The 113,914-nt window shown below is 24.3% G+C and overlaps 2 protein-coding genes and 1 long non-coding RNA gene across 7 annotated transcripts; 1 reads left to right on the forward strand and 2 right to left on the reverse strand.

Annotated features, from left to right (window-relative positions):
- The first annotated feature begins 10,725 nt into the window (after positions 1 to 10,725).
- LOC112602529 (nitric oxide synthase, salivary gland) lies at positions 10,726 to 86,538 on the forward strand. Of its 4 annotated transcripts, XM_025350642.1 has the most exons (26): positions 10,726 to 11,175; positions 21,574 to 21,725; positions 23,581 to 23,811; positions 45,476 to 45,615; positions 62,432 to 62,594; positions 63,819 to 63,910; positions 70,413 to 70,554; positions 72,390 to 72,529; positions 74,320 to 74,494; positions 74,566 to 74,667; positions 74,757 to 74,951; positions 75,396 to 75,493; positions 75,589 to 75,733; positions 75,891 to 75,995; positions 77,006 to 77,094; positions 77,183 to 77,302; positions 79,615 to 79,822; positions 80,182 to 80,314; positions 80,406 to 80,699; positions 81,624 to 81,793; positions 81,856 to 82,066; positions 82,389 to 82,476; positions 82,648 to 82,772; positions 82,886 to 83,031; positions 83,849 to 84,040; positions 85,759 to 85,872. In XM_025350642.1, the coding sequence occupies exons 3-26, from the start codon at positions 23,596 to 23,598 to the stop codon at positions 85,870 to 85,872; spliced, it is 3,603 nt and encodes a 1,200-aa protein (XP_025206427.1). In that variant the 5' UTR covers positions 10,726 to 11,175; positions 21,574 to 21,725; positions 23,581 to 23,595. The 4 variants fall into 4 exon arrangements, with proteins under 4 accessions (XP_025206427.1, XP_025206426.1, XP_025206430.1 ...); XM_025350641.1 differs by lacking the exon at positions 21,574 to 21,725; XM_025350645.1 differs by lacking the exon at positions 21,574 to 21,725 and having other exon boundaries at positions 79,615 to 79,789.
- Positions 86,539 to 94,648: 8,110 nt separating this feature from the next.
- On the reverse strand, positions 94,649 to 98,630 carry LOC112602716 (pre-mRNA-processing factor 19). The gene is made up of 10 exons (XM_025350950.1): positions 98,468 to 98,630; positions 98,282 to 98,370; positions 97,628 to 97,777; positions 96,405 to 96,706; positions 96,131 to 96,325; positions 95,852 to 96,037; positions 95,529 to 95,732; positions 95,312 to 95,450; positions 94,998 to 95,202; positions 94,649 to 94,925 (listed from the first exon to the last, which is right to left on the reverse strand). Exons 2-10 carry the CDS (start codon positions 98,298 to 98,300, stop codon positions 94,784 to 94,786), a joined length of 1,542 nt encoding a protein of 513 aa, XP_025206735.1. The 5' UTR covers positions 98,301 to 98,370; positions 98,468 to 98,630; the 3' UTR covers positions 94,649 to 94,783.
- Positions 98,631 to 104,685: 6,055 nt separating this feature from the next.
- Positions 104,686 to 107,087, reverse strand: LOC112602723. 2 transcript variants are annotated; one of them, XR_003115122.1, is made up of 7 exons: positions 106,829 to 107,087; positions 105,708 to 106,091; positions 105,587 to 105,650; positions 105,180 to 105,242; positions 105,052 to 105,114; positions 104,867 to 104,959; positions 104,686 to 104,773 (listed from the first exon to the last, which is right to left on the reverse strand). It is a non-coding gene; the product is annotated as an uncharacterized LOC112602723 (long non-coding RNA). The 2 variants fall into 2 exon arrangements; XR_003115121.1 differs by having other exon boundaries at positions 104,867 to 105,114.
- Positions 107,088 to 113,914: the final 6,827 nt, after the last annotated feature.

Consider the following 113,914-nt stretch of genomic DNA (forward strand, 5'->3'; position numbering starts at 1 on the left):
TTTATACATTCACTAGACTTGTTTAGATGTCTTCTACAGAAATTTCATTTTTTTGAATTTAAATTTAAATTTACTTTGTATTGTACATTCAAACTTTCAACAAAAAAACTCATTGTCACAACTTATGTAATTTGGATAATTCTTACATGATTCAATCTTAATTGTTCAATTTACTAGGCATTTAATAATTGTATTTCTACGTATTCAGTTAATTATAGTGAAAATTCAACTCATAATAATTAATGGTTTTCTTTATATTCTGGAGAATTTTGTGCACAATAAAAACCAAAAGTTGAAGTATTTAATTTATTAGTTAATTTTTTAAAAAACAATTATTTTTTTTTAAAACAAACTATATCATTAAATTTTTATTTTTAATTTAGAATCAAATTGATTGTATAAGATCACTGTATTAAAATATAATTGAGCTTTGTCAGTGAAAGAATGATGATGTTATTTACACATATTAACAATCACTGTATAATTTCAAGATGTATTATTGTATGTAGGAACTAATTTGAAGTTATTATTTAAACAAGTAGTTAAGTTATGTGATAGGTTATTATTGAAATATTTAAGTATTTATCATAGGTACTATCAATGAGTTATGTTTTTAAATCTATTTAAAGTATTGTTTAATACGTATAAAAAATGTATAGTGGTACAGTATTAATCATTATTTACATTACACATACCATGAATATGTACTTTAAAATATATTTTAAGTATACATTTAATAAATATAAGTGTATTAAAATATAGTTATGTGAAATACAGTTATGTACTAAATCAATATATAACATAATAAAGTTTGTACAATAAAATTTCTATATTTATGTGGAATTTATATACCTAAACCTACTTGCCTAATACATAATATGTACAACAATAATAGGTTTACACCCTAAATATGTATTCATTTTTTCTACTCTACCTACTCAAATATTTGTAAAGTTCTATACATTAAATGAGTTTGTATTGTACTATAATGCCATATTATCATTTGAGGGATAAAATAAGCCTTAAAAACGATAAATTATCACCATATTATAGATAAAAATAAAAGTTATATTAATACATGCAAATGGAACGAAATTATTTATATAATTAAAACTGTTTTTGAGTAAAGATCAAAGTATTATAGGTTTACCCTAAACAAAATTTTGATAAGTTATATATTTCTAAAAATATTACAGCATAGAGTTTTTAACTTTTAATACATTTTAAATACTTGTTATATTTTAAATTTAGTATAAAATAAAAAATGATTGATTTACAAAAGTGTATTTTATTTTAAAAAAACATGTTTTTTGATACAAAAGAGTAGATCAAAAGTTTCATAGTGCTCTTAAATCGATTTAAAATTCGACTGCACATATAACACTTTACATATGTTATTTTTTAAATTTTCTACTATACTTATTAATAAGTAATTGAATAACTAAAAACGACAGTAAAATTTAGAAGAAACCCGTTTCGGATCAATTTTTTTTACATGTGTATCTAAATATGTATTAGTAGATACGTAAATACGCAACACATACAAATATTATAATTTTTAAATTTTTTTAAAATTAAAAATTTTAGAATTTCTGTTGCTAAACTTAATAACAAATGTTTAAATCTAATAATCATTAATATTTCAAATGTATAATGATAATACATTATCTTGTGCAAAGTGAAAATGATATTAGATATCATAAAAATATATTCCAGTTCAAGCTATCTAATATTTTTTTTATTTTTTTTTTTAGTAATATTTTATACTTTAAACAAAATTGTAAAAATTGTGCCCTGACAAGTTATATATAATCTAACAGTACCAACTTAGTTGGTTTAATAAATTGTTATTAATTTAAAATTCATTAGTATTTCGTATTAAAATAATTATAAAAAAATAACAAAATCGTTTTACTTCCATAGGTAAAAAAAAAAAATACAAACAAATAATAACAATAAATAAATAATAATTATTTTTATACAATAAAAATTACTTTACAAACAGAAATATTACCTTATGCCTTATTCTTGTATTGCATATTTTTGAAAAAGTACAACACTTAATGCACAAAAAAACTCCCCGTACAAAAAAGCATGTTATAAAAATAAAAACATCTTCGTATAAGTAAAAAAATATTCACTGCATAAACTAACAACAGCTGATATAATAGACTTTAAATTGTTTAGAATAATTTTAATATTTAACACTTTTTAAAATAATTTTGAATAACGTTTTATTATTTATTTCTTAAAACTAAGTTAAAAAATTTTATTGACTATGAGTATTTATTAAATAAAATGGCAATGAATATAAAATTAGTATTGTATAAAATAAATAAATAAATTTAAAATGAATACAAATGATTATTAAAATATGTACGTATATTCAAACATTCTTTAAAAAAATTATGTTTGACTAATTTATAAAATTAAATTCTAATAAAAATATAGTTAAAAATACAATATTAAAAAAAAATATGATATAATATATAATACATTTTTTATACTATTGATAAAATGTATGGTGTACCTAAATACATAATATAATATAATATATTATATTATATAGTATAATAATTTTTTTAAATTAAAATATAAAATTAGCAAATAATGTATAGTAAATTATGACTATCTACTCATTGTTGAAAGTTAAAAAAATATATAACATACATCAAAGTTTAAGGCAATATGCAAGGAATAAGTAACTAAAAGAAACATTTAATTTATAGCTTCAAATATTTCTCACGCGTTATTTCTTAACTAATCGTTACTGAGAGTTATTTTCTATTTGTTTCACGTTTACCAGTTGGTGGTTCTTCAAACAAAACTTTAATATTTTGTTTGTGACGTGCTATAAGAGTAATTAATAATGACGAAAAACAGTGTATCAGCAAAACACTTAATAGGTAGGTTAAAAAATAACTGTCTCTCTTTTTCAGCTAAATATACTTCTTACCACTTGTTTAACGATTTCAACTCATATAAAACCATTAATTATACAGAGCTTATCGTTATGCGCTACGAAAGTAGTATAATAGGTAGTAAGTCATTGTTATATACATATAAATATATGTATATAATATAATGTATAATTTTATTAAAATTAATAATATGACTATCTTTGAATAATAAAAAACAAATAATTGCATTAGGCACAGTATATTAAATTGTTGTTTAGTTATAAAATATAAAGAAGTGATCATTGGTTCAAAAATATTAAAAGCTATCTATAAAATAAAGTAATTATAATCTATTCACTGAATAAATACAATGTCATGATCTATTTAGCTTATAATATTAAGGGATATAAACTATTTTTCTATTTCAAAATATAAATAAAATAATCTTGAATTACTTTAAAGTACCGTCAACCATTAATTGGATAAAGAAAAAAAACATTTTCAATAATAATTTTCGTCATCAATCTTACAATTATCAATGTATTATATTTTATTTTACTCGCTTTTTAATTAATATTTTTATGAAACCATTTAATTTAATATTTTAAATATGTACTTTCATACTTGTTATATATTCAAAGAATCTATTTTTGTGGTACTACACTACTAATAAACAGGATAATCATCAAATTCAATGATGGAGGTTCTTGGTAGTGAATTAAATTTATTGGGTACTTTTTAAAATAATTTGAGAAAATAATATGAACAATTTCAAAAATATTAATATTATTATTGAAAAAATTTACAAAAATTTTAAACCATCTTCGCTCACAATAGTTTTTTTTTTTTATCAAATTCATGATTTGTGATTGAATTCAAATCTAACACAACCATTATAGTACCTATTCATTGAAAAAATATACTTAACACCTATTATACAACAGAGTAGATTACCCCTTCATTATATTTTAATATAAACAAAAATGTATTAATTAATTCACTAAAAAGTATATTTTGTATTTAATTAATTATTAAAACAAAATTTCAAAAGTTATAAGTAACTAAAAATGTATTTAATTATATTCTCAGTGTTTTTAATTAGATAGGTGTACAAATATGTTATGAAAACTTTTTTGAAACTTCATTTCTAATAAAATAATATTATGCATTCGTATTTATTTGTATTAATTATAAATAACTCTGAAAAACAAATAATTATCATATTGAAAACAATTAATAAACAACTAATATCAAAAACTGCAAAATATATTATTGTAGTATATTAATACTATTCTATTTATCAAAAATATCTAATATTCTGTGCTTGAGCCAATTACATCATTTATATTAATAAATAAACAAAATGGAAAACCAAAATGTTATTAAATTATGTTTAAAACACATAATAATTATATTTTGTGGCTTGACGTGGCGCGTTGGCTGCTACCAGTCGCGGAATGCGACTGAGAGTAAGTAACGGCCACAGCTACTAGCTCCCGGATGGGTGACCACTCGAGATCATAGTGGTTAAAAACCTTGCCACACATACACGTGTTTGCTATCAACCGTAACAATCGTAAAATACAACCTATCGTACCAACCTTACCCCTTACCATAGTTTATAACCCCTACAAACAGCTAATTGCCCTAGTTGCCGGGTTTAAGTTTAATTAAGAAAAAAAATTTTATTTTATACATTTGTTTATAAGTAATAATTATAAGTTATGTATACTAAATATACATGTAGTTTAAATGCATTAAAAATACGTTATAATTTTCCATATAATAATGGATTACTAAATATGAGTATCTCCAAAAACTTACTAAACTGTATTTGACTCATAAAATACATAGTGTTCAATACATTAAAGTAATAAATATAGGGGTGGTAACTTACCAAATTCACTTAACTATCTTAATTTACTGGATATCTTCGTTCAATATAAAATATTTATTCATTGTTGTTTTATTTATAAAAATAAAATATTTAAAAAGAAGTTTATAAAATGGAGATAAATAATATTAATTTAAAATATAATATATAGAATAATTTATACGTTATAAATACATAATATTATATTTTTATCAATATATTAGATTAAAAAATGTTTGAATCAATTATTTCATTACACTGAACTTGATTATGAATAATACTTTTGATTCTATAGTTACTATAAAAATAAACCAATTGATAATAATTAATAATCAACAGTCTATCAATAGGTAGTCGACATACAACGGTATGGTAATCGTTATTTAATTGATGCAATAAATTACACCAACTATATATATATATATATATATATATACACACTAAGTTATTTTTTATAATGCACCAGGATCTGAGATTTTTATTTCAGCTAAAATTGGTTATAGCTATTGTGGAAGTTGTCTGGATGCTAAATGCTAATAGTGCAAAATAATTTACTAGAAATTGAATTTTAGATGATCATTAAAATTAAGTATTTATCAAAATATTTTTAAAAAGTATTATTAAAATTAAAGAAATATATAATATATTGAATTTCGATTTTTACTATACGTAAAACGACATGTTTTGTTAGAGATAATTGAGTTTTTTACAAGCAATTATTTAATTCTGTATTGATAATTATTGAATTATAACCCACCTATTATTTTTATAATTTTATTTTATAATAAATTATTTAAAAATTGTTTTATATTTTGATTTATAAAATACATATTGTAATAAATACAAATATTTATTGTAACCGAAAATTGTTAGACAGCCTAATAATCACTAAGAAAAATTACATAAAATGCAATATGCATATTTCTAAATTAATTGTTAATAGATACATACATTTTTTTGGTAGAAATTCTAAACAGGTACCTAAATAAATTCAAATAGTTTCGTGATTTAAAAGCTAAGAAGAATATTATGATGGATATTATAAAATGTTGATTGGATTTGTTTAAATGTTAGTTTTATTTCCATTAATAATTATTTTAAAATAAATATTTATTTAATAAAGTTTTTTTATTATAACCGAATTCCTAGAAAACTGAAAATAATAAAATAAAAAGATTTCTTTTTGGGTTTCTTCAAATCTTCAGATAGCCAATTTATGTAAATATTTTAAAAGTTGTGCTGGTATAAATAATTTTTATTCATTTCTGTTATAGATTAATAATTTAGTTATGTATTGGAAAGTAAAATATGATTAGAGTATTTTATTATATGGTTTCAGATTGGTAGATGGAAACGTAAGAATAAATTTCATGAGATGATTGTGTGATCTACAATAAAATGTCGATAATGGATTTAAAGAAGGGTTTTAAACCGTTTAGTTGAGGATACAATTTTAATGATTGAATTTTGGATATAAATATTCATGTTTATATTATTTTAGTTCATGATTTATTAATATTAAAAGTGAATTTAAAAATAGAAAAATTCTTTATAACGTAAGATTGTTACAAAATATAACAAAGCAAAAAAAAAAATTATGTGAACATTTTAGAAGGAATTCTGTATTTTCATAAAAATCAATAGACTCAAATAATTTAGCTAGAGTCGTATTGGTTTTTATGTATATACGAGTACATACTAACAATTTGTAATTTCAATTACAAAAAATATTATGAGCATTAAAATAGACAAATATAATATTAAAATACCTAATTTTATTAATCAAAAAAATCTAATATTTCACAATTTAAAAACACATTGTTCTTTTAGTTTCTACTATAATGACATTGAAAACAATAAATATTGATGTGATTACAATTTTATTATCATAAGTTTTCAAAGAATAATTAAAGTTTTAAATGTTTTTACATATAACAAAAATTTATTGTAGTAAACACAAATTACTAATTATAGGATAGCCCAAAAATATTATTCATTGGTATCTTTAGATAATATGTATACGCATAATCAGTTTTACACGAAATATTGTCATAATGTTATTATGTTTAGTCTGACGAATAGAAAAACAACTGGGAATATAATAGAATGGTAGATATAATATTATTATATGGCACAGATACTGCTTTAACCACTACAAACGCTATACAGTATACACCAATGCTGACTCGCGTCAACCACCGTGTTTCTTTCACTAACAGACATTAAAGCCGATAAAATTCGCTATACAAAACGTTGTTAATATATCGATGTCACGATTTCTGATTTTTATGATGAACCGAACTCAAGCTGATTTTTTTTTTTTAATTTAATTCAATAAACTCTAACAGAACCGATTTTGTGAATTGTAATTATATATTTAAATAAAATAAAATATTACCTAAACCAAACTATTCAAATTGTATATTGAACAATAAATATAATAAAACATGATAAAATATACGAAAAAAATATTCATTTAAGTTTTTAAACTCAGCCATTCAGACCAAGTTTGGATTTAAATAAAATAGTTCATAAACGTCATTAATTGTTAACTTACTTTAAAGATAATATAATAAATAATAAAAATAGAAATATAAATAAATATGATGGTTTATGTAATTTTCTGTGTATACAAAATGACTAAAACTCGATTAGCTATTAATTATTATTGAGGTCAATGAAAATAGATACATGTAAAAACTAATCTTTGGTATGACGTATTAATTTTAAAGTTTGTTTTAATCACCTATTACCGTAATAGTAAAAAAATTTTATAGGTTACATTAAACATAATTTTTAGAATTATATGTGTTACATTTTCGTTAAAAATAGAAATACATAAACAATTTTAAAGAATTATTATTCTCTACTATTCTAATATATTCTTATTCAATATTATATAGTTATCTCGTACTGAAATAAATTTTTTTATACAAAATTCAACTAACAGTATACTAAAAAAAGAGCAAGTGAAAAAATAAAACAAAGCATAGGTTTATGGGTATATAACTAAATTAATAAAGCAGTTGAAGCATTATCTTTAATATTATTTTACGTGAAAAACTTTATAGTAATTCCCAACAAATATGTATAAACAATAATAATTGTTATATTTCAAAACACAGTTTTGAATCAAATCTTTTTAGTTGGTAATGTTGTTAAATGAAAGAAATTATTAAACTATACTAATTTTCTAATAGATTGCCTGTTGGTAACACAATATGAAAGAGTCTTGTTCAATAATATATTTTATTTTATGATGTGAATAACTGCGGACGATCACACCCCAAACGCCACACCTAAATTGAATTCACAACCGACAAAATATATCCATGTTACGTAGATTTTAAGAATGAATGACATATTTTTAAAAATCTTAGGATTGCAAGGTATTTTTTTTTTTTATATATATATATATAAGAAAACCCGACAATCCGACAATGTGAATTGGTGATCATCAAGCAATATTACACAATGTATGGACAGTCCTGTAATGCTGTATCTATTATAACATACAATACGTGTACAACGAATTGGTCACAAATGTCAAGTGTTTGGTACGTTTACCAGGTACCTGTACACTCTCTCAATATTATTATTATACGTAAATAAAAAAATGCATTTTGACTACGGTTTTCAAACAAAATACGTAAAAATATATCATAAAATTCTATCAAATGTATTCGTGTAATTTTCACTGAGGTTTATAACAAGTGAATTCCTTTAGTATAAAATATTCACCAAAAATTAAATTTTATCAAAAATTCCATTGTTGACATATTTTTGCATAATATTTATGTACTTGTGTTTAGTATGAAATCAGTGGACGATCAAATACATTTTGTCCATCCCCAATTTTAAATTAGCGAATTATTGTTTAATAAATTATCTGCATTGTAATAATAATAAACTCTAATTAAATTTTAAAATTATTTATGGTAATGTTATGATATTTAATAACAATATACCTAATTGTAAACTAAATAATCATGACGTATCTAATCCAACTAAGACTAAACTTTACTTTCGATTAAAATACTAATCGTCATATTTTAACAGGAATGGTCAAATTATTAAAAACATTAATGTTTTATAGGTTACTAATGATGTTTAATCATAAAAACCCTTCTCTATATAAATGCTTTCACATCGTACATAGTAGTATACAAATTTATAAATGAAGTACCGTGTATAGATCTCTGCACTTTCCGTTATCGTTTTATCTCTAATTAGAGTAGTAATTAAACCCGAAAGTGATTCGAATGGGTTAAAAGCCGTTATAATTATATTATATCTACCAAATAAAATGAAAATGTAATATTATAGTTTGATAGTATATTACTATGTTCAATATACATATATATATGTGCTTATTATGCACAAAAAACCAAATGACAAACTTTTGTTTTGCTAGCGAATAAAAGTAAAAATCACCAATTTGGAAAGAAATATTATCGACAATAATTGACATATAATAATATGAAATCAAATAGGTATTTAAGTTACATACGCTCGAAGGTAAGGGAATTTTATGAAAAAAAAACACTTGCGCAGATACTCACGGATCAGTAAAGATAAGAACTACCGACTTGGACCACAATAACACATAGATAATAGTTTATAGTTGGTACAAAACAACAAACTATAATATAAATTGTGGCTGCGGGTTTTCAGGTTTGACGGTTACTGCGGTATTAAATGTTTGACGGTACTATACGGTGACCGCGTCCACGGTATGCGCGTATTACCTGGGAAAAAACGCAATTAGGGGGAAGACGCGTATTTTTTACACTTAAAAGGAGGATAATTTTCGTCCACGACTGATGGTAGTGCCGACCGCGAAGTCGGTGAGCGGTGACTGTAAATTGCGCAGTCCGCGCAACAAACGATAAACAATCCGTTTACAATACATTCGTAATTTTGTATATTCAGATGATGGGTACGGTGAAGATTGTCGCGACGTCATCGGTAATCGAAGAGAGAGAAAACTTCGCGAGACGACAGTGGCCGATGGATGGAACTAATTCACAGGTAAGTGCTTACCGGACCACTTGTCCGGATCCGACAAGAATGCCGCCTGTAAGTTAGGAAAACAATAAACATTTTTCTCTCGCCTTCAATTTCTAATTAATCCAGACATACAAGTCTATCAACACGTCAATTCAGCGGTATAATGCAATGAATAATTTACGCATAAAACTGTAAAATTCGGACCATCATAATTTTGTTATTATTTCATACACTAATTAAGTCTATAAAAGTATATATTAATTGAGGGAATGGTCACATTTGCATTAATCGTTTATGGAGAAGAACCAATTCGTACGAAAAAGAATAAACGTTAATTAAAGTAAAGGATAAAAAAACAAAAAACAAAATTTAAAACATTTGTTTTAAAATCCATTATTTTACCACCAAGTATGTTATGGATAATCCGGACCAAAACGTCGCAAGTCCAGCGGATGCATTAATTTATTCACATCGCGCATTTACAAACACGAAATATCGCGCGCCATATCCAAAAAACAAAACCTTTGCAAATCATATCCGCATGTATAACAAATATTACGATCTACAGCATACGGTCTCCCTGCAACGTTTTTCCGATTTTCACGTGTCGGCCAAACGGGAAAAACGGTAAAAATCACGACGGATCGTCGTTCAATACACTAAACACAATACTGCTATCATTACCTACAAAAAATATCGATCGTACGTGCTTAGGTACGTACACGAATCGCGCATTACCCTCTTAACCCACATAGTTTATAATATTATTTTCATTATTATTATGTTATAGGAATCATCATATTATGAGGTAATATCGATGGCGTTACGGCGAGACGGTGGCGCGCGCGCCATTGGCCGACCGCCGGGCGGCGCGCGTGGCCGTTAAAAAGTGGCGGGCGAACGCGGCGTGCACGTCTCGCGAGTCTTCCGACACGGAACGCGTCGGCAGTAGACTTGTACGCGGAGCCAGCGACGACGACGACAAAATCATAAAATTGCAGCGTGCTCCTTCAAATTCGATTGTAGTGGTTTATTTTTTCTGACCGAAGATTTTTCGTTTTTTTACACGATTTCCGCCACCTACACATCAACGTAAAAATATTACAATATTATTATAAACGCGTACTGTCCAAAGTCATCGTCGTCGCGACGATTGTACAGCGCGACACCGTCCTAACGTTCTCTCCGCAGACGACGACGAAATCATTATCGACGAGATATTATACGACAACAATATTGACATTAAATCATATCAATTGCCACGGAAATTGAGCGAAATCACGGTTTTCTCGTAGTATAACAGTCGTACGCGTCGCCATCGGCCACGGCCGGAAGACGCGCACGGAGCAGGCCGTCGTCGCCATCCCACGTATTAATCGTCACGTTACCTACGTAAGTATATTGAACGAATACGTTAAAATATTATTTACAATAATCTTAGTATTATTTGCAATCTTAATAATATTATTATTATTATTATTATTATTATTATTACACGTAATAAATCTCTGTTGAAGCTCCGCCGCGCTATTATTATTGTAGACGTAGGTACTCATAAATTATATATTTCTAAACCGTATTTAAAAAATAATATACAAGAGCGAAATATTTATAATATAGCACTAAACTTTGGCGTAGAGGGTAGTTAATAGGCGTATCTGCTCAGCCACTTCACAATTTTTGTCTAAACTTTAAATGCTTTTTAGTGATATATAATATTATACGCAATCTACACTTAGGATACGAAAGTATATATTACTTAATTTAGCTTATAATATCAGTATAAAACATAAGATTAAATTACCATAAAAAAATAACCATTAATTTATGATTTTCTATTATCTGTATTCCGTAATTTAATATTTTATTTTATTTTATGTTTTTGAAACGTGAATAATCATCACGATAAAAATTAGTTAAAAACTAGTTTTAATTTTACAAAAGTTATTGTTATTAGGTACCTAATTAAGATATTTAAGAAAGATTGTTTTCGAAACTAAAAAAATATTTGGAGTGATGGATAATTTAATTTAAAAATAATCACCGTACATTAATGCCAAATATGAATAATAAATAAGGGAAATGTCAATGCGTACGTAATATTATTATATGAACAATTTTAATAACATTAATTGTGTCCATCAATATATATTTTTAAATAAAAAACAAATTCTAAGATTAAATAAATAATGAAATAACATTAAATATTTATATTATACGTAATTAAGTAATTATTTCTCGTGGATACATTATAATGTGCTCAATAATAAGAAATAATATTTTTTGATTCAATTTCTTTGTGTCTCGAAATTTGAACTTTTATTTAATTGTAATAAAAATATTGGAATATTTTTAATCAAAATAATCTGCTTGACTTTTTGTTATTATAATTTTAAATTACTCCCTGTAAAAAACAACACCATTTGTTTTATAAATAAAACATTAATTTATCTATACTATTTTATTTATCCACACTACCGATATGAAATTTATCTCTAATTAAATATCCTTTTAAATTATTTTCATAAAACATTGCATGGTGTAATAATAACAAATAAAACGTTAAAAAAAAAATCACGTTTGTATAGGATAAAATAGTAAAACATAATTCAATTACTCTTGGTTGAGATTTCTAGAAAGGAATTCGGATATCTCATCCTTATATCGTGCTTTTCGCCACGGTATTTTTCGTTTTACAGAGTATTATATTCAGTAACGGTAAATGTTTGGTTTTTTTTTTTTTTTATTTTATTTTATACAACGAGTTTTTTCATAAAATATTGACAGATTTTTCAATTTAAATCTTAAACTATATGATCGAACGCAACAAACAAGAGACATTTAATCTGGTGTATTAGTAGAAATAAATGATTAATGTGTAGGTATGCAACTAAAAAAAAAAAAAAAAACCATTACTTACGTACAAATTATATTATTAAAATAGGTGAAGCAAATTTTAATAAACATAATTCCTCAGATTGACATAGTTTATAAAACTATCAATAATTTCAAAACAATTTTATACTAAATAAAAAATCTCACTATTGATCACAAAATTATAAAAATTAAAATATTAAATACATTTTTTTTAATTTCCAAGCAAATAAAAACTAATAGTTTTTAAAAACAATTTCAACGATAAAATAAAATAATTGAGTTCAAAAATAAAAATATATTAAGACTTCTATACCTGAAGCTTTAATTGTGATTTATATATATATATATATATACAAATATGCGTGTATGTGTGTGGGTGGTGTGTGTGTGGTGAAATTTAGAAGATTTTTTTTTATGTAAATTAGAAGTGTAATATTATATATTATAATAATAGAGATATAATTTTATTTTTATCTATTATAACAGTACTTAGTGGAATACTTATTAATTATACAACAAAAGTTTATTAAACTTATATTGCAAAATATTACGATATTGTTATCAAGTATTAACAACTACTAATAGTGTGCTAGTGGAAACTTAAAGATTTTGTCAGACCTATTTCAGAGTATTTTATTTTAACACGGACATCATTAAAGAAAAATTAGGTTATAATATGTATAATGTTATTCTTAATATTTAATTTTTTTTTATGGTTGTATTGTAAACTTTATCCATTTAAATGTTTTGTTTTAAAATTATTCAAACAAATTAAACTTTAGATACATACATTTAATAAGAAATCAAGTCAACTTTTTGACTATATTATATTATAATGTTCTTTGGAAGCTTATCTATAGATTTTGTAAAATTAAATTTGTAGCAAAAAAATTATATTTTACATATCCATATGTTATTATAATATACTTGTAAATTATTTTTTCAGCATTGAAAATATAACAAATTTCTGCGAATTCATTATTCTAACTCTTACTAAATAAAACGATTTTTTTTTCATAATTGTTTTTAACTATTATTATATAAATAACTGATTATGTTAAATATTATATAGATGTTTTTGTGGATTTTAAAATTTATCTAAAGTTACTTATTTCAATATTTAGGTACCAACCTTCATTAAACAGGCAACGTCATTTAATAAATATTGTTTGTTTTAAATAGTATTTCTTCTTCTTCCAATACAAAGACAAGATTCTGACTAAAACACGATAAATTCTTGAATTAAATTTGAAAAATAAGAATCGTAATAATTTTTATTAAATTTGTTTCAATTTACTTGAATTATTTATTAATAATATATTGTTTTAACCAGATTTTCTTCTTTTTTCAATCAATTTAATTATGTGTAACTAAATAAAAGAAATACATAAAATATGTGATTGCTTGAAATAATCTATAGTATTACTTAAAATTATTAACATACAACTATATTGATTTGAGAACAAAATATATGATTAAAATAATATGTTATAAATAAATATTCGAATAAATTAGAAGATATTTATCAATTTACTAATTAATTAAAATATTTAAAACTATAAATGTCAGTGGTTATTTAGTATAAAAATGAATAATATGCATTAATTATATTTCTAATGGCGACAGACTTAAAAAATTAAATTCATGTAATTTTATTTATACTATCGTTAATGAACTCAATTGTCTATACTTAATACTTACAGTAATAAGCTATTGTTATTCAACATTATGAAAGATAATAATGTAGCTAGTAGGTATGCCAATATTATCAGTATGACAATGCTTGATAACCTTAAACTCAATTTTTTCCATACGATTTATTCATACATTTTTGATTTTTTTTTAACTTCAGTTATGTTATAAATATTGTGTACAATACAATTTATACACTTTAAACCAAAGTATGTGGAGTTAAAATATCAAAACAATCTTGCTCACTTTGGTTGTTTAACGTTAAACACAACATTTTATAATATTATAACATAACACTGAACTAATTTTAAACATATTTTAACACGTGTCATATAATATCTGGGGTTGTAAACCAAATAAATACGTTAGTTTTAAAAATGTATAAATCGCCATGAAATATAAATGGTTTTTAATAGTTTCTTCACTAGCAACACTGTATATCTATCTTATGTAGTAAGTTCCAATGTAAAAATCATGTATATAATTTATCTACAGTGTTTAGTTATAATCTGGCCTACTGTTATAAATTAGCTATAAATATTTATTGAACAATTTTTTTTTTAAATTACGCTTTTTTCCTTACTATTTATTAGCTCGTTTATGAGTAAATAAATATTATAGTACTTACTTGTCTTAAGAAAAATGGCCCATGTGGATATTATGAAATTTCATTGATAAAATCCTTATTACAATAATCATATAATTTTAGTTGATATTTTTAGTTCAAACAGAATACCTACATAACTTTAATCTTTGAATAATTGTATAGTTTACTTAAAAATAATCTAAGTAAAAATTAACAAAAATTTACTTCATATAAAACTTTTCCACGAGGAAACTAATTTTCTGAAATTTCAAATTTACAATTGTTGCTTGACTGTGTACAGTTCTTAAATAAAATTAAAAATGAAAAAAACAAAAAACTGGTTTTATATATTATAATTAAAAACGTTGTAAGTATCTATAATAAAATACGTTAAACCTATCTACTTTAAAATATTTAAAATATTTTTTAATTGGTATAACATTATAAAAATGAATATTTCAGAACATGAATTTTTAGAATTAGGCAACAAATATTCATAATGTAATTTTAAAAAAGTGTTCCTTTTATTCAGTACAATAATATTACGTATATTACGAGTATATAGTATACATATATTTAATTATAATAAAAATAAAAATTTATCATAAATCGAAATTCTTTATTTTTTTAAATATTTTCTTGAATTAAATATCGTTTGTTATTAACTGGACCAGATTATAATCACATAAGTACTCGTATATCATAATAATCAATACTCAGTTCGATAATAATGGAATGGAATAATTTACGTAGATAAAACAAAAATTAAAAGCATACAATTGTTTTTAGTTTAAACAAATAGTTGTATAGAATTGATATATAAATACCAACCTCAAACTCACTTATTTTAGGTACTGACCAAATGTATATTTACAACTACCCATATTGGTTAGAACTACACGTTACCACAAGCTCTGAAATATTTTTGAAGTTTCAAAAGCATTATTGGAGCATATTATTTTTTTAAATAGTTACACAAATATGACTTTATTTGATAACGGCAACTTATAGTCAGTTAAATAATATATTTAAATTTAAAAAGTGATTACTTCTCAAAGTGGAACTGTTAACGTACTGTAAATGATAATAACAATATGATTTAATTAACGGCATTATGATAACAAAATAAAAACAAATATCTATACAGAAATGTGTTTTATTCCAAGTCTTATTAAATATAAAACAATGAATTCAAAACTTAAAACCATTTATGTAACAACTAAACACACTAAAACATTTATATTTAGTGTAAGTATACTATAAAATATCATTAAATACTTATGATTATTAAAATATTATCATATTGAAAATTTAAACTTTTATCAATATTTAGATTATCTATTTATTTTAACCTATATATATTATATTGTCTCTGTTTTTTTTATACAAGTAATTTTATTAATTATTATGAATATTGATAGAACTTGATGAAAATTATAAAATATGTTGTTATATTAAATTGTATAAACAATAAATAATTTAATCACAACTTAAATCAAATTAAAAATAAATAATACGTATTACAAAAATTAAGAATAAAATTTTCTTTAAGTTGTATTCTTGCTATTTTTATTTTAAATGAATTTATACAATATCATTTTTAATTTAATTCTATACTATTTTGCTAGTACAGTGAATTTAATCTAAGAACAATCATGTATGTTTCAGGAAAATAAATATTCAATATTTTATTAATTAACAGCAGTTTTAAGCTACATAGTTTGCACTTTATTAGTCATGACAAATAATCAATGTTTATCTATTCATATTTTCATATAGCTTATATAATTTAAGTTTATACCTCACGCATTTTATCTATTGTATATAATTAAGCTTTATCAATGGTATTTGCTATTTATAATTTTAAATGTAAACATTAAAAATGATATTTTTTCAAATGAAAAAATTAATTTATATAATTGTTTTGTGTTTAAAATAAATTATAATATATGGAACGATTATTATACATTTAAGACATTTAAAACAGTTCAAGTCGGCAGAAATCACTTCAATAAAATGTAGTAAATAAATACATAGAGAATATTTTTTAAATACTTCATTTATAAAATACACATATTTTAAATTGTTTATACACAAAAAATTTTTCAAGAAATATAAAAATGTATTCATACATTTATTGTATTAAAATATCTAATCAAAGAAGTGTTTTCATTTAAACTTAATTGGTTCTATGAAAATTAAATTTTCTACATAAATTTTAAATTATGATATAAAAAAAATATGTATAAATACATATTCAGATATCTAATGTTACAAAAAATATCATTATTTTTTTAATTGAGTTATTAAAATTATAAATCTATCAAGTTCTCAGATTAAGTTATTCTATATAATACATGTATGTCAAAACTGATGTGAGAAAGAGTCATTTATGGTGTCTAAATTTACTAGTTATACTTCTTGTAAAACAATATTACTACCTATATATAATAATATGTTGCGTGTATCAGACAGATAAATCACTGAGTGTGTATATTGTTTTTACCATTATTAAGTGAATAGATTACGATTGAAATTAATTTTTTTCAAGATAAATGTAGGCATTAAAAATACAGTTTAAAATTGTGTCTAAATGGAAATCATTTTTCAATATAACTATCATCCTTGTACAAAAATCAGAATTTTTTTAATTTTTTCTATATACGTATATATATATATATGATAAAATATAACGAATAATAAAGTGTTAAAAGAAAAAAAACTAAATATTGAGAGTTTTAAATTAGCTCAATAATAAACAAAAATAAATAATAATATTAAAGTAAAATACATAACTTTTATTTTTTTAAATTGTTGATAGTGTTAATTTTTTTTTTCAAAACAATTAAATTGTACTCGATGAACACAATACATCAATCCTCACTTCCTAGTAAATCAAAAATATTTAATTTTATTCATTTAACAATGAACTTTAATTGTATAAAACCTATTTCTACGATGTTTTTTTTTTTTTTATTATTGCCTTAATGTATAAATCTATATGATAGTAGGCAGTTACATGATTTTTATTTTATATTTCTTATAATTATTTTTAGGCAACTTTTTGTGAATATAATTTGAAGTATATTTAAATACTCTGTATCGACTTAAAAGTTCTGAAAAAAATTCATGTTTAAATATTGTTTTTTTATTTTAATATAATATTTAATTATTATGGTACATTATCATTCATAATCATTAGGTTTATTTTTAATTTGATTTATTTCTATCACGTTTGTTTTTGTTTAAATTTATGTAAATATTATATACTATATAATACGTATAATTGGCAGTTGCATACCTGAATTCTGAAAGTTTAATTTACATTAAACTTTTTCAGTAATAGTTTATAAGTTAACGAAAAAAAATAGTGTAATAATTAATAATAGAAAATATAAACACATTATAATATTGTACGTAGTAATACTAAATGTTTGATTATAAATTGTAACGATATATACTTATACTAATGATATATAATGATATATATATATTACAAATCTAATAAACAAGTATACTACTCTGATATTTCTTTGTCTTATCACTTAAACCATTTATGAAATTGTCTTATGATTCTTCATCCACTCACTCATCATTATCTACTAATCCTTTTGGTAGACTTACGTTGTTATACATATTTTTCTAATCTTTCTTAATATATTTGATTTATACATTGAAATTTTAATCTTATTATTTAGTAATTTTTTGTTTTACTAAATTTAACACATTATACCCTATTTTATAATTTCTAACTGTTTTCTATACGTTACCTATTCTAAAAAATATCAACTATAAAAATGCATAAATATGCCGTCAAACATTATTTCATTTTAGCATTTCTTGATAAAAATAACAGGTAAATGTTAAGTTTAATTGAAAATTAAAATAATAATAAGTAAAATATGATTAAAAGAATAGTTTAAAGAAATCTGAGATATAACATACATACATAATAAGACATTCCGTCTTTTTTTACTTACTATATTAGTGCCTGATATAGTGCATTTAGCATTGTGGTATTACATATAAGAATTATGATAGAATATTGTATTATTCAAACAGATCTTCTGAATTCATTGTAAAACTAATAGACCATTAACCATACAAAATTTATTATGAAAATATTATTAACTTATTGTTTATGTATATGAAAAAAATATATTCTATAAAGGTTTAAAAGAAAAATACTTATTTTATCAATATTTTTACAGACAATAACACTCACTAATACTTTACAATATTAAATAATATATTATTGTAAGAAATTATTAAAAACATTATGTTAGAAAAAATTATTTTGATGTCTATCCATCATACTTTATAATAAAATATAGTATACTACACAATTGGTTTCGTAATACTAAACAATTTCCTATTTGAAGTCAAAATTGAACTACACGAAACACGAAACTATTCTAAAATGTATTAAGAAGAACATTATTTAAATTGTTCTTGAGTTTATTTTTTAATTATTTTTATCAAGTTACGATCTGAATTACAAGACGTGTTCAAACTTTTCTATTTTGTAATCCTAGAAACAATAATTAAAAAAAAAAATATATATATATATATATATATAAATAATACACAAGACTAGGTAGTATAAAATAAAATGTTTATTCGTTAAATGTTTTATAATAGATAAATACGCATCATATTCAACTACATATTCCAGTTTTTGAAAGTATGGAATCCAAATTTATTATTTTACGTATAATATTTATTAAAGATAAAATATCATAATAATTATTATTTTAGAAGTAATATATATATATATCAGTTATTATATTTTAAATATATATTACAATAAAATCATGCGTGAAATTAACTTTTTTTATGAATAATCATTTTTTTATTACAAAAACTATAAGTTTTAACATTTTATTAAAAAAATATAAAATAAATAAATACGATGAATTTAATTGTATTTCATACTCTTTCAAATATTATAATTAATTACGTAAGAAAAAAATTTCCAAATTTAATAAACGTAGAAAAATATTGGACCATTAACAGTTTTTTATTAATATAGTTTGCTTTTAAAACGATTTATTTTTAGATAATTCCCATAGTAAATACCAACTTAAAAAAGGGTTGCCGATTGGAGATTTTTACGTTAAACAAATACATGATAATATTTATAGCTAAAAATGAACTGAATATATTAAAAAATAAAACCTATGTCAAAATTATAATCCATTTTTGACAGCATTAAAAAAAAACTCTTCTTTTAAAATCAGGATACAGAAGTCTGTTTATTACTTGATAATATAAACTGTCAATAAAGTATTATTATTATTATTATATTACTGTTATTTTTTTTTTTTTTTTTTTTTAGATTCTAAAAGAAGAAATTTAATTTTACAATGATATGAATTTTTTTTTAGCCTAATAACAAGAAAATTTGTCATTAAAATGGTTCGATTTTCAAAGTCGGGATTGGTTTTGGATATAAAATTGGATTTAGTTTGTACATTAGAAAGATCAAACTTAAATTTCCTAGTATTTATTTTTATAAACAGAAATAACAAACAAGAAATTTAAGAAAAACGGAATTTTTATGTAATTCTTAATTTCTATAAAATTAATTTTATTTTTTTTTTCTACGCAACTCTAAAACAAATAATCGCAGATACTTAAATTTTACCAAATATTTATTTTCATTAAATAAAAAAATTATCATCGGGCCAACATTTAAAAAAAATTTTAAAAAGTTATTCTTATATTTGAATAAAAACAATTAAAAATATAATATTTTTTTTATAAGTATTCAAAGTTAGAATTCTTAAAAAAATTTGTTTTTAAGTAAAAAAATTGCAAATTGTTTTATAGTTAGAAACTTTTTTTTTGCATCATAGTTTTGAAAATTTAACTCAAAATTTTTCACGAGAAGTTCGAACTAAAACCTTGATCTAAAATATGTATAAAGGCAATTATTTTTTATAGATTTTTTAAATTTCAAATTGGATATTTAATTTATAAATAACGATATGTTAATTATTTTATCATAATTTAAAATAATTATTCAATAAACTTTTATGTATTTTATATTATTATGAATTTTACCATGCACAATCACATTTTAATTTATTTTAAAATATTATTTATATATAAGTACTATGAATCTATTTTTACTGTTTTATGATATATACAAAAATATGTTATCACATTTTGAGTTAAATAAGCTGATATAATATGGTATAAATATATATATATATAACTGTAGTAATAAAATCTTAACAATATAAGAAATGTAATATTTTTAAAAACATTTTATCAACCTAATATAATATTAAAAGTAAAATAAATGACTTTAATATATTTATCAAAAAAAAATATATATATATATGTTACTTGGTAATATAGGCTGATAGACCGTTTCCCCTCAAAATCGTTTTTTCGTACACAATGATATATCATTGAATTTAAACTTAACACATCTATAATAGTGATCCATTGACACCCAATGTTTAGCAAAACGGTACCCACTTACTTACCTTTTTTATTTTATTATTTTTTTTTTCCAAAGGCATAATTTACAAAAATAAAACAAAGTTCTGCAACGCATATCATTTGTACTTTTCTATTCTCAAAATTATTAAAAATGCATCACTATTATGTATTATCTTTTACAGAAAAGAGAGTGAGGCGAAACAAAAACAATAATTATTATTGAGTTCTACATGTGAATAGGAAGGCGACTGCGGTCACTTGAAACGTTATTCCAACACAAGTGGCATATAATCGACCCTTCCGGTTCATTGGACGAACATAATACATATATCCGGTACATATCCCCATGGGATAGTGTAAGAAAAACGTTTTTCTCGATAACTCACAAATATTACCTAACTACAAACACAAATCTTTGACCCCTTTCCTTGCTCATATAATATAACCATTAACCATCCCAAGGCGTTTATTGAACCGCTTATATTTTTATTTGTTATTGAGTGTATACACACAACTATCATACAGTTTAATCAATGATACTTTGGAAAGAAATTAAACTAATAGCGATCAGATTAATATCTAACTGTGCTAATAACATACTTTATTACACTGTTTATATTGTACCCACAGACATTGAATATGCTGATAATAAATTGAAAATTATAATTTTAATTACTAGTTAAACGTATTTTGTAAAAGCACATTAATTATTTTCAATAAATTATATAAAATATAAAATAAATTAATTTATAATCTTAACTTGTAATATAATTATCAAATACACTTTTTCAGTAAAAGACCTATCTCATTTTTTGAGAAATTCAGTTGTATGAACTATAAACCTTTAACCTTTATTTATTTTTCATTTTAAATTTTTTTAATTAATCTTAATTTTTCTATATTTCAATTTCAATTTCATGTGTAATTTATTTTTTACAATACACATAGCTGTATTTTTGATTTTAATTTTTAATTTTTGTTTGTATCCGTTTTAAATTTTTGCTGCATTTACGCTGCTTCTATCTTTCATTTATAGCGTGTTTTTATCTACATTTATTTAAGTGATACACCAGGAGGTTAAAATTAATCGAAAAAAAACAAAAAAAATCTACGAAAAAACGGAAATATTTACGCAACACTATTATTCGATACGACGAAGTTAATTTTTTTTTTTTTTTTTTTAATTTAATTATAATTTACTCTAAGTACTTGAAATTATAAGTTTATTGTTATAATAAATAATTACTACTTATAATATTATACTTTACAAAAGGTTTTTGCAAAAATTAGTTTACATTATTACTAATATTAGACAAATAAATAGTTTATAATTATAAATAAAGTTTGTAAATAAATTATACTAAATATCCTTAAAAATAAAAATTCTACCTCTGATCAGAATCGTTATTTTATGTATAATAATTTATCATCGAATTCGATAATTTAATACATTCTTTACAGTTATCTATTCAATGACGAGACATAGGTACTTAAAACAGTTTAAACATTTAGCAGACTTTTTTTTTAATGTAAAGAAAATGTCTTTAACAAAATGTCTACCCTATTTTTAAAAATAATTTAACAAAACAATAAAAGATATCAACTATTCATTACACTTAACTATTTTAAAACGGTAAATCGAAATAAACAACCAATAAGTCATGCTTATTAGTTATTATTCTAAACTGAAGAAAAACTAATTTAACCCAAAAAAAAACTCATTACGAATATGCATTAATCTTATCTAATTATTTAAAGGCTCTTAAGAGAATTACTAAAATATGATTACTGTCAATAATATTTTTAACTATGGTTAAGATATATGAACTACTAAAATAAAACGTATAATGGCGAATAATATGTATTTTTTTAATGTATAATTATTAATAAAATATTCAAATATATATATTTTTTTTTTTTATATTATATCTTTTTATAGAAATAATTATTGCAAAATTACCGAATATATCATTTTTTATTTTTAAATATTTTATCGGACTATAAAACATTTTGTATACTATTAATTTTTAACATTTATGTAATTGATATAAAATACAATTAATATATTGCCTAAAAACCATAGTACTGTAGATGATTTAAGATTTTGATAAATCAAAATTAATTAATAATATAGTATAATTAAGTTTTAAATAGTTTTTAAAATTTTAAAATATTTTTTATTAATTTAGAAATAATTTACAAGAATGGCACGTGACACGCCAGATGAATCAGTTCCACTTGAATTAATCATACCGGGTAATACAAAAAGAGGATCACTAGTCAGTAGTCGTTTCGTTGATTTAGCCACCGACGGATTGTCGAACGGCCATTCGAACATTTCTATCCAAAAGCCATTGAAACTCAAAAACCTAATATCCAAAGGAGAAGCATTTGATTCATTACATCATAACTCTACCAAGGTAAGTGCGTGTTATCAATTTTGTATATATACTTATATAATATATTTAACCAAAAAAATTGCAATGTACTCAAACGGTCGCATTTTAATTTAAACAAAAAACCATCTCAATTTGAACTTTGAACTTGTACAATGTTCATGTAAATGGCTTTTGGGGCTGCTAATATATGTAAAAAAAGAAAAAGGACAGATGCTTATCTGACTTATCTGCCGACAAAATTTAACGTTCAAAAGCCAACTCATCTCAAGAGTAGAACGAACCCTATTGTTAGGCTCACGTATTTTTTAACGGTCAAAAATCAATATTTGTTATAGTTACACTGTATCTAATTTATAATTTTTTTTTTTTTAATCATCTAATAATTTTGATTGTATCTTAAGAAATTTTTCGAACAATTATTAAAATCAACTTTAATACGATATTTGATTGACAGGAGTCTTTAAAATATCTATGGATACCTTAACCTTCAAAAACATGGTTTTAAATACTTATCAATTTATTAAAACCACATTAATGAATCACTAAGAACTATTTAAACGGACCTACTATAGTATGCTATGTATCTATGTATCTTTGTAATAGAAATTTTTAATATTTTTAGACTACTTGTGTAATAATTTACATAACTATGTCTAATCGATAAAAATGTTATTTATAAATTATTAGGACATTCTTAGAATGAGATAATAACCTAATAAAAAGAAAAATTAAAAATTAATAAATAAACATGATGTCACTTTAAAATAAACTAAATCTAAATCTTTAATGTCGTTCAAAATCTATAATATATACATGTACATTTCCTATAGGTACCAATACTTACCATGGTATTATAAGGCATATCACTAATAGACATATTACATATTTCATAAGTTTTACATATAAGTAGGGTTCTATGAACAATATTCTTACTGTATATTTTTGAATAATTTTTAGTTATCCGTTGTCAAACACATTATCGGCATAAATTTTATTTTTAAAATATACATAATAATCCTTGTTTGCACCATAATATAAATATTTATTTTTTTTACATATTTTTTCTTTAAATTACATACTGAAGGGAATTTTTTTAAACAAGTTTCAATGATAATATAAATACAAGAGAGTAAATCACATGACAATATTTCAAAACTAGACACATTACTTAATTCATAGCTATATTTCAAAGTCAAACAACATTTTACAATCGTTCATCACTTCCCAAATTTAAAGAATCACCCAAAAGTAAATTTAATATTAATAATAAACACTTTATATTCTTATATTTCTATGATAATTATTACATTCTTCTAAACCTATTTTATAGATACTTAACATTTTCTTAAATTTTATTAACAAAACTTACCTCTTTTTTTTTTTTTTTGCTTTATAATAATAAATAATATACATGAAAAATTTATCATTATTTTTTAATGCAAATATTTTATCAGATTTATTTAAGTTCTATATATAATGAATTGTCTAATAAGTACTTTTAAATAGGATATTTTATCACGTTTGTCAAAACTATTATAAAAATATAAATCAAACTAAGTTAAATGATCCATAAACGTATAGTTTAAAGAAAGAAAAATTCGGCATACTAAAAAATAACTACTGTTCGATTTTTGCTGTCATTCTGAAGCTGATTAACGAGTTTATTTCGATTTGACGCAAATAAAGGAAAGTCAATTTCTAATCAGTTATGCTGTCGTTTTATATTAAACAATACTATCTCTATCATTAAATTATAATAAAAACTTAAAACTTAAATCAAAACTTTAATCTGTATTGTATTCTAATAATAAGAAACTTCTTATTCGATTGCAAATCTTTAACATCGTTGTTATTCTCAGTAATATCTGATTTCTGAATCATTTAACAAAAAGGTAAAAAAGACGAACAAGTTTTTGATACCAAATTGTCATGAATTTAAACATTTTAATATTTATTTTAAAGTATTAAATATCGACAATTATCTTTACAGAATGAACAAGTAAATGGCTCAAAATTATCATAACTATAATAAATCTATTATAAACCAATATTTTTTACTACATTTCTTTGAATAAGTTATAAAAAAAAAAAAAAACTATAAAACATCTTGAATTTAGCTGAATTATTTTTGCTTAAATCTTACAGTAAGTACACTCAATTTCCAGTAATCCTCAAAGCCTCCAATAAATGTAAACATAAATGGTGTTATTTGAGTTTGATGCGTAATATTAATTTTTGGGCTACCTACCAATTACAATTTAATTAATTAATTTTTACATGTATAAAATTTGAATTATTTTTTAAAAACTTATCTGTGAGTATTATTTATTAGATGGCTTCTTCCTTCAAATTGTGTTCACTCATTTTTATTTTATTTTTTTTGTTAGTTTTTGATAAATCTGAAACATATTCTTACACTTATTGTGTCATAGCTGTATAGACTGTATATTTCTTGTAAAAATAATAGTTATAAATATTGTTTCTTTAAAATAATATTAAATATTTTACCACCGTAAATCCGTAAATACATATATTATAAGCATAATTTTATAATAAAAATAGCCATCAAAATTATAAAACTCCTTAAGATTAAAGTCATAAAGATTAATATAATACGAGTATGAGCGTTAAAAAATCAATACTCATAATTAATGATTAGTTCTTAATATTTCTTTCGCCTTTTTACTGAACCAGATTATAACGTAATCACTTTGGTATAGAAATTAAATTAATGTCAAATTCTATTTTGAGATGATTTGTAGTAAAAAAAAAGGGTGAACATATTATGTTTTCTTATAAAAAATGTATTATCAATTTGCATTTTATAAATTATATTATAAATTATAAAAACAAAAATTATAAATTTATTACTTTTTTTTAGGTATTGTAGCTTATACCAATAGATTTTCAGGATTTATTAAAAAAAATAAGTTCACCTATTAAGTTCCTATTTTGGTATCATGAAATAAAAATTAATTTTCAGGCTATTATTAAAACAATTTGTGCTTTTATTAATTCCATAATCACTAATAATTATTATTAATTCACTTTGAATAATAAGAAACTAGTAGCTGATTATATTTACGAACGATTATGGTAGTTGTATTCTTTTCACATTTACTTTTGAAACAATAAGTGTCAAATTAGTATCTTATCAGTATTTTTTTAGTTATAAATAAATTAAATAATGACATCTAATAAATATATAAATACTATTAATAAAAATCTAGCGGAATTTGATTTTAACTTCTTAAAGTATTTATCGTTCATTAACACGATATGATTTTTTAGAAATCTAAAAAAGAATTAATCTGTTATAATTTGTATCAAGTATTAATACAAAGCCAGGATCAAAGAATATATCAAGTTTAGATATAATAAAGCTTTTTTAACTCGAAGATACTTCTTCATAACTTTTTAGGAAGTTCTGCTGGAGAGTTCAATAGAGTATATTATATTTTTATACTGTTTAACCAATATTGTAATTATTACTATATGGTTTAGTCGTTTTAACTGAAATTTATTGTTATTTAAGTATTTTTAAATAATTTTTAAATTCAACAAAAAGTTACATATTAAAGTTTAAAATGAAAAACATTCTAATATTTTTGTTCAGATAAAAAATTAAACTGTATTAATTATTAAATAAAAATACAAAAACATTAAAATTTGTGACATTTAATCTATTAGGCATATTTAATTTAACTACATTAAACGTATTGATAATGTCTGATTCCAATATTTATACAAATACTTCTTATATATTTTACATAAAAACTATATTATTATAACATTATTAACAGTTTATAACACATATATGATAACTGAAGTGTGAATTCAATTTTAAGTATTTATGTAAGTTGGGAACTATGATATAAATACAAAATACAATTCAAAATTATTCAATAGAATAAAAATTAATTCATTTTTTAAGATCAATCGTGAGATTTTTTAAATACGCCACCTAAAAATCAATTAACTTACTTATCTATTAAATAGTTCTAATCCTTATAATATTCAATTTGCATACCATTTTTTGTTTGATATTGGTTACATCTGAATTTTACATTTTCATCAAAATATTTAATCAATATTAAAAACATTCTGATATTATGACACCAATGTAGGATTCAAAAAAAAAAAAATTATTAACTTAAAGCATCAAATCATATTAATTTATAAAACTGATTTATTTTAAAAACAACTTTAATAGGAATTAAAAGTTGAAAACAATTAATTTAAAACGAAAAATAATATTGAAATAAAACTAAAAAAAAAAAAAATTGTAACTTTAAAAGTATGACATATTGTCAAAAAAATAGAAAAATCTATCTATTCAAAAATACGAAGTGCTCGTTATACATTGTCATCAATTTATACTATATTTGTATTGAGTACATTAACTAGGTATTTATGTAATTCACATGAAAAAATAATTTCTTTATGTACCATCTGCAATATTCTTATAAATAAACATAAGGAAATGAAAATAAGAAGTAACAACGGGTTGTTTTCTTAAAAATATTTTTCCATTAAGAATTTCGAACTCAAGTCGTGTACACACTATATAATATAAAAAGAGAAATATGTTTGACATATTCTTCTGTAAAGAACTGTGATGTGATAATGATATGAATATATGATATTCTACAATTAAATCTGATTTTTTTTTTTTTTTTTTTGTAACAGCTTATAAAAATGTCAAACAAGAAATTTCCTATGATAATTTTATGTAAAAATACCAAAATACTAACTTAAGTTTAATAATTACTATTTTACATTTTGGAATTTTCCTATGGCTAGTAATTTATTATATATATATATATTATATTTGATTACGAGACATTTCAATACCTATATTATTCACTTTAAGATAGAATTTTAAAATTATAAATCGATTAAATTAAATAAAAAGAGAAACTTTAAACTAAAAAAAAAAAAAAAGAATAATGTCATTTCAAGTTAATAAAAGTTCTTGTTTGTCCAGGAATCTGATTTTTAATTATGAAACTCAATAATTAAAATTAATTTAGATTGTTTCGAACTAGTGTATTTTTAATTATAAAATACATACAATAATAGATATGATATTGCATTATATTCATATATTATATAAATTATACAAAAACTAATTCGAACTTTTACTCAACAAATAATAAATTAAAGAAAAAAATACTCTGTTATGTAAAGATAAATAAACGGATGTGTTTTTATTAGTTTTATAGATAATAAATTCAGTAGCAAAATTATTTTCTTACTACATATTTTAGTTAGACTTATTTATGATTCATAATAACATAATACTTAATTATAAACTATAGAAAATATATTTTAAAAAACTTATTAAAAATTGATATACACGATCTATACTCCATGTAGGCTCTAATATGAATTTAATTAATATATCCACATTTTAATAGACAAAATGGTAGATCGATAAATAATGTATACTCTCAATTTTCATAAAATATATATTCTACATAAAATACATGAATACTTAATATTTCATTTATTTTGTCTTAATGTTAAAGTTTTTAATTATTTATGGAATCTATAGTGATAATCATCATCATTTCCGTATATATAATTATTTTATAATCATTAATATACACAGAATTCAAATTAATTTCAAAAGTTCTAATCTTTATCGAATGTTTAATATTTCCGAAATCAACAGCAATACTATAATAAATATAATATATTTAAAATAAAGTGAATTAATTTAAAAGCGTTCGATTAATTACATACAGAAAAATATATGTAACATTAGAGGACGTTTAATTATTTAATGTTAGCTAACACTTAATAAATCTCAAAATTTGAATTTAAATATCTTTAAAATACTCAATTTAAAAATTATTGCCTGTATACAAAGGAGATTGTTTGTTTTAATCATATAGTTAACTGGAGAAACTGAATTAAAATAGGTGTTATGTTACTGTTACTGAATAATATTTTTTATTATTATTTTTATTGCTATATCTATAAATTAACATGTTTATATTCATTTAAAGTAATGTCCTCTGCAGTATAAAATATATTATACAAACATTTAAGAATATAATCAGATAATAACATAAAACTTTCCATATTTCTTGAAAAAAAAAAAAAACTTGGTTAGGTAAGAAAATTGAAACGGAGATTTAACCATTACAATCTTTGTAAAAACGGACATTATTTTTGTTGTGAATAACTTGCCAATGGTATACTATGAAACACTAAAGTATAAAAATTCGCATAAGAAACACATTTTCATAAAAAAATGTATACACATTTTTTTTGAGCATTATTATTATTTTAATCAAAAATAAAATAAGTAAACCCTTACTAGCTCTAACACAAACATAGCCAATTCTTTTATTAGTCTACTTTTACTGATTATCACATCATGAACCGAATAAATTTAAAATTATGATATTCATATTCGTTTAACTTTCACAATAATCGATAGTTTTAATATTATTGTAGACTTGAAGTATAGATAATTACTAAAAATTTAGTGTTATTTTTGTACCTCCTATTACTTAAAACGTAATACTTAATGCATTAATTATACTTACCTATATTAAACTTGATAAATTTTAAGTTCAAAAATAATATTATAGTTCTAAACGCAACAAATATAATTTATACATTTATAAGTTAATTAATAATTAAAACTGATTATATTAAGAATAATATCTAAAAATATTAACATTATGACTAATCATCTAAATTAATAGTTTCTCAAAAACGAACTTTTTCATCACTCTCATATTATATGATATAATATAGAAACATTTATTTTTATTCTTGATAATCAAAGGTGTACTATAATAATTTTAAATTATAGTAAATTCATAAGGGACGAGAACAACTTACATTACTCTAAAATATCCAAATTTGTATTAACTAAAACGTTTAAAATTTGCATTATCGTTTTTACATAGTACACAAATTTGGTTACATTAAATATACGAGACTAAAAGACTAAAAATAGAAAATTTATGACTGAAAAAATGTATTTTAATAATTTAGGACAAATTTATTCTAACGTCATTGGAACAATGAGAGGGATTATCGAGAGAAAGCATAGCCAAATAAACTACTCGAAAAGGAGTATAGAATAAATAATAATTCTGAAAATATTCTTTAGAAAAAATAATTTTTCTCGTGCGTAGGAACACTTGACCTAAAAGATAATGTATTCCTTGTTTACCCGCAGTTTGTTACATAAAATACATGTTTACTTTATACTTGAAACATAAATTTAAAAAAGTTCACACAAATTTCCAATTATTCCTTATATTTTGGACGATTTTGAAATATATCATACTATTAAAGAAATAAGTCGATTCTATTAATGTTTTATAATGTTTAAATAACTGGTATTGTATACATAATAAATTGATTATGGTAAAAAAAAAACAAAATGTGATGAGGTATTTTTAAATAAGTCATTTTAAATATTGGAAATAATATCTATAAACAAAAATTTGGTACCACTCAACTATACATAAAGTATTGAGTGGGTCACTTTAATGGATTTGTAAAATTTGAATTCGATTATGAGTCATTGAATAGTCATATGAAAAAGAATTCTTGGTGGAGACCATTGATAGTTAGCCTATATAGTATATAACTAATTATAAATTTTTTAAAAAAATTTAACATTCTATTTAAATGTTTTAATTTTTGAGTACAGGTTTAAAAGTTTATAAAGAACCTTATACTATATTTTAGAATCTTAGGTATGAAAATTAAAATTTTTATCAATTTTTAATTACTGCAAAACAATTTGTTAATTTTCACAATTTTCATGAATTTTTTTTTTTAATTTTAACTTCAAATGTTTATAAAAAACTTTTGTAAATCTACTAGGAATCTTGTTTTAAATTTTAAAAGTTTTTAAACAAGTGAACCTTTTTACTGATTTTATACAAATATAATTTAGAAAATCGAAATATATTTAAAAATTTACATCATATATAAATACTTGGTGAAAATTTTAACTTTCTGCGATTGTTTTTTTATTTATTTTTTTTTTTTTATGTAACAAAATAAAGAAATTAATTTTGTCAAAAACTTGTTTCATTTCTAAATTCCAGTTTTTTTTCAATTTATTTATTTTTTTTGTTTTATCCAATTATATTGAAACATAGTGAAAATTGTTTTTTTCTACCCCAAAGTACAAACTAAACCCAATTTTCTACAGCAAAGCTAAAAATCTAAGCATTTTTATTGATTTGTAAGACGATGACAGACAAAAACATTCCTCCATTACTGTAAAATTAATAGATTTATCACTCCGCTCTGAATCAAAAAAATAATATCATATATTAGACTTTTTAGAGTATAAACATAACAGCACTTCTTTTCATATAAGTCTCGTGATATTTTTACTATGATTATATCATGCACATATTATTATGTCTTTATTATTTATCTACATAATATAATGTTAAATTGACTACCTAAAATTGTTATAAATAAAAAAAAACAATTCTTTTAAAAGCTATAGAATATCGATAAATATTACGTATTTACTATTAACAAAAAAAAAAAAAAAATAACAAAACTTTCATATAATGATATTTTAATATAAAATAATATGATATCTCATAACATTTCATCTGAACATAAATATAATGTAACTTTTTTTAATTCCAGAAAAGTTTAACTGATTAAAAATAATAAAAATATACGTGTAATCAAATTATGGGTATAGTAAATTGTTCAAAGTATTCGATTTACTTAAATTAAATATATATTATCACTTAATACTGATAGATTTTTTTTTCAAAGTAAAATATCAGTAGATAAGTAGTAGATACAACGGTATTACAATTCATAATACATAAAATAATTTGAACTTCATAATCTCATGTTAACAAAATAATAAAAAATGTGACTTTTTAATAACTTATTAGAATTTACTATGCTATTAAAAATTTTTTGATATCATGATTTATAAAAAAAATATCAAACAGAGCAACACTATATTATATAACCGTTGAAACCATACGTACAAATCTGTATCAGATTAAAACAAATCAATAATTGGATATGTGAGTTTATTATCTTAATTTCCGTTTGGTATAAGTGCCAAAACGGTTAATTTAGTTTTTATAAGCACAATAATTAATATGAATTTATTTTATTTAATTCTTACAAAAACTATATATAATTCCAAAAAAAGATTATGAATAAATATAAGAAGTAACTTATGACTTTATAATTTTAAATTCTCAAATTCTTATATACAAATTAAAATAAGTTACATGTATAACAATGGGAAATGAGAATAATAATTAAAAATTGTTTTAAATCTTCGTTTAAAATAAGAGAAAGAGTGAAAGTAAACGAATAAGCGGAAAAGAAACAATGATAAATAGAAAATCAGAATTAGATACTTCATTGGGTGCTTTGTTGTCAATATTTATTTTGCAATCCTCCAGGTATAATTTACCAAAGATATTAATAAATGCTTAACTAAAATGAACGATTATATTGAAATACTATTCTTTTATATCTAATATACAATTCAAGATTCAAGAAAAATATCACATCAACAATTAAATACTCAATAAAGACAATTTAATAAACCTATCTTTATGAAATGAATCGTCTCAATAAATCACAACTAAAATCATAAACAGACCCGCTGTCAGTTTTTGACAGCTTTTTTTAATTAATATATTATTTACCTTAAGAAATACCACCACATTTTAAGTAAATTAAATATTCTTCTCATTAATATAGGAAATTAAGTTGTCAATTTAAACTTTTTAGCATTCGACAGTTTTAAAAATATAAGACACCTATAACGATAAATAAATTATGTTATTAATTTTTTTAATACACAAGTAATGTATTATTGTTCAATATAACGTAGGTATATATAAGACAAAGCGTTAAATAATGTCTAAATCAAAGGTGTTAAGATGTTATCCGAGTAATTTAAATTTATATAGATTCGGAAAGTCATGATAATTGAACTAATCTCAATATCCTGTAAAAATACGTATGTAATTAAGACAGTAACACGAAACCAATAATTATTTTTATCAGGTACCTTGCGTTAAAGTCAAACGAACATACGAGTTGGATTATGTTTTCTAGTATACATATTTTTACAAAAGTCAAATAATGTGTGAATAATATTGTACAAATTTAAGCATTATTGTTAATTATCAGTAGCTCCATTTTTATTGGTTAAATAACCAATAGTGTACAATACTAAAAAATAAAATAAAAAGTTACTTGAAAATATATTTAATTATACGTATGAATTAGTTTTTATGATAAAACAAAATATATTTTTCGAAATAAAATATATTTATATTTTGAGTACTTTGATAAATGAAATCTTAATTTCAATTTATTTTTTGATAGTAAAATTAATCTAATTATTGATCCAAAAGTTAGGAAAAACTAGAAAATTACTCAAAAATCGATTTTAATATTTTGATTTAAAATTATATAATAATATATAATATTTATATTATATTATATTATTGTATATTATGTTTTTATTTAAAAAATAAAATAAGTATTATATTCAAGAAAATATGTAAACTTCAGTTCAATCCCTATATTACAAACACAATATAATTATAAAAATTATGTATTTAACATTTTTCTTGCATGTATTATAAATAAATTATAGCTAGAAAACTTTTCACTACACCATTCATATTAATATACAATTATAAATATATTGTAATAAAATAAATTTTAAAGTCTATCAAAAATAATATCTATCCTAAGATTATACAATGAATTGAATACTAAGTTAAATTTACTGTTTCATTTATTGTTTATATTTTATGTGTATATATTATATACATATATGCACATTTCAAACGTGAAATCACGATAAGATTACATCTTATTAATAGACAACTTCAAACGAAATTAGGTATATAAAGCATTTATCAGTTTAATACCCATATAGGAATCTTACTGGTTATTAATCCATAAAATAATCGTTATGTTAAGAAAAGTTTAAAATAAAAATATGTTATTAACACATTACTTATAACATAAAATTATTACATTAATATACGAGTTGCCAGAAATATATCCTTTTAAGACATATAAATATATAGGAAATAATGTAAAACACATTTTGATTAAACCTTATTCCTTCTAAAAAAATTCAAAAAAATCATATAAATACGTTACATTTACAACCCTATGAATTATATTCGTATTACCATAAATTAATAGCATAGTCGCCTTACACATTATCATAAAATAACAAATAACGATACTCAATAATTAAATTTCAATATTAATTTAAACAATAAACTTTTTTTTCTTGACTTTTTAATATTTTATAATTATATATAAGTTAAATTATTTTTATTTTAATAATGGTTTTCAATACTCAATAAATAAATAATAAATTATAATAAAATAACAAATTATATTAGTTTCATAATGTTGAAAAAGAAAAAACTCTTCATTTATTATTACAACCATTATATTTAGTTCGATTTTATCATCGTATGAACATAATATAAAAAAATAAAATAGTTTTATTTTAAAATATGGCATACTCTGACATAATATTTGCATGTAATAAATTACGTTCATATACACCTTACGTATTAACAGACACAAATTCAGCCAACTTGTTTATTATCTCTTCATACCTGCTAGTAAATGTATTGTAGCTATTCATTGAAGCGAACGAACACATTAAAAAGAAAGCAAAAGCATTTTGATAGACTGCCAAAATATGACGTATGGATAAAATATACGATTGTTCCGATCAACCATAATATTTGCTGCCATTAATAAATTGTTCTAAACATATGAAACACTCGTAATATTAATTAAAATTTAAAAATAAGTATATATTAATGTATTATAAAATTTTAAAATATATAATAATTTACTATTTTTAATATATTACTCCCATAGATAAATAAATGTATTAATTGTACGAAAAACTTCTTGTTTCATATTTCAAGCTTAAATGAATATAAACTGTTTTCTAAATAAATTATTGTACAATAAAATAGAGGTACCTGTTAGTTTCAGAGAACGACACAGTTTGATAAAACAAAACAAAAATGGAAGAAAGGGGTAAGTTTTGACTCCTTGCAAATCTAATTAGATTCAATTCTCTGTCAAAAAAACATATTGAAGTTAAAAATCGAAGCATTTATAAAAAGTATATCTAGACATAAAAACAAATATCATTGTAAAGTCAATACATTTATCACTCAATTTGAAATCTAAAAATATATTTTTTATATCAATATTAATTTTATTTTTATCAACATTATTATTATTTAAAAATCAATAATCAAAAATCGAAAAATCTAGTACGATAAAAAATATATAATCCTTGTAAGTTATGTTTAAATGCCCTATGTGACGTAATAAATTTAGTTTACCAAACGACGAAAAATTAAAAATTAGATATAAGAATTTAAGTAATTTCGAAAGATTAAGTATTATTTCTTATCCATTTTATGTACAACTAATTATACCTATTAAGATTTATGATATCAAATTTTATTTTAAAATTAAAATGAATGATCGTTGTTATGTAATACGCAATGTACAAAACGGATTGAATTGAGACTCAGCTTTCATTTTAAACACTTTTTAATATCCAATGTTCGTTGGTAATTTAGTGTTTAAAAAAAATATAATATAACATTGAGAATAATTTTATTTTAATATATGTCATTATTCCATTATTTTTATTACGATATTTTTCGGAAAAATCTATTTTATCTCATTGACTTATTGTAATGAGTTTTTAAAAACATAAATATTTATCCTTCCAAACCTAACTTTTTCTGTACGCATTTATAAAATATATAATAGCAAAAAATGATTGGGAAAAACTGTTTTCATTAAAATGAAAAAAAAATCTGGTTTGTATTAGCTTAAAATATAAAAATGTTTGATAATTATCATAAATATCGATTATTTAACGAAAAATAAACACTATATGAAATATTATAATATGTATTTGAATGCTAATATGATGGTTTAATTGTTTAATAAACCGAAATTTAAATTTTGGTTTATGTTCTTTTTCGTAATAAGTTATATAAAATAAATTATCAGTAATTTAACTCTCACCAATGTTTAATAATGCAGCTTGAAAAATTTTATAGAACAATTTCATGAAATTATAATTATTAATATTTTGATTATTTTCAAATATTTATATACTTCTATTATACAGAATATCAATGTATATATTTTGAGTACTAGTTGTTGTAATATTTTGTATAACATTTTTGTATCGTTTTATGCAACTAACAAATCGTATTAAGTAAGAAAATGTTTTTAATTTGTTTTATGAAAACTATTTGAAAATTATTTAAACCTTTTTTTTTTTTTTTTATTAATAATGAATTTATCTATTATTTAATATGCTATGTATAGATCACTTGTCAGATTTCTAGTTTAAACTTAAGGGTGAATGATATTCAACACGAAAATGGTTGGGGGAAAGCACCAGTCCATGAGAACATATTATGTGATTTCGTGGATAAAGAATAGATGAAGGAAATTGACCGGAATAAGGGTTTAACGTTGAAATTCGATAGTCTATAAGACAATAATTCAATGTTACCAAATGCGTTACGATTAATACACTTCGAACTTTTTGGGGGAAAAAAATGCTGATTTCGATTTTTCGCGTAAGGCTGCTTTGTGACAACTAGACTACTTTCAGAATCACATTGGTTATTTGTCAACACTATAACACTATAATTATATGATTAATCTTTGTACCTACTCAGTTGAATTAATGTAATTTTCAAGTAATCAAGTACTATATATGGCATAGTTTTGGTTGATTAACTAATACTAAAAATATTCAATTTAAAATAAAAGTATTGAATACTTATCTATAATAAGTTATCTTACTAATATATCATGATATCTGTTAAAAGTATATGTACTGTATAAGTCAATAGGTACTATTGATTTTATGATCATTCTGACTACATTATAATACATTATATTTTAAAATTAAACTAAGTTTTTATTTAACAAAAAGTATTATTTAGTATACATCTCCATTGTATTTAATAAACGTCTACTGCAATGAAATATATTATATTATATAATATTAGTGTATATTTACATATAATTAAAAACTATTAATAAATATTTTATTATTATTATTAAGCAATTAACTTTCCTATTTTTTTTTTATATATATATATTTATATAAAACAATTAAATACAGTCTACATTTTAGAAACAATAATTTCCATTTAACTCACAAAAATCTTCTAGAATAAAATATGCCAATCTATGTTTATCAAATAATTGTTAAACAGAAAATAGAGTCATTAAGTACTAAAAATGATTTTTAATTAGAAATCAAAAGTCCAAAAAACAGAGGTATGAAAAACTTACTTCATTTTGTAATGAGCCAAAAAATTTCAAAATAATTTTAACAACTATTTTTATTACTTTTATTTATTAATTTGATTCAATTATATTTTGAATTATTTTATTTATTCTACTTTTAATACAGTATACTTTCTTTTTATTAAATAAAACTCACTTTTTCAAAATTTACTAAAGATTTCGAAAATATTTTTATATAGTTTCTTGTCTAAATTAAACAAATTTTTTCTAACAGATTATATTTTTTGTTTTTTTTTACTATTATAATTTTTTTCTTATTAAATGTTATTTTATTATGGCTATTCATGTAAAAAAAATATTTTCAAAAACGTCAACAGATTTTGAAATAATAATTTTTGTTTGGTTAATGAATAAAATTAATCTATATAATAATATGATTTGATATTTTATTGTGTATTAAATTATTAATTTATTTGATTTTAATTTAAAAAAAAAAAAAAAAAAATTTTTTTTTTATAAAATTCTGAATTATCTAAGTCCAAACAAACAAATACCTATATAAAACTATTAAAAAGCTATAAAAAGTATATAAAAAATACTTAAATAGATATTATAATATAAATGGTTGTTATTTATAGACACTACTAGTGCAATGTATTATCAACGAAAATATTTCTAAGAATAATAAATTAACACAGCTACATTGGGGTGTGGCATTTCAGTGTAATATGGCTTATTTGAATACTTAATAAGGATATTTAAAAAATGAAATAGATATAATTTATAATCTTATATTTATAAATTAAAACTAATTAGATATTTTAAATAGCATAATCGACTTAATCATATTGACAGAGTATGTGCAATATTGAATTTTCACATTTATGAATAATATTACCATCAATATTAAATGAAGGCAAATATTGAGTAGAAGTATACATTATGACTTCATAAATACAAATCATTCGTATTATGAAACGACGTTATTAAATCTTAATAGACAAGAATAATTCGATAATTTATTATTTAGGTTAATTTTCGGTTAATAATAAACTTTATGCGCGAAAATTGAGGTTAGATTAAACACATTATGCTATTATTTTCAATAGAGAAACGGCACATCAGATAAATAACAATTTTGTAGTGTTTTTTTTTTTTTTAATTCAACGGAATTTTTAATAACATAATGGCAAAGAAAACAGATAGTGGCATCTGACACATAACTAAAATATATACCAAGACAATATAGATTACGTTGCATAACGGAAAACAAACATGACTTGATCCTGACAAATTTTGTTTTCATAACTTTTTGAACCTAATTTAGTCCCTACCCCACACGATATATTTTTTTTAAAGGAACAGTTAATTTTTGTATTTTTGTATTTTTTTTTATTTTTTATTCTATATGAATGTTTTAAAAAGTTTTAATCATTTTATTTCAGCGAAAACGCATTAAGTATATTTATGACAATAAAGGAAGTTGATTCAATGACTATAAAATGCAATTAACAGGTTGCGAGTCACTATAATATGACATCCACATAAACATCTTGCAAGGAATCGCACTACTTCTTAATCTCTATTACCTTGTGTTTTTAACCAAACCCGCTAAATAACGTCGGATTAATTATAGTAAGGAGAAACCTTTCGCTAGCTAATGTGTCACTTGTAACCTAGCTGCCATTATACAATATGCCTCGCAAAACGCGACAAACTAATAAATTTACTTTTTATATACAAATCTTGGTTTCAATTAAAATTATTTCCTCTCAAGACACGAAATAATCCTTGTGTTTATAGAGCTTTTCGACATCCAAGTTTCGATGCAAGGATATACACCAGACAAACTTTTTGTGTTATGTGTGTGTGTGTGTGTGTGTGTGTGTGTGTTTTGTATAATATAATAATCTGGATTCAATGAAAAGCCGACAGTACAAACGCACGGCTAATAAACACGTCGATGCTTTTACCAAACACTCTATTAATAACACGCGTATATCGATAACTGAGTATGAGGAAACATTGCAGTAAAAAAAAGGGTGCAACTATAGAAGATTAGGTTTAGATATAATAGACTATCCGTGACCTTCATTTAGTTTTGGAATCAATAATCATTATGATATATAAATACACTCAGTGCACTGATAATCGTGTGATTTAAATGAAATTCCACATTTAAATAAGAAAGTATACTTTTTTTAATATTCTCAAAAAAAAAAAAATTTGTTCATTTTCCATTTATAATATGTTTTGTTTCAATATTTTCAATAATTTGAAAATTACAGAAAATGATCAAATTAATACAATTCGAAATGCTTTAATAAATAATATTCTAATTTTTATTAATATTTACTATTTTTATTTTTACCTATTTAACTTATTTGTTTACTTATTTTAAATTATGAGTAGAGCAAATAATGTATTTTTAATTATTATCCATAAATATTACAATAAAATATATCATGGTATTATTAAAATAATTAAAATTTCACTAAAAAATCATAATATTTGAATATAAAAATCCTACGAAAAAAAATTCAAAAAATAATGATCAAACTTCTTAAAGTTCTTGCTGTAAAATAAAACATAACACAAAGATATCAAAATTATTACAAATTAATATTTTTATAACTCAAATTTCAGTGTTATTTCATATGAATATATACATAACGTTAAAAATTGATTTTAATCAAATATACATTTAATCCACATTTCCACATTCGGAATTCGTAGTGAAAAAAAAACTTTCAATGACGGTGCAAAATATTGTGTTACCGAGTTATTTTTTTTTATTTTTTATTTTATTATTTTCGTTTCATTGCCACCTATAATATCTAAATTAATAATTTAATGTTATTTATTAAAAAAAATTTTTAGTTAAATAAAATATTAATCGCTTGAGAAATATTATAAAAAAAAAAAAAAAATTAAATTAAATAATAAGATTCTAGATTATATTACCGTAACTAACAATACAACAATATCTAATGTAAAAGGTGTATCAATTAAAAAACATGACTCCTATGCATAAAATATTTGTGTTAAATAATCTAAAGTATATTTAGAGTATTTACATATTAATTTGCTTCTTTTAAAATAAAAATTATTAATAGCTTTTGAATTTATAAACGAATTGAATTAATCGAATGTTTAAATACAGTCAGTATTTATTGAGTAATCAAGCGCCTGTAGTCTTATTTTAAAGTAATAATATTTTATAAGTTTATACATCTCATAACGTTTAACTTATTGTTCATGCGATTAAAATTAATTTTTTTTAATTTCATAGCACTAAAACATTTTAGTTCTAATCGTGAAAAATGTCAGTTGATTACCAACTTATTGACACATTGGAAAGTTGGAATGACTTTTTAATAATATGTAATCATTTGGAAAGAAAATTAATAGTATTGGCATTTTACTTAATTATTGAAAGCTTTTAATTTACGAATCATAATGATTGACGTAATATTTAATAATTTTACAGTGTATAATATTATACTTCCTAATAATGTTATACTTTTTTAAGTATTTAATTTGAGTTTGGTAATTTGTTAAATAATCTGAATAAATGAATAATAAACATTTGATATCTAACAGTAGTTATATTTAATCCCCTGTTAGGCAGTCAATAAGCAAACAATGACACATTTTTATGGGTCCAATGACCTAAAAATTATATAATATACATTTTGTGATTTTTGTTGACATTCAAATTCTTTAGTTTGAAGTATTATTATAGTCATTGAGACAATATGATTGTGAAAAACTGACATTTGTTTTTCGTAACCGAGAAGCTCTGATATTCAGTAGAAACACTCCAGTATTATCCTCTCGAGAGAACGCTTACCCTAAAGATTACAAAATATTTTGTCATAAGTATTGTCCTTATGTGTTTTCTTGTTTTAAGACTTTTTTTTTTTTGAGTTTTTAAACTTTTACCAGTCAATGTAGTTTTGTTGCAAAATAAAACATGAATTTACTATCCTATAAAATGAGAACTTTGATTACAGTGTAATATATCTAATTAATAACTACAAATAATCATGGTATAGACTAAAATAATTATTTTGTTCTTTAACGAAAATAAATTAAAATTAGAAAATTAGAAATTTATTATAAATACAATTTTGAAAAATATATAAATTTTAAATTAGAACATTCCTAGTTAACAAATAGTTATTTAATGAAAATAATTCTTTAATTTCAAAATGCATATCATATTCATTACTAATAAAATATATTAATAATTATATATATATATAATATATATATATATATATTATATATATATATATATATATATTCTTAACGATGGTATCTATATATTTACAATAAATAAAAAACTACTATTTTATTTCATTGTAAAAATTATAAAATAAAGTAAAAGCTTATGCGATTGATGTTAATTTTCACGCCTGCCCGTATAGGTACCTAAATTTTTTTTTTATTATTATTATTATTATTATTAGTATATGCCATCAAAAATTAAAATTTTGTTATTAAAAGAAAATTTAACCAATAAAAACTATAAATACCAAGTAATCAATATTTTATTAAAAGAAAAAAAGAAAGATCAACCATATTTAATACAAATTATTGTAATTCGTTAAAAATTAAAATTATTTTAGGATAAAAACATTCAAATTGTTTTATTGATCAAACAATTAAACTAAAATACATACAAACTTGTTTGTTTTATTATCCATTATTAATGTACATTTATGTTTAAAACAATAAGTTCCATTCCTCTATAAAAGCATACCTATTCACTTTATATTTATTTTTGTTGCTTTTTATAATGTTAAATTAATAAGGAATACATAATATATGTATAGTAATAACATAAAGGAATTTTTAAAAACATATCTTAATACAAAAGTATAATGTGTTCAAATTTTTAATATTAAAAATGTTTTTAATAATAGTAACCAAACAGTATATATTTATCAAGATTATCTAGTTAATAGTTTAAAGATAGTTTCATATATTTATAAAGTTAATAAATTAATAGTTTAAGTAATTTATTCATAATTTGTTAATTAATTTTTCAAAATAATTAAATTTAAAAAACTAAAAGTTTAATTCAATTGATACTTTTTAAATACATATACGATTATGCTTATTTGATATCACTTTAAATTAAAGTATGAAAATCAGAATTTAATTAAACTATTTTTTGTACAATGTGTCTCGAAGGAGTGACTGGCCGGCGTCATCTGCTAATATACCTTAAGCCCTTCAAACATGAAAAAATTAACCTTTTTAAAGAGGAGATCTAATTCTTTTATTTTTTAGTTATGGGTAATTTAACTTTTTTAAAACAAAACTGAACCTACTACACATTTTCTATTTAATACGGACAACTAAAATTTATCGATCATCCAACACACAACAAAATAACCATGATATAAATAAATCATAACTAACCATGGTATGAAAAATATTGCTTCATTTAACCCCATACAAAAACCGATAAGCGATTCTGAGTATACTAAGCTAATCACGTTTAGAAGTATAATTAGGAAATTTTGAAGAATACAAAAACAAAACTTTTAATAAATTAAAATAATAAAATAAAAATAAAAACTATAGGAAATATGGCGTTCTTTGTAGTTTACCTCAAATTACTTTCAAAAATTATAATTTGTTGTAATTTTTTTTTCTTTTTATTTATTTTAATAGAATAAAAATAATTTGTTCATAATTGGTTTAAGTATGTTAGTCGATAGCACAGTAAAATAGCTTTAAAATTAAAAAAAAATAAAACAAAAAATTGAAAAGTTTTGAAGATACATTGGCAAATGTGAGGTAGATTTGCTTTGTTCAAAAAAACGTTTAATTACTAATAACTAAATAAAAAATAAAATAGTTAGATCCTTCCCTTTTCAAGAGGTTATTTTTATAACTTGATGAATACTATCATATGACGTCGATCGGTCACATCGGTACACATTGTATGTAACCATGAAGAACTTCTTTTAAGTTACAAAAAACACTATAAGTAATATTTATTTGTTCCTTCTAAATCCATTTTAATTTCTCCTTACAATAATAACTCTATGTTTTAATGGCAATATTTGGCTCAAAATGTCATAATTTATCACGTAATATTTCAGAGAAATCACACAGCCACTGACTGAGACATCAAATATATGCCTTACACAAAAATATTTATTGTGTACAAAACTTTTTATTTTCTTAAACTTTTTTTTTTTCATGAAATGAGAAAAATAATTTAAGTTATACAAGAAAAAAATTTGGTGAAAAAAAAATCAGTTTATGTATGAAAAAGATTAAAATAAATTAGTTTTGTATACGGTAAATAATTTTGAGTAAACGAAAAATTGGATAGTCGGACACTTGTGGGATTTTCTCAGAATTGTATACTTATAAATTGTATTTTTATTTTTATTTTTTTATTTATTTATTTTTTTTTTTTACGGATTATAGTCTATTAAACATGGTGTAGTTACTATGAAAAGAATGAAAATAGAGCCCCAAAAGGAACAATTATATAATATTATAACCATAGATTTACTACTTCATTAAAAAAAAAAATTATAAAATATGTGTTATTAGTTTTTATATTACAGATATTTGCATTAAATGTATTATATAATAAATTATAGACAATAATGAAAAATTTGAAGACACCCATAGCGATACCAAATTGTTAGAGCAAACAATAGTAAAAGATAATAAATCATGAATGTATTAATCTGAAATATACACAACTAATATAGCGTATAGTATTTTATACTTATATAATGCTAATATAACAGTTAATTTACAATGTATAGACTAAAGAAAATCCCACTTGAAATTATTGGAGTATGAGTAGGTTTATGGCATTCTCTTTAACACCCAAAGCCGCACTATTTGTTTTGCACAATTTCACCTGTGTACTTTATGTTAACACGTGAAACCAATGTTTATCTTGAAAATCCGTGTTATGGTTTTTCGTTTACGATAGCAAGTGTTTCAGCTTTAGCAGAAAATAAATAAAAAAGTTGAAATAAATATTTACAATGTTTTCTAAAGAAGTTATAACTTAATAAATAATATTTGAAAATTTTCAATTTAATATAATATTCATGAAAAAAAGTAATGAAGTTTTTAATACATTATTAATAGAAATAAAAATAAAAAATATCAACAAATTTTGTTTTATTTGTAAATATAATATGATATATTTTAAAGTAGGTACTTATGAAAAATATTGTATATTTTATGGGTGAAATTATATAATATAATTCAATTAGGCTATTCATATTTATAACACATCGTGGTAACTGCAATGTTCATAATATTTTAAATCTAACTAAAACTGTAATAATTTCAGCCTCCGTTGTGTAATGAAAAAGCATGCCTGGGTAGTGTTATGCTTCCGCCGGCGTTTCATAACTCAACAGTAAGACCAAAAGCTGAAGTACTAGAACTTGCTGAAGATTTTATGAAACAATATTTCGCCTCCATTAAAAGGTAAGCATTTTTGAATACAAAATAATATGTCAAGACAAAATATTGAATCTAAAATGGGAAAATGTGATGTGTGTATCAGCCTTCAATGTGATAATTAATTTACTAATTATTAGTTTGTAATATATATATATATTATTTCCTTACATAAAAAACTTATAAAAATATGAGACTTCAAATGTATAGACTATAAAAAATTATATAAATGAAATTAAACTATTAACTAAGATATTATACTTAAAATTAAATAAACACGTAGTTAAAAAAATACGAGGAAAAACAAGGTAAAAATAAAATAAAATTAATGTATTTTTAAAAGAGACATTTTGATTCTATAATTGTTAATAAACATGCTATCAAAGTTATCGTATAAATTCTTCAATTTGCTCTTCAGTCATTATTAATTTTATGTAAAATATTTAATGTTTAATTTTATTTTTAAAGTTTAAAACTAAATGTTTATAAGCAAGTCTGTATTAGATACGTTATGACGTATTGTATATGATCAATATTAATATTATATTCATAAGATTATCATACGATTGTACTTTAAAATAAACAAAATTAATCAAAATAACTAATAATTATTAAAATTTTAAAACTAAAAAATGTTAAGTATTGCATAAATAATATTGGTAAATTAGTTTAGATAATAATATTATATATTTAATTCATAGTTTTTTTAATGTTTTATGAATTCAGATTGAATTTCAGTGTTAAAATACTTCCAAACAAATTATTGAGAAAATCTTTGAATAATATTGACTAACAATGCAAACTTTTGTCTAATTATAATATTTTTCTTATTTGTGGTGTACCTACATACTAGTTACATAATTATTTTGAAACGTTTCAGTCTTCGATAATCTTCCTCGAGGCTTAGTAAATCCAACTATATCTATTCAATATGCTTTTTTCTCATTCGTCATCTATTAGTCCTCTATTATATTACTATTTTTAATACTTCTTATCTTTACTTTGATTCTTATAATACTTCAACTTCCGTTCTACATTGTTACTTTTCATTCAATTTATCATTTATAAAATAAAATCTATAAACCTACTTTTGTGGAAATTTTTTCGTCCGTAATAAATCAAACCAATCGATTAATGTTTACAATACAAAATATTGTATACCTAATGTAGGTATAATCTATACATATATATATATATATATATATATATATATATAATTTTTTTTATTTCATATTAATTTTAAAAATTAATTTGTATATTAATACAAATCGATTGAATTTAAAGTATGATTTATTTAGATTTCACTATCTTAAGAATACAATAAATGTATGATTAAGAATATATAGAGAAATAAAATTATAAACGGTGATTAAAGAGTAAATATTTTAGATTTTGCTACAAAAAACTAGTATTGGGATCTAGTTTTAAATTCAAAAAATTTTTCTAAGCCAAGCTTAATTTATAGGAAAATGATCAAGGATTTTTTTTTTTTTTTTTTGAATCAACTATGCAGTAACTTTACCTTTTTTATTGTGTTTGGAATACGTTTTTTTTAATACTTCAGGAATTCATTCCATATGTAAAATTTCTATTCATTTTATAGGTTTCATATTTCATAAAATTGTAGTACATTTTATTTCCTAAAAAAATATTTTGCATTATGACATATTTCATTAGAATTTTGAGTTCTTTGTCAGAAGTGATCAAAATTGGATATAATATGAAATAAATTCATTTGGAACTTTATTTTATATTAATACGTAACGTCGATTTTACATATAAATCACTTAAAAAGGTTCATTATTCTTATCGTTTTACTTTCGTACAACATACCTATCCAAAGTTTTTGTTACTTTAATATAAAATTTATTAAAATATAATAATCAGGCCGATTTCGGATGCTATACTACCTTGTTATACCTTGTTAGGCCTTTAATCATGGCGTTGCCTTAACCAAAGTTTAGCTATTGAGACCAAACACAGATATAACCGATTTCCCGGAAACTTGTGTTCCCATGTTGGACTGTCAGGTTGTATTTAGCGTTCTCGGAGTCTATTGTAGTATTACACGAAGAGTTTTAATCACAGTTACATTTACCGGATAGCTGGATTTAAATGACCCGACCAAAGTTTAAAACGTACGATGGGTCTTAGATGTCCAACAAATGAAGTTGATACTACTTTAATATAATACGTATATTAAACAGATGTTGCTTTATTTTTGAGTTACTTTAGGCACACAGACGGCAGACGCGTCACGCGTAGTACTCGTATAATGCGAACGCAATAAAATCGAAAATCTTTGAAAGGTGTGTTTTTCTCGTTAGTTAATTATACTCATACGATGATGTTTATTACTGCGGCCCAACGGGCGAACCTTCCGAAAATGTTACGACCCCAATAAAACAATCCAATGTGCACAGCAGCCAAGGGTCGTTTCGTGCGTATTTAACTGTATATGCATTACATACATACGTGTGCTCGGCAATACAGGAGAATTACGATTCGGATTCATTTGTTTGATTGAAAAAAATAACGCGGCTTTATCAAACAAATTGAATGTTTATATACGCATAAAAAAAAGTAATAAACCATGGACGACAATAATAGATCAGCGAATGTCAAACATCCGTAGTAAAACGATATTAGACACAGTATAATTTCGTCATATATGTAGTCGCTCTTGGCGCGTGAACTAAAGACAATAATACTATTACAATGCGTGGATGGCTCAGATGGACGAGCGTTTTGATGGAATGATAAAAACAAGCTAACCGGCTCACTACGACCCACCGTAAAAGCCTTATATATCCGATAAAAAAAAATAAAAGAAAGAAACTTCCGTCGTATAAACTTCGAACTAGCTCAATTACTGCGATAGTTACTGTTATTATGCGTATATAATATATATATATATACGTATGGTACAAAAACAAAACGAAAAAACTCGAAGGAAAATGATTCTACGTTAAATGGGTATAGGTACTCTACAGCACATTTTAGCTACATGTTAAAAAGTTATTCGACGCGAACTTAATATCCACTTCATATCAAACACCATGCATTTTTCAGATGTTTTGTTTTGACGTGCGTTTGCTATTATTTTATTGTTTCCCAGAAATTTACGTGTTTCTAAATTATATAATATTGTAGTATAAGTATTATGTTTTCTTCTCTATTTAACTTTTATAACGTGTTTAAAACTCAATATTTTATAAACTTAAATACATGTCGATTATAATATTAATACAGATAATTAAATATAAATATTTTATTTCAAAAATAAGCACATTTTAATCGAAATATTCTAATAAAAAATTAATAGAGTTAAACAGGTAGATTTAAGATTTTTATGATTACTTTTCGGTCAATATTCATTTTAAACTGTATATACTTTATTATTTTTTTTATTATTATTATTTATAGATGATAAAGAATAACAAAATTAAACATTCATTAATATTGAACATTTTTTTTAAAATAACTGATTTTTTTATTTATTTTTCGAATTAAGATCGATAGACTGTAGTATACTAGCTGTAATATTTTTAATAAATGTAGCTACCAGATCACCGTCTTATATAGTGTAACTACAAGGTACAAATAATAATTTAAACTTAAAATAACGAGCGGTGAAAAGTTATTTAATATGTATACATTTGTGGTGATTTAAGGGATGTCATCCTTGTAGCATTTATAAGATAACTTTTTTTTTTTACCAATACAACGTAAAAATCACGATGACCGTATTGCAAAATTCAACTAGTTTAATTAAATTACATTTGTTTTCCATTGTTTTTTTTTATTTTTTTTTGTATGGTGTCCACGGTATTTGAGTGACAGTTACACTCAATACGTTGAACACGCGATTGCATCAGTACAATATACATACAACGTTTACGGGTTATACAATTGACAATAACTATCTTGAAACAAGCTTTCGATAGCTTACCGGTCATTGATGGTTAAAGACTGCTTAAAAAATATGTCAAAATGAAAAAAAAATGCATTAAATCTGAAGTTATTATTAATTTTTAAGCGTGAACATTAAACAGGTACTAATGGTAGTATAATGTCCTTCTAATATAATATTCTGTATACAATGTCATATTAAGCAGATATGTAAACCGTTTATCTTAAAACAATTGATTGTTCAACTATTTGTATAAGTTTAAAATTGTAATTCAAAATGTCAGACGTTATTACCTATGAGTGTACACACAAATAATAACGTTTATAGCAGTAAATACAGCAGGATCTTAATAGCTCTTAAATATTTGTTAATTGTATACATTTTATTTATATGTTTGTTAAATATAGTTATCAACGTTTATTCTGACGGTTTGAATAAATTTAAGTAATAATTATATGAGCTGAACATATGTATTTAAATAAAGGAAAGGTACGGAAATATTTTCGGTTTAGCTTCTGCTAATGATCCGTGCAAATCGGGGTAAGCTATAAGCGCTCTGTTAAACATTTTAGTCACTAATAACGCAAAGAGATTAAGCCGATGGATTTCCCTCTATTTTTTCCTCTTTTAAGTGTCCCACCCATTTTTAAACTAATTTTTTTCCATAACATGTTTTTTTTTTTTTTTGCTCCTTAAAATTATTGTATATAAATAACGACTCTGGAACGTCACGTTTTCACCAGTTAGATACGCAATAACAGGAAAAAATAAAATTACTTGTGCGATCTTAACAGCCTTTGGGTGCGCGTCTTCCCGTATTTGATTTAGAAAACTTGATTTTTTTTTTCAAGTTCTCGATGTCTCAATGTTTGATGTATATTTTTGTTCAAAACTTATATTTACGTCATCACCAATGTCAATATTAATATTACTTAGTTCTTTTTTTTTTTTTTTAGAATATATTTTTCAATCTTTATTTGTCTAGAACAAATCATCAAATAAAATGTTTTACACGATTTTTTCGGATTTCTAAAATCATATACCGATTAAAGAAATGTAAAAAAACCGATAAAACTTTTAATCAAAGAACACCGAGTTGTATCTAGTTGGATAAATAGAACTTTCATATCAAATAGAAAATTAAAAACAAGATATGTGTACCTACACTAATTAATTAATTATGAAATAATTAATACATTAAACGATATTAAAGTTATTGATACCGTAAAAATAATAATAATTTTTCCAATGCAAATTAATTTATTAAACCTCAAGTACCAAAATAAAGCTACAAAATGTTCAATTTACGTAAAACAATTCAAATGATTCAAAAATCAAATGGCAAAAGGTAAAATTACTCGTATTAATTCACGTGCCGTTTAAATTTTGACCTATAGGATTAAATTAATATAATTGTATTGTCCTCTAGTGGCTACCTAAAATGATTAACTGGATTATAATGCTAAATAAAATTGATTTTATTTTTAAGGTGGCCAAAGATACTTCAGCAGAAATAACCACACATATTTTAGTTCACTGTCGAATTTTTTAAAAAACACACATGCGTAATAATATATAATGTAAAAAAAAATAATAAAGGATAACAAAATTACGATAATACTGTATTTTTGTTATCTGATATCTGATATTATTTGTTTAAATGTTACATTTTACTCACATATTTATAATAACATTTAATTGTTTTTAGTTTTTAATTAATCAATAAATAAATTGATAATCTTTAATAATATATAATTTAAGCTACCACAAACGAATATTACATTTATAAAGGTATTGTGATATATACTCACATTTTTTTTATATACTCCTATAAAATAATTACGGATATATTTTATCTAATAATTTATTCCAGTTTTTAATCAGTTAAACTATTTACAAGGAAACTCTATGTATGTACAGTTTATTAGCTCATTTATAAATAAGGTTATATTTTTCAGTGAAAAATAATACATATCGTTATTTTTTTTAAATACCTATATTTCATACTCACGTTATTATATAATATTGTTAATGTACATGTCTCAAAAATATATTATGGTTTTACCGTCCAACTACGCTGTATCCGGCTTATCATTAGTCATATTTTTAATCTTTAAATATGTACAATCGATCTTATAAACCATTTCTCAAAAATTCTTAATAAAAAATACTAGATACATATGATTATCAATAAATAAAACAAGAAAACTTATTAGAAAGAAATAATGAATTCATTACAGAAATAAATGCTTAATTTATAATATAATCCGTTTTTATTCTTTTCAAATCATAATATACAAAATAAAATATTCATATACTACTTCCAGCTGAATTATGAAAACGTAACAATAGGTTTTAGACTGTATGTTCAGCAAATAACGTATTTTATAAGTTTACAAATAATAAAATTTATCAAGGAAACAATTTGGCTTAGATATTTTATTATATATATACATATATTTTTAATTGAAAATAAAATTCAACAAATAATTATTACTATCAAAAACTAATTTGTATATCAGATTATTCGTGTACGGCTGCTATTTAAATATTGTAATAATTAAACATATTTTATGTTCATTATAACTTTGATATTACTCACTTTGACGAAGTCATAATACATATTAATTGTAACTATTAATACACTGTAATAATATTAATAATCTTCCGATAAATTTAGTTTATTCCTATTAGTCTAGAGCAATGTTTATAAATAAATAGATACCAAAATTACAATTATATATATATATATATATTATATTTCACTAAATTAACAAAATATAGTAGATATATGCAAAAAATCAGTCAATATAAAATAACCATAGTGAGTAATGTGACTATTTTTTATGTCATAATCCAAGGATTGGTTTAGTTTGTAAGAAACAAAATCCCTATAACTCTCGTGCATTTATAATATTCACAAGGTGCATGAGCATTTTGTCTTCAGCATCTTTCATTATTTTACTGGCATATAACATACACATCTATAGGTTATTTTTGATATTCCTCTCACACATTTCTTCTCAATCATGCCTTTTGTTATTAAGTTGTGAAGTTTATACCACTCTCACATTGGTGAGTTATAGTATTCTTTTAAAAATATGATTTCTAGCAAAGTTATTTTCTCTATTGCTATATATATTTAATACGCTATCATTTGTATTTCTATTTGTCCGTCTTTCATCTCCTATACTATACCTTCCACGTTTTCAGTGTTTTTAAAGTAGGTAGATACAATATTATTTACTTTGATTACAGTTGTTTTTTTTTTTTTTTTGTTCAATAACCACATGGCTTACTATAAATTAAACGACAACGTTTCATTACGTTTTAAACATAATATTTTGTGTTAATATTTTTCCCCCTTTTACAGAAAAATTCTCCTTTTGATTATCCCATTTGAATTTTGATACCATAGTTATTTTTATGCTAATTACAATCTATCAAACAAAACTGTCAAAAAAAAAAAAATTAATGAGAATTTAATTTGTTTTACAGTACTTATTATAATTGATTTTAAAATATCAAGATATCATATACTTGTAAATGATTAAACAGTTAGTTACAAACTATAATACGAATTTCAAATTTTAATATTTATCATCATGATAATAAATATTGTATTAAAATATACGTAATTCAATAATAGTAAACATTGGCTTACGTAACAGCATGATACTAACACCACGCGCAGTCTTTTTATCTTATGTATATGTACCTACTTTAATACTAGGTACTAGGTAAATTTTATTTTTTCCAAGAATAAGTTAAAAGCCTTTTTGAACTTAGTTTAGGTTTCATAAGCATAGCTTGATCAAAAGAAAAATACTACATAACATAATAACTTAGACCCCAGATGGTTCTACCATTAAGGTTCTAGCAAGGTTTGAGGAGATTTAAGTTTAACGTGGGTGTTGGATTAGAAGACCAATTGTAACAAAGTTGGCTTACTTAATTTACATAGCACCTAACATATAAATCTAAAAGTTACAATGAATAGACAGGTTTAATTTAAATGATGAAGTTATATTAAAGTTAAAACAAAAACAAGTACGCATAAACTGATCTAGGACAGAAAAGTTTTATAATTATTTGTATTTGCTTATAAATACAATTTATATATAATATATAGCTACCAAGACCTCAATCTTATTCATGTTTAATAATATCTAAAATGAGAATACAAATTTTATTTTATTAAAATTTAGTTGATGGGTTTTCCAGTGAAGTATTTTTTATTTTTTTATTTAGAATATAACTAAAGGTATTTATCATTAGATTATCTACAAGCATTAATAAGTAGTTACTATATAAATATTTTTAGTATTATATTTTATTATATGAAGTATTTCTCGTTATTCTAGAATATATTTAAAACAAATAACTTTTATTAGTATACCTTCTGATAAATACTTTTAAAAATAAAAAGTTACATTTACCTATGTAATACCAATACTAATTTGTTTGTTGAATAATTCGATTATTTAAATACATATTTTAAGAATTTCATTCTTTGAATATTTCATCAATAGAAATTCAAATAATTTGTATAATTATTATATTATACTTTATAGTTTATACATTAATATTACATGCCTGAACAATATTCCTGAACAATGATTTAATTTGTATAATACGAGTATATATTGATAAACTGTTTTATTAATAACTGTAAAATTTGATTTCTGTAATAGTTTATGTACGCATTTATAGTATAAATTAATTTGTTTGAATTCTATTCGATTTCCAAGTGTTCTTTTAGTCTTTACTAACATTATTTTTGTGTTTTTTTATGTTAATAATATTTATATAATTACTTTAAACAAATAATCTATGTACATTTTAATTCTTATAAGATAAAATTTTAAAAACCAATGTACTGCACAGTAAGTTTAAATCTAAATAAACCTTGAAAACAAATGGTATAATAATTATTATATATTTAATTATAAGTGATTTAAATTACTTGTAATGAAATAGTCAATTCATGAGCTATATTCATAGACATTTACATAGAAAATAAAAAAATACATCTTGTATACTCAGTAAAGTCAATTTTATTTAATATTTATGCAAATTATATAATGATATAACTTTGAAATAATTTATCACTAAGTCGTTATTTATTTACATGCAAATTACTTTTTAGTTTCAAAATTATATTTCATTATTATAAAATATTTCATGGTATTTCGATTTTTTTTTTTTTAGCTAAGTCTATTAAAACGCTCCATTACCCTGACGTCTGGTTCACTCTATGGTATGTATACATAATGTGTATTGCCAGAAAATCGTGAAATAGCTATTAAATTTTTGATAATTTATCAAAATAGTTTAATAGCTATATAATATAATAATATATTAAACAATTATTACTGATATATTTTATTCTTCACCTGAAAACAGAATTTTGATAATTAGTGTTTACGAATCCCTCAAAAATTTGATCCGCAATTTTTTTATGAACTTTCAATTATTCTAGCTAACATTAATTATAAGTTATATAAACAGAATAATTTTCATAATGATTTATCATTGTTCTTAATATATATTATATAACACTTATATACACTACTAGGGCATAATTTTGTTCTCGAAATAAATCGAAAATGCTTGTTAAAAATATGTTTTACAGACGAATTAATGGATTCTAACCGTTAATCACCAGTCGACAAAGATTGTAAAATAAATCGCATTCAAATGTAGTTGGTAAAAATAGGATTGAGAGTTCGTTTATTCGTAAAAATAAACACTAGTTCAGACTGATATTATTTTTCTTACATGATTTTTTTTTTTTTTTTTTGGTTTATTTATACAAATATAATAAAACTATTATCTGTATTCTGAATTCTTATATTTAAAAAATAGAATAAGAGAAGTGAAACTATTATGAATATTGAATAATATTTTGTTTTTATTCATTTTTTTTTTTTTTTTTTGAATAGAGACATTAATAAATTCTAAAAAAATGCATGCAACTCATTTCCAGACTATATATATTTTTATTTGTACACACTAGCTCCTTAAAAAAATCATAAAAATAAAATAATAACTAGCCAATTAATTTATAAATGTTAGTTCAAAATTTAAATTATTTTAAATTATCATTAATTCATCAATTAATTAGATCATTTTAATTAATATGTTTTATAATTGTTTTAATATCACATCATCATCAATAATAATTTAAATAAAATATCAATAAGTACGTATTTTTAAAGATCAATAATTTAATATTATATAAATAAATGTTCTTTTTTAAATTAATAAATTACAATTTCATATATACCAATGGAATTATATACAAAATTATAAGAAATTAATGATACTGTTGTAATACTAATAAAATGTGTCGTTTAATATAATATTGATATTATCAGGACTGGAAAATACATACAATGCCACAATTTGATTCCGAAGGTGTTATGTATTTAAATTTTATACACCTACACGCTGTAAATAATGTTATTTAAAAAACATTATACTAAAAAGCGCGTTTCATATATCAGTAAAGTCCTTCATAGTTGTTATTATAAACAAGTTTCGTAGGTATACATTTGATAAAAGTGAGCAAAATAAAGTTGGTGCACGTTTCCACTATTGACGCGCGAGTAGATTATTATAATGCAAAAACTTGAGCTTCTACTGACGAATACGCCAGAGAATGGTACTGGGAGGAAGGATGTGTAATTTTCGCAGAGCTATTGTGATAATACAACACTATAGTATAGTAGAAGTAGTAGTAGAAGCAGTGGTAGAAGTGATAGTAGTGGAAATAGTACTAAACTGGTATTAGTAATGCTGGGTAAAACGCATTCACCTGGGGACGAGTGAGTTATTATTAAGCGATCAAACAATATGATAGCTACAAAACTTCACGGACGAACCAAAGTCAAAACGCTGTAGTCGTATGGGCGAGCATACTAAATAGGTAGCCGGTAACCGTAGCTCCGATAAATCACACAAACACACGCGGACTCGCACACGCAGGGCATCGCGTATATAGAAAATGGATAGGGATCAATAGTTAACGAAAGGAAATGAAACGTAAATGACCGAAACCTTCCGGCGAGAACTTTTAATACAAAAAGCTACTTTCTTTTAACGTTTTTCCGAAAACCCGTTCTTGGATCTTCTCCCAGTAGAATATGTGTTGTCAGACTTTTCGTTCCAAATGATTAAATGCGTTAAGTCAGCCGCCGCCGCCGCCACCACCGCCGACCGCCCATAGCGAAACCACTGGCTAATATAGTAATTTGGTGAAAAATTGTAGCGTAACTATATAATTTAAACGACATTTAAACGTAAGCCCGTTGTACAGTATATGCGTGTCTGAATAGACACCTACGTTTTGGGCGTAATACTCGAATCGAACTACGTATATTACCCACGAATTATCTGTACGACATACGCAGAGGCGTGTGCTCGTTCATTTAAATAATATATTCGCCCGCGAGAATAAAGAATATTATGTTGAAAAAAATAATTTGAGGACAAAAAAACCGTATTTTTTTTTTTTTTTTTTTTTGTAACCGTAAGAGTGAAAATATGGTTTATTTTAAACCAGTTTATTCGAAACACTACTTGGGGAAAACTTTTAAATAATTTTTTTCACTGCCATTACAATAAAAATAAATATTATATTACTATGAGACTATTTATTATATATTATACGTACTATTATTTACATCGTTATTTTTTTATTCGTTCGCTATTGATCTGCTATGTGATTGTTGTGCATAAAAAATATGATGCATAAAACCGTAATGCTTCGCGCGCGTTTGAGCAATTTTCCGCTAACAATATTGTTAGTTTTCATGATATGGGCCTTTCGTGATATTACTTGATACGAGAAAATTATTAAAACCCAGTATATATGTAAATATTCTAAGGAGGAGAAGAAGGAGGATATACTACTTAATATGGGTAATAAAAACCACATACTTTAACGGAGACACCAGCAATTTACCGATTTGGCACGAAGTATTGTTATGCACTTGTGCCCATATTATCCTATGTATTCATTATCCGTATAGAGATAAGACGACCAACTTAGTAAGTTTTGAAGTGATGAAAATAACGATTACCCATATTCTGAAAATTAAGTCTAAAATACTTATGACAATTTTATACTCTTATAACGGTATCGTGTCTATAACTTAACATATTAATAATAATAAAACTAGCATTAGCTATCAACCACTTAACTACGTATTATATTACTGTTTCTTGTATCATCACAAATTAACAACCGTAAGTTGGTCAAAAAATAACATTTTGTACTTTCTTTTCTTTTTCTTTTTTAAAAATAAATTAATATTTTAATGCACTTAATATTATATAATACGAAACATGGCTTATTTAAATAACTGTCTGAGCACATTACAAATAGATCGTTTTGTTACGTACAGTAAACGCCGTTATTTATTTCACATCGATTATCATAATTTTACAATTTTTTCATTTTCATCAAATTCCACCCGTGTTAAAACACACAATCATAACGATTTTCGTCGTGTAATATTATATCTAATAATTACTCAACCAGACATGACGATAGTTATGTAGATACTAGATACATACTATTATAATATAGTCAGAATATTATACATTCACACATCATTTTTCGTATTTAAATAAAAAGCAAAGTTTGATTTAAACGAACAAGCTGTAATATTCCGGACAAAGTACCAGTTCAAACTGCTATTTGTTATTGTGAAAATATTGTTGTTGGGAGGTCATTTTATGCACCGTTACACTTGTTAAGCGATTACTTGCTGTTCGTACGCATGGTTAGACAATATAAGAGATAAATTCATACGTCCGTACATAAATGAAGAGCGAATAAAATCATCCAAACTTTTGTCAGACTTAAACATTAGTATTTCAATTTTAATGGATTATTCACATTATCACGTAGTTTTAGTGAATCAATGGGTGGGCATTTTAAACATCTGAACACATCGTCGGAACGAGAATCACGTTTATTCAAATTTCACCGGGCACTGGAATCGGTCGTTTTTGATTTCAAACCGTTATAAAAAGACACAATTGCCGTCGTAAAATTGTTTGGTGCTAAAAATATCGTATTGATTAGCTTGAATAAAATCCTATTCCACGAAGTCCATCATAATGCATACGATCGTATAGACATACAGATATATACAATATGCAATATGTATATTGTTCATTCATGATTTGTGCGGTTATCTAAACATTCGTATTCAAAAGTTTATAAAAGATAAAACGATTTGTTTATATTATTCCACAACCATATATCTATATTATAGTACAGAACTATTCGATTTTTAAGACAGTCGTTAACTCTACAAGTTTAGCATATGTTAAAAAGGGTTCGAGATCCATAGATTTCCGTGTTTTGCAGGTGTTAAGCACATTAAGATAAACACAAATAGCCGTGGATCAAAAACCATTTTAACGTTATCGTGTAAACACATTACATAATGCTTGATCGATAAACATTCATCACGCGTGAAGAAATGCCTGGAAAATATTGTTTTCGCACAATGTTTTTATTATCATTATACTCGAGCCCTACACAATAATAAAACATATAGGTTCGATTGGATTGTATGCTATCCGAGTAGTAGTATTTAAATCCGTTTATTTTCGATTATTCAATGAAGTTTTTTTACAGTATATGTAATCAAACATACTTATAACAAGTATATTATGTATTAATTTGCTTTTTGATAGGTTTTTGCACTGTTTACGGAAACCGATATCAATTATTATGCTACAAATTCACTATGACTATGCCGTCTTATATAGGTAAAACGATTACAGAATAAAAGTATTATACTTAATATCAAATATTATACAGTTGAATGGGTAGAGGCTATTACGTACTATACTTTGTTTATCTATATTAAATTTAATATTAGTTCAATACAATGATACAAGGGTGCTAAATGTCCAACCTGTAGCTGTCTATAGACGTATACTTTGATATAAATCGACTATGGGCTATAGCGTATCAGCATTCGAATTTAATATAAAACAATATAAATTTAAACCCACAAATACCGGAACTCTCAATTACTGGAATTTTGTCTACTATCCAGAAGTGTCTGGTATTCTAAAGGCTCAATTTGTAGCTAGTTCCCCGAAAAAAGCTCACTGTTTAGAAATATCCGTAGTTAGAAAAGGTTTTACTGAACGTTTAATATTAAAGGTAATTTAACTGATCAGGTTATAAACATTGCACGAACGATTAAACTCTTTATTTAAATATTCACTCTCCACTGAAATGCAAAAACTTGATTTATCATAAAACAAAATACCTACTTGCAATTTTCTGGTTCGTGTATTGGCTAAACACGAGAAAATATAATTTCGTATGATAAAAAATGCTATTTTTTCCCTCTATTCCAATATGTTTGGTATTTGGTTAATGTACTTATACATTACGCTCAAGCTTGGATACAAATCCAATTTAAAAGTTGGTATTTACATTATTTGTTTAATAAATTCCTCAAAGAGTTTTTTAAAGCTTTTTTTTTTTTTTACAACACAGTCACGTAGCACAACCTTGGTACTATTACTATGTTTAAATATAATAATAATTATTATTATCATAATATATTATATTTATGTAATAGTCATATAAAATAAACCACTCTTTGTCTCAATACTTCGTACAACCACCACCGCGCGTGTCATCGCGATACTGAGCGGTATCAACCCGGTGCCCCGATGGGGGAGGATGTTGGATAACAACGTCATACACCGCGAGAACGATAAATTATCATAACCATAATAATAATATATAAACGTGCCACAGGTAATTATATAACTAATCTCGATATAAACCTTCTCAGACGACAGCGTATTATATGCGTTTCTTGAACGCGAGAAGAGAAGAAAAGGACGTATTATTAATACGGGAAAGACCGCGTCGTATCGTTATACCCATTCAGTCACAATAAATTTGCCGCCGTATGCTACTATTATGTATACACTGCGTAGATATATAATAATAATAAAATAGTAATCCACGCCGAGACGTCGAGAGCTTATTCTCTATTCCCTACTCACACTTATAATGCTACACCCATCACACCACGTCTAACCACCGTTGCTTCCGTCGCAATGATAAAATAATTGTCATTACGTATGTAATATTATATTATTATTATTATTATTATTATTCTATTATTATATATTATGAATATGTATCATATTGTGAGTACACGGTACATGCATATTAATAATAATTATAATAATAAGAATAATAATTTTGAATACCTCACAGGTAGCCCTTGGCTAAATCATAATATATCATACTTGAGTAGTAATTAGTTCTCTTATCACTAAACCGTCATTATACCAGTAAATTAATGTGTTTTTAAAAACTTTTTAATGTTTAATAATAATTACAAGTTATAACAGAGCAATATTTTTTCATCGTTATCAATTTGAAGTTTTAACTTTTAAAATCAAAATATAAATTTATAATTTCATATTACAAACCAATATAAGTATTTAAAACTTAGATTGGCCGATTATGAACCAGTATTTTGAAGTGCACTGTACCGTATTATACTCCACGATTCCGTTTATTTAAATAATAGTTCAGACGATTAATTAAGAAATGTATTACATTAATGTTATTTAAAAAAGTAAAATACTTAAAAAGTGGTAACGATAAAGAATAATAAAAATGTAGCTCCTTTTTTTTTCAAAATTATAATGTTGTAATAACTCTTGAGCAAAACGTTTCCAATAAGTAACAACACATAAATATACCCAAAAAAATTACCGTATACTAGTAAAATAATCATCTTGTACACTCTTGTATATTAAGAATATTTTCAAATGGCGAATACGTGAATACGGAAATAATAATAATATATTATTATAATCCTTATTCCGCGGTCGCTCTCTAGTTTCAGTAATATACGTTTTTCGTTCATCAGCCAAATTGAACTAATATGACGTACTTTTTTCAACGACTTTAATCGATAAGCCCGCTATACGGGGAAAATATATTTTACCGTTAAATAACCAAACACGAAAATAAAATAAATAAACCACAACATCCCAAAACGGCACGATGATTAAACAAACCGTAGTATAGCACTACGACAAAATTTTTGGTGATCGGCACGAAATCTATAATGATGAATTATTTTACTTAGAATACTATACATAGGTGCATATAGCAGGAAAATAGGTCGCACATGATATACGTCTGACCATCTCCAACACCATCACCACCGTTTCCGCCGAGGTTAACATAGACTTTTATTTTAAAACTATAGTGGATCGCAAAGTGTATTCCTAGCCTAGTTACTATAAGTATATCGAAAGCTATCATGTTATTTTGTACACATCGTATTCTATTAAACCTAGTGTTCACTTACATATAATGGCAAAATGATTGCACTTTATATTCTAATAAACAAATGTATAAATGTATCACTCTATCATTTTTTTTCTTTTATCTGACATACCTAAAATTTTCAAATAAAGGAGATACATATCAAATAATAATTCTATAGCTTTTCATTTAATAATAATCAATATTATCCTACTACATTTCCGAGAAAACGTAAATTAAACATAATTATTATTATATAATCTGTAACAGTAGCGTTTTAAAGGATAATAGATCTGAATCAATAGACACCCATTCCTCCATTTATAATATGATATTTAAATGCATAGTGTTAATAAAAAAAAAAAAAATTAACGGAAATGTATTCCTTAATTTTACCTCATATCTTATCGTAAAAAAATCCATTGGACTAAATTTTCCTTGCCTATCTATATTTATCTAAAAAATAATTGTGAAATGCATGTATGCCAATAAACATTTTTTATACATCATGATATTAATCCATCTAATCACATTCTAATTGGCTATAATTGAGCGAGTTTATTTTAAAACAATTTTCATTTTTACAGGTCCAATACTCCAGCGTATGAAGCCAGATGGGAACAAGTAAAACAAGAAGTTAATGCCACTGGTACTTATCAACTTACAGAAACTGAATTGGTATTTGGTGCCAAATTAGCATGGAGGAATTCTGCAAGATGCATTGGAAGAATACAATGGGCTAAACTGCAGGTCAGGTTCAAATTATTTCTATAACTATTAAACAACAAGACACACCTACGCGTACACTTACATTAAGATATTACAACATATAAAACTAGAATATTTCAAAAATAATATAAGAATACTATTGTAAGAAATTTTTGACTATAATGTTTAATACACAGAACTCGAATAATAAAAAACTTTTTCGGAGTACATGAAATATAAAAACAAAAAAAAAAAAACATTTGAAAAATCCAATGGAAATATTTTACGCTTTATTAAATAATATATTAATTTTTTTAATATTTATATATATATATATATACCTATATTATGTATGCAATTTTACAACCATTAAAATATATCCTTTCTATATACATTCTTATTCTTTACAGAGTTACATATACTTTTACTATGATTGTATATCTGCCAAATAAGAGTAAATGTTCGTGAAAAATAAAAAATATGAATGAAAACATTTTTTAAGTTATAACTTTATGGCTCCGCACGAATCATTTTTAACCTATTCTGCTGAACACGCATCAATAGTTCTAAGCACCCTTTCAATCAAAACTATAATCGTTTTATTTTACTAAGTCATCTATACAGTATGATTTTGAACTCAAACCTATTGAGTATTCGCGATTGATTGAGAAGAAAGCATTTGAACATACCAATGATAAGTGGGTTGTCGGTGGTTATCACGAAAAAATCGTTCATAATTTCATTCTGATTTATTTAAAATGAATTTAACTATGTAAAGAAGAAAAAGATACATTTCGTACCATACTAGATAATAAAAATGAATAACATTATCTATAAAATGTATCTTAAATCACTTCAATAGATACAGTGTCTCCAAATTAATTGATTATAGTTTAATATTATTATTTTTAAACACTATGACTTTATTTATTGTATTTTACAAATTGTTAAAAAATCATAAAACTACGAATTTGCATAACACTATTATATCATAACATATTGGTTAACATTTTTTAAAAAAAGCCCAATAAAATGCATAGGTTTTTTTTCATTTTAATAACAATTTTGTTTAAAACTTAACTATAAATATACTTATTTTATTATCAATCATTTATATCGAAAATTATTTCATTTTATCATTAAGCATATTAAACTTTTCCTTTTCGAGACACCAAAAAACATTAATACTGCATCTTTTTAGTTATTTTTCTGAAGTTCTTTAAAAAATATACCTGTATACCTTAATTTTTATTGTTTATTTTTCAGATGTTTGATTGTAGATCAGTAACTACGACTAGCAACATGTTCGAAGCTATTTGCAACCACATCAAGTACAGCACAAACAAGGGTAACATAAGGTTAGTAACCAAAATAAACATTATTCACGATACATGGCACAAGTCTATAACATATTGTAAACCACAAATCATATTATCCATGGCCACTATAAAATACTCATTTATTTGTATATATATTAGCATATTAAACAAAATTCTTGAACCGAAACCACTCAATTTATTCTTCTTCGAACCCTTATAATACACCGATGTTATTGTTGTTCTTGTTGTTGTTGGTGGTGGTTATAGGAATTCTGAAGGTAGTAGCAAGAATTCTGGTGGTGAAAGTAGTTGAAGCGGTGGTGCTGGTGGTAATGGTGGTGGTGTTATATAAATAGCATTGTCGAGTAGTCCGATTTCAGTGTGCGTTTAATAACTTAATTTGCATACGCAAACTAGCGTGCGATACTTCTCCACTTGATCTAATACAGATAAAATTAAATTCTATAAGTTTGATTAAACTGTCAGCTATTTATTGGGTGTACCATATAAACCCGTTCTTATCACATTTATTCTTGTAGATTTTGTTGTAATAAGCAAATTAGCATATACCGGAGAATATATATCATGTCTCAAATCCAAAACAGATATTTCAAGTGATTTTCTAACTAATAGTTTGTTTTGTTATAAATGAAATAAAAGTCAGTTATAAATATGATCCTAAAAAATTAAACTCTTAGGTTACATTTAATTTTTATACCTAAATATAGACCTTGTAAGCAATAAATATTGTACAGGAAAATTGAATAATTAACTAACTAGACTATATTTAAGATATTTGACGTGTATGTTAAATACTGAGAATGTTTCTTTGTTTATATCAAAAGCACGTAAAAATATTACTATTCAATATCAATTAAAGAAAATATCGATATCAGATAGCAAATAACTTCACTTTAACCGATAAAAACCAAAATAATTTCTTCTTATAAAATTAAATACAAACGTAGGCCATTACATATAAATCATAATTTTATTTTTAAAAACGAATGATCATTATAACGTATAATGATGACATCAAATAAAATTTCGTAGGCAGTTACCATTGCCATAAAAATCGATATTCTATAATACTGAGAACAAAATTATAGATAAAAGTCTACATCCTATATGTGAATATTTTATCCGTTTTTTTTAACTGCATTTTAGTTATTCCATTGCTATACAGTACAATACATAAAAAAAAATTAGTTTTGTTATAAACTGATATAGTTCTAATAAAAAATAAAAATAAGGTGTCATAACTTTTGACTTCAAATTAACTGCTTAAATAAATATTTCATAAGGTTTTCCTCTATGATTTTATTCGTACACTACTCGACATTTATAACAATATTATTTTTAGTATCTTTCGTAATATATTTTAACTTGTACACAACAAAGAAAAATATGTTTTTATTTTGTAAATAAATATCTCCATTTTTTTTTCAATTCATTGCAATCTGAGATTGTTTTAATCAGTATAGTTATAATACGATTGCAATATTCACATTTAGGTGGCTCATTATGCATTTTTAATAGTTTTAACGCGCTTTTCAATAGCAGTCATCAGCCGGTGTTAGTTATCATATTTGACACAACGCGGAATACAACGACAATTACGTTGGGTATGGCAAATATTACGCAATCAATTACATCAGGGATACCACGAAGTTTTTCTTTAACTTGACTATTGACCACACAATTGTTGATATTATCAAATACCACTGAATAGTTTACTATTTACTTGAGCCCGCATAAAACAACAAAAAAGTATTCTTCTTTTCTTTTTTCTTTTTTTTTGTAGATTGGAGTATTTTTAATGGTATCACTAGTGTATAAAATTGTATGACATATACTAATTAATAATAATTATTACGATAGGTAGTTTTAGTTAAATTTTAAAACCTATTTCAAAAATTATTTATTTATTCTTCCCCATTAATCATCATTAGCATACGATTATGCAATTATCGTGAAAGTAGACAGATACTATAAACAGCAAATTTCTAACCGAATAATTCGTAATCAATACAATTATTATTTGACTTAATAGAAATACAATTTTAATAGCAAGGACGCAAGGTGTTATTAAAAAGTTTTATCTACTACGAATGCAATAAATGAGATTTAATTTCCTGCGTCACCTAATATCACTTGCACTTATTCTATCATACTATACATTATAATATGGTATTTATATATATATATATACATTACAAAAACGACAAACTCGAAGTTAGAAGTAAAGCGGAAAGGATTTTGCATATAGGAATACCAATGAACTTGAAAACTTTCTTATTAAGACAGTTTTGCAAGTAAACTTTACATTTTACGCAATTATTTTAAACAAAATGTGCGTATTCAAAATTAACATTTTTCCCATTATTGTCAATCTTCACATTTTTATATCAAAATTAAACACGTTAAAACTTCTGACTCATTAAATTGATACAATCTACCTCTAATATACTAACTTAACTTAATTTTTTACTTGAATATTACTTATAATATCATTTTTATGAAACATTTCATAGATCAAAATACTTTTTCAACATTATACCTAGTCGTTTTTTACATGAAAAACAATTCATTCAATGATAGCTCGTCTCTACTCAAAAAAACATCTTTCTTATAATAAATTAAAAAAAAAAAAATCTAATCGGCTTTTGATCGTTTTTAAGCCCACAAAAGATTCCTCTTATTATTTTTGACTTCACATTTGGGAGTTTACCGTTTCCGCCAAAATAATATTATGCGATTCCCGACATAGCCCTTTTCCGCTAAAAACGAAAAAGGTACGATTCCCGTTTCCACCAAAATTTATTTTTGTGAAAAGACGTTTCCGTCAATTATTATTTTTAAACTATGTACAAATGTTTCATATTGTTATCAAATGAAAATATTTTTATCGTTCTAAATTATAATACAAGTAGATAATAATAATTCATTATTCAAATACAGACACAGTTAAATTAAAGTTTTTAAATATTATACAATGTCATCTCACATATCATCTATTGTATTTAAATATTTCGATATTTCAAATTATAATACAAGTAATAATTATACTGTCTTAAAAATATAAATTATAATACAAGTAAATGATAATAATACGTTAGTTAAATATTGGCACAATTAAATTAGAGTTATTAAATAATATTATACAACTGCATATCACATATTTCAGTATTTTACACATACTACAACAGATATTGCTTAAAAATTAAAACCATTGGTTTCCAAAGTTTTTTTGGCGTAAACGTCTTTTGACGAAAATGGGAATCGTACCTTTTTCGTTTTTGGCGTAAAAGAACTAGGTGTGTATAAATCAAGGAACCGGTTTTTTGGCGGAAACGAGCCATGCCCTCACATTTATATACTAAAAGTTAAATTTTATGATTTTCGTTACCTGGTTATCGATTATAAAGCATTTTTAAATATTTTAGAAAAAAATCATCAGGAAAAAAATTAATTAGGTAGTTAAAAAAAATATAAATACTAATATTTTTTTATAAACACAGAATTTTTCGGTTTGAAATTTGTGGTTTTACAAAGCTATACTAAAAAGTTGCAAAGATGAATTGAAAAGTTTCAACAGTCACTTACAATTTACAAAGTTTTGAAAGGATAAGTCTATAAGTTTCTCTCTTGTAAAAAACACAGAAGGTAATACGGTTGAAAGAACTTGTCACATTTTTTTTGTTAGTCAACGAAACGATTCTATTTACACTAAATACTTGTTAATTTAATTTTGTTGGTTATAATTTAAAAAACTATAAAAACAAGTTTATATATTTTTAAGTGAACACAATTTATTATGTAGTAATCAATTCATTATGAATCAAGTTTAATCAGTTTTAAGTTGAATGTTTACGTAACATATTGTTTAAAACAAAATGTTTTATACACTTTGATAATAACTGTTAAGTTTTCTTTTGGTGGTATTTGTTTTATTTTTATTCATTTCGCTGTTCGATAATACACTTTAAAGTCATTATTCTTAATTTTTTCATGAACAATTATTGATAATACTATTTTGATTTTTCAGTGAAATATGAATACTTATTGTACAAAATAAATTAAAAATAATTTGTATTATTTCATTTATTTCTTTACATTTAAAAGTGACTTCAGTTATACTTTAGTGACGTTCCATAATACCACACAATTATTTGATTTCTATAGACTTCAATACACAAATATGTAAAAAAAATTTATTACGAATAATATTATTCAACTATCTAAATATAGAATTTATAATGAGTAGCAATATTTTTAAATTATCATTCTTTATTTATGTCAAATTTAAACCAAAAACTATAGTTAAATTAAAATAATAAATTCATCGATTGTAATTATTAAAAATAATAAAAAAATAAAATTATGAAATTTATTTTAAGCTGAGTATTGTCTTGTCAAAACGTACAATAATTTGATTATTTTGACAACATTTATTCTCTAAAACTAAAATATCTAAGCATTCATCAAGTTATAATAACTATAATTTTTTGTTATTGTAATCTAAACTTTTTTTTTGGTGTGATATATTTTGTATTACTTATCAATAATTTATGGATTATAAATAATAATAATAATAATAATATTAAAAATGTAATTATCTCCTTTAAATAATAATATCTATATAAATTAATTGTTAATTATTATAACAATAAAATAAAAACAAATTTTAATCATTAAATAAGAGATGAATAAAAGTTAAAATGATGACTAAAATTATTATAATAATGCAAGAGTCTTGATATCATTGGATAGTATGTCAAATGTAATAATATATGCACATATCTTACTATAAAAATAAATAGTAAATTTTGATACTTTAAAATTATTTTTTTCATTTTAAATTTAAAATTTTACCCCATGTTTAAAGAGGTATAATATTTTGACCAAAATCGTATTTTTCCTTATTCAACCAAACCAAAAAGTGTAATATTCACTGTATTATTCTCTTAAATATATTAATAAATATTGAAAATATATGTTCCACAAAAATTATAAAATATTAGTTATGCATTATTTCTCAATAATTATTTAATTAGTACTACAGTCACTAAACATATTTACAATTTATTTCCACATTTTTTTTTTTTCATTTTTTTAAAGTTAATATACCAAATCATTATATAGTTTAAATGTATCCCTTATTAAAATCAGCTTTATTATATAAACAGTGAATATGTATAATAAAATATTATAACATTACTTTTTAGAGTCTGAGTGGAGCAATGAATGCATAGATTTTACTGTAAGTGTGTTTTTCTATCTGACATCACCTTTTGGGATAGTCAAAATGCATTGATTTTCAAAAATTGGGAAGGTTTTTGGTAACAAATCAAATCTATTAGAAGAAATCAAAAGTAAAAAATTCCTATAACTATTTTTTATGATTAAAAAAAAAAAAAACAAAAAAATGTAAGTAAAAACTAGAATTTTTACAAATTTTTACATAAAAAATAATTTTTAATTAAATCAATTTTATTTTTTTTGGTATAACTCAAAAAAAATAACTGTAGGTATTTAAAATTTTTTCCAGATGTATAAATTACTATTTTATATTTACAATAAAATTTTCAATATATTTCAACTCTTTTTGAGCTAATTATAAACGTGAGAAATGTTCTAGTTTTTTTTTAATATTTCTTTTCCAAATGTTGGTTTAAAATTATTCACTGGATAAAAATTCTTCAAATTGAATACAAAGCTTCTCATACATTTTTTTATTTCTTAAATGAAAAATATTAAAAATTTATAGTCACGATGTTTTTTATAGGTGTTTCAAAATATAACTTTAACACAATTCGAAAATGTTCAAATAATTTAAATTTCATTCAAATTCTTAAATTGATATCTATGATTTAAAAATTTAAGATAAATTTTTTAATAAGTTTAATTCAAATTTAACACGCTTTAAATAGTGACCTACTCGACACATAATGTACAACATAACGAAATCAACTTTCCCACCTTTTGAAATTTGATTTTATTGAGTTAATTTCATATAATTACATTGAAATTTAGTGAATCTGCGCCAACAATAAATAAACATTGGCTGGACAAAAAGATATCTTTTATATATTTTTCTTTTTTATGAAAATTTAAGCAATACGAGTGAATACATGAAATATTATCTAAAAAATATTTTTTCTATCATAAATAAAAAAATTGTACATAATAATAATTAATTATTACAATACTGGTCAAATAATCAATGACGAATAACATATTCGTAATTTATCTTACATATATAATTTGTATAAAACTTATATTTTTATTGTTTGTTTAACAAATTAGTTTAATATATCATAGCTTAATATTAAGCTTTTTGATTTAACCAAAAAAATATTAAGCCGTTAAAGGACAATAAAAAAAAGGAATCGATCTTTTTTAGATTAAGTCGAATAGGGAAACGTACAATGTTGGTCGGAATGAGGGTCACACCTATTCAAAGATATTTTTGATACATATTATATCAATAAAATAATCTTAAATATCATACTTTATAATCAAATATTTATGCTTTTAGATCAGCTATAACTGTATTTCAACAAAGGACCGATGGTCGGCACGATTTTCGTGTTTGGAACTCTCAACTGATTTCTTACGCTGGATACAAACAACCAGACGGAACAATCATTGGTGACCCAATGAACGTAGAATTCACTGACGTAATATTGCTATATAACATAAAAATAAAAATGAATACACTTTTTATGTCTTCTGGTCATAAATAATAAATTTTCAAGTTCAGATTTACATACTTCTTAACGATATAATATTAATTATATTGTGAAAACAATACGATATTTTCACAAAATGTTTACACGGTAACGGTGAATTAAATAACCGAGCATATTTGAATTCACACAATATTATATTAATTCCACTGAATTGAACTGAATTGACTCCGCTGACTATTGATTTTGCGTAGCTTTAAATTTAATATAATATATAAATATTTAAAATTATTAACTAAAACTAGTACGTTGGCAATTATTATTCCTTGTGTAACGTTAAATCGTTAGTCTAAATTGTGTATATATATATATATATATTATATATACTGACTGCAGTAGACAGTGAATTTAATAGTTAGCAGAGTCGATGTATACTATTTTTTTTAATGAGATATTTTGGCGAAATTCAATCCGTGTAAAAACTACTAATTAAATAAATTTTGTCCTACGGTCATATTTTGGGTAAAGTATGTTACTTACATTAATACTGAACAGTAGCTATGTTATTTGTTGTTTTATTAATTATCATATATTTTAGTGTCTCACAATACGTATTAAATATACAGTATAATATATGTTATTGCCATAGCTTATTTTTCAATATAATTTTAATTCGATCTTAATATCTATCATATATCGTTTATAAATTTTTCAAAAATGATTAAAACTAGATGATAACTGACAAGACTTTCACAATTTTTATATAAAAAACTGCCATTTTGTTTGATTCGAAATTAGATTTTACATAAAGCCAACAACTTCCAATTTAAACTTAAATAATATACCATGAGAGAATAAATATATTCGATGAAACAAATATAAAACTTAATTCAAATAAAATCATAAGTATTTACAATTAAATATTAAAATCCTAATAGTAAACAGTGCGCAACTAAGCGCAATGCACACTAATTAAAATAGTTACGATGTTATAATATATTATGTCCATTCATATTGGTCTTTAAAATATTAGTTAACTACCCACGAGTTATTAATGTAACAATTATCGCATTAGACATGAATCATATTATTTTGTCGATCTTAGTTAATACCGTTAATAGTTGAAAACTCAAATAAATGTATTTGTATCATCGTTATAATATATAATTCGTAAAAAACAAGTTCATTAAAAATAAAATCTATATCAACCCATACTAATTCAACTATTTATATTATTTTGTGTAAATTATACAGTATCAGGGACGTACATAAAAAAAAGTTTTGGAATGGGAGTGCTTTTGAAAATCAGTTATTAAAAAATAGAACTTTTTTTTTTTTTTGCTAAATATGGGAAATACACAATAGGTATAATTTTATTTTATTTATAAATCCTGTCTAAGAATTTTTATTTTTTTCAAATTATACTAATATTTTAATTTGTTAGTATTAAATTTTTATTTTGCTTTAGCCAATTTTTCACAAACATTATGTAATACTATACCTGTCTAAAAGTATAATATAACAATTAACATTGAAATTGAATAAGTAAATAATCATACAAATAACCAAATATTTCGAGGGGTGTTTGAACATCCAAAACACTTCCCTGTGTACATCCCTATATAGTATTAACATTGTGCGAGTATTAAATATTCCGGTGGTAGTTCACGTGCATTACATGGAATGTCTGATAAGTCACGTGGAGTAGATACACAGAATATGTAGGTAGGTCACATATTTTACCCAAAATATGCTGGTCAAATGCTCAATCACTACAATATAATGTGTTGGACGTAATTAAATCAACGAAGTGTCGTGGTTTTCAGGTGTGTACAAAACTAGGTTGGCGTGGAAAGGGCACAAGGTGGGATTTACTGCCTTTGGTGTTATCAGCAAACGGACACGATCCAGATTATTTCGATTTACCAAGGGAACTAGTTTTGGAAGTTTCACTTATTCATCCATCGTGAGTAAAAATAGTTTTATACGCTATAATTAACACATTAATAAGTCAAAGTTAAAATTACAAAAATGTATACAACTCATTAATAGTCTATTATACATATATTTATATTTATTATTTATTTTTATACTTTGTACTTCTAAAAAAAACTTTCAATTATACATTGTATAAATAGTACAGGTATTCTTACAACGGACATTTATGTGCAATTATTTAATCACTACACAATTTTTTGTTTATAAACGTTAAGCAATTAAAATTCTGTATTGTACTAATATTATGGCCCATGAAAAATACATTAATATTAAACAATCACTAGAAATGTTGGCTGATTGTAAACTTAAATACATATACTATAGAAAACACAAAACTATTAAATTAAGTATTTTTATGTACATTTTAAACCAAGGATAAAATTACAATTGGCAATATTGTTATTCCCATAATTTGATTTTTCGAACACGAATTACGTGTCCAAATATTTAAACTGATAATTTTCCTTTAGTTAACTTTGTAAATATTTACACTGTGTTCTTATAAATATTTTTTGATACATAAATATTTGTTTATTAATTACAACAGACGATGTATATAATATAACTAAACCACACGAATAAAAAAGATGCATATACATCTTATGAAAATTGTTTACTATTATATAATTGGCAATTATACGTGTATAGAATTTCTAGGATTCCTACCTACTAAAATTTTCATTAGATTATATATTCAAATCAGTAAAATAGCCCATAAAGCTATGACACATGATTTTATAATAAACATTATATGAAAGCTATTAAAATATACATGCATAACCCATATTTGTGAGCTATGAGTTTCGTTTGGTATATATGACGTAAAACATAGTGTTGAAAGGAAGTAGAGATAAAAATATTTTTTTTCTTTTAACGAAGCAGTTTGATTAAAAACCAATAAAAATTCTCATAAAAGTAAAAGATAATTTGCTTGAATAAAATATAAATTGATTTAAAATCGAAATATAATTATTATTCCATATAATATAATCTCCAGAGTGGACGATGAATGAATTCGCATAATTACATTTTATTCTCGAATCTTAAGATACAAACAACGTGTAGATGTCTAGGGTTTGTAACTGCAAATTAATTTAATTTTTATTAACTATAAAAAAACCGTGCATTTCATCTAATTTTGAACACGTTACAGGGACAAAATGTGTTATAGTGACATTTACAGTGTACACACATGCCAACTTCAATATAGGTGGTACAATAATATTACATTTATTAAATTTTTTACTTAACCATTATGAAATGAACAGCAGTATTTTAACGCCTTTTCTGAAAATGAATGATTCTCGATCCTATTTATGTTTGTGTTTGTTTTTTACATGTACACTGTAAAGTTTATATTAAACAAGATGAATCTGAATTTAAGTGATATAACATGTTGTGTAATTTTAATGTATGATTTTAAAATCGTCTAAATTCACTATATTTATATATATATATTAATTCGTTCAATTAACATATAAATTATAAATAAATATATAATATACAATACATTTGTTATATTCGGTGCATGATAAAAAAAATCAAGTGAATAATAATAAAATGTTATAAGTTTTTAGTAAAATTGGTAATTTTTTTCTCAATCGAAATGTATTATATTAACAAAAAAATGACTTAGACTTATGCTCTGAAAATGTAATATATCAATGTACAATATACAAAAAGCTTATGTCATATTACAACGGGACACATTACAAATCGCGGCATCACAATCTGATCGTTTCAACCGATTGCTTGCAGATTTGATTGGTTCTCTGACTTGGGTCTCCGGTGGTACTGTCTTCCTGCAGTGTCCGGAATGTTGTTTGACTGTGGGGGAATTCAGTTCACAGCTTGTCCATTCAATGGATGGTACATGAGCTCGGAAATCGGATGTAGGAATCTATGCGATCCACATAGATATAATGTTCTAGATGTAAGCGATCGATGCATTTTTGATAATCGCTTTTGTTTGTTTTTACTAAATAATTTATTCATAAATTTCAGGAAGTTTTAGAACGTATGAAAAATGAATTGAAAAATTACGGATTTTTGAAAAAAGATCGAGCTCTTATTGAAGTAAATTTAGCCGTACTTTACAGTTTCCAAGTAAGTCGGTTTATTGGTACTTGTTGTTATAACTTATAGCTATAGTTAATATTTACGATCTTAAGTTATAATATTTGTTTTGGCAACAGTCAAATAATATCACAATAATGGATCATCACACCGCATCTGAGTCGTTTATGAAACACTACGACAACGAATTAAGAACAAGAAAAGGATGTCCCGCAGATTGGGTATGGATTGTACCTCCAATTTCTGGCTCTATCACGCCTGTTTTTCACCAAGAAATGATCAGCTACGAACTCCATCCAATGTATGCTTATCAGGTAAAATCTGAAATCCGATATAAATGAACTATAAATATTATGAGTTAAATCAATTTATTATTGATTTATTTTTTTTTTTTAATACATTCATTATATTCGTTAAAATAATCAAGTTACTTAATATAACATAGTAGTACTTAAAAGTAAACATTTACACTATCTACAGTGCTGTAAGAGTTTATTTCCATCAAAAAAACATACATTATAAATATTAAAATCATTTAAGCGACATAAAATTGGCTACATTGTTGCTAAAAAAAAAAAAAAAACATTAATAATATAACCAAAATTGTTTTAATCTAATATTAAAAATCATATTTTTATAAAAGAAATATTTAGTAAATGATACATTTAAAATATAATTTAGAAAAACAACATAATTTCTATAATTATTATTTACTCATTTTTTAAAATACATTAATAAATCATTAAATATGTTCAAAGGAACCAGCTTGGAAAACTCATGTTTGGAAGAAAGGACAAAATCAAGGAAAATCTTTAAAAAAACAGAGAAGAAAGTTCCATTTTAAACAAATTGCTAGGTATTTTAAGAAAAGCATATACCCACTTATATATTAATACCTATAATATATTTGTATTTCATTCAATTAAAGTACATTTATTTTTTTTTAATTAGAGCTGTGAAATTCACATCGAAATTATTTGGACAAGCATTGTCTCGTAGAATAAAAGCAACTATATTATATGCAACAGAAACAGGAAGATCAGAAATGTATGCGAAAAAATTGGGTGAAATATTTGCACATGCTTTTCATTCTCAGGTATATAAAACAGATAATTAATTTACCGATACGCATGAAATCGCAAGAATATCATTATATTTGTAATCACTAATCACTATGTTTATAATATATTATTTAAAATGATTGTCTTACAATTTTAATTAATACTTATATAAAAATTAAATTAATATAAAAGGTAATGAGCATGGAAGAATATGATATGACAAGTATTGAACACGAGGCGTTATTGTTAGTCGTTGTATCAACTTTTGGAAATGGCGATCCTCCGGAAAATGGACAGGTAAGTTTAAGTTAATTTAGTTTAAATAAAACATTTCTATCTTGTACATTTGTACATCTTTATTAATTTAAAATAAATATTGATTACTCAACAGTTAACACATATAATTTTTGACTGGTTAGTTACAAGAGATTTTTAAAACAATTGTATAATATATGCGATTTTTAAAATAACCTGACTATACTTGACTTAAATATTATTTTGTCAATATTATTTTTATTTTTATTTTTATTTTTTTAACACAGGTGTATGAATAGAGCTGTAATTACATTCAAGATAAAATATTTAGATAGAGAGATGTAGGCTTGATAAATTTACGCATTTAATCGGTTAAAATAATTTACATAATTAACAACTGTTTCAGTAGTGAGGTATACGAGTATGTTTTATTATTCTAGCTAAGCTCTATTATTTGTTAATTTAAATAATCGAGTAACTAGACCTTGTTTCTTTTAAAAAATCAAAAATATTTCTAGACTTGCTTAAAACACCAATGTCAGGTATATGATAAATCAAAAAAATAAATATTTTTACTCGTACAGATACAGGTATAGAATAATATTATAGAATATATTAATATTTGGAATCTAATAAAATATAATATTTTTTTAATACAGCAGAGAATAATACTATTGTTTATTGATAGAGATTAGACTTAATAGAACCATTTCAATAATTTTTACTGAAAGTTTACTATTTTGATTAATTTGGTCATCTATATCAATATGTTTTGTGCAGATTGAATGTTACTTGTTAAGAATTAATGAAAAATATTTTTAAAACTTATTGTTTAGCTGTACTGCTTGATGTTATTCGATTTTTAAAGCAAATATGAAGTAACTTTATTTTGTTGATTCCGTAAAAGTTACGTTAATATAAACAAAAAGAAAAACACTGCAGAAATCTTACTTTTATTTTTTTAACATAACTGAAACTTATTCAAAAAAAATGAAAATTCAACTTTGCAATAAGAAAAATATTTGGTTTTGAGTTTATATTATTCATTACAGGAATTCGCACAACAATTGCATTCAATGAAAATGGAACACGAAGGCACTAATTCTAATAAATCGCTTGCCGTTAAATCATCACCTCTCAGGTACTGACTCTTGGCACATCCAAATGCGGTTAGACGACGAAAAGTAATCACCAATATTAAAATATTTATTTTTAATATTTATTTTTAGCTCCGCGTCATTTATAAAGGCAAATAGTCTTTCAGAATGTCATCACTTAAGTGAACTAAATGATTTTTCTAACAAAGATTCGACAGATGTTGATAACTTCGGACCACTTGGAAACGTCAGGTATAATATTAAAATTAAATAAATAAAAACTATCACATCAAATAAAAAATAATAATTTTGAGTTTAAATACAAAAAAGCGTGTTAATAGTTATTAAATCCCTAATTTATGTACAATTAAATATTAATCAAAACAAATTTTAAATATAATTTTTCGTTTTTAATATATCGTAAAAATACTAATTTATCGGAATTTATCCACTACACAAACATAAATTATACATGAAACAAAATAATGTATTTGTTGATTTATACTTAGAGCGAAATAATGATAAATTTATAAAAATAATGGAACTCAAGTATCTATATAGGTACAAATAATAACTCGTAAACATATAAAATATTCAAAAAATATCTACTAAATATTTCATTGAATAATTTAACATTAGATTCATTTTAATTTTCACAGAAAATAAACTATAATATATGTACATTTATAATTATATAAATAATTTTACACTGCCAGTAATAATAAGTTAATAATCAAAACGTTAAGTTAATATTAATTAAGTTTAATAAGTCGTTATTTATTTTTTTTTTGTAAATAAATTTTAATTTAATAAATTACTTTGTAACACATTATAACATGTTAAATTCAGAAAATTGTATAAATAAGTATTAAAATCGAACAAAATTTTTTATGAACTATTCATTTATAATAATTAAAAGTATAATTATAGTCAGATTTAATTTCACATAAACATGACGATCTCTTAAAGATACCAGATAGGTAGTCGATAATCGGAATTAAAGACAAATATACAAACATTTCTTTAAACGAATAAATTCAGACGCACAGACATTTTTTCCAAAAACATTTGATAAAACGATTAGCTACTTAAAAACATATTGAGATACTTCATGAATGAAAGCTTTGATCACTTACATAGTTTTATATTTTAAACAAATACTAATTTACAACATTTTCCTTAACATAAAATAAAAATATAATATATACCAATAAAATAAATAAATTTATTTAATGGTATATATTATATTTTTCTTGCAAATTTGAAAGTCAAATTTTAATTTTTAAATAAATAAATTATTTTTATCCATCTATTTTTGATTAACGAAATTATAAAAATATATATAAGTCAATTTAACTTTACTTACTTTTCTTATATTAGCTTGATATATTAAGATCAAAAAATTCGTTAACTTGGCCATCCTGGGAATTTTAAAATTTTCTATATATAAATTACTATTATTTTAAGATCAATGGTATAATTTTGAGACAACATTTACAGAAACATCAAATGTTCAGTTAAATATTTATCGAGGTAGTAAAACAGTAATAACGCTATACTCATAAATTAGAATGAACTAAGATAAAAAAAAAAAAACACTAACACTTACACACACACACTAAAATGTTATTGACTAACGATAAGATTTAGTAATCCATTTAAAAAAACCTCAAAACCTTTTAAACGTATCTTACTTAATATCTTATCTACAGTGTAAATTTAGTAGGTTGGTAAATGATTAAAATCTTTTATTTTTGAAATTTGAGAAAGACATAACAAAAAAACTAAATTATAGTTAATATAAAACATAAAACAAGAGTTGACATATTTTAAAAAATATTCAAACAAAAAATATTATGTAAATAAAAAATACAGAAAATATCTATTTCACATACTAATGGAAAATAATCATGCTCAATAAAAAAATTCTTACTAATTAAGTATCAGTAAATTATATTTATAAACTTAAAGTACACAAAAAAAACATTTTCATATATTATAGTACATAGTAAAAAGTACATATACCTACAATTATATACATAGCTATTTTAAAATATGCCTTATAGTGTATGTATAATGTATATATAGTGAATTAATGTTCTTGTTTTTTTTATCTATTTTACATTTTAGGTTTAGTATTTAACTCGAAATGTATTATGAATTCATAATGTTTTATATATTTACGTTTTATCAATAGTTTTGGTTCTTTTTATATTTATTAATTTATATATTCGAAATCTTTCAACTATACTGACTGAAAATTGTTTTTCTTACGTTCTTGTTTAAAATAATCAAACATTAAATATTAATTCAAAATATTGAACTCTGAAAAAATATATTTAATTTTTTTATAAAACATTTTTCTTATTGAAGTTTAAAATTTAGATACTCTGTAACGGCGGAGTTAACATCGTGTAAGAGCATAAATATGATAAAATAAATAATTATTAAAAAATAAAACTATTTTTTTAATTTTATATTATTTATATACTGAAAAACATTAAAAAAATAAATGTTTATATTATGATCAAACTTTAAAAAAAAATAATATTTACTCGTTACAGATTTGCAGTTTTTGGATTGGGATCGAGTGCGTATCCAAACTTTTGTGCTTTTGGTTCGTATGTTGACAATCTTCTAGGCGAGCTTGGTGGGGAACGACTAATCAAACTCAATAAAGGCGACGAAATGTGTGGTCAAGAGCAAGCTTTTAAAAAATGGGCTACTGATGTTTTTCATGTGAGCAGACTTAAAACAATGTTGACATCAAAAGTATTTATTTTATATTTCCAATTTATCGCTTTTCGACGGAAGAGCTTTTGTATTCAGTTCAAACGTGTATGGTATATCTTTGTTATGTAAAACTTACAGTGATTTTTTTTTTTTTTTTTTGAATAAATATAATCAAAAATATTTAATGAGAAACCAACGATTAATCGAAAAAAAAACCATAAGACTATACTCTTATCTGAAAATCCACTGCAATATCGTCAGTTTATTTTAAATCGGCTTTTATAATGTTAAATGATGTTTTGTTTAGCTTCTGTGTTCCGTTTCGGGGGCCAGCCTTGCAACTAACACTGTTTACATTATTTAAAAATATAAATGACTAACATGTTACACACTATTAGGTGGCGTGTGAAACTTTCTGTTTGGACATGGACGAATCTCTCAGCGAAGCGTCACAAGTACTTCATAACGAAAAGCTGTCCGCATCTACAGTTCGATTCGTGAATAGCTCTGAACCGGACAATCTACATTCCGGTACGCACAAGACACATTAATTATAATTATTATTATTATTACTATTAACGATTTACACAAGTATACGGTTTATATAATTTATTTGTTCTAGCGTACTCACACTATCACAACAAAAAAGTCTGGACATGCCGACTCTCTAACAAACAGAACTTGATAAGCAACAGTGGAGATGGCAAGAGTGATCGCGTGACATTATGGCTTGAGATTGACGTGGACGATTGGGCAAAATCGGAGAAGATAATGTATCGACCCGGTGATCACGTGGGTATGTTCGCGACCAACCGAGATGAACTAGTGTCTGGTATTATTCCGTATTTGCAATGCGATCAAGATCCCGACGAACCGATGGAACTTCAAATGCTCAAAGAAAAACATACATCTACAGGTAATACTTTCAAAAAATATTCACTTTTACATTTTATATGCCTAAGCATACTTCATGTTGTTCATACATGTTTTATAAAACATATAATTATGCAACTTGTATTGTAGATTTATTTTTATATTTTACCAAGAATTATAATACGTATCTTTATAAATATGTACAAAATGAATAAAGTTAAATCCGTCTTTACGCGTATGTACATATCATTTACTTCAGAATAGTAATTTTATACAAATCACGAAACAGTAATAATAATGTATTGGAAAAAATTTTTCCGATACTTTTTTTGGCATTTAAATATTTAAATTTTTGAAAACTTGAATTCGAAATAATTAAACGTTTTGTTCGACACGAAATCCATTTATAAAGTTAATTTATTCATGGAACTGGATTATTTTCTGAATTGTCTTCATTCTGAAATAAATAAAATGTAAAATAAAAACAACTTTCTGACGTGCATAGACATGAATTGGATATTCAATTTCTAATAGGCGCTATTACTAGAAAAACTCATAAACTTGCACTACAAAACTCGTGCCGCCGATGACAGTCAACTACAGAATCTAAGCCCCACATAATAGACCATATTCTAAAATAAGTTTCACAATTGGAATTTATGGCTTTAGAAAAGTAGAAAACTTTAAATCACCAACCATCCACTTATAACAAACCCAACGTTATGAGAGCCCTTGAACATAGTTTAGCTTTTTTTTATTCTTAATGAATTACATTACTAAACAGTAAATTTATATATAAATTTACTAGAACATATACATAATTCTAAACTTATATTAGAATAAATTTCCATTTATAGATTAACTAAATCGTATTTAAAATATACAATAATGTGTATATTGTATACGAGATATAGATTTACATATTTATTTTTTTTCTTATGATCATTGACGTTATTGATTATTTAAGGTGTGTCAAAGAATTGGTCACCTCACGAGAAGATACCAAGATGCTCTTTGCGAACATTATTGACACGATTCTTAGACATCACTACACCGCCTACACCAAATATGTTACAATTTTTTGCTTCGTGTGCTACTGATCCCACAGATAAAAAAAATCTCCTAGCATTAGCTACAGTAAGACAAAATCACATTGTTTTAAGTTACTTTTTTAAATTTTTACTTTCCACGTGTTATAGGACAGTGCCGCTTACGAAGATTGGCGTCATTGGAATTTACCCAATCTTCTAGAAATTTTCCAAGAGTTTCCTTCTATTAAACCACCAGCTGCTTTATTAGTCGCACAGCTTACACCATTACAACCAAGATTTTACAGTATTTCTTCGTCAAGTTTATTACATCCACACAAAGTACATCTCACTGTCGCAGTAGTGACATATAAGACTAAAGGTAATTTTGTTAAAAATTTAACACTGCATTAAAATATAACAAAACGCGTATATTGAGGATAGGTATTTATTATTTATTTATTCATTTTCTTGTGTTATATTATTTTAATTTTATCTTAAATTTTATGGATAAATCATATTTGAACTATAAAATACATATGAAAAAATAGATTGGCCCTAATTTAAACTTCATATTATGACACATAGATAAAAAAATATTATTAAATTTATGAAAAAAAAAAAAAATACCTATAAATAATTGAAATAGAAAAATTGTTTTTAATGTACAAATTATTATTATTATTGTTATTATTTGTATTAAGGTGGAAAAGGCTTATTACACTATGGCGTATGTTCCAATTACTTACTGGATGCTAACATAGATGACACGATGTACATGTTTATTAGAAGGTAATAATAATAATCGTTACTGAAATCGACGTGATATTATCATGTCAGTATTGACGATGAGTGACACAGATAAAAACAAATCCTGTGTGCGCTACTGATGGCAACAGCACGTAGTGCTTACCTAATATATTGTTACAACGTCTATAACTGTTTCTTTTTTAATTCATATAGCGCACCAAATTTCCATTTGCCCGAAGACGTAACAAAGCCATTAATACTCGTAGGTCCCGGCACAGGTATCGCCCCGTTCCGAGCATTTTGGCAACACAGATATGCGCAGAAGAAAAGCGGCATTGGTAAATACGACACGTTTTCGTGATACCTATTATATTATAACCTATAAATTATTATAATAACATTAAAACTTCCATTATACAAGTATTTTTGACTCATCCTTTGTCCGCCGCAGATACCAAAATGGGCAGAACCATGTTGTTCTTCGGATGCCAAAACAAATCGATGGATCTCTACAAAACGGACAAGATAGAAATGATAAAAGAAGGCGTATTGGACAAAACTTACTTGGCACTATCCAGGGAGCCGTCGATTCCAAAGGTAGGTTTATATTTGAATATTGACATTATATTTATATTAAAACATACAAGCCAAACTCATCGTCGAAAAAACATATACTTTTACGCGAAAATCCAGAATACTATATAAACTCAATTCTGTAACAGCATTCCAAACTCAAACCTATGAACGTTTATTGAAATATTTAATGAATAATATATATTTATTTTAATCGTAATCGATATGCAATTTAATAAATTAAGCTTGTTTTAAATTAATATAATGCAAGTGCTAAATAAAATAAAATAAAAATATTATATTTTTGCAAAACAAACAACTTATACGTCCTGTTTGAAATCTAAAATCCTCACATTAATAAATTTGATTATTTATTTCAGTAAAATACTTTAAAAAAAAAAACTTAAATATCTTTAAAAATGATTGAACGGGAAAATGTATTCACCTTACCTACTATCTCAAATTCCTTTTAATATTTCTTTCACGCATTACCCGACAACGTGTTATTTTTAATCTACCAACTTTTTCAACTATGATTTAAATAAACCACTTGATCGTTGTATGTATATCACCTATTCTGACCCTCTCCTTTTCTATTTCAAATAATAATTAAATTTTTCGATAAAGATTATTTTATACCTTAATAACATTTGTATTATATTAGTAAAAATAAAATAACTGTTGAATATATTTTATTTAAATGTGAATCCGATTTTATGGCTATGAATCAACTCGAAACGGCGCCAAACCATAATGTATTATGTTATTTTTATCGCTCGTATACAATACTTGTGATGAATTCAACGATGGTTAAAATATGACTAAATTTTTATTCCAACAGACTTACGTACAGGATTTGATGCAGAATGAAGCGAAAATTATTTACGAATTAATAGCCGTGGAAAGGGGACACTTTTACGTGTGTGGTGATTGTAAAATGGCTGAGAACGTGTACCAGACCCTCAAGTCGATAATTCAAGAGCAGACCGGCATGAATTCGACACAGTCCGATAACTTCATGTTGGGATTACGGGTACGCTCATACGGAATTTATGGTGATCGGGGGCGAAAAGTCAGGAACGATATTTTTATTTATTTTAAGCATGATTTTACAAAACATATTATAACGATATCTACAGTATTACAGAATAATATGGAATTCATTTTATTTCATATTTTAAACGTTACATTAATCATATTCAACCTATCGGAGATTAAACCCACTATAACAATTCCCGAGACTCAATTCCAAAAATATTTTATGGAAAGTAATAATATTATAACTATTTTTTTTAAAAACATGTATAAATTAAAAATTTGATGATTTTGTTTTCTTCTATTTTTAATGCCTACAATTTTTTTTTTTTTTTTTACTTTAGTCCAACTCGTTTTATCCCGGAAATAAAACATTTTATTTTATTAAAAGTATTCAATGTAAATTATAAGTTAAACGTGTATTTTTCTAACCTACGGCATATTTAATTATTATTAATTATTATTCTTTAAATTTTAACAGTTTATAGCCACTTGGCTTAAACGATGAGGAAAATGTGTTGCAATATCTTTAACGACTTAACATATTATTTAAATTAATTGCACATTTATAATATTTAAAATGAAGGAACTGAAAAAATGTTTTAAATATAAATGGGTTAAAAGATTTATTTAAATTTGTTTGCATGTTAAAATATACATTAAATTTTTAAAAAAATTCAGCAAGTCCCATAAATTATATTAAATCGCCGCTTATGGTTAGATTATCGCACGGTGAGTAGTAAATATCATAGTTCATAATGAATCATATCACGGTTATTCGCCGTGTATTATCATAGCTAATACTTTACGTTTTCAAAACAATGATTTTACGCACAGCCATATGTTTCCAGACAAATTGCATGAAATTATTGTAAGCGCGATATAATAATGAAATATAAGGATTTTTTTCCCCTAGATGGATTTTAAAAACTCAAAGCCACCCCTGACTAACCCATTTAACATAACTCTAAGTCCTTTACAAATCGAAATTTCAGCGCGTCTCCGACGTCCTCAGGAAATGAAAGTCTAGAAAGATAGGCACACGTCACTGATTTACGTTACGTTGCACCTTATATATCATAATAATATAATACAAACCCGTCGTGGACTACACACACACGCATATATATATATATATTATACATATAAATATTATATCGTATCCGCCTTTATCGGTAAAAACGCACATCACATTATTACTTTATATTGTACACCTCTACACGGTTACGTGTCACTAAACGGTTTATCGGAATAACATGACGACTTCGATCTCGGATTGCGATCTAAACAAAATTTATACATACTATAAATATCATAAACTTATGAGTACCTATTGCATTGACGTCATATCTGCGATACATATAGGTAATTGTTGTGCGTTATACTCTATTATGTAAAGTGCATACTTGATTTTCGATTTTCGACATTTACGGTGGCGTTAGACGACCTGAGGTACGCGCGTTAGAAAAGGATAAAATTAATCGGCAATATTTTTGTCGAAACGTCTCTCAGAATTTCAAATAACATTATTACGCGTTTACATATTTTGACGAAAATTGTATGGGATGTTTGAATTATTTGACGGTTGTAGTCGTTAGGGCACTCGGGGTTGCAATTTCCACCTGCACCCAAACCATATATTGTATATATATATATATATTATATATATTGCTGTAGCGTATTGTTATTTATTACTTATAAATATGTATTACACAGGACGACAATCGTTATCACGAAGACATATTCGGCATCACGCTGAGGACGGCCGAGGTGCACAACAGTTCAAGGCTGTCCGCTCGAATCCGAATGGCGTCCGAAACGCTTCCATAACGTTCAATTTGGCCTACAATAGGCAACATGTTAGCTAAGTCGATAGCTACGATACAAGAATTTAGAGACAAAAAATTGTAATTATATTACCCTTTAAGTATACGTGCCTACTTAATAATACGTATGTAGACACGAGTGTATAAATATATTTATTTTTTTCGAATCATTTCAAATGTACAATAATGTGACGATAATAATATTATGACATGCTTATCCCCCTTCTATACACACCTACACACCAAGTCTTCGACATACACTATCACCGTACTGTAACCCACCCGCATATCTCGTGTAGCGTGTACCTACGTTCATTATGTATTATACAATATGCTATACCCACTCACCGAAAACATAAAAGCAAAAACGTCTTTGTCCATTAATAATTATTGGATGCTTCTAAAATGTGAATAAAAACATTTCTGTTGTTTTGTTTTAATGATTTCGTGTTTTCTTTCTGGCGATATTCATACGCACTACCCACATTTGCGTTTTAAAATATGCAACGTTTAAAACGATCTCACGTATGGGTTTGGGTGTGTATAATTAATGAATACGCGCACGTTTCCGTTTTGTTTCAATTTCAGTTGATCAAAAAATCACATTAAACATAATTTATTGATGTATTAATACGAGGCGAGTAAAAACGATTTTTAGAACGTCGTAGTCGGACATAATATTGTTATTTTATTAATGAGTTCAATTTTAATTAATTCATCAACATTTGTAATTAGGACAATATTATACATATAATTGTACATATAATAACCATATGTAGGTAACTATATATATAATTGTAACTTAACCAATATGCAATTTAAATAATGTTAGTTATGTAGTTAGTAATAATATTTAAACGTACTTGGTAAACGTATTATAGCTTAATAATTTAAGTCAGCGGTTCTCAACTTTTTTCAATTCCAGAACAAATTAGAAATGTTCATACACCACATGAAACTAATATATAATGTTTAATATTAACAATAGACAATTAATAGTTCTAATTTGTTTCTTCAAAGTAGAATACCATTTATCAGCTCTCAGCGTACTCCCTATATTGAGAACAACTAATCTTATTATTAAATAGTTTAAATAAAGTAATATTATAATCATGGAATTCATTTTGAATTTTTTTTGTAAATTATCTTCTTGTGTATAAAATACTTATAAATATATTCTTTTATGTTACCAAAAGTATTTACATTTATATCTTTTACTGTATTTAATTAAACAACAATACATGGTTTATATTATTATTATCTTATAATCACTTTAACACGTCAATTTATTCCATTTTTTTTTTTTTTTTATAACATTTTATAGCTCTATACATATTACATATATTTCAAATTAATTATTATAATAATATACCCTTATTATCTTTGTTATTTTTTATTATAATGGGTGTACTTGAACTTGAATATTTTTATCGTTTATTGATTAATAATTTTTAAAAAAAATCATTCCTATTGCTATTAATTATAATTATTGTATGTAAATATTGTATTTTTTTTTTTTTTTTTTTTTGATTTAATTATATAATATTATATAGGTATTATATACCTAGATTATATTCTAGGCGTACGCAATTGTTTAAATTACATCTAAATATTGTTGTTCAGTTAATTAATCATATTAAAATTTATCTACTCATTATTTTCCTTGAAACATAATTAGATAATTTAAACTAATATAAATCAATTTGTTAATTCTAAAAGTTATACAAATATGTCTTATGAATGTATGCATTTTTATTTTATTGTAATGACTAGGCTTGGAAGTTATAGGAGCTACAGACAAAATATGCACGAAAATTATTTTAAATGTGCCTGAAAAAAATATTAAATATATAAAAAAATTATTCAAAATTCTAAAAAAAAACATTTTTTTTTTTTTTAATTAAAAAATAATTTTAAATGTAAAATTTATACAATTCACGAGTAAACAATAAATTAAGTTAAATCTGTAACTTATCAACAATAAGATAATATTTTAGCATACGTGTTATCATGGTACCTATAGATTGAACGCACATCGCACCTTAAATTAATATTCAACTCCGAAAATTACAATAAATATCTATATAAAATAATACTGAGTTTAATATTCAATATTATTTATACATGATTAAGAAAAAAAATCAAGTTTTTTAAAAATATACTAAATATACGTATAAAATCAATAAAGCATGCATTTTTTTCTAAAATTAACAAAATATGCAACATATACATTTTCAATTTTTAAACTTATCATCATTGTTCAGATTTTTAACTCGGTAGGTATACTATAAATCGAGAGCATATAGAATAATATGCAATTCCTACAGCTTCCCAGCCCTGGCAATGACTATTGATATTCCTATTCATATAAATATTTTGCCAAAAATATTTTAACTCAATGCTTACATTCTATAAAATAATGTAAATAGGTTCATAGTATAAAGTATTAATACATTATTTAAAATAATCGGTCTAAATATTTTATAATAATTATCAGGTACAAATAAATAAAAATAAAAAATTGATTTCGTCAAAAACTGGTGTTACGTAAATATTCACATTTCCCGCTGTTATTTTTATTATTTTTAACTGTTGAAAAATAACTTGATTTTTTTTACTTTTAATAACTAAAGTACCTATAATAGATCGAATTTGTCACCAAAAACTATCATCAATACAAAAGATTAAAGCAAATCATCTGCTCCTAAACATCACACACACATCATTGTAAAACACTAAAACAAATACATATCTTTTCCCACTCTAAAGAACCAGCTAAAACCAAACAAATTACTATATAATTATACAACTAGCGCAAAACACATTTATCTCTCTGAATATATTTGTAATGCATACAATCGGAGCATAAAATAAATAACGTTTTACTGCTCGATCTTTCACTCGTTTAACTTCCAATTCTCATATAATCTAAGATATCCATCAGAAAAATTCAATTAATTTATGAAGGCATCATCAGACTAATGTAAATAGTGTGATCTCATGATATTTAGATATGGGATTCTGCCAAATCTAAGATCAATTCAGGCATTTCAGTCGATCTTCAGAAAATTATCTCTAGCACGTAATTCACAAAAAATAATTATCTCTACGATAACATAAAAATTCTAACACTCTCTCAATTAACCAAATTATATCACATCATTTTTCATTCAAAGTTAACCGATCACATTTATCCGCTAACAAATCGGCTTTGTGTTTAAAATAACCTAGCTTAGAGATCTTTTAACGTAATATGTCGTATATCATATTATGTTGTGTATAGATTTTAATTATATTTTTGAAAAATAATATTAACAATTATAAATTTTCATAGTTGAATATTAAAGCATTTATATTGTTCTATAAGATGAAGACAGACACAGAAAAAAATACACTCATTAGTCATCATTAGGATTCAGAACTTAATGTACTTAAAAAGTAGGTACTAAATATACGTACACTTTTGCACTTATAATAATACAAATGTGCTTTAAAAGTATAGACTTTTTTTTTCTACTCACAATTTTCATGAATACAAATATTTTATCAACATGTATTTTTATATTTTATAACATGACGTACTAAATATTTATTAACAAAAATGGAAAATTTTATGTCAACTAGGGATTTTAAAAACACGATATCATAATACCCAGTGAAAACCTCAAAATAAATATACATTTTAAAGTATTTTTTTTTTTTTTTTTTATCAAATTTTCAACTTGTATTTAAAACATATCATTAATCATCAAGTATGCTCTAAAAAAATGGTGAGATTAAAAAATATATTCTTAAAAACTAAAAAATCTCTAAATATGAAAAAATATGGTATAACACTACATAGATACTACTACAACTACTACTTTATATTATAAACTTTCAATATTTTTTTCGTGGTAACATGAAATGAATTTCAAATCTACTTAGCAATAAATCGAGTAACCTCCCCCCCCCCCCCCCTGAAAAAAAAATACGAAAATGCAATAACTGGAAACCGTAATCATCATTGCAGAACCAATACATTCATCATTCCGTTCAAAATCTAAAAGAGTAACAATGTTTTCAAACAACAGCTTCTACATTCTGCAGTAGATTTAATACCTTAAATGCCATACATTGAAAAGTAAAGTAAAAATAAGAATAAGAGCTAAACTCAAACTGCAAGATAATTCCAACAAACTGATTAACAAGTTAGCATCTCTCACTCTTCCCGACAACCCAATCAGACACCTCAAAAGGAAATGGTGCCGCGATTTAATAACTTAAAGATTATGTTCAAGTAATTTTACGAAGTGTCACAAATGTGTAATTCCCTCTTCGTGTATATAAACTCATTTTACTGTATTTTAGTTATAAATATAACTTATTATACATATTGTATAGATTCTAATTTCTTAAAAATAAAGCCATTAAAAAAAAATAAAAAAAAAATAGCTAAACTGTACATTTTAGAACAAATCAAAAAATTATAATAAACAATATTACGCATGATTAAAATTATACAACTTGATTTTTAACATTATTCATGAGAATCAATTTAATATCATTAGATATAATTATTATTTATTAGGTGCTTATACATATAGGTAGATATTTGATTGAATTTTAGGAGGGCTTAAATCTTTCTTTGCATTGTTGCAAAATAATATATATAATATTTTAAAAAATGTTCAATAACTTTGAGGGGAGAGCTAAGCCATCCAAGCACCCCCCCCCCCCCAATCTCTCGTCCTGTGTACTAATAAGTTAGAATGACAAAGGGGTACTCCGCAAAATATTGATTCATTTAATCCACTAATCAACATTTTAAATATTTATAACTAATATAACGATAATACTATTTTATATAAATTATTATTTTTATTTTTACTATTTAATAAAAATTATATTTCATTCAAAATTTGATTGTTTTTATGTATCGAAATATTATGAAAAATTCTGTTTCGGAATATTAATGTATGTTTTCATATATTTTTTTCTAAAAATAGAAAAAAATTAACTTGCAATGACATCAAAATATAAAGAAAAAAAAAGTTAAACTTTTCGAAATAATAAGTGAATAGACTTATATTTGATACATAGATTGCAGTATTATACCACGCCTTAAAATGTTATATGTAATTAAGTACTCGTACAATAACGATTTTATTTCCAAAAGTTCGTCGTTGGAATGTGATATTAAATTATTACAAACATCATATATATTGCCAAGTTAACATAATATACCTATCAACTATACATTCTACTTTTCTACATGTAATTTAAAAGTTACAATTCTCAGAAGTCAATGGTACCTCAGTAGTTCTAACAACAATAAAGTGTTACTTTCTTTCATATATGTACGGGCAAAGTGTACAATTTAGGTATTTTCTACAAGGGTGCAACACGATTGCGAACGTTTTACCTTTTTTATAACACGATTGCAAACGAATGTCACTTATCAAAAAATTTGTTTTTTAGCCGAAAAACGAACGATTGCGAACGTTTTTATAAACTACGTTGCCAATTTTATAATTTTGTTCGGGAATTCAATTATTTATTTATTTATTTATTTTTAATAAAAACAACTGTTTGATATTAATAATACAATTTTACATTATAGCTACGTTACAAACTAAAATAAAATTAAATTAAATATATGAATAGTGTTTAAAATGTTGAATAATTAAAATAACTTCAGAGAATAAATATTAATAATACTGTTACATAATTTATAAACTAAAAAAAAAATAATAGTATTTAAAATGTTTTTCTAAATTTTTTTCTTTTTTCTTAATTAGAGTTTCCAGTTTTTTGTAAATACAAAATTAGATCCTTGTGGATTTTATAAATTATAATCATAATTTTTTAATGTTGATTCAATTTTAGATTGATATTTTTTGGCCATAGGGTTATGTAAATTGTTTTGATAGCGTAATTGCAGAAAATCCTTATACCTACTATTTAACTATTTTAAAAATTTGTAATTGACTAACACTTAATCTGGCAACACCGCACAATTAAAGGTAAGTTAAAACGTTCGCAATCGTGTTACGGGAAAAGGTCCGTTCGCGAACCTACAATGCCCGGGCATTATAAAAATGGCCTTTGTATATTGAACAATATAGATAATATAATATTTATTAGTAAATTATTGTCAAAATATATTTATATTATTAGAAAATATAATAATTTTATTTTTATTTTTATATCGCTTATTTTCGCATGTACTGCTTCCTAGACATTTTTTTTTTTAACATGGTAAAAAATGAATTATTTAAACTTTTTTTCTTGACATTTTGACAAATCATATTAATCTGAATTAAACTTTACCATATTTTAATCATAAGTCAGTTGACCTACACTACACAAATGATTCGTGGTTAGTGGTTACTAAAAAATTAATTTTACGAGAATTACCTGGGTTAATTTTAACCCGCATAGGTAAAAGGTCTTATCGATCACGGTTTTATACGATAAACCATGAAGATTAGAGATAATCTCATGCGATAAACATTACAATCATAATAATATGTAGACTTTCCCACTTAAGGAAACCGATAAGAACAAAAGAAAAAACACACTAGCTAATCCCTATCTACAAATAATAATCAGTGCTTAATCTGGCTAATATTTCGAAAATAGTTTACTAATATTATATTATCTTTATTGCCCAATATACGAAGGCCATTTTACATTATGTCCGGGCATTGTAGAAAATACCCAAATTGTATACTTTGCCGTTATATATAACAAGATTGACTCGTTGTCTTTCTGAAATTCGACACAATCGCATTTCTTGTTACAAAATCGCTTAATACTTTCAAAAGTTTAAGAATAGGTATGTGTGTCAAAGATAAATACTTTTGACTTTTACATACTACAATTATTTTTATAATAGGATTATTTATATAATAATTAAAAATGTTATTACTTACAATAATTTAAACTACAAAATTCAAAATTCGATTTGTATATGTTTAAGTGGATAGGTACACCAAAAAATAGTAATAACAATTTTTTCTGAAAAATTTAATGGTTTTTAGAATGAGTGTTACGAGTATATTTAATGTAAAAATGTATCACCCGCTACTATATTATCAATAGTTGAAATGTATGCAATATTTTACATTGCAAAATGATACATCGAACGTATCAAATTAATTTAAAAAATGTTAAGCAAATTTAATAATTGTTCTTTTTCATTGAATTAAAATTTATGACCAACCAAAAGTGTGGAGTGTATTTATCAGGTAGAAAAACCGTGTATAGTTTTGTTTAATTCTAACATTTCTTGTTCAAATTAATCTAAATAATATTAATTATTAAGTTATTTTTGAATTTATAATTACTAAACTGACAGCACTAATGACTGTTCAAAATAAATAATATTTATGTTATACTGGAACCTGTACCTTCACAAAACAAATGAGTATTGATATTAAAATAATGACTAAGGATAATGATTATAAATGTATAGATGATTGAATTTTTAAAAATAATACATTGTATAACCTTTATAGACAGAAAAACATGTATATAACATTTATTAAATTGTATTCCATAGAAATTAAATAATATCACACACGTCATAGATAGGTATACTATAACTACAATAATAATGTTACATTGATGTGTAAAAGTTGATGAGTATTGAAAAAATCATCAAACAACATTTTTTATAAGATACAGTAGTTTATTAATCAGACATTAGAAATAAACCATTAATAATATATTTAATTAAAAATAATTATTTAAAGATTCAATATTTATCAATTATAAAATATAAAAAAATATTTTGACGTGAAAATATTATAAATCAATAATACTCATGTTTACAATAGATAGAATAAAATATCAAACCTAATAATGTTCCCAATAATCAAATTTGTGGTCATTAACAACTACCAAACAAATATAATTATTTCTATGAAATGGAATAATATCAATCAGTAACGCAACTAGGAGACATGTTGTGACCCTTACCCAAAAATGAGTCCTTAGCCCATCATACAAAAACTGACCAATGACCCCATCACCCATCCACCATTGACCAATTATTAACCACATGTACTCTAACTTCACCATGCCGCTTCGATGTTTATACAATAGGCGCACAGCAATTAGTTTTATATCTATGATGACCACTGATTGGAAATAGTCACTAGATTCATCCCAGTCATAGACTAGTTTTCAAGGTGTAGACTATAGTTGCATCACTGACTAACACTTGTTAAAAATGAAAACAAATATCTATTTGTACAATAAAAATAAAAAATGGAAAGTTTATGATTTTAACTAAATACATAATAAAATGGTTTATAATATTTCCAAAAACAAATGTTTATTTAAAGATTATAATAGTTTTATAGTTAAATAATAAATATATAAACACTTCACTTGTTGATTTATAAATTATTAAAACCGTTCTGATAAATAAAGCAATTAAACGAAAAATTTACAAATATATAAAATGATGATGCTGCAAAATGGATTAACTGTTAGATTAATGCAGTTAAATCATATTGAAAGTTAACTTAAAGTATTACATTTATGTTGATTGTAATTTTATTAAAAATTATAGAACTTTAAAAAATCATATGTTTGAGACGACATTTATTGTTTAGATTTTGAATGGAACCATATTATGTTTAAAATAATATTTTAAGCAGAGTCTTGTTTGATGATTCATAAATATATAAAAACTTCAGTAAAATCAGTCATTAATACTTCTAAGAGTAGAAAATGAAAAATATTCTTTTTCTATATTTATTAAGGAATTCAATATAAATAAAATAATATTTTCAAACATGATTTTAGATATTTTTTTATTTATCAAGTCTAAATGGTTTATGCAATATTGCAAATAAAAAAAGTATACACCTACACAGTTTTTATAACTTAAAATTGAATCATAATAAGACACTATTTCTGCTTTAAATCCCATACAGTTTCAATGTTCTGTCCATACTTGTAGAAGCAATAAATTGAGAATGTTTTCCAAATCTAATTCCTGTAGCCAATGCTGTGTGATCATTAAACACTTTTAATTCTTGCCATTGCTTACACATATAAACACTGTAAATAAAATTTAAAGTAATATGTGTACAATTTATTTCAATAGCTGTATATTTTACTATTTTTACTCACCGGACATCAGTTCCTGCAACACCAAGATATGTTCCACTTTGATCAAAACATAAATCTTTGATTTCATACCCTTCATCCATGACAAGAGTTTTAAAATTTTTTAATTTACGCAAATCCCAAAGTTTTATACAACAATCGTCTGCTGAAGTAGCAAGATAATAACCATTTTCAGAAAATGATATGGCCGTAATTGGTCCAGAATGTCCTGTAAAAAAAAATAATCAAAATAATTTCATAAACTTAGAAAAAGGCTTTGAAATATGCATTGGAAATTTAAAATGTAACTAAATAAAAAAAAAAAGTTTAATTTTTACCAGAGAAGGTTGCCACATTTGATTGTTCCTTCAAATCCCAAATCACAACATTTGAATCTGAAGTACCAGTTCCAAAAATAAGTCCATCTGGATGAAATTGTCCAGTAGTTAAAGTATTGTTTGACGTTTGACTTGAAACCTGTATTAGACACAAAATTTAAAATAATCGGTATATTCATTATGTTTATAGTTAAATTTATAATAATTTATAATTTACTTTGGTTAATAGCTTTCCTGTGCGGATATCAGAGAATGCCCAATTCTGATCAACAGATGTTGACAAAACATAATCCCCAGTTGGATGCAATGATACTCCAGTTACTGAACCTTCATGAGCTCTAATTATTTGAGATAAAGGATTAGAAGCACCAACATTCCATACTCGAATTGTTGTATCAGGTGATCCAGTTATCACAACATCCTTACAAACAATGTTATTTCATATTGTTAATATAAAATTAACATTTTTCATTTGAATTATCATAACCAGTTTCATTGAGTTTACAAAAAATAAAGTAATTTATTAATTTTAGTTTTTACCTCATTAGGATGATAAATGACTCGTGTGACTTTCTTAGTATGACCCTTCAGAACAGCTATGATTTGCTCAGTATCTTTATTAAATACTGTAGCATTTTTATCATTTCCTCCAGTCAAAATTTTACTAGTATCTTCACTGTGTATATCTAAAGACAATATTCCTGGTACACTAGCACTATGAAGACCCTATAAAGTATAAAGTAAAATAACAACAATTACCTAAATATTTAAATTAAATAAACTTTTGAAATTTATAAGTTTATTACTAATATTACTTACTGGATGGGATGCCAAAGTTTTAAATGCTTTTAATGATTCTTGGTCTATTAAGTCTTCTGGAACTGTACGTCCTCGTTTCTTTCTCTCTTGTGTTAAGACAGTAGCCTTCTCTTGTAGTTTCTTAATAATTTCATCAGTAATACCTGCTTCTTCGGTTGGTTGATTTGGCACTCCAGCAGCTTCCATAGCAATTGCCTTTAATAAGAACAAACAAGAAATATTAAAAAAATATATAAGCAATAGAAACAAATTTATATAGCACTATTACACATACTGGTTGTGGTATTGTAGTAGGTCCAGCATTTGCAGATGAATCTCCAGCAGAAATCCCGGCTTGAGGTTTGAGTGTAGCCAAAGCTTCACGAGCAGCTGTCACTTCCTTAGTCAAACGACCTATTACACGACATGCAGCGTCATGCTGATACAAAGCATGACTCAACTCTTGTCTAGCAGTTTGCAACTGTTGTCTTTGCGTAAACGCATGTAACATTACAGCATCCCATTCATCTTGGAGCATTTTCAATATAGCAGGAATACTAGTGCCAGTTACAGGTTTAGGTTTAACAATAGAAGCAGCTAAAATTTAAAATAAATAAATAAAATAATATTCAAACTAATTATTATATACCTATTTGACTAAATAAAACATTTTTCTTTTATCCTAATATGTTATTGTTTTAATTTAAAAAAATAGTTAAACCTAGATAAAATAAAACCTTATCAATACAGACTAAAATATTCAAAAAAAAATTAAAAATTATAAAATGAATAAAATCTTATGACATTATTTAACAAATATAGAATTTATTATATTATATTCATTACTTACAATAATAAATTTTGTGTTTAATAATAAAATTCATACTTCACAAGCATACATAAATAATATTTGTATTCTATGAAAATTGTACTTAAGTGTTTATTTATGCCAAAATTGTTAATTTAAAACTTAATGATAACATTGTTAAAAATTAATTAATTTTATGAAACATTTAACTAGTTAAGTAAAAGTATAACATAATACTAATCACCACCAGCCATAAAGAACTAATTATCTACTAACAGAGTAAAAGTCAGTGCTTTTCATATTTTAGCCTGAATTGCACCTTAATGTTTTAGAATTACTAGTTACTATAAATATAATTTAAAGTTTTTTTAAAGGCTATAAATTAAATATTTTGTTTCCATTACTTAGTCTATAACATATTCTTAGTTTTTTTTTATTATTATTATTTAATTTATTTAGGTAGTAATCTAGTTATAACAAAATTAATAAATAAAATAATTTAATAATTTAAAAAAAAAAACAACAGTTAACATAATGAATAAATAACATTACCTATTACTATTTAATGTATAAATAACAGGATTAAGTCCATTATATAATTGTTTAAAGGAATTTTAAGATAAAATTGAAATTTTATATTATATAAAAAATTTAAATACCTAATAATTAGGTAAAATCTATGATAAAAATTTTACTTAATTTAAACTTACTTTTAATATCTACTAACTGTTCAAGAGTTAATTCTTCACCATTTATCGGATCAGTATTATTTTCTTTGATGTATTTTTCTATAAGACGTCTTTCAAAAATTGAACCGGATACTGGTGATACCACAGGATGCTCCGGTACTTCATTAGAAACTGAAAATTAACAAAATTCATAAATAAACTATACTCTTTAAGTTATTTGTTCATGAATAGGTTTTTAACCTTTTAGTTAGTGTGCTATAAGATGAATAGTCATATATTCTTAACTTTACAATTGTTCTAATAGATACTGATAATCATAGATAATTCAATTATTAAAACATTTAATATAAGAAAGTAGTAAGTTTAATAGAAATTAAATACAATTTAAATTATAAAGAATTTATGCTAATAAGAAGTATAAAAATTATAATAATTTAATGTTATCTTTTTTAAAGGCATCAAAAATATTAAGTTTTTGGAATTGCAATTAAATAATATTTAATATTTAAAAGTAACGCAAACCAAAGTTGAAGCCGAGAAAACAACCGCAATCTAATTCAAATATCAAGGAATAAAATGGTACCTATTAACATTTTACAATTATTTCGTTAAAATTCGTATTAATTTAATATAATTATAAGTAATTACGTAAAAATTAAGGTATTATTAACTTACTAGCACAAACTAACGACATGTTGAGTTATTAACACAAATGACTTGACCACAGCTTTAAAATATAAATAATTGGCCTAACGCTTTCGAAACTACAATAAACGATAAACGCATTTAATAATTGAACAAAACTAACAAAACATTTATACAAAAAAATTAAAAGAATACGGTTGTACCGGTACGCATTACCAATTTTTTTAACGAAAAACAATTATAATAATAATAAGACATAAGTAAACATTAAACAATCCGCAATCGAGTACTTGGTGCCGGTTCGCAGAGCTAAAAGAGGCAAATTCTCAACCCCGAACTTCCAAAATCTGAATTATAGTATATACGAACATTACGAACAGTACCAACTATATGTCAATATTGCTACAAACCACAACATAACCTCAAAGTATAAAAACCGGTACAATCACTGTTAGCCATCGATGACGAAACGTATGACATCGGTGACCATTGGAGATAACAGATAACTGATAAGACAATTTGTTTTAATATTCATCGTCACTGACATTGGGACACTGCACATCATTAAATGTATTATAAAACAACCATAAAAAATGATTGGAAAACTATTACTTGTTACTTGTTAGTCATAATCAACTGCATAATATGCATAATTCATATTAAATTCCATAGTCATAGGAACGTTAATGTTGAGTAGTTTTATGCAACAGTTACAGGGCAATGTTTACAAAACATCTTGTTAGATAATATACTTTTATTGATAATAATACAAATTAAAAAATGCACTGTTTATGATAATTAAAATGATACACCTTTAATGACCACGATAAAATGTTTAATAAAAAATAATAATTATGTAATCAAATAATATTTAAATCATTTTCTGTAATCACTAACCAATTGCAACCCAATGCAAACAAAACGATCGTTTTTCGTGGTTCAACAATTTCTTGTAACTATGTTGAGGACTTTTTTTAAAACGAGAATTTTGCAAAATCCTTAAAGTGCACATTTTGAAACGAAAATACTTTTAAAATTTCAAGTCTGCTATTATAGGTTAATCTATACGTTAATTCTCCGTCGGTCAAAACCAATCCGCTTCCAACATGATTTATAATATATATATGTATATATCGCTTAGAATGCTTAAATAGGTACCTAATGTATCATTCCATCGATAGATTAATTTATCCAACTTAGAATGAAAAAATTTAAAAAGCAATGCTTAATGAAACATATTTAATAAAGAAAATTACAGCTAAAAGTTAGAAATATTGTACCCAAGTAAATATTCTTTCTAAATAGGTACCAATACATTTCTTAGAAAAAGACAAAAATACAAATAAACAATCGAACATAGTAGGATTCTGTTTAATTACAATTATTTTAGATAGGCTTATTAATCTAGTTTTAAACAAAGTTTATAGGAACAAAGTATTCATAACAGTAATATTTAGATTGTGTTTTGTGAATAGTTACTTGTGAGTTGGGAATAATATATTTTTGCGTTATAAATAGGTTAAAAAAAAATGAAGTTTCAAAAATATAGGTACATAATTATATAATGTAGGTAGACATATTATGTGTTTAAAAAATATAATTTAGATAAATATTTCGTACAACGTAAATTTATACTAAAAGATTATGATATATGAATTAATATTTAAATGTGTTTTGTGTATAATATATATTATGTACTGGAAAAAATAAAACTAAGAACTAAAAAAACCATATTGTATATTATTATAGAACCTAAAAAATAGGTACTTTATTTATAATTAACAAAAATAGATTGCAATATTTGACTGCCTTTTGTGACAAACCTAACGCGCTGTTCAGCATATTCTCGTGTTTTTTTTTTTTTTTTTGTTAGTTCTAATTGATTTGAATTCGAAATTGTTGCTGAAAGCTTTTGTAATTCTTCCAAGTATGAGATTACAGTTTATAAATCTTTTATTATTTTTAACTCATCGCTGATTAGATTTAGATACACGCTTATTAAAAGGTAATAAATTAATCAATATGACATAAGCGTGAAGCGATACCATTAAACGATATTTCAGATAACGATAAAATTTAGATTACCTGGTTACCATAAATATTATTTATCTTTAAATAATATTATTTTCCCTTCTCTAGAGAGTATTTTTACTTCTAGGGTCACGATAATTGTTTATTTCCGTTTAATAGAGGTTTCATTTTAGAGAGATTAATTTCGTATTTATAATTTGAACCAGGATTGTCGACATTTTCCGTTTTAAGAAGGATTCCGTCTAATATAAAGGGTTAATGGTTCGTCATAGAGAGGTTTTACTGTCTAAATTTATTTTAAATAAATTCCTGGATTATTAGTTACTTTTAGTCTAATGTATAGTTTTACACTAACTATGATAAATATTTCAAAATAACAATAATTTATTTTATATGTTATTAATATATTATTGGTTTTAGAAAATTTTGAATGCAAAATTCTATGGAAAATTTTGAATTAGAATATTCAATATTGCACAAATTAATAGATTAATTATTTGTTGTATAAATCATTAGTCATCAGCCAAATATAAAATCTTATTTAATTATATTTAATTAAATTATCAAATAAAAATGTTTTCATAATATACTTAAAAACTTAACAGCCAGATTTATACATAATTACGTTTAAATGAATATTTAAAATTGTATTTAATACTTTCAATAATTTTAAATCTAAGTTACTGGTAAGCTTAAATCTAAACGAAAATGTTGTCTTTATTTTTTTTATTTAAACCAAATACACATACACCATCACGCCAAATGTGACCAAGAGCAAAAACATATTTAAATACATTTTTTATCTCTATAAATATGTGAAAAAAGTTTCCGGTAAAATAAATAGTTTAAGAATCATTTAATGTCTCAATACATCATTTTGACTTACTTGACATATATTAATTGAATGAATAAAAACTGACTATGTTACTCAATCATTTCTTTTTTACCAGTATTATAATCTTTTTTTCCAAGTATCAAGCTAATCACTTTTTGTAAAACAGACGCTTTATTTTTAAACATTGCCACGCATTCAAAAATTGATGTAATAACATAAAATACTTTAGTAGGTACTTACAGACAATATATTAGTAATATAAAATTTTGGTAAATATGTATAGCTCAATAGTCAGCAAAAAAATATTATTGTTTATATTATGCATAACTGGTTTAATATTTGTAGACTTGCTCGTTCTAAAAGGCATAAAAAAAAAAAGTTCAAGCTACACAGTTCAAAAAATTGAAGTATACTAATTTTTTTGACGATAATTAACGGGGTGATCCATTTAACTTCAGACACTTAATATTATAAAAATCAGAATAATATATTTCAGTTTTTTAAAAATATTTTTTTATGTAATTTTAATTTTTTACCAGTAGCGGCTCGTGAGTAAATATTTTAAAAAGATTTTAATTCTGTAGCAGAAACTCTATACAACGATAAACATAAAAACCCTTTTATTGGAAAATTAATTATACTTAATACTTAATAAGCTAAATAATTGTATATATGTCGTAGGCCATATTATATTGTTTCGTATTTTATACATTTTATTATAATTGATATCTAATTAGTAATTATTTTCTTTACAATAATCATAAACAAACAGTAATATGAATTTTTTTTCATTTTGACTCTTCCATATTTATTTTTTTATACTGGGCGACTCGCAAGTCTCTTTTTGCTGGCCACCCCTGATGTATAATGTAATTTAAATTCTTTGTTAAAAACGTAATTGTTGAGCTATCATAGTTAATACTAGTAGCAAAATAAAATAAACACAAAAAAATAATAGGTTTATTGAATTTTAAAATTTAAAATTCTATTGCATTTAAGTTTATTTAACTAGTATATACCCAAACATTATCTCGCGATCTTAAATCGAAAATGATGACACACTTGTCATTTTAGCATATTCTTAAACATGTCAAGAACAGATGGACGTTTCAGTTGTTTGTGACTACAGCTATAAAATTGAATATTACAAACTTTTATTTTCAAAAACCTGATCTTGTAAAGTGTTATTGTATGGTTATTCAAGCAAAATAAATATCATTTTTCAACGAAAGTGTCAATGTGAATGGATTGCAAGCTATGGCGTAACCAGGAAGGGTTTTGGGTTTTGTAATCTCCCCCATTGATTTTAATTTAATTATTTTAATATTATTAGTTATTTAGTAAATTAGCGATCAAAACAAGAAGAATATAGTTAATGTAATAAAGTTTAAATACTTTTATATTATAAAAAAAATAATTCTGATTAAAATACATATTTTGAATCATCTTCAGTATATATTTAAACCACCTTAACCCCCCCTCCCCTCATTTAAAAATTCTGACTACGCCACTGATTGCAAGTATGAATATAATATTATGTGATGAATATTTAAAATATTTTTAACTGTACTACTCTTTACTATCATACAAAATAATATTTATACTAGGTAATTACTTGGAATTAACAAGCAACGGTGATTCCATTCGTAAATCGTTTTTTTGCGTTTTCGCAGCGATCCCGAATCCTTGGAAACCTCTTCGACTTCTTAATTAGAGGCATCATATTGTCTATAGGTAATATAAACTATTAACAGTGAACAAAAAAAAATAAAATAACCAGTGTCTTTTCTATAAAGTTCCAGAGCTCAATAAATGTTTATTTTATTTAATTTAATTTATTAAATCGTGGTGGTTACTAAAAGAAAAGAATGAAAAAAAATAAAATATATAATAACGTGAAAATTAATCTGAATTTGACGAAAAATATAAATTTGTTTTTATAATTTTTTTCAATTTTATTAGATTAATCTAATCAGTTGAAGACACTAAATCTTTATGTTACACCTGTGATAATGTTAGTGAATTCTTACATAAACTTAAAAAATAACAAATAAATTTATATGTGTATTGTAAGTAAATAATATATAGTAATACATTAAAGTACTAATAACTCAGCGAAACTGATTTTTTATTTGTTAAAATATCAAATTTGTGTAGTGGTGGGTGGGTAGGTTGTGTATTTTAGGCTTGCCCCGATCAAATAAAATTTTCAAACCGCCACTAATACAATTGAAAAATAGGTACTATAAGTTAATTAGAAATTATATACATGTATAAGTATTTATTGTATTTATTTATTATTATTATTTTTATTTTTTTACTAAAATCGCCTCGACATTGGATATTGACTTATTATATTTATTTATTTATGCTATAAATATTAAACATATAATGTCGATTAGAGATGTTCTGGGTAGATAATTTGTTATAAACAGGGTACCGAGTGCTGGTCGAGTAAAATGACAGTCGATAACCCATCACTTTTGCCTATAGAGTGACAGGACGGAGTAATAAAACAAGTTGTGCACTAACCATAATGATAATAATAATAATAATAATAATAATAACATAATATAGTTACAGTGGCCGGAGGGAGGTCTTGTTAGATAATAATTATAATCGTCCAAAAATTCACAAATTTATTTGTGGAGAGAGAAAAACAAAAAGGCACACGTGTTTCCGGCATGACATGTAGCTATGTCTATATACATCTGATATACCATATACGCACGCAATACGTTGTCACTCGTCAATACAACATTTCAAACAATAGTAATAGTTTTATTTCAGCACGTAATACACGCAGGATATTAATATTAAGATTACAATAATATTCGGTTAAACACAGACATACTATATAATATATTAATACTAATATATATTTAGTTATTATCGGCGGTTTTACGAATGTAAAATTAAAATAATGTACGCAAATTATAAAAATATTTCTTCTTGAAATTTTATCGGATTTCTTCCTATGTCACTGCGGTAGCATTCGTATATATTATATACCAATGTAAGACTGTAAATCAAAATGTTTTCAACCCTTTATACCAGCGATGATATTTTTATATATTGCAGACTAAATCATTTATTATAGGTACATTCGTATTTTTCAACTATTTCGAGTGTGTATAAATGTATAATGTATAATCCGTCATTCTGTTTCGAGGATATGGTTTTTTTTTAATACTTGTCTCAGAAATATAATCAAAATAATACTGGCAGTGATGAAGAATGTAATCACCTAAAAGAGTAAAGAAGGGACATTTTAAAAAATAGACCACAACGTATTATTATTTAAGCCCAGCAATAATCAAGCATAATATATGATTGGCTACTCCAGTGAAGAAAAAATAATAGTAATACTAAGAATTTAAATCAATTTATCCATAATATTTACTTATTTATTCATAGAAGTAACAAATTATTAATTTATTATAACATCACAACATTATTAAAATATTTAACAAAAAATGTATAAGTCATTTAATAAAAAAAAAAATATTTATACATGCATAATATAATATATATTATCTAAATCGTAAAAAAAGAATTTGTTTGTTTTGAATCGAGAATAGAAATTTTACTCAGCGATATTTTTTTTTCATCCTGCTTGAAGATTACTTGAATCCAATATTACGTTTAAGATTAAGCTATTTATTAATAATAATAAAAATTGTAAGTATCATATTAAAGTAATTTAATATATCTGTATGATATAATACTAAAAATGTTTTTATATTAACTTGTAAAAGAGAATCCGTTTATTTAACTTCGAGTTTATTGATTGTAGTGAGTTGCCTTGTCTTTGAAATCATTCAGTCAACTTTCAATTTAACCTATATAATAATATAAAATTAAATTAAAAAATGTTAATGGTAATATAAAAAGTGTTAGTTATATAAATTGTCAATATAGAAGCTAATACAACCAGTTTATGTTTTTTAGACGAAGGTTCATCTTCGGAAATTATCGGTCCCTTTTTACGTTTCACCTATAAAATAACATTAAATTACAATAATTGAATCCGTATCATAATATTACGTGTTTTATATGTACTTATTTGCAATGATTTGTTTGTGCTTCGACATAATCAGTAATTTCACATTGTGGCTCTTCGTCCTTCAAAAAGTACCAATTAATCAATTAATTTTATAAATTTAATAATGTACAGAATATGTGATATAATTATTATGTACATCGAGTTCTAAATGAAATATTGTTTCAAACGAGTAATATTTTGTAGTAATCGATTTTTTACAGGATATCTTCAATTTTGAAAATTTGTTAATCAAATCATTGATCTAAATAATATTAAAAAATATCAAAGATTAAAAGTAGGTAGGTTATTTTATCAATAATAACAATAGTATACGTAAATTATAGAAAAGCGAAGGTATCCAATTTTATTTATCTTATAATGTTATATTATATAAATGTGTAAGAATAAATTGAAAAACACGTACTGAATCTTCAACTGTATCTGTTTCTTCAAAAACGTTTGGTTCTTTTAAGCCCATTGATATTTTTCTAAAGATCAAATAATTATAGAATTTCTTCAATAATTTCAACCCAGAAGAAACTTACGTAGTCATCACGAAATTGACCTCAACAACATTATTCGTGGTGGTCACAGTACTAGTACCACTAGTAGTGCAGACTAATCCGGTGCCAGACTGTCTGCCTGCCAATGACTGTTTCCAATGCGTGCCCTTAAAGGACACGTCTGTCTCAGCCTGGCTGGACACCCCTGTACTCGTTTCATTACGGTTGCACCTTTGGTAGCCCGCTTGCTTAATACTGACTGATATGCCTTGAAGTACGATCCCTTCCAGTAGGAGGATTTCAGATGCTTTTTCTATCGTTTCGTATTTTACTTACATGATTTTTTATTGTTCTGGTTTGGCAGACTTGGCGAAGATCAACCAGTTCTCTGTTGCTTGGTTTTCCATGAATTGATCTGATCTACAACTGGAACACCAGGAATCGATCATTTTCTTGGTGGTGCACTTGTCCGCGATCGCTTATTCGTCCATTCCCGAAGGTATGGCTTATTTCGCGGCTACTCTGCATTTCTGCAGGACTTTACCCTATCCGCAACCCCGGGGACGCGCCCGATGGCATGTGCATGCACACGAGTGATTTTTATAACTTCTGATATTCTTTCACACATCAAATAACTACAGTTTTTTTTTTATATATACGTTAAAATAAGTTGTTCTCATAGCTATTAAAAATGTTAAATAATATTTACGGTATTTACGCATGGTACATCAAATATATTTTTAAAAAAATGTTATAGCTATATTTTTTTTAAATAATAAGAAGTCTTAGAACTTTACAATAATTTTATTTATTGGGATCGGAAGAAGGACAATTGACTGAAGCAGTGTAGCTTATGGCATATGCTATTACAGCGTTAAAACGACCTCTATAGTCGCTTCTATACGGTATGTATCTTAAAATCAGAATGCCATTAAGTTAATGTACGAATAGAAAAAAAAAAATAACACGCATTTAGAATATTTAGAAAACAGATTAGGCTAATTAAGCAAATCGAGAAATTAATTCTTCTGAAATTAATGTGATATGTATTATAACAAGTCATTACTGTGTAATGATTTAAAAAAGGATATTGGAAATGAAGGGGTAATATTTATCAGAGGTTATTGATACACCTTTAGATCAATTATAAATCATTACATTACCTTTCTTCTCTTGGCAATGACTTCTTTGTTAATGCTGTTGTGAATAAGGTGACCAGTGCACGTTGAATAATTATAAGACTTTTTTCTCTTAAATACACTTATTATTTTTATTATAAATTTTCTTTAACACATGAACTATTTAATACATTTGACTTTAACATAAATTTATTTTAACACTTATGTATTTTCGTGTATATGAACTGCGTAGTCTTTTACACTCGCTTATGATCATTTACACAAAAAGACGGGAAGAGCACTGAGCCTGGACCGGTGGTTATATCGGGTGTCCTGTGTGTGTGTTTGATCCGACTATAGGTCATTTTATTGTTTTACATGATTATCTTAATAGATGACTTATAGCTAAAGGTTATACAGTAATTAAATATTTGATATTTGTCGTATTGATAAAATACTTATAGTAAAAGGTCATCCAGTATTATATAAAATACTACAATTTTTTAACTATCATTTTTTGTTTTGTAATTTTTATCGGAAAAATATTTGTGATTTTGTGCTGTAAAATGATGAATATCCATTCGCCCGTATAATAACTATTTTTTTCCTTAACGATTTTTATTTTTTGGTGTTATTCAAAAACAGATAACTGTAGATACTTGAAATTTTCAAAAATTGTATCAAAATATTATCATTTAAAATTTATTTTATAGTTTTCAAAATTGTTGACTCTTTTTAAGCTATTTATAAGTTAAGTTAGGTTAAATAAATAAAAAAATATAAATTTAATATATGAAGAAAAAAAAATGATACTTCCATTAAAAGTGCTAAATATTTATTGTCGTAGGTTTCATGTTCATCGAAGGAAATTAAAAAGAGTTCAGGATCTTTTTTTGATCTTTTAAATTGGTCATTATTATAGTAAGTAAAGGCCTTCGTCCGAGTAAGTCGTGCATTCCGTGTAATTAAAGCTGTAACTTATCTAATCTTTATTTTATAACCGACTACTTCTCTTTTATTTTTCTTTCAAACAGCCTGTTTTACCTATACATGCCACATTGCTGGCCTTCAAAAATCAATCCAAGTTAATTATTTCTATTTTAAAATATATTATGTTGCACTTGGCAAAAACCACCTTTCTCAAACACCCTGCCAGATTAAAGTGTACGTGTAGTTGCGTCCAATTTATTTTTGCGGCGTAATTATGGCTAAACTAGGCATTTAATTAATTTGTGAGGAATTTTTAAGATAACAATTTTTAAACTTAAAGTTACGGTAAAAGTATGAATACCGATAACAGTCCGAAATTCGGACATTAACTAAATGCTTTCGGTAAAACTTAGAATTCAAAATGGGTTTGGTCAAACTCCGAATAATTTTTCTAGTTTGGACTTTTAAAAACGAAGTTTGGTAAATCTTATAATAATAATGTTTATAATAATTTTTCAGAAAAAAAATCGTTTTTAGGGTCTTTCATATTTTGTTTAATATATTAATATATATTATAATTATTTTAGTTTTCTGTACCTACGAGTAAATTATAATTTTTCAAGAGTGTTTTTATAGATATATATATAATTTCTTATATCATAGTAAATATTAATTATAAGTTTTATTATTTTTTAAATATCCTTGAATTATTAATAAAAATAAAAATATAACTACTGTCGACTTTTTTACTATAGAAATACAAATGATAAGATATGCGTATAATACGTGTATGTGCTGTGCACGCTGTTCCCAGACATTTAGCAATGATAACATATTATTATATATGTACTTTAATATAAATTAATTTCGAAATATAATTCGAATATAATGCCTTTATAATTTATATCATGCAAAAGTAATTTGAAGTGACTTTCGAAGTAAGCATAAATTATTGTTTCGAAGTTCAAAACTATGAACAATATAATTTGAAATACAAACGTCTTTTGAAATATATTATTATTTCGTATTATTATAAACGTACAGCATACATCCTATAGTTAAATATGTAAAACTATAATATCATGTTTTTGTCATTTCTTAAGTCACTATTTAATTAATTTTTTATAGAATTCAGTCACTATCAAATTAAAAACATAATTTAATGATAAAAAAACTCAATAATACAATGTGAATAAAATTATTATTGATTATCTTTAGATTTCAAGTGGAACAATAAGTACCTACATAGTATAATTATTGTTAATTATACTATTATAGTTATATAAGCAGTGATAAAATCCGCTTAACTGATGAGTCTTAATGTTGTATGCTACTAACAAGGACTTCAATATGCATTATTGCATTTAAACAAAGTTTATTGTTAAATAAATTAAAATATGTTATTCTTAAAGCAATTAAATATTTGTATTATTTCCTGCATTATATCATGTTTTCACTGTAAACATTGATTGGCCAATCATGCATGATGCATCTGAATTGATTTTTATAATATAATGTATTTGTCGTATTTTAGCTGTTTCGCATATTAATGAATTTTCCAATAAAATATTCATATTAAATTATTAATTTAAAATAATCAAGTCATCATACCAAGAATTTTAATATTAGTTCTATATTAAAGACAAAATTTAAAGTAATAAGTTTTAAACTTCTTGTATAACATAGTACAATAAAATTACAATTTAATATATCTGATTAGAATAAAGGTACTATTTTACGTCTTATCACACAATTTTCACTTTCATATTGCCATTTTTAATATTTTAAATCAAATTTTAAAAGAAATTCACATAATTTAATAAGCCCGTCATTCTTTTTTTCTGGCCGTCTATCCATCCTCTCTAAACACGATTACACTCATTAGCGTGTTAATAAAAATAATAAATTTATCTTCGTCTCTACATTTAATTATTATTAATTTAATGAAATTGTTGTAAAAAGATTTTTTTATAAATAATTCGATAATAATATTCATAAACCATTATAGGAGTACACTGTAGGAATTTATTATAAGATAATTTATTATATTTGCTTCAGGGGTGTCATTTTGGAGGGGGGATTAAGGTGTACGGTTGCACCCTTTACTTTTAAGATAGTACTAGATACTGAAAGTAGGTACCTATCTATATAATAATATAAAGTCAACATTTTCACAAATGTGTGTCAGCCTTATTTAATATTAATACATCAAATAGAAATCGATCAAATAACATAACAAAACATTTTTATTTGTGTAAATCAATATTATTTTCAATAACTATCCGAATATATTAAATAGGTACCTACCTGCTTATTATTTTTACTCATACGCGCAATAATAAGTTCTGACATTATAAATTATATTATTTTTTTGCACAGAAAAACATGAAACGAACAAACTGTTTTGTTCTTTTCCACAACGAACGGCGTTTTTTAAGTTCGACCATTGTTACCACGGCCTCTGTTTCAGCACTGCATCTGGTTATTGCAGGATCTATAGAAGAGTGTACACGGGCCAGTGTTGTTTCGTCAATTTCAGCTAAGACTTGCAACGGAATGCACTCAAATTCGGTTGCTTCGGTCGCATCAAGCGCCATGTGAATGTTCGACATCGAACTCCATAATTTTCTTGATGGACCAATGAAGTCGCCCATTGCCATATCCAGTTTGGCCGGGCCCACACAAACCTGCCATATCGATGACGAAGACGACAATCGAATCTCTAATACATCACCCGCGCCAGATGTCATTGCAATATTAGGCATTGATCTATATTGACCCGGAAAAATTGCGCTATTCTTTTTCGAACTGACCATTTGCAAGTGGTTTGGCTGAAACCATCAGAATCACCGAACAAGCAGCAGCGAATGGCGGTCGGATTTCCACGTCGGACATAATATATTCTGTATGATGTTATAGTATAAGTATAGTATATGTTAATACATTTTTACGATACACGTACGCTTAATAATTTTTGAACAGAATATGTTTTTCGACGTTGGCAAGTTTTATTTATAATAACAAACTGTGTCACAAAAACGAATATTATGTATTTCAACACTAAACAGTAAATAGTATACATATATTTGTCAATATCAGCAATGTATATGTTAATTTTTGTATTGGAAATAAATATTAATTCAAATAATAAAAATAATAATACAACATACTTTTAAAATAATATCAATTGGCCTGCGCCCTGTTGAGATAAAGTTCAAAATTAAATATTTTTAAATTGTATTTTAATTTTAATTTTGACATTTATCAATATCGGTATACTGTCAATTATTATGATTGTTAATTATTTATTATATTTTAGTTTTTTAATTGATTTTTCCATTTATATTGATGCAATAATTCAGTACATGCGATGGCGATTGTTGGAAATAATTAAAAGCAGGTTTTTGTACATATACATATATCTTTTTTTATATAGTCTGGTGAAATTTCAAAATGGCCTGTTTGAAACCTCGCACACTCAAAAAAAAAATCCGAAATTACGCCCCTAATTTATTTTATGAACTTATTCAAATTTGGCAAAGTCTTGTAAAAAATAAAATCAGCTTTACGTCTTGAAATAATAAAGTGGGGATAATAAAATGTCGACTATTACACTTATACATAATATCATATATATTATATATATAATAAAAATAGAAATCTAATACTCTCAAACACTTTATACGTAACTATGAAGTAAATAACAACTGCAAACGTCAAAAACGCCTTTGTATACGTTAAATATTAAATAATAAGCCGATTTATGTAAAAAATCGTAATGTTTAATTATATTAATTTCAAACTTTACACACAGTTGTTCAGATTTGTGCACAGGCTTATCCTATTACTTTCACATTTCCGCCCTCGCGCCCTTCGCCGTGTATAGGATTTTCACTCGACGGCTTTTACTACAATCGCGGTAACAGTTGTTAGTGTCTGCAGAGAAAACTGTTCCTTCAGCACCGGTAATTATTCATATATAGTTCTCCGCCAGACAGGTAAGCCCCCCGACGATTTTATGTCTATATAATTACATATTAATAAACATATTGTTCAGTAGATCCAGTCGTCTTGTAAATTCTTTTCGATCAGCATATTTTGAATACGTGTAATACTTAGCGATTGCAGACTATAATGGTACTTTAAGTCACGATATTGGTGGTTATAGGTGACGGGACGAGGGTATCGTAAGCTTTTAAATTTTCAAGTAAACCTATAAGCTATATACATCACGTCACACAGCGGAGGATGTTAATCTAAACTTACTGACCTAGAAAATCGGCACCGGCGGTGAGCTTTATGTTTACAAAGAGGTCTTATTCAGTCTTTTCAGCGTACACTTTATTGTTGTCTATATAGCATACGTATCGTTTACATTCAACGATACATGTGCGATCGACGGTTATTAACACTAGCCACTAGGTTGCAAGCATCTCAATGAAACTAAGGAATACAAAAACAATGAATTCTGCCTTAAAACGTTGTATATTACACCAGTTATAACCAGTAGTGTACCTAGGCTTCTCTTCCGGGAGGAGGGAGGCGAAATATATTTTTACCCATTCTTAAACTTGACAATTTCTTAAACATTTACATCACAACTAACCTAACCTAACCTAATGGGAATTTTATATTTGTAAAATATTAAATAAAACATTTTGATAAGTACACAAAAATAAATTGTAATTTAATAAAGTATAATATAATGCGTGGTATAAAATAATTTTATAATAAATAATTATTGTACTATATAATTATACATAGTTTAGTCTTCTGTTTTTCATACTAGAAAATCGTTCAATAATTTTATCCATCGGTATACTTATTTCTTGGTAAATGTGCAATAGTGCAAGCCCACATAAACAATCCTGGCCCATTTCTTAACGAAACCGTATTTTTAGTCTACACTCTACATTCTACAGCACAAACATAAAATAAAGCAAATATTAAATATAAACAATTAAAAAGCAACAGGTAGGTACTAGGTAGTACCTAGATTTATAGGCCAATTATGTAGATTATTAATTGTGTCTTAATAAATAATAATATATTCTATAGATATATGACCTTAAATTTTTTTTTTAACTAAAGCACTGAAGCAGTAAAAAGTATAAAAGCAGTAAGCATTCAATTATTTTTTAAAAATAATATTGGGTCCTACAAATATTTTAAAAATGTTTAAAGCATTATAATAGAATACAAATATTAAACTAAAAAAAATACCTAGGTATTACAAGATAAAATTTTATCGTCTTAGAGTAGAAAACTAGAAAATATAATTAAAATTATAAATATATATATTTATATGCATTTTATATTATATTTATTATTATATATTTATAACATTTTTGCAGCGTTTAAGAAACACTTAGACATTTATTACTTACCTAATTTATTATCGGCAAGCTACTTACTATAATAATTGCTATATACGAAATTAACTGGATCATTTTTGGGTAGGCAATTCATATAAAAATGATTGACCTTTTTGATTTCGGGAGGAAACTATTTCTCCCTCCCCCCTTAATTAAAAGTGACTTTTAGTCCAGTTGCGTATACTTAGAAATACAGCTATTAATTGATTAAATATAATTCTAATATTGTCGATATAAATTTGATTTTTTTCCCGTTTAATTATAAATACTTATAAACCTTAACACTTTAAGCACTATTATGTGTATCTTAACATAATATATATACATCAAAGATGTTCCACAATTTCCATATGTAGGTTTACTAAAATATACAGTTCAATGGTTAGTTGTTGGTGAAAAAACATTGAGAACTATTTTTATAATTTTGAGAAAATATAATATTGTTTTGGTACTTGGAAATTATTTTTACAATAATGATTAATGTTTGTAGTTCTTAAGTTCAAATATTTGGACACGTGGACGTGAGTAAAAGCTATTTTTTTCAGCTATATAAACGTTTGCACTCGCTCTATTATAAAAACTGAAATGATCTCACTGATCACAGATATCGGAATATAAGACAAAATACGGTGTTAACCCAAATTAGCACAATAAACATTACTTATATATTAATATATATAAAATGGAGAAAAAGTATGTCTAATGCTGAATAGAAAACACTATACCAAATATCAAAAGCGTTCTTCTGGTTTTCAATTATTTCGCCCCTCACCAGTCGACGGCGGTGCTATTTCGCACTTCTATAATATGTAATAATGCGCAGCAG

The sequence above is a fragment of the Melanaphis sacchari genome, unplaced genomic scaffold, assembly GCF_002803265.2.
Source record: "Melanaphis sacchari strain LSU unplaced genomic scaffold, SCAv2.0 Contig8_pilon_pilon, whole genome shotgun sequence".
NCBI lineage: Eukaryota > Metazoa > Arthropoda > Insecta > Hemiptera > Aphididae > Melanaphis > Melanaphis sacchari.

What these genes read in the sequence shown, in the direction of transcription:
- LOC112602529 (XM_025350642.1), top strand. Translation starts at nt 23,596, where the DNA reads ATGGCACGTGACACGCCAGATGAATCAGTTCCACTTGAATTAATCATA. An exon ending in ATAGATATAATGTTCTAGAT is followed by an intron (nt 74,495 to 74,565) that starts GTAAGCGATCGA and finishes CATAAATTTCAG; the next exon opens with GAAGTTTTAGAACGTATGAA. An exon ending in GGGAGCCGTCGATTCCAAAG is followed by an intron (nt 83,032 to 83,848) that starts GTAGGTTTATAT and finishes TTATTCCAACAG; the next exon opens with ACTTACGTACAGGATTTGAT.
- LOC112602716 (XM_025350950.1), bottom strand. An exon ending in TCATTTATCATCCTAATGAG is followed by an intron (nt 95,733 to 95,851) that starts GTAAAAACTAAA and finishes ATTGTTTGTAAG; the next exon opens with GATGTTGTGATAACTGGATC. An exon ending in GTTGCAGGAACTGATGTCCG is followed by an intron (nt 94,926 to 94,997) that starts GTGAGTAAAAAT and finishes TTTTATTTACAG; the next exon opens with TGTTTATATGTGTAAGCAAT.